This window comes from Poecile atricapillus, chromosome 4 (assembly GCF_030490865.1).
Source record: "Poecile atricapillus isolate bPoeAtr1 chromosome 4, bPoeAtr1.hap1, whole genome shotgun sequence".
Lineage (NCBI taxonomy): Eukaryota > Metazoa > Chordata > Aves > Passeriformes > Paridae > Poecile > Poecile atricapillus.
This window is the reverse complement of record NC_081252.1, coordinates 19,618,862-19,763,040: the sequence shown is the minus strand read 5'-3', so window position 1 is coordinate 19,763,040 and position 144,179 is coordinate 19,618,862. Positions and strand designations below refer to the sequence as shown.

Genomic DNA, 144,179 nt, shown 5'->3' with positions numbered 1-144,179 from the left:
CTATTGAAATGAACCTTCCAAAGCCAATAAGGAGTACTGGGGTCTTCTTTAGCAGGGCATCTCATGTCTTTGAGGCTGCATTGAAGGACCTAAGTTAGGAGAAAAATGGTTAACGTAGGTTTACAGGTGAGCAGTAACATATTTCCCTGAGTTCTGTGGTTTGCTCTAAGACTGCTTGTGGGGGAAGCACATCTTGAATAATGTACACAGGAAGATGAATCAGAAGGAGAAAATTTTTTCCAAATTAAAAAGCAGAGAAGGTATACCTAAAAAAAAATAATCTGTATGCTACGAAAGAAAGTAAAAGTTAGCCTCTTTTCATTTGTACTAAGAGAAATCAAATGCCAAAAGAAACCTAGAAAATAACAGAGCTATAAAACCTAGAATTTACATAGATGCTTTTGAATTTCCTTAAATATAAATTTTCTGACATTGAGACGATTTTTCAGGGACAAAAAAAGGAAATAAATAACTTTACTTAGTAATTGAATGGAAAAATTAGCAGCAAGGCTTTTGACTTAATTTCAGATCTGCCATTATCTGGATTAGCAACCTTTATATGGTTACTTACTTCAGTTTAGTTATTTTTTAAATGAGAATACAAAAGTTAAATTATAAAGGAAATTTTACAGCTTCTCTTTTGTATAATAATTTAAAAATTAAACCCCGTAATTTAAAGGCTATTAATGCAGAAGGTAATTTCTTCTATTGAATAGTTTATAGAGCTATCAAATTGTCCAGGGCCCCCAGTAAAAGTGAGACTGACAAAATGGAGTGAGTCCAGAGGAAGATCACTAAACTCATCTGGATCGCATGACACAAGAGAAGAGGCTGAGAGTTGAATCTCTGATGTGAAGTCTTGGGGTTTCTCTTGTCCAGCTGTTCAGCTATCTAAAAGCCAGTCAGGGTATTTGCAGAAATGTAGAGTTAAAAAAAAAAAAAAAAATCCTAATCACATACAAGTCAAAAAACATTAAAAAGAAGACAACTAAGCAGGGAACAAGTTGCACAACATGGAAGCTGGCCTTGCTTAGAGCAGGGGACTGGACCAGATAACATGCAGACCTAAAGTACAATTCTGTACTTGTACATTGATATTAAATTTTGATGCATATTCCAACAAAATTTTGTTGGCCAAAAGCACCCCTCAAACAGTGAAACAAACCTCATTTTAAGTGATCCAGCATAATATACATCACTGTTATGATCAGTGATGAAACTCTCTCATTGTCATTAACTACCATGAATTATTACCTTGCCCTCTTTCCTAAGTCCTTAAAGCGTCCTATAAGGTATTACAGTTATTACCATATGTGGTTAAATTATAAGCAGACATGGCCTTAAATTAGAACTTCAGATACCCCTCTGAAATTGTGAAAAAGCAGGATCCCAAGTGAAACTTTGAAACCCAAAGCTTTTAAGACTCTGAATTTAGGAGGAGCTTATTCTGTCAATGTCCTATAAGAAATGGTTTGCCCATCCCTCCAGGAAGCACAGGAGAATGAGATCTTGGCTCTGCTAAAATTACGTTAATTTTGTTGCAGTGAAATTACAATTTCCTCGGTTTGTATATTTTATAGTCTCAAAGTTTGTTCACTTCATTCCATCATCTTTTTGATGCAAATAAGAATGGCACACAGAAGTTGAAGCTATCTTTGGAAAGTGTCCCATGGTCTCTTGAAGAACTTTCAAAAAAGATTCTGCCTTAAATCTCTGGGTACATTTATAAAATAGTTTTATAAAAATATGTATGTAATCACAAATTATTTTAGTCTTGACAAGAGTATATGAATTTAAAGAATATGAGTCATAAAGACAAAACTTCAATCAGATAGAAGAATCCAATTTAAGAATCCCATTAGCTTGCATGTGACTGACTTTCTTGAGCAGTACATTCCAAAGTATTTCCTGCAAAAAACAGTAAACATTGATAGAAAAGTGTTCTCTTCTCCATGTTAAAGGAACATAATCTTCAGTGGAATGCTGAAGATTCCTTGCAGTAAAAAGGATTGCATCTCACTGTCCAGCCAAAGTGCAATGCATAGGCATCACTTCTGGAAGGTGTTTATATCAAGTAGACATAGGAGAATAAATACAAAGAAAAAGTTGAGGCATCTGTTGATAAAATTCTATTTCTTCAACAAAAAACTGATGCCAAGCAGGATATTGCATAGAACTATAAATTAAACATCAGATCAATGGTTTATTGTAATGGTTCATTCTCTAAAAGACAAAATAAAGTGAAAGTAAGAGTATCTCTCTCCTGAGCAAATTTGTATTATCTTTGTGCCATTCACACAGCTAGTGAAAAACGTAACTATGCATATGTTTGATGTCACTGTCACCACATACATCTACATCTACAGATTGTTTGGTTCAAATTCAATGTGGAATATTACAATATTCACTATCAGGTTCAGTGTACAAGGCAGTGTTAGGTTTTTATATTTGAAAGAAACCTCTTCACTTTTTAAGACTGATATTAACACTACTTGGGTTTTTTTTTATGGGTAAGATGGCAAGATAGGTGAAACCTAATCTCTTTTAAAACGTAATATAAATATTTTTTATTTATTGCTTTAATACAGCCTACAACCTGATTTCCTTGGTTTCTACATCCTTGATTAGAACATAATTGAAAATGTCTTGAAAGTGGCAGGTTTCTGCACCAGTTCCTAAAATTGGTGTCAATGAGTTCATACTTTTGAATCTGCCAACAACAGACAGGGCTGAAAAAGATCCAACTCTCTGTTCCTAGAAGATGAGACATAAGGAAATAGCCCTAAATTTGTTACTTTATCACTATAAATTACACTCATAATTTATATGGAAAATACTTTCTCTGAAATTAAAGACCAGAAGAATCCCAGAAAAATCGATTAGAAGATCATTAACCCACTATCAAAAAGATGGAATGCATATTGAATGTTTGTGCTGTCTCACTGATTTGAATCAAATAACTACATGCCAGCATTTCCCCTGGTTCCCAGCTGACACACAGAAAACAACCAGTCTCTTGAAGATGGCAGGGCAGACAGGTGGAGATTCAGCCTAGGATGTGACAAACTCCTCTGAATTAGGATCAACAGTCAGCCTTCTAAATGATTGCTGATGACTTTCTCGTATAACATGCTGCCCTTCCCCAGTGGCAGTCAGTGGTTGTATCTTGCTCATATTCCTGAAGCCAGAATTTTACTGCTATATCAGACAGCAAAAAGAGAATGGACCCTGAAGTCTAAAAAGATGCACTCTCTGTGACAGTGGCTTCAGCATTGTTTGAGTTAACCAGGAAAAACAAAACACAGATGTAGAGATAAATGGATGGAGAGATGGAGAGTGATACCTACTGTGATACATGGCATGGCAGTGGTGACTCCTGCTGCTGTGAATCTTGTTTCTTTCCAGTTAAAGATGTTGAATCAATATTAGCTTGTTAGCTAAAAAACATCCACAGATCTGCATTAAGGGAGTGTGTTTGTATTTATTTCTTAACTGTAGCAATTATCAATATATTCCCTTTTAACTGAACAACTCCACACTCACACAGAAACCTGCAATCTGGCATTAGGGAATCTTTTAAAAGCAATGGTAAAAAGAGAAATAGCCTATTTCTTTAAATCTACAGGATCTCATATCTTACCTGCAACTTTCTAGCTATATTCGACATAGTTACCATGGACTGTTCCCTCTGGAAGTGAGAGAAACTAAGGTTCTCACATCAAAAACAATTCAGCACTACTATGGCCTTTCCACAGTATTATACTGCATGGTTTAACAAAAGCTTCAATGTCTTTTACATCTGGTTACTATGCTCTGGTCACAACATAAGAAGATGGACCACACTCCTAAAGGCAAAGTAAAGATATTTATGATGAGATTGATGTAACAGCTATGTGTGGAATGTTTGCTAAGAAAGCACATCACTTTGCTTTCTAATTCTTTGGGCTTTTTTTTTTAAATTTAAGCTATCATTGCTTAAAATTCTGTAATTGGGATATTTTCTTGAGCTCTTTGGTATCTTTTATTGAGACATGGAGAAAAACTAAGCCAACACACTCACTGACAGCAGGAGAAGGTATATAGACCCAAAGCTTATCTCTGTGTTGTACAACCCAAATTATGACCTGGTTTCAACATTTCAAGTTAGCCAAGTTTTCAGCTGCTGGCTCTTTGTGATCTCTGCTGGAATACTGCATGGAAAACACCTACGGCATTTCTAACTTGCCATGGTAACAGCAAATTTCATGGGTTTTAACACTAAAGACTTCAATGGAGACCCTTTTGGTGGCTTTGAACAGTAATAAATTCTGATGAAATATCTCCCACCCCTGCAGACTACCTTAATCTCTTTCAGGCATGTAGTGGATAACCTCCAGGAGGATCAGCACTCTGCTGGGATACTGGGAGAAGGGGAGAAAACTTGTGGAAGACAGTCTAGCTGAGAGATAAAACTCACCAACTTTAATTGAAAATAACACTAATATACAAATCAAATGAAAGTATTTTAAACACTGGTTTATCCTATGCAAAATAAATTTCCACTTTCTTTGCCAAAGAATGTAACAGTTGCAATCAAGAATTACCCTACATTTGAATGGATGCTCCATCAGAAGCAGGAAATCACAATTTCTTATAACTGGGAGGAAAAGGGAAAAAAGTTCCTTTATCAGGAAATAAAAGAATCATACAGCTTTTCATTATTTTAATACCAAGTAAGCACTATTCTTTGAATATTTCAAATTATTTTTTTCCACAAAAGCCTCAACTCTTTTTTAAAATTAGTACATTAACAAAGCTGATTTGTTTCTTGTTGGGAATTACTTCTCTAGAAGAAACCTCAAGCTCAAAGCTTAGATACAGAAAGGCATTAAATTAGAAACTTATTTCTTGTAGATAGTGGAGAGATCCTGTAGTAATTTATAAAATCTGCAGTGTCAGCAACTGGACAGAAATGGCTCTTCACTGCCTACTGTTCATATTGTCCCTTTTGCCTCTCATGAAAAAATACCTCAATAAATTACAAGATATGATGATGAAGCTCAACTTTTTTTAAAAAAAAAGCTTTCTAGCAATGAAGTTGCCAGGAATTTGCACATCATTGTCAGAGAACAGCAGCAGAACTATTAGACAAGCAGTACTGTAAGGAATTGTGCAGGATCACCAATGGCAGTATTCAATTGCATTAATTCCACAGCACATTCTTTTTGAAAAGATACTCACACCACAGTGCATACTTTTTAGAATGAAATTCAGAACATATCAGGCAATAATGACTGAATAATATCTTAATGTCCACGCTCTATCATCCCAAAACTCTCATTGTGATATTTAGTTCATAAGCTCTCTATGGAATGCCTACAGGTAGAGTAACCTGGACTTTATCAATCAAAGATAAAGATTCCATGCTGGCAATTAATGACTGAATTGTAAAAACATCTTTCAAATTGCCCTCTTACAGAAATTCCACGAATCATTTACGAATATAGAAGCCATCATATGTTTTGCTGTTTTTAGTAAAACTAAACAGCTTTGCTGCTGTTTAGTGTATCATGTAAGGTTATTGCAGCTCTGGAGACTAACAAGTTTGGATAAAAGGAAAATACTAAAACCCTAGAATTATCTGGACTGGGACTCCAAAATATGTGTAATACCAATTATTCTTCCACTCCAAAGCTGAGTGAAAACCTGGTTTTGTTTCCAAACTTTCAAAGAGTTTGGTTAGCTGAATCCAAAAAATCACACTTCTCCACACTTTCTGATCTCAGTTGGAAGTGGAAGTATCAAATATCTGCAAAAGAGTCTATCTCAGTGATATTTCTGACATGTCTGAAGGCAGAATACTCATGAAACACTCTGGTGCAAGAATTACAGAGCAAAAGGTTAGGAGTTCAAATGAGCAAACTTTTTTTTCCCTTCCAACTTTGGAATTACTAGAACAGCAAAAACTCAAAAACTTTTCTGTTATTCTGTGAGCATTCTTCTCTGTAGTTAAAAGTAATACAGCGATCAGTAATAAAAACAGGAGTTAAAAGTGGCACATGGATGCAATGGGATGGGAGTGACTTATTGGCTGCTAATCCCTGGTGTTCTATAGCAAATATAAATATAATGTCAATAATTGGCAGCTATTTGATATATAAGGAGCATTCTGGTTAGCAATTTAGCTTCTTCTTTAATCAATTTGGGAAATATGCAATTTAACCACAGTTAATGCCTACAACTTGTAATGCATTGATGCAAGTTTTCCATCTTTGGCTACTACCATTTACATTTAAAGATAAAAGAATGTGGTGAATGTTGTCCTGGGTCAGAGTTATGGTCCATCTTAGTCTGGGATCCTGAAAAACAGCAACAGGAGATGCTGACTGGGGAGAATACACAAGCCTGATCTTTATCCAGAGTCATCCCTGTTCTCCAACAATCAAAATTTCCTGATTAGAGATGTTAAAGAGTACCTCTGTCTATTTTGTTTAATGTGACTGGGTGTTCATGAAATCTTTTAATCCCTTTTGAACAGAGTTATATTGTCTCCACAGTCTTCTGTCAAAGTGCACACAAAAATTAGCTATCTGCCTTGTAGAAAGGAATTATCCATTTTTAATTGATCTCCTGTTAGTGTCAACAACTGCCTTCCAATTGTAGAAGTACCATGTTAGGAACTAATTGCCATTTTGCATTCATTTTACCTACCACTTTCATGTCTTTGCAAAATCTGATCATAATTCTTTCCAGCTATCTCTGTTTCAAATGTAGTGTTTCAGTTGCTCTTCATAAGGCAGATGTTTCATCTTCATTACCTTTTAAGCTGTGCTCCTTTGAACCTTTTTAACCTCCACTATCTCCTCTTGAAACACAGAAGTACACACAGTTCTCAGCACTTGGGCACATCAGGGTTTTTACACAATTAGGCTCTGTCCTGTTCTCAGTACCCTTCCTGATAATGCCAGCAATTTATTGGCTTTTTTTGGCTGCTGCTGCACACTTTGAGGGTGATTTCAGGGAACTCTCAGTTATGACGATGGATTCTCTTCCACTTTAGATGCAACTGCCAGTTCTGATGAAGCTTCATGGAAACATTACTGAATGACCTTTAACTTACCATATTGTATTTTAAATGACACAGTTCATCAGGACTCAGAACTCCGCTCTGACTAGGATCCATGAACACACACTTGTCTAAGGAATCCTATGCCAACCTTCTTTGTGTGTTGCATATTTCAAGAATGATCTCTGTAGAGACTTGCAAAGAACCACACTGCAAGGAAAACATTGTTAGAACAATCCTCAACATCTGGCCCAGGTTTGTACTTCATGCTGCAGCAGATGTGGTCCATTCTGTGCCCCCTTTCCAAGACAGGTAGGCCAGCTGCTTCTGTTTGCTCTCTCTTTTTCACAGGCTACTTTAGACAGAGATAGGAGCAGAGCTCACCACAGAGCATAAATGTTTCGTGCCAAATTGAGTGTTTTGCACCAAAGAGAAATGTGGAATAAGGAGTACAACAAGTCCAAAAGGGTAAGCAAAGAGTTTGTGGCTGAAAAAAGCGTGATGTGTCAGCGAGAGAGAACAGCAGCCTTGCTGGCACTGCTGCTGGCCAGAGCCTTAATCTGTAAATCACTGTGCAGCCAACACATCAAAAAAGTTTGGCCACCCTGGTGTACAGGCATCAGGCAAAAAAACAACCTACTGTGCAAACCTCCAGCAACTACCCAGGCCAGTGTGCAAAACACTGGCAGTCCTAGGAGGAAAAGCAAAATGGCCAAAGTCCAATTGCTTTTAATCAAAAGGCCACAAGTGAAAAGATCCTGTCCTACAATTTTAAAAGAGAAAAAAAGCCTCAAGAATATAGTCTGCAAATTTCCTCATCTCCATTTGGGAAAGCACTCTAGAATTCTTGGCACTAAGATGAGAAGTCAGCAGGAATTTAACTAAAATGTCAAATGTTACTGCCAAGTGTTGGTAGCTATTTCAAGGTATAAATTCAGGTTGCCCTTGAAAGCCTAAACTGCTTTCCTTCTTCCCCACTATCATCACTAGTATTTTATGGGAATCATTTAATCATGCCAGAGAGGCTCAGATTTTTAAACAAAACTAGAGATCTTCAAATTTAAAAGTTCTTTTCTCCACTCCTGTGTGTGTAGTCAGGCCAAGTTATATTCTGTGACTCATCACACCTGGAAGCAGCACACAAGGTGGGGTGTAATCTCCTAAGAGGACTAGTGAGTTGCCATGGGGAACAACTCAGCATGCCTCACTAGGGCAAATGCCCTAAAGAACAACACAGAGAGATAAGCATTGCACAGAATCAGTCAAGATTTCTATTTTCCTCCTCTCCTTTCTCCTCTCCTTACATAAATTTTGGGTTTCTAATTGAGAATGCCGATGCACTCGAACAACAATTTCTCATGGAAACATACTGAGCTTTCACCAGGAAGTTAAATCCAGGCACAATTTTCCAGCCAAAGCTAAGGTCAGAAACCTCAAAGCTGCACTATGGATACGGGACACACAGATTCAAACCGCTGATTTCATTTGAAGTGAGAACATACAACTTCCTTGTGAGGGGAAGTGCAGGGGCAGGCACTGATCTCTTCTCTGTGGTGACCACTGACAAGACCTGAAAGAACGGTCTGGACTTGTGTCAGGGGAGGTTGAGGCTGGACAGTAGAAAAAGGTGGCTGGCACTGGGACAGGGACCCCAGGGAAGTGGTCACAGCACCAGCCTGCCAGAGCCCAAGAAGTATTTGGAAAATGCTCTCAGGCACAGGGTGTGACTCCTGGGCTGTCCTGTGCAGGGCTGGAAGTTGGACTGGATGATTCTTGTGGGTCCCTTCCAACTAGTAACATTCTGTGATTCTTGATAACTTAGACTTCCCAGAAGTACATCCTAACTACTCAGACAACAAATCAGTCCTTCCCAACAAAATTATTATATTTTGGGGGAAAAACTCCAGCTTATTAGGACACAAAAAACTCCCCAGACAAACGATGGTCTAGTAGCATGAGAGCTGTCTTTGGTGGAAAGTACATCAAAGTTATTATTCTCAGGTTTTCATTGAGAAAATGACTCAAGCTTCACTCCAGCAGCCTACTCAAGAACTGCTTTGGTGTGGATCACTCTCCTACTTTCATTTAAAAGCACACCCTGAAAGTTTCTGTTTATATTATTTACTATGAAAAACAGAAATTTTTGAAATTACTAATAACCATGTTTTTTGGATAACTTTAATATTGGGTTGCTGAGTCTATTTACCAGCATTTGTAAATCCTATGTCTACTAAAGAAAACAATATTTACTGCAGGTTCACAACAAAGGAAACAGAAAAAAACCAGTGGGGAAATACTGACATGAAACACCAACCAATTGCCAACTTGTTTCTCATGGGTGATTTTTTTTGGAAACTGAATTTGGCTCCAACAGTCTCTTGTCTCAAATATACTTGCTAATCTTTATAAATGTACTTCCAGTAACCTCAAGAGACAATGACTTTGAGAAAGCTAGAAAGATAGCTTTGTATTACATAATTTGCAAACAAAAAATTTACATCTCCTACTGTGACTTAGGCACAGTTGTATTTTTTGTTGCCAGACATGTATTGGTTTAATTTGTGCCATTTAAAGAAGTCAGTGCAAACCTTCAAGAATCAGGTTAAAAGATGAAACCTTTATTACTGATGTTACAGTAGTGCTGACTTGATTACCCCTCTTAACACTTTTCTGCATATGAAATTATATATAAAAGTATAGCACTTCTTCTTTGAGAGACTGTTTTCTGGATGTTTACAAGTAAATCCCTTAATTGGCTGCTGAAATAAAAAATTCTAGAATTTAACCTTTTAAGAAATGAACTCATCCTATATCTTGAGATTGAATTATAGCAAGAAACCTGCACTAGCTGCTACATTTTACAAAGCTTCAATGTAAATGCAAATGTGTGGTTAAAAGAATTATCTTTCAGCACCACCAGCGTCCAAATCTGTCCTTGTTACAGGTTTTTATGATGTTCCCTCTCATAGGTGAAGTCTGTTTTCTCTTTTAACAAATGACTGCCCGGGGAAATGGCAAGGACAAATCCAGCTCCACTTTTCACAGCAGATAAGGAAAATGCAAACACCATTATACCACCATAATGGGCATCCAGTGCTAATTTGTAAATGAGATGAGAACTGAAGACAAACACTAAAAGCCAGATGGTCAAGTTGCAATATTTTAATAGTCAGATTTCAGGCTTTCTAAAATGTATGTGTCATCAAGGTCAGAGCAAGCACACACATGCCTCACAGTGCCAGTATCCCAATAAATACTTCTGGAACTTGGTCCAAAAAATCCTGAAGAGTACTGTTATTCAAAGCTAGCACACATGAATAATACAGAGTGAATGTACTTCTTAGTACAGAATTTTTTTCCATGCCAGCTGACCCAGATTTATTAAGGTAGGTTCATGCTGGCATAAAAAGTACTCTAAAAGTATCAAACAAATAATATTCTTTGAAAAATTTGTAACACCCCAACATTTTGGATAACATGCAAGTGCACATAAATGAGTCAGACCCTGTTTTCTCCCTTAGGAGCTATTACTTTAACTTAACTGAAAACTGTAGCAGAAATGCCACAATTATATGTTATTTTGCTCAATTTCAATATTAAGAAAGTGATAATTCAAATTAAGGACCCGAGTTTTCAAATAATTTATTATACAGTGTTTTTATAAACATTGAAATTTGAATAAGGTCTTCTCACTGAGAACTTTAATCCATTGTAGTAAAGCACAGAACTGAAAATGTATAACTGGTGCTTCATTATTTCCATCAAATTTGGAAAAAAGCTGTTGAAAAATTCAGATTTCCTCTAGTATAATCTCCTCTTTCTCTGTAACCTCTAAATGAATCTTAAATTAAAACACTACCCTGCAGAAATTACCACAGGCAATTATTTTTCGGGTGATGGTTTGAACCATAAGTTTTAAGCAAGCAGATACCAACATAAGGTACCAATTCCACAAAATTTCTATCTGAATAATATTAAAGAGAACTGTGAATTTAAAAAAATGGGGATTTTTTTGTGCATCCAAAGTCCACATCTGAGTCTAAATGGAGTCATTAACAGATCTTTTTGGCAACAGTTCTATTTCTTTCAGTAGCTGTATCAGAACTTAGCCTCATTTTTACTAGGTTGAACCCAGAGTCTCCATTACCACTAGGCTTTATTTGTCTATACTATCAGTTGCATCCACCTGGAGCAGGGCTCCATTTGGATTTACCACCTGCCTCTAACACCTTTGTGCCTGTATATGTCTACTATTTCCCAAAGGAATTTAATGATCTTAATTATATTGATGAAAGAGACTCCACTCATCATAATAAAGATTCTAGTAGACCACTGGGGCATATAAAAGATTACCTTGTAATGAGAATTTGGGCCTCTTCATCCTTAGCCAGAACGCTACACACAGCAATATTAGTGGGCAGCACCTTGCACATTTGGACCTAATATGCACACCCTCCTTTTGGAAACAACCCTGGCTAAACAACAGGAACTGTCACAGGCTCTTCCTACAAAGTCGTCATACAGCTTTTGGATTGTTACAAGAAAAATGGAAAACAGTTTATGTTTCTCCAAAATGGGTTTTGGAATAAACCTCTGGTATTCTTCCTGCCTGTTTTCAATAATTTCCTTTTCTCTCTCTCTCATTCACCTCACCTTTGACATTCTTTCCTTCTCTTCCAGCTGCCATAAGCAGCGGTCTTTTTACCTCCAGTTTTCCCTGAAAAAGACTCTTGCTTTCACCAAAACTGAAGGATGCAACTGCCCAACCAACCTGTTTCTTCAGAGCTATAAATCTTGTTTAATAAACTTTGGAAAATAAGGCAAGGCAGTGAATGATGAAAATCAGGTGTTGGTTATTTCCATTCTGCTGCTAAGACCAGAGTTTGAGCTAGTACCTCATCAGTTTGTACACTTCTCCCCATTTAAAAGTGAGTCAGAGCATGATCCTGCATGAAATCATTGTGGACGTTTGTAGTTCAGACTAAATGACATTAAAAAATAATTTTTTAATGGTAATCTTCTTTCCTACTTAACACTTCTCTTCCCTCCACAGAGACTACTGCAAAATGAATCATTCAGCCTCCTTATCCACAAACTTAATATTCACATGTAATTTAAACATAACTCCAAATATAGCACCATGGTCAGGTTTGTAAAATGTTCTATTCAGAAGAGTTTATAAAATGTTCTATTTTATAGTGTAAGAAGCCACTCTTAGCACATAATTACTATAGAATACACGATCTTTGAAAATAAAGTTTTGATCAAAATGAATGTCTCACTGGCTCTCAAGCCAGCTAGCTCTCTGAAAAATGGTATATTTGGGGGCTACATTAGTTGTATGGAAGCTTAGCTAAGAGACTGCAACTAATTTCTATCCTGCTTTAAGAAAGGTTTAACAAAAGAAGTGATTAGTTCCCACACTATTTCTACACTGAATATAGTCCAAACATTTCCCTCCCTGGGCCCTGTCTTTTTTAGAAAACACACAGCAGTGGCTACTGTGCATAAATCAAAGTGTAAGCATAAATCCAAGTGTAAGTTCTCTTCTGAGTTTGGCTGCTTAATGTGTTCATTGCTAGACCAGGCACTTTTGTCCTTCCTCCCCTCATTTAGGGTTTCCCCTACCTACCTTGACAAGATATTAACACAGAAGTTCTTTTACCCCCTCTATTAAAGCAGTAGTCCCCATTGGTCTAGTGGAGCTTGCAAAACCACTTCCATCTCTGCGTAGGCTCCTAATAACACTTAGTATTCCTCAAATAATAATCTCTTTGTATTATTAAACCCATTTGATTGATTGCCCAGTGTTGATACTCAGTATTTTATGGTATATTGTGTGGCCTGTCACAAAATCTGTTACTTGTCAACAAGTAGGCCACCAGCAGCAGCATGCCAAATGTTGTGGAATGACAAACATAATTACGCATGGTGTTCTGAAATGCATCTCACAGCTCCAATGTGGAGCGGGATTAGCCGTTTATTCAGTACTCTGAGAAAAGCACAGCGACAGAAGTGCCAGGAAGGAATCTGGGAATATCTTCAACACATAACGTCAAAGGGAAGCCCATTACAGTTTATAATACTTATAATGACACTATGCCATGAACCAGCTGGCACCCATGTGGTAAGGCATTTAATATTAAAGCACTGCACAGCTACCCACTACCACACAAATACGCTGAGATTCTGCAGAGGGAGCAGCAGAGAGCAAGGGGAAAGGAGAAGGGTATATGAACGGTGGATGGAAAGCACATTGCTTTTGGCTAGTAGAAAGATGAAGCACATTAAAGAAACAAATTGTGTGGGCAGACAAAGACATGATGAAGGAGAAGGAACATCAAAAGCGCCAAAGGAGGAGCAATAAGAGGTCATAAAACCAAGTGAGTCAGATGCAGAGGTTCAAGCTATTGGGGAAGCCCAGAGGAGTGACTGGAATGTGCTTAATATATTCCATGTGAATATATGTCTGCCAGCTCCCTTTCACCATCCTCTGTTTCCCACAGCCCACCACACTTCTCCTGTGGAAGAACCTGCTTTGAAAGGCCTCAGATGGAGGACTTCCCACACACCCTGTGTGACTCTTCCAACATACCCTATGCATAACTCACTTCACATATCTTGGGCCTCTTTACAGTATCTGGGATGAAGAAACAAAAATATTAAAAAAGAGAGAAAGTCGAACATATGTTTCAGAGAAGTCTAATAACTCCTGTAAACAAGTACTGTGTGTACTATTTCAAAACTATTGTCCTATCAAAACTCTTAAATTAGAAATATCTGGAACACAACAGTAATGTGATCTGTTCCCTCTGGCCCGTATAATCCTTCCTAGCTTACACCACCCACTCAATTTAACGTTGCTCTGTCATAAAATTGGCAAAAGTATATGCACAGGTCAAGATAATATATTGCTAGAAGATTGTTTGAATCACATTTCTTATTCAAGAGTCTAATTTCCTAATAAATATCCTAGTGATCTGTGGTTTTGACTCTTGCATGTGGCTCTATGAAAGCTAAAAAGAAATTGTCAAGTACACAGTGAAGACTGGGTGGGCAATAATGAGTGATAATAGATCTAATGGCAATTGGGAAGCAGCTGGAACACTCTCTTCATTCCTGGGTTTTCCTCATATTTGAGGTTTTAGAAGTGTAGATATTCTCAGTATGTACATTGCTCTGGGTTGTTGGTAGGGGTCCATTAAAAGGCTTTGGGTTTTTTTTTTTTCTGATGACCACCAACCACTGCTGTTCTCAGTGTTTTGCTAGCTGAGAGGTCTGGTCCCAAAAGGGGAAGAGTACAATGCTCAAATCTAGTACCTGAATTTCAGTCCCTCTAGCTATCTTTAACCTCTCTTTTACTCTCTTTGAGTTGTTTCATTTGATCAAAGTTAGTTTTCACAGCTCCTGTTGTGAATGCTTGGTGGTAGTCAGTACTACATTCGGATAAAAGGAACCTGTTTGGACAATCACAATGCCATCACAATGAAGAAGTATCCTGTCATGATAAAACATGGCTTTTCAATTACATGACCCAGGACAGCACCCAGACAGCACAGAATCAACATTTAATATTGGTATAATTAAAGAGGAAAAGTGAGAGATCACTATAGTGTTGCTAAAAAGCCAAAAAACTCAATCAATCTCTTGATAATGGATAATTTAACCCCTTGAATCCAACTAAATTTATGAGAAATTACTGTGGTCAATCTTATGGGTTTTTTTCCCCCACATAGAAACAGTACAATATACAACACATTATTTCTGGTATACAGTGCCTTACTGATATGTTCTTTCACTTCCATTGCCCTTTCAATCACAGCTAGCATGTCCTTTTTCTTAAATGCTGTTTCTGACCAGATCCCCTTCAAAATTATATGGGGAAAAAAAATCAGAGGTCTTGTCCAAAGCAGTCAGTATTGCAGATTGAGTGCTAAAGATTATATTCAGTGACAGCATGAAATAATTGTTTTAGATTGCTGAGGCATAGATCCATACATCTCCTTTTTTTCCCAATAGTTTGATACAGAGCTGAAGACTGCAAAATACTTTCGTCAAAACTCAATAAACACAGAAATACAAGTAGACTTTAAGTAGAAGATTGGGGGAAATCAACATATTCCTAACAAAAAGCAAGGAAGACTGTACTGTGAATATTTTTCGTGTTATGTCACAGGTCTTGCCTCACAACCTCACTGAAATTAGTTGCAATGAACTGCACAAACACCTAAAGAAAGGCAGGGCCTGGTCTATTTAATCACAGTCCCTTCTGAAAGGTGATGTTGCATAAATGTGACTATAAACTGAAAATAGATTACTGCGTCTGTCGTGCTCCCTGCAATTGCTGCAACCAAGGACAGCAGTCTGCGCAAGGACAGATGCAGTACTTTGAAGAGAGCATTCTGGCAGTCTTCCAGCTACAGCTGCCTTTCCCTCTCTGCTGAAAATCTCGCCACTGCATGGTATCTCTTGGTTTTGTGCTTTTCTGGCAACTTAGACCCGTATATTTGTTGTAAAACTGCTGTCACATTACTGATTTTAAATTGCTGTGTCAGCTCTGGGTTTTTTGCATCACAGCAAATAATCTCACAAAATAAGTACAAGTGAGATGTGAGATACATTGTCCCAGAACTTCAAATATTGTAAGCACATGGCAAATAAAAATAGACTTCCTCATGTCAGTATTTTTCTTTGCAAAATTATTTACATTACACTGTAGTTCTGCAGAGACAACAGTGACAGTGGCTCCATTTCAGTTATCCCTAAAACTGGGATATAAGGGTAAGCCACATGTACAAGCAGTACACTTTAAACAGTTGTATTGAAACAGGCTGTCTCATAGTACAAATACCTCAAAACCAGACTACATCTAAACTGTCCAAATTCCAAATCTAAGTACATCAGCATTGCCTTAGAAGCATGTTCTCTTAAGGAAGCAAACACAGACTTGACTTTAGTGACACCAGCAGAGCTACTCACACCCCTAAGTCGGTGCCTCAATAAATGGCCTTCGCCGGAGCTGAAGAGAGAACCTTGACTATTTCTACAGGAAATATTAAAGCAGTAGTAAGTAGCAGTTTTAATTCTGAACTTTGATCCCTTTGGTTAAAATCCACTGTTGAAATCCATGTAGTCCAATTCCTGATACATGAAATTCTAGAAATAAAAGTATCACGGGATTTGCAAATCATGTGTTTCTTTCCTGTTTCACTCACCAATACATGCATCCCTGTTTTATATTTGATTGGAAATATCTCAGGTAAAGAATATGTCTAGCAGTTTGAAAAAAAAAATAGCATCCTACACATAGAAGCAGAAGCCCATGCTATTATTTTTTAAAATAATATTTTCTGATTTTATTACTTTTCTAAGTGTTCAGTGATATGAAACTCATAGTTCTTAGTGTGAATTTTGCTAAACTCCGGAATTTAAAAAATAAACAAACTGAGAAGTATTTAAAAAATTAGTAAAAAAGAAATCATTATTGATGAAACAATAAAGTCTAAAAACTTAAAAGAATGAAAAACTTCCATTTAATTCAGTAGTGCTGTAAAAGTCAAATGATTGGGCTTTACTTGTACCTTAAAAAAGGTTATTTTAAAGTATATTTTCCTGAGAAATACAATATGGTATGCAGCAATCCAGAAACTTTTTATTTATGAGAGTATTTTTAATTTATCTCTCAATTGCCCTGGATATAGAATTGCATTAACGCTACACTTCTGTTCTATAAATGTTTTAGAGCCTTTTTTTCAAACAATTGTTTTATAGCAACAGAATATTTCCTTAGAGCTGGTAATTAGTAAAGACCATTAGAGTGTCTCACACCATGCCTGTCATATCCTGTCATAATGTCCTTTTTCCCCCAAAACAATTCCTTTTCATATGTTCAATGTATGTTTAAATGGCTTTTCGGAGCATGGCCCAAAAATTAATAAACCTGAACTCCATCTGGGAAACTGTAGAACCCTTCAAGTTGCTACATGTTTCTCCTTCCTGACAGGCTAGGTGCTGCTCTTTTTTCTGCTCAGATTTGTTTCATAAATAAAAATGGGCATTGAAACACTTCTGGCTCACAAGCTCCTGTTATTTGGAGAAAGCCAGCAAAGGGTAAGAGGTGCTGGAACAGCAAATCATGGCCTTTGTAAATTAAGCCCAGTATATTACTTTCTTATTTGAAGCCCAGTAGTGTATTGCTTGCTTTTTTCTTTAATTCAATAGATGTATGGGCATTCATTTGAGTGAAAGTATTCCCCAGTACAACATAATTTGCATAATCTAGAGACTTGACATAATCTACATGATGGCTATAGAATAGAATTCTGTTTTTCTCTTTCATACTTAAACTCAGGGGTAGAACCACAGGCAAAAAAAAAGGCAATCACTGTATTCAGTAGCCATGATTTCAGCAGGACTGTATAATTTTGTTCTGTATCTCTCTTCTGAGAAGTAAAACTGAGAAAGAAACTGAAGACTACTATGATGTCTATGACTTCCTACAGGATGAAAAGACAGTGCAAAGGCTAGGAAAGGTACACATGGGCCACATGGGCAAAGAATGCAGATACAAGAGTATGAAGATGGAAATTTGAAAAAAAAGAGAACACTTATTTTCTTAACAAAATAGAAACAAATATTCTTTGGACAAATATTCATTCATTCTCTAACTAAGTCAGGTGGTGAAAAATTAAATTTTAACCCTGATTCAGCAAAATTGTTAACTTTGAAAGAGTGTACAAATAATTCATCAACATTTACTAAACATGTGAAGATCTGAATATATGGCTAGAATTAAACCTCATGTTAAGCATGTTAGTGGGGGACACTACAAATATCGGTGAAAAATAAGTGATTAAATTGGCAACATACCAATATGCAGAAATAAAAACAAAAATCCCACTACTGATTATGTCACAGATGGAAAATTTTGCCCAGCAATGACACCTTAATTAGTACCACTGTCAGCTGCAAAAGGTCATCTATTTTCAACTGCAATAGCAGTATTGTACAAATTATGGTTGGCAGACTGGTATCTCCTTAATCAAAATAAAACATAAAGTGATCCTTAGTGGACCAACTGCAGCTGTCCAATCATAATAAACAAAATTCCTTAGCTGATTTATTTTTCTCGATCTATGTTTTCTTCACCTTTTCAAGAAATTAAATGGATATAACAGAGATGAAGGAAAAGACATTTTAGGCTGATTTGTGTATGTGTTGGATTATCTCAGATACACAGCTAAATCTGGGTGTTAGCCTGAAAACTGTGCAGTGTCAATTTCAAAATAAATAATAGTAATGGTATTTTCAAGATCAGCTATTTTTTTTTTCTTTCATGTTCATTGCAAAAGCATTTACAGGACCCTGTTGTACTTGTAAGGTGGTGAAAAGATTTACCTCTACACATCTGTTTTTTCTGGAGAACCTATTGCATGTTGCTTGAGAGCACTGAAAAAAATTACCATAATTAACCTTGATGCTGCTAGGATGTGAAAAACCACACTAAGCAAGGCTCTTAAAATAATGGCATTATTAATTAAATACTGAATTTGATATGTTTACAGTACTTTGCCCAAGGAAAGGCTTTAGAAAGAGCAAATAAAGCACATGTTTTTTTCCAATCTGAATTTACTTGCACTTAAACCTGAAGGCCTTAGTAACGCAGTAGCAGTTTACTGAGATATCAAACTCAGAAAGTATTTACTAAATACCACATATATACACATTCAGTACCAAGCATACCATGAAACACAAAAAATCCTGCTTCTAAGGCGTCAGATCTGGTCTACTGTAGTCCAATAAGTGATAACAAAAGCCTTTGATAGCCTTTACAAACATGTTACTGCATTATGAACGGCATTCAGCTCACCTAACTCTAATAACTGCATCTGGTCTAAATGTAGAAGCAAAGCTTCATTTCTAGTAGATTCAGATAGACAGGCACTTAGACACTATGATTTATCTTACCCAGTCTGAGATCCTAGATAAGCCTATAATTCAACTTAAAACACAGGCAAAATTTTGATTCAACCTGACCCCAACTTAAGCAGAATTAAATCAGTGTAATTGAGAATAGAAAGAATGCCTATGGAATATTTGCTGGGTTTAAGAGCTTTGAGGTTATTCTGTACCTTCTTTCAAGACATAGTCTCCAGCCACAGTTTGTCACTTTAGAGTTATTTCATAAATTTTTGATTGTTATTCACATCTAAGAAGTAACAACTAAATTAATGTCACTGCAGATCTCCTTTTAAAACTCTCAGGCAGCGAAAAGGTTTATTGCAAGTCTCAGTTTAATCCTTCTCAGAAGCCGCTGGGTTTTAAGCACTTTAATCTTTTCCTCAGCATCACCTTCCCAGTAGTCCTGTGTCTAGCATCCTTAATGGGCGAGTCTCAAATGTTTTTAAAGTTCTTTCCTGCAGCCTCCAATGCACACCAATAAAATGTCCCCATGAGTAGAAACTCTGCACAGACATTCCTCAACCAAATACTCAGTCAGAAAAAAACTCATTCCACAGTGATTCCTAGCAACCAGCAGGGCCTTTATGGAATTTTTTGAAGATAAATACCAACAAGCTTCATTTTCCACAATCCTATATAAAAAATATGACTAAGTCACCACTTTACCTAAGTCTTCTCACCTTGCTTTCTAATGTACTTTGGTTTAATTCCAGATACTCTGCAATGTATTGGTCCAGGAGCTGCATGTCAGTAACATGGTTTGATAAAGATTAGCCAGAACTCTGAAAAAAAGGATTATACAGTAAAAAGAACCTAAAATCATGATGTAGCAGACTTAAATTCCTATCCTAGCTTTATACTTGATTTGCTTGATGGTCCTTGTTTCTTGGCTCCCTCTTTCGTAACTTGTTTAGAGTTCTGTACCATGCCTTAAACAAAGAACATCAGATTAAGCAGCTTTGCAGCTTTTCTACTGTGCCCAAGACTTCTTCCCAAGTCACATAGTGTAAACAGGCCACAAAAATGAGTGGCACAAGCTACAAAGTGAGGCAGCAGTCACTGGAAGAGGTTGGTATAATTGACCTACTGCCTGAAGGCAAGGAAATTTCTCAAAGGGAAGCTGCTAGAGGAAGAACCTCACCATCCGGGTGAGGTAATTCCATAGGACTGATTTAGCCAGTGGAAAGAGTGCTGCACTCAATGTATTTCTCCATATATTCATCAAATTCCACAAACACAGGCTTTGCAGGGTTAGGTAATGTCTGTTCAAGCCAATGATTCTCAGTCATTTCAGATGTGCAACATACTTCAAATAAGCTTAAAATGCTAAGGTATCGTTATGCTAATTTAATAGTCTTCTATCAGAATCTTATGTAAAAGCAAATTAGTCTTCTCTAGTTTTCATCAAGGCTGTAGAAAAAGCTAAAAACCACACATGAAGTTAATGGCTTTATGTCTGATGATCTTCTCCATCTAAAAGACTCGTTTCATCGTAGTAATTCAAAGTGTACCTAAAAAATCTGCAGTTTCTTCTGCATGAAGACCTCCCAGAAGCTTCTGCTATTTGTTTTGCAGCATTTTAGTAACTTGTTTTATTGATTATTTTTTCCAATTAAAATCTGTGTTGACATTAGAAGCGTGAAGATTAACATTTTAACCTGTTTTCATAGAAAAAAATCTTCATTATTATTGAATTTTTCTCTTAAAGACACTCCTAAAAAAGATTCAATTAAACAAAGTTTGAAGATAGATAATGAAGAATATATGAAGTATATGAAGAAAGACAAAAAATTTTGTATTTCAGTTGCTGTTGTCCTCATGAAGGAGAAAATATTAATGATACAACCCCTGAGGTGGTTTCAGAAAGGCTGAATCTTAGGAGGCCTTTTACAGTATTGTTTAATTCCACAGTGATAAAATAAGTGGTTTTTAAAATATGAGAGAAGTTTTAGGGAAAAAAAGATAAATTTGACAATTACTTCTACATCCTGCTCCTGCAAATGTTTATAGTTTTAATATATTTTGATCTACAAACATTTTTTTTATACCAAGCACACTAAGAGTATTTGTGAAAGGACTTCATTGGCCTCACAGAAGCTGAAGTCAGGGTGGAGGTGATGCTAGATGTTTGGGAGGGAAAAACAAGATTCCATTGCACTTGAGCATGACCTAGTGGCTGGTTCATTGAGTGGCATTTATGGTAGAAACAGAAAAGATTTCTTGTCTCCTCAGGGTAATTAAGGTGTGTTCAGCAGGTCATTGAGGATTGGATAAAGGCAAAAAAAGAGTGGCCAGAAATGAGGGATGTAGATGAAAGACCCACACTCCCACACAAATTGTCCAGTTGGGACTCATGTGCCTGGTACTTGGACCAACCAAATGCACTCTATGTTGTGACTAAACAAAATGCTCAAGCAGATTTGCAGAGGATCAAAATCTGTAAACTTTCTCATTATTTCCAAAGTATTTAGTATAAAGCTTGTTCAAAGTGTATAAAGGCTTAATGGGCTAAAAAAGTAGTCCAGAGTAGCTAGACTATCACCATCAAACCAGAGGCTGATATTTTTATTATTCTGTATTTAAATTGGGATTCTAGTTAGACAGTAAGTAAAAATTCTGCTAGTAAAATAAATGGCAGAAGGGTATTTAATCTATATTGTTTACATGTTCAAATCATATCTATAGTTTGTCCAGGAAGACTGTACACTTGTTCTTTAGAACTATTATGAAATAGTTTCCTCAAAGTCAGCCAAATTGTTATTTAACTTGAGTATCCTGGGCTAAACTGTCTGGTAAATGAAGCAACTGACATCTGTGCCTATTCAAGAGTTATTGGTGCTACGTACTTTATAAAAATTTATTGTGATTGCCTTAAATTTGAAAAACATTAGTTTGTTTTAACCATGAAATATCCTACTGTAATATACTCTGCATTTTCAAGGCAATAAAATACAAAGCTGTTTGACCTTTACTAGTCAAACTAAAATGGTAAATGGAAATATGTATTATGTTTTCATTACCAATTTTTAGCTAAATCCCTTGAAATTTAAAAACAAACTCATGTTACTGAAGCTGGAACAACTTTAATACTGCTGTGTCAACAGAATGTGAATGCTTGTTGATGATGACTGACAGATAAAGATAAATATATATAAAATGTTGTAACCCCTCATCCTCTTTATCCACATCCTGTATCATCAAACAGGCTTTTGCACCTCTCCCTGTTAGTGGTCAAAACACTTAAAGCTTCCAATCATTAAAAAAATTGCTTACATCTGCATTACATTGAACTACTTAATCGCTCTTGCTACTCCCTGACAGTCATTCAACCACAAAACATTCACCTTGCTATCCAGATCTGATACACATTAAAGATGAAAGTCTTTGGCTCTAATCTACACTTTCATTCATTCTGCTGTCTTCTCCCTTAATAAATCAAGAGGATTAAAAAAAAAAAGTATAAATTTAACAGTTCAGTCACACTTGTCTATGTTTCTGCAAGATACAGCTCGACCTCATGATGACCCTTAGTTTGAAAACTCAGAAGCAAAGGGAGTAGGTATGTAATTCTGTTTGTAAATCATTAAAGCCAGGACCTATTACTTAGACTGTGAGATCAGATTTTAGTCTCCAAATTTTCCTTCAGGCTGCCAAAAAACACTTCACATAAAAGCAGAAAATATACTATTTTAGTGATTGGTATATTCCTTTCTGAGTAAACATGTGTCACTTTAAGAAGAACAGAATACATTGAGAGTGAGTAAATATATTCCAAAAAGAACTAAAATAACATTGTCATTGGTCCTGATTCCTGAATGGGACATACTAAAAAGTCCAGGGGAGAAAAGTCAGTGACTATGTCATCTCCTGTTTAACTAATGAAAAATTATTCCTAGTTGAGATAATTCTTCAAAACGCCACCCTACAGAGTTCATAAGTCAAATTTATATGCAGCTTTTTTGGATGAGCAAACTGCACAAGGCTACTTACTGTACACAGGCTGCAAATAACATCAACCAAGGGAAAGGCAAGCCTACTGCACAAAGCCACATAGGAAAGAGGAGAAACCTTCACAACAGGAAGTTGTGAAGCTGCCTGTGGGGTGGAAAGCACATGGAACTAAGCTCCCTGCCACCCACACACTCAAATTTTACTGGAACCAGGTACAGTATCTTGTATGATTTCCTTCTGTTTCAGTGCTTCAGTAACTTTCCTGCACAGGTCTGCATGCATAAAGAGCCTACTCTGTTAATTTGCTTAGGGGAGGAAGAGAAAGAGAGGAACATTTTGTGGTAAGAAATAATGCCTTCCTTTCCCCTACCTCCCTCCCTCCTTCCCCAGCTATCATTTTGTTTTAGTTGGATTTGTTATAATGAAATGGCCAATATTCTCCTGCACAGAACATCCACAGCTATGTAATTGTTGGGAGTCTTCATGTTTCATATGAACAGAATTAGGTAGAACCAGTAAATCCATCTCAAAAAAGTAACCCCTGGGTAGCTGTAATGACAGACCAGTATTTTCATAATCCAAATGATATCTAGTCATTACATAACAGTTTCTAAGAGGGAGACACCTACTGTCTTACCTTTTTTTACCTGTGTTACCTCCATATTTTTTCCCTGCACCTCCATATTTTAAAGCACACATTCACTTGGTCTTTGATCCCACACGTAATTTGCAGTTGGTGGCAGGAATTAAAGCCCACACTGTGCTTTTGCTTTTGCTGGACCGCCCACATCTGCAGCAAGGCCCAGCCTTTCAACACCTTTTCCACACTTTTTACCAGAAGACAGACAAGTTCTTCTACAGTAGAACTAAATAACTCCAAAAGAACCCCAGCGTGTCCACACAAAATAAGAGTTGTGTGGACTACACAAATAAAAAGAGCACATCAGACCTAACTGACTTGTTCTGTAGAACCCTCACCACCGACACTTGAGCAAGTGCTTATCTAGGCAACTGTGGATGGCTTTTTGCTGTAAAAGGACAGTAGGCAAAGAAAGAGGATGAGAAGAAAGCAACCACAAATGAGCAAAGAACTCTGATTCATGAATGAGAAAACACTGATCTTGGCAGCATTACAAAAGTAATATTTTCACTAGAATGAACTGTTCTCAAACAATTTCTCCAATATGTTAGATGCAAACAAGTTCTACTTCAGTATTAGGCACGCATGTCTTCTCTTTACTTTTTTTTTAGTTCCAACCCCAAATTTATTGTGGCCAAAAGTTCTAAAAAAAACAAAACCAAACAACCAAAAAACCACAAAAACAAACAACCAACCAAACAAAAAACCCATCTGTCTCTGTTTGCATTTTAGCTGTTTCTCTCTCATGGTATACCACAGCAGTGATGCAGTATGACATCTCACTCCAGAACAGTATTTCCCTTCCTCAATCCTCCTCTTTCAATAGTCCCCTGCCATAGAGAAACTACTAACATTTAGGCAATTTCTATGGCAGTAGCACTAGGTTTTGGAAATGAATGAGAATTCCTTTGTCTCTCAATGATATTAGTAAGTCAAATACTAATGCTTTGACAAACTCATAGTAACCAATAACATGTTATGGATTAGTTAAACCACAAGTGAAACATAACTGCCTGTGGGAGGAAATGTGGCAATTGTTAAACAGTGGCTAGCTTCAAAAACACTTAAAAATGCAGACAAGCAGCAAAGTAAAGAACCAAACTTGAGAGAAACTTGAAAGGAGATGCAGACAGGCAAATCAAACCTGGAGCTTGGTCACTATTAACATGTGCTTTTGTAGGTACAAGTTAGTAACTGCATATGAACTATGCATAGAACTGGTGATGTTCTATGCATATGCATATGCATATGCATAGAACATCACCAGTTTGCAGGTCTGGTGAAATCCAAATCAGTGGTTTTCTAAAGGGATGCACACGTTTTAATTTGAAAACTGAACATGGCCTTCTAAGTCCAAAAGCACGGCATTAGGGGACTTACTTTGGTATTGATTCAGCTAAGACATCAGAAATTAAAACTTTTATGTGAGGGCAGCCTGGAGAGACAGATTTTGTGTTTGAAAATTATGTACTATTTCTTTATTGCCTTGGGAAGACAGTGGCATTAGCAGCAAAGAGCTTCTTGTTGGATATCATGAGTGTGGATTCTCATTAGTCTTGGGGTGGGGGCAGAACTTCCCCATCTGTTTTGGCTACATCTAGAAGCTGAACTGGAGTTCACTGAGTCTGGAGCTGTAAACAGGGTTCACATACTTCCTATGGGAAAACTTTCTACAATGTTTAAAAAACGGTTTAAATCCTGTTTCTGCAAAGATTCTAAATGTCACCATTATGACATTGAAAACTTGTACTCTTCTGAGATCACATAGAATCATCTGAATTAGCTTCCTGATTTAGAGATTTCTGAGCTTCTTAGACATTCCATAAATAATTTTTTTCAGAAAATGAATTTGATAATGTCCTAAAAAGATTGACAATAAATTGACTATCCCCTGTTATATTAAACTGAATGCCAGAAGCCTCTTTTTAGTGGATGTAATTCCTACTTATTACTTGAAAAAGGTAGAATCTAGAAAAAAGTCTTAAAACGTCCTTTGAAAGAAGGCAATATTTCTAGAAATATTTTAGCATGGTGTTGTGAACTCTTAGTTTTCATTATAACTTCAGTTCAGCTCTCTCCCTACCTTTCTCTATATTGATTTTAAATTTAATATGACAAAAAAACTTGGTGTGTGATGTTTCTGCAAGAAAAAGACATGTTTCAGATGTGGAAAGTTGTAAACTCCAATCAGGTAAATTATTTGGAGCAAGAAAATTTACTTCAAAATACTCTGTGAACTCTCAGTGAGACTTTAAACAATAGCCTGTCACATCATCGGTGTAAAGTAAATTTTTGATGTTTTAAGAGATTTGAAGAAAAAAAACATTTGGAAACAAATGGCTATTAGAAAATCAGATTAAAATGGGACTAATGAGGCTACCACAAATATAGAATCTGAGTGGGTTTGTTTGGTTTTTTACAGGTGTAAGTCTTTTAAATGTATTTATCTGAATACTGTCAGGAAGTAAAACCTGACAGAGGGAAATTTTTGTGGCAGGGACTTCAGCACTGTGAGATTAACTGCAAGCATTAAAATGTGAGAGAAAGAAAGGAATACATACCATGAAAACAGGATTTTAGACAGAGATACCTGCTTGTCCATCAGAGAATTTCCATTGTCCCTATCACCACATGATTCCCAGTCGTGGAAATCTCAGAAGAAAAATCTGGCAAAGTAAATCTTGTCCCTGAGACAGCGCTACACCCCCCATGGAACTAAGTACCAGTTGAGATGATGAGCTCTTTACATGGACTAATGACTGAATGTCCTAAGGAAAATCACTATTGTCAGATCCACAAAGTATGGGTTATGAGAATTTTGGCTGGAGTCTCCCAATGTTGTACAACAGCAACCTACCACATAGTTTCCTGGCTAGGTAATAGCAAAACAAGTGGTAATAGTTCACATGGCAGCAATGTAACATTTTGCATTACTGCACAATAAACATGGGATGGAAAGTATGTCCTAAGTTCAAAAAGGAGCTTTGTTGTCCAGCTTCCATAGTAGGTTCAAAACAGCAAACGCACTGGAAATTTCTGAGGAGTTATAGAGTCAGCATCACTATGTACAAGAAGAGCATGTGAAGAGTGTAAATTTAATTAAGTGGAAAAATTCACACAAAAAGCTGCAGATTCAGGAAGATACCTCATTTGTCATGAGAAGCTAATTAATCACTTTCTGACATTTCATTTGCAAATTCTCTGATGTTGCAAGTCCGCTCAAGCAGAATCTCAAATTACAATTGTATTTGTCTATGTATGAAGTAAAATACACTGCACGGTGTATTTGTTGCAATAAAAGTGAGCAGATAACACCGTAAGACCGCAAGGAAATAAATGCCTCACTGGGTGAGGGAAAGGTCCATCCAGGCCACTGTTCTGTTTTCAACAGTAACAAAAACTGATGGGATTTGGGGAGAGTAGTCAAGTCTGGCCCTTGTCTACAGGTACCTATTTTTAAGGCCTTGTTTTAATGACGCTGCCAATATTGCCTGTTGTTGCTACCCATGCTAATTTATTAGCTATGACGAGGTTTGTAAGAAACCATACACCATTATAAAAAATAGACTCTCTTGCAATACGAAGCAATAGGAATTCTTTAGGTATTTCCACTGAAAATTAATGTGGGCAAAAATTAGCCTTATAAAAATTACTCCCAAAATTGATCTGATAACACATATTTGAAAAGTCCATGTGCTAAAATGCCACAAATAGTTTGATAAATTCTGAGTCACACAGATATATTTAATTTTTGAATGAATAAATGAAAATATAGATTTAGATTAGCATTTGAACACTGCTCATCAGCATTTCAGAAATTGCTTCCATTTACAAGTGTTGTTAAATACAATGCAATTGCAGATCCTCTCCACACTGACTTAACTAATCTGTTACGGAAATCAATTGGGATTTCTTCTGAATGTCCTATTTATGAGAAAACAATTTCACCAGCCCATCACTGTGTCCAAAAGCCAGAGTTCCAGTGCAATAGCTTGCTGTTATGATTTAAATATTTCCATAAAACCAAATGTCATATTTTTCTGACAGTAGAATATGTAGTGAAAACTTGAGAACATGTTATAAAGAGACTGAATTACTGTATAATTAGGATTTCCAAGAAGGCAGACTGCAGGCTAGTCAGCATTTTAAAGATACAGAAATAATAAATAATGGGATTGTTCATGTAATCACTTCCCAATAAATACAAGTCCACTACCTGACATGGATCCAATGGTTAATGACTTTTCTAAATCAATATTTCTTAGTCTGTGATTTCATTCACTTCACCAAAAAATAGTGGAATATGAAAATAGTCTATCCAGGTGAAGTTTTAAAATAGAATGAAATAAACAGAAGCTGTGAAGCCTCCAGTGCTCAGAGTCACAAGTGCAGGTGCAGGTGGCTAAGCATGGAAGTATATACATATTTTGGTGGGGTTTTTTATTTATTTTTTTCATCTAATTCTCTTTACATATTAGAATAAATTCTCTGCTTTTATGTTCTACCTCAGTGAAATACCGTTGCATTCTTCTTGGTCTGATCATGCAATTCCAAACTCAGGGAGCCTAGCTGAATTAGAAGCCTGGAGCTGAAGCAGACTATATGCTACATGGTGCAATGCACAGAAATGCTTCAGGCTTCCTCACACTGCTTCTTGAGTTGCACTCTTCGTCTGAGAATCTTTGTCTACCTCAATGGCAGTTTTTACTCATCTGAATTGTAGGAAGATGATATTTTAGTGTTTGCTTGACCCGACTAATCTCAGTGCCTAGTTTTTGGCAATGAAATACAATCATGCTAGGAAGCCGGTAACAAAAGGATTCATAGAATCACAGAATAATTTAAGCTGGAAAAATTCTCTGAAATCCTTGAGAACAAATGGTAAATCCATTGAATTATGTTTTATTTCCAAGTCTACATTTTAATATATTAAAGTTCTAGTGGAGCTGTAGGAATGGCAAGTAAACTGACTTCCAGTTTTAAGCTGGCTAAGGAGCAGAGCTCATCCTCATACCTTTGCTGGGTTTATTTGGACAACAGCTCCCAGTCAGTGCAGTGCAAATAGACAGGAACTTAACTTATTGCTGTCATAATCTACCAAATAATGTCTTGTTACAGAATAAAAAGAGACATATGCAGGGTACTCCAGGGATGAACTGACTGCAAATTCTAAAAATGAATGACTTCCCTGAAAATGCTCCTCTAATTTCAGTGAACATAAACATTGTAACAATTTTTAAATCAGTCCACTATAATTATAACTCCTTTTTCCCCAAACATAAATTTATACAAAAGAATAAATAATTACCAGTTCTCATGCTCTTACACATTGAAAGTAGACAGAAGTTATGGTTGTTATTTCATTTTAACTTAATGGGGGTAATGTTGTTCTTATAAGTAATTTGAACATCTCTGTGAATTCGAACATATCACTGTGTGTCTGTGTGTATCACTTTGTTTTTAAAGCACAGAAATAGATCAAAACCTGTTTAAGAGCTTAATCCTGACATTTTATTAACGGCATGAAATATCACAAAAGTTATGACTGCAAGCTGTTGCAACAGTAGGTTGTAAAATGCCTGTTATTTCAGCATATGCTTTACCACACATCTCAGGAGATGCATTTATTGTCACAATCGCCTCTCCCTACCAGTACAACATCCTTACATTACACCTTCCTCCAGAGCAATATCTGATTGACTGCAGTTGTGATTTCTTTCTGTGAGGTGATTTGGAATTAGATAGTCCTATGCTTGAATGGGAAGCCACTAAACAGGAGGGTTTGCTTCAAAAGGTTCCTGTACTGAAAGTACTAATCAGAGAATTCAAGAGGGTTTTATAATCCAGACTCCTAAACTGGGCCATGTCCGTCTCTTAGGGACATTGTAAAGCTGGCCACCACTGTCTATATGTCTCTGACAATTAGGCAGCAACTTGTGACTTTGTGGGCCTAGAACCTAAACAGTTATCACTTTTCACACCCAGGACCATTACCACACTAACCAGGACTGTATCTGTTCCAGCAGCCTTTTCCTAGGCCCATTCTTACCGTGTCTGGCACTTCAAGAGGTATTTAATCAAAAAAATATTTATAATGCAGTTATTTCAGATATGTACGTGACAACCCGTAAATACAATTGTCTTTGTTTCTTCCAACTTCTTGAACTTCTTGTATTTCTTCTTACTTCTTGAACTACTAAATCCTTTTAATAGTTAATAGGAGTAATCAAGTACTCAGGAGTAATGAAGAGAATCTGTTTTTACCTTGGTGACCATGTGGGAGACAGATCGAAAATGTAAACAAAACTTGCACTTGCAAGCAAGCAAATGTGCAGGCCAAATTTGGCCAGAGCCAAAAAACACTGAAAGTATTCTGAAATATCTACCTTAAGTACTTCTACATGGAACATCCATTTAAATATTTCACACAGGTTCTTGGAAAGGGGTTGGTGGACAATCAAAGGAAAATTATTCTAACTCTGAACTGCCAAATAACAGGTAAGAATGCTGCCATGAACCGTGATACACTTTTGAAAGATGAGCAAGGGAAGGAAGAAGACTAAGTCCACACTGCAAACTGAAAGCAGCCTGGATGCAGTATGCTCTCTTGCTACTGAGCAACAAAGAACAAGAATTTCTGCATCTTCTGGACATTTCTGAGGATCAAAACAAGAGTCAGTCACCTAAACTGAGTGTTTTTCTTCATTTTCATGCATTCTTTCAAGTTTCCTGCTATATAACTGCTTTGTGAGCAGTAAAAATGAGGGAAAACCTTGTTTCATCTCCTTGGCATGACAAAAAACTAAATGCATATATGATCAGTAAAAGATATTTAGATCTACCAAATTGTGCTGGAAAGTAAACAAATGTAAAGTTTCATTTAAAAAATACTTTACTGTTAACATTTAATGCTTTCACAATTTGCTTCTTTTTTATGGAACAACAGTATGTAGCAGCAACCAAAGAACCCTTTTTTCAGTGATAAACTGATACAAAAGTGGAACAACTTATTACCAACATCTCCACGATGTTTAGTCAGAGTGATGTCATACTTTTAATAATATTTTTCCAAACTCCAATTATTGGTTATAAAGCCATACAACAGAAATTAACACCACATTCTCTATCAAGTGATAATCTAAAGACTGCCCGACAATGATTGGCTCAGATTTCAAAGCTCTGCTGAATAGAGGACAGTAAACATCCTGAGATAATTTTTTCCCTACATAATTATTCATAGAGGCTCTCCTTTATCAACACATATTAACAGGTTTAAGTTACTAACAGTATTTGTCTCTCCAGAAGTGTTTTGTTATGAAAAAACTACTAAACCACTTGGTGTGGAGAAACCCTGCACCTTCTATTACCATGTTCCCTGAGAGTTTTTCAGAACTATTTTAAAGTAATTTTCTGTCTCCTCAAAGAATCAGTTGTCAATGATGAATTAATTCAATATTCCAAATTAAATGTTTGTTTAATGTAAAATTTATTTTATCTCTAATTTGCATATTTTGTTATGTCTTTTTAGCTGCCAAATTTACAACAAAGTGATAAATAGAGCCTCCTAAGGTATTTATTTCAATTAAGCTTGGCTTCTGGGTGGTCCTTATTTCAGTCAAAAGTAGAAAATTGATGCATGATTTCCAAAGCAAAAGCCACACCAAGTTGCAAAAAAATAATTCATTCTAACATTCTACAGAGTTTCACTGATGTGTGTTCATGGTATGTTCCATATTTTATTAATGGTTTATGTAGTTTAGTTCTGTGTTTCCAACAGCCTATAAAAAAAACTTTAAATATGGCTGTAAGAAATGGTACAACTGACATATCCTTTAATTTTTTTTCCAAAATAGATTCTTTCACTGATACCTCTTATAAGCAAATACTATGTTTTTTGACCAATTCTTACAGAAGACTATAAAACATTGAAACCATTAATGCATTAAATACAATGATAATAAACCACCAACACCTTTTCCAGTTAAGTATCACCAGACAAAAAATAAGGAATCAAACTAGAAAATTAAAGAATACAGAAAATATGGTTTAGTATTTAAATGCAAATGAAAATCTCAAGACTTTTCCTGCTTGTCTTACAATGAAGTATTACATTTCATTAAAATGGTTTTGAGCAAACATGATGGATTTCACATGAGTTGTCATGTTTCTAAACACCTTATTTACTTCATATTTGTCACAGAGGAAAATAGCAAAGGTTACCCTCTCCCCATTTTCTTCCATTACAATATTTACACATTTCTTGAATGTTTTCCTCTCACCAGAAACCATCAATATAATAAAAATTACATTTGATTGGCCTCTCCTTTCACAACCGCATTACAAATATATTGGTAACAGTCAAGACATACTAATACTTCTCTGAAAATACTAGGTGCAGTAAATCCATCTTAAATATAAATTTGCCCTCTCTTAGGGACTAGTCAAGTAATTTTCCAAAATGAATAACCGTAACTGGCCACTGGATTTCTTCCATGTTTTGGTACATATAGTATGTGTTGCTGAAGTCTATCCTTCATCTACTCGGGTAGGTCTCCATACATATTTTATTTCAATATTTGAAGTGCATAAACTTCTATTTGGGCTCAGAGGTTGTCAGGCCCAGAAGTTGCTTTTGGACTTACTTGTCTAATGTAAATTAAAATTGTTGAGCACCTTCAGAAGACCATTTCTACCTCCCTCACAGACAGTAATACCAATAGTTATGAAGAGGATGAGACAATGCCATACAAAGTTATAATTCATACAAAGAGCCATTCCTGTGGCTGGCTCCACATTGGTTAATAGAATATCATAGAAAAGACTCAACAGAGTTGCAAAATTATGTTTAAAGACATACACAGGCATATATTGTGTATGTACATACTTATTTTGGACATAAATTATATTTACTTTTTGGCAGTAGTGTCTTTGGCTATTAATTTATATTGAAATCTTTGTCTTTAATATTCTGCTTTGTTTAGACAATTGTAATGTATTGGACAACTTCACTGTAGAAGGCTTGACAACATAATCAAAGTTAAGGTGATTAAAATATTGTTTCTATTCTTATTTTTTTTCCTTTTCTCAGTGCTTTTAGATTAAACCTGTTGAAGTTAGTACCATGTTGCACACTGAAAACACCTGTATACAAATGCTTCTATTTGGACTAAACACTAAAACTGTATGGTTACAGTTGGATGATTACAGTGCTGAATGTTCTCATTCACAGAAACAACAGATTTTAATTCCAACCTGTCATCCACAAAAGTATATGCTGTATTTCAAAGAAATTATTTGCTTTGTATTTAAATGCCAGTGTTTCAGAAACCCAAGATTTTAGGTACTTGACTACAACACAATTACAGCATTTACTGATGTCAAAAACACGATACTGTCAGTTTATGTCTCACCACAGTTTCTACAGCAATAAGCTCATTTGTTTATAATGGAGCCAAATAAACGTTTATCTTAATTTTTGTCCATAGAAATAGTGTCTCAAACTATATTAAATAGTTTGGTTTGTCACATAATACTTTTTCTGAAAACAAGTATTAAAACTTTTAACATTCACACTAAAACAGCATTCCTAGTTATATGAAGAAAACAGGAATTTTAAGGCACTTTCTCTAACTGCAATTTACTTAAAAAAATAACATGAAGATTTAGAGTACTTTATCAAAAAATCCTGGATGTTGCAGTGCTATTGCCTTAGCAAGTGTCTTACCAAAAATGATCAAGCCTTGTCATGAACAGAGAAACAGGCTTCAAGATGTATTACTTACTTCAGCTGTATATTATTACTGTTTGACATGACTATACCCAAAGCTTCTGAAAATTGGAGACACACTGTCCCATTATCTATACCAGTAATTAGCAATTGCATGACTTTATAAGCCATAATTTCCATCAGTTCAATTTCAGTTAAAAGAGACAAGAATTACTTTTCCTGACAAAAATTAAAACAGTACCAGTGTATTCTATGATATTAACAGAGGAGATCCAGGACAATGCCAAAGAATGGAAGATATTAAATTCATGTCTCAAAATTAATTCTGTAAAAAGTAAGCCCTTTACAGTTCTACCTCCCATCCTGGAGCATAGCTTAAAGGGACTGAAATCAATTTACCTAGTCAAACTGGGAGAACCATCATGCCTAAAATATAACTTAAAAATATTTTTTCACACCTTACATCCAAATAAATCAAATGGGAAGTTCAATACATCAGGCAGTAAAAAACTCAAATGTACTACAAGTAGCTGCAATGGAGGAGAGCAATATTTTTTTGGTACTTTCAGTGAGCATGGCACAAACACTGGTCAAGTGAGCTACCTTCACTCTGCAAGTGATTCTATTCTAATTTTAGCAGGGATGAGCCAGCCATGAATAGTTGTAGTGAGCTTTCCTCCTACTTCAATTCCTACCAGTAATAGTAGCGCACTGTGTGCGCTATTACAGATGGCAGAATTATAAGGTCACCTCATCCAGCCCTTGTCCATTCAGAAGTGCTTTGTGCCTTTCACTTATCCTCTATCATGAGTAGATTGAAGAAATAGGATTTCTCCTAATTAGTAAGGAAATTTATTTCCTTGATAAAATAAATGATTAAATAATTGATAAATAAAATGGTCCTTGAAACATTTTATTTTTCCTTTGATATGTTCATCTTTCATGTACTCTACTTGTGAGCAGAGCTTGAACACTCTCTCTTCTCCCTAGCCTTTCTTTATATCTGTGCAATGTACAGTTCCTGTGTACACCCCTGTCATCCTCTGGTTCCTGCTGATCATTCCCTGTAGTAAATTTGTATCAACTCTGTGGATTAGATAGCGAGCTCTGAGAGGAAAAAACATCTCTGGTGTACATGGAGTCATTTTCCTAAGACATTTCTTGAAATAGACCTCTAATAAACTCCTAAGAACATCCTCCACACAAAGCACAGATAAGATGATCAAAATTAAAGTCTATAAAGGGGTCTGTTGAATAACAATGGAAGCAAATTTAGGTTAGTCACTTCATAGTCAAATAAGCCACTTTTCTGATTATTCCAGGTCACAAATATCATGTAGGAGAGCCAAATATTTATGGCCAGTTGGTCCAGTTAATTCTACACTTCATGGCAATCATTAGAAAGACTAAGGACTTCAAAGGGTGTCACAGGAACTTACACTACTTGGCTAGACACCACAGGACACAATACTCTGGAAAGGAATAAACAGCAGAGCCTGATTGGAATGAGATAACTGCTTTTGAACTAGCTCTATGTAAAGCCCACCATGATGACCAGACTTCAGAAATGAGACTTCTCATCCCACAGAAATGAAGCCCACCCAAGAAAACAATTGAGGACACAGATCTGAGTGTTTCCCATGCTTTATATGCCTTCTCTCAGGCAAAAAAAGAAATATCTGTAAAACAACATACATGTAGGTAACCACAAAGTTAATCCAAAGACATGTAAATTAACAAATCATGACAGCTTCCTCAGCATGACCATTGCCTCTCCTATTCTTCTCCAGAAAACAGGTGTTTAGCAGCTTACCGTATGACATAGGATAACAGAATGGTTTGGGTTGGGAGGGACATAATCACAGAACCAATCAGGCTGGAAAAGATCTCTGAGAACATCAGGTCCATCAAGTTCTGTGAACAATAGTACTTGGAGGATGGCATTTTCAGGCTCTAATGAAGATAAGCTACAGAAGTTATTGTCTAGTAAAACATGCCTAAGAAATAATCCTGCTATGAACAACACATTTTTGCTACCTGAGAGCAGATAAATGGAGTAGCAGAATATTCAGAAATGGCTGCTGCTGCCTGGAGAGCACTAAAAAAGATGTCAGCTATTAGAGAAATGTGCTTGTCTCAAGCATATATCAAGGCTGGGCTGAAAGAGATTCTACACAGATCCCAGAAACTTGACCCAGGTATGCAAAATAGAGGTTGATATGACAGATGGTAACTATATTCATACCCTATGTCCACTGTCATCTGGTGATGGCACAGCTGGGATTAATGGAGTTTTCTAATATTTATTCAAGTCCTGCTGCTTGTCAATACCATGCTCAAAACATTGTCTTTTCTCAAAATTCTTGTGTGGTCAGTTTTCAGTTTTTCAAATCCCCAAGGCACTTGATTTGTTCCTCTTATTATTTGCTAGCCTTTTAAATTCTCCAAGTATCCTACAGGCCATGGATTGGTCAATGGACTATTAGGCTGTGCAGTTAAAGAATCCAGTGGACCAAGGGCAACACTCATCAAAGACTTGGATGGAGGTGGCCAAAGGCATCACAGAACTGAGGGTGGGCCTGTTCCACAACTAAGCCCTGCATAGCCTCAGTCTGCCCAGTAATTCTTTTTAATTCATGCCTCCCCTATGGGGTAAGAAAGCTGGAGTAGGTGGCCTGCTGGTCCTCTGCCAAACTTGTTTCCCCAGCTCCTACAAATGCCCAGACTTAACTAAAGGAAAACATACTGGCCAACTTACCAAGACCTCTTTCTTCTGCGTGGTTCAACCACTGACCCTTCCTGTCCCATTCCTCTAACATCAGTTTATGGTGCTTGTGTACAGTCTCACGGTCAGTCTCAATACCCCACTAGCCCCTTGCATCATCCCCTGCGTATCCCTGATAAATCTGTTGCTGTTTCCCAGTGTATCCCATCTCTCCTAACACATGCCTTCTGTGCCTCTGCTCCAAATGTCTGCTAACCCAAAGGCCTGGATGAGCATGAGGGAATAATGGCTTTTATATTATAAAGTGGGCAAGCCTTGTTCCCAGTTTCAGAGCCATGGTTCTGATCTTCCTGGGTGGGCTAGTCATGACCCTGTCTTGACAAGAATTAAGGACTTTCCACATGGGTTGGGCAATATTTAGGCACACGGCATGAGGGAAATGAATCAAAACAGGGATGGGTGGAGGACAGAAGGCTAAGTTGGCAGGGGAGAGTCAAATGAATGTGAGAAAAGCAACTTAGAAGGCCAAAGGACTTTGTAAATCTAATTCTAGAGTGCTATCTGAATTAGATGAATACTGTGTCCTTGGGAAGTGGGATTAAGGTCAAGAGAAGGAAAAAAGCAAGACTTTACTAACCTTCACCTAACCACCTAAAGAGAGAATCCTAATATTAATTTCAAGAATCTTTTCCAGGAAAACAAATTACTCACCCAGCTATACTGAATAAACACTGAAAGCTATGCTGAAAATACAATATTGAAAAAAATATATACCTTATCTTTTAAAACATTGAGGTAACCGCATCTCTTTACTGCCCTCTCCAAGGTTCCTGGAAATTCGATGGCTAGAAGCAGGCTGCAATTTTCTGGGATAAATAAATACTATAATCTCTTTACACCCATGAAACTATATTCAATGTAGAATTTAACTACCTGTGATACCATTTATATTCATCTCAACAAGTACTTCTATTATGACTAAGGAACTAATTTTAAAGCAAGTATCAATGAAAAACAAAATCAAGCATTTGCATCAGAAATTGGAATTTAAGAGAATTCAGCATGTATTTGACCAGGACCCAGTAGTAATACTTTATAACTTTTGTGATCATTAGTAACCAAATAAAATAAACTTTTAAATATTTTTTTTTCAAACAGCAAGCCATACTACCTTCCAAATGAATTAAATGTTTTGCTAATACACTAAGTTTCAAATAACTATATTTAATCATTTCCCTGTTTTACGAATATTCAGTGAAGGTCTTTTTTCTTTAAAAAAAACTTGTCACTTCTATTTTTCTTTCAGCCATTCAATTTGACTCATGTTTAGACATAAAATTGACCCATCTTATATTAAAAACGTGATAGTTCTTCTAGGGACTCATAAGAGAACTGGAGTAGGCCCACAGATAAGAAATAGTCCCTCCTCACTCCATGATACAGTGCATGAAGTTCAAAACAGAGTCTTCCTACAACACTTCCACTGATTATGATGTACCCATTTAAAACTTGTTAGTTCATTTTTTATTTCTCCATCCTCTGCAGACTATGTTGTTGATCACAATTCAGGCAGTTTCAGAGCTAGTTTCTTTCACAATTCATGGCCATGTCGCCACCAAAAGGGAAAGTTCTCCCTATTTCATTAAGCCCTTGGCCCCTCTTTTGTGCCAGCACTGGATCAGATGGATTGACTCTATTCAGCTGAAAACTATAAAAATTAATTAATTAGTTTTCAGGCAGATCAGCTTTTTGATCTAACTAATTACACAGCCGCCTGAATGTTGGTGCCAGCAGAAGAAAGGCATTATAACCCATTGCCTGGAGTGGAAAAGGGGTAGGACAGTAGCAGAATAGACTTAAACTGGTTTACACCAACTGTGAAACTGCAGCCCTAAAATCACATGGAACTCTGCTGAACATACAGATCACCATATTCAACAGCACAGCACTTTGAATACTAAATAGTCAAGTAAATAGTTGTTGATGTGGCATGGTTAATATGTACAAACAAGGAATTAATGTATCACATTATCAAGCACTGAATCAGCTGTTTATTAAGATGCATACTATTCTATATTGATCTTTACCTTTGGATCTTACTGAAAAAGGGACCTTTTAGATAAATTTTTGTGCCTCATCTAATTTTATCTGTTTCATAAACATAAACATTTATAACTTGTTATTAAACCTTACCTAACAAAAAATGCCTGTATTGCCATTTCATCAAGCTGCGAAAATGTTAAATTAATTTTATCCTCATTTTATATCAAGTCCTTTAAAAATAATTGCTCCTTTTACTATACATATACCAATTTTTGAAAAAATTTTAGATACAGTATTTTGATCAGTACAGCAATAATTAGTACATTCATGTACAAGTTTCATCTATTCCTCACTGCCTGTATGCCTTGTTTTATTTGTTACTGTAATTTCTAGCCCCATTGAAAGTCCCAACAGGTAAACCTAAATGGGTGTCGCATATGTGAAAAAATAAAGACATATCAAGTAATGCAACTGCCTAGGACACATAGCAGTATTTTTCTAGAAATGTACTATTAATATCTGTTGAAATGATTTTGTTTCTAACAGAAAAAAAGTAGGTACAAACGCTCTTCTTTATCCCTTTCTTCTTAACTATATGACGCTCAACATGGATTTCACCAATTTGAGCCAGTCAATCATTTTAAGTCAGCCTTGCAAAACGCAGCTCTGTTGCACAGCTCTGCTGAAAAATCAGTGTAAGTTTTCTCAAGGAGTTGTAAAGACTATTGTCAGATATTATATACTTCTAAGGGGAAGTCTGTCCCCATATACCGATGAGATTTAGAAATAACCCTCTTTCTTCCCTCAAATATCACATTCCTAGGCATTCCAGCATGAACTTCATCTTGCTTATTTCTCCCATGGACTCTCTAGACTACACTACCTAAAAATAATTAAACACAGAACTACTTTACTATAACTGATATCCTTCTACTCTACCTAATTTCTGATCAGACCCCTAGAACCTGCAATGTTATCATCATATTGCAATCAAGAATTGAAAAAAAAAAAAAAAGCCAAGCAAAAAAACCCCCAAAAACCAAAAAACCAAACAAAAACCAGAAAAGAGTCAGAAATGTCAGATTTTCTGGCTGTAGTTTTTCCATTTCACCTTTAAATGCCAGAAGTCATTTGTCACTTCTACTGGATTACCTCATAGATGTTCAAAGTCCGCCAAGTGCTTTTCACTATTATTTCCATCAACCTTTCAGTGTGATGACTAATCTGCTGCAGAACTACATGATGTAACACAATGGTTAAAAATAGTAAGGAATAGCTTTGCTTTCTTTTATTGCCAGTCATTTCCGGAGTTCTTCGTGCCCTCATGTAACTTTCTGTCCTTATAAAACGAAAATTAAAGCAGCATTTTGTCCTTCAGAAACACTTACACATCAGTCTGTTTGTTCACACTATATCATATATATATATAAATGCATATGTATAATTATACACAAGAAAAATTTATATCTTGAGACTATGACTTGAAGCACTGAAAATTTAGAAAACACTGGAATTAGTGTTGTTGGTACAACCCCACTTTAAAAGCTAAGAGTGACAGGGGCCTCGCAAAAATCTCAGAAAAAAATGAGATTCTACCTCTGAACAAGTATTTGAAATGTCTGTAACAAGTAGGGCTTTGAGCCATGCATGATAAGGGCAAAGCAATGTATTTAATAGCTGCTTATTAAGTGCATCCTGCATGAGGTAGGATGTGGAAAAATAGTGTAATCTCATAATTAAATGTGAAGACATGAGGGACCAAGTTTACTCCATCAAAACCTTCCAGGCTTTTTCTCATTCCTTATCCCTTATTGAAGCTCTGTTATGCCCACTGTCCATTCCTTTCTTGTTCTTGTCCCAGTCCCTTACATTTATTTATATATGTTTGTCTTTTCTCGGCTTGCATTCCACCAAGGCAACTTCTCCTGTGTTTCCATTGGGGTCCAAACAGCAAAAAGAAAAAAGAGCCTCGCTTATTTGTTCCAGTGACTGGACCTAGATCCAATCCAGTTTCAAACAGTGCAGGAATACATGTGTACAAAGCAGGAGTTCAGTTCAAGGTTATTGTATCTAAAGAAGAACGCAGCTGAAAACGTGATTTTGTCACAGGTGGAACTCCTGTAACATGCAATCCTGTGAGCCTGCCTACAGCAGCAAGGTCATACCTTAGGATGTGTTTGTCTCCTTCAGGCACAGTTGAACAAAAAGCTGGAGGTCATGTAATTAAACATGGTGCATACACAGAAGCTCAAACCAAGCTGCACAGGTCATGCTAATACTTTAAATCCTATGATTTGGCTTCTGGATCTGAGAACTCTAACACTGTTCTTTTAATACAGGCTGTGTGGGTATGTGCCTGTGTTTGTACACAATGCATTTCACAGTAAAACCAAATTTTATCAATGTTCTTGACCTAGAAGAGGTGTGATTCACTTCTCACACTGCTTTACACTACTTTGATTTCAGTGTAGTTATTTCTGCTGCATATTAATCCACCAGTGAATTATTGGTACGTGAGTACCCCTACACATAAATCAGGTTTTATACATGCAGCTATACAGGTAATGGTACCTGCACACTCAAATATTAAAACAAAGAGAGTGTACAAAGCATTTTATGTCCATTACATTTTGTGTATGGCCATATCTGACTGCATTTGTTCTACTGTGTTTTCAGGAAGATTGTCTTACTAAGATCCTATTCAACCTTGCTTCCAGAAAAATTTAGCTTAGCACTAAACTGAAAGCTAAACTAAGGCAATAAACCAAACTTACCCCTTACCCCAGGAGGGGGTCCAACAGAAAAAGAACATAAAAGCTGCTTGTTCAGCTGTGGCACTCCTCTTTTAAAGCTATTGTATGACTGCCTCTATTTCAAATGACACATGCTGCCTGTCAGAAGGTGATAGTCTCTGTCGTATTTATTAAGAGGCATTTTGGAACTAATAAGTCTTAAGTAACTAACTAAAGATTGTGACATAAATCATGTATGGCACTATAAGACACAAAAAAGTGGTTCTTAAGAGTATTTAGCAATGAGTGACCCCACTATGAAATATTTTTAGCAAACAAAATTATCAGAAAAATATTGTCTTACAGGGCAGAAGCTTCAAAACTTTTGAATGTCAAAACCCATCAATCTCAGCAGTTAAATTTGATTTTGCCTCTCTGGTAACTGAAAAGGTACAGACCTCTGAAAGCTAGAAGCTTTCTGATAGCTATGCCTTTTCAGGGGCTCATGAGAATAGTTTCATCCAACAGTCTCTGCACCTCATTAACTCTGTTTTTTAAAGTGTTCCCAACTGCTGACCAAAATGCACAATAAATTATACTTTGTTTTAGCAGTACTTATTTACTAAACCTTTTCTGAACGTAACCTTCTCGTGCATTATTCTTGCACAGCAATAGCGTAACATTTAAGGATAGTATGCCACTGCTAATTTACATTACAGAAAGGACTGTACAAAAGACTGAAGTGCAGAGATGCCCAAGCTCACTTTAAGCCACCTACAAGAAGACATCCTGCTGCACAGCCATAGCCAAACATATCAGCTTATTTAGTCTGGAAAACATGCATGTTTCCCCAGCAAGATTTCTGCCAGTGGTTAAACTTGCTTATTTATACAGGTATTTGGGTACTTTTACATTGTGCTAGATGTGCAGGTTTCATTTACACATCTCTGGTCCTGTCTGAATTTAACAAGACTTCTTGACTTGGCAGCATTTGCCCTATTGCTGCTACTATAAACTTGAAAAGTGTATTTATTTTTCCCTTGGAGACAGCTAGTATGAAATCTTGATATCACCCTAGCACATAATCCTGATCACATACACAATTAAGGTTTATAAACACACTAAGCATTACTTTTCCCTTACTATACCTAACACCAGTTCATTGTTGGGTTATTTCATTAAAATTGGAGCAGGTATCACAATACTTTTCCTTTGGACAGTATAGTACAAGGAAATACAAAATTTCAAAATACAATTCAAATGTTTCATGACACTAAATATTAAATGTGATTGTGTCTGTAAGAAAGGTGAACAATTACTTTGCAAAAAAAGGAGAAGTTGCATTTGGCTGTGTAAGAAAATGGCAGGAGAATAAGAGACTCTTGTAGGCCTTGACATTAATATAAACCACCAGAATCAAATGGCTGACAGAGCAGTGCTGCTTATTTCTCTCTGCAAAGAGATAGACAGACATGTTCAACACATAGGTACAGAGATATCAGGTCTTCAAATTACACAGAAAGAAAATAGATGGTTCTTAGGAAAAAATAAGGAGATGAAAGCCTAATCTACTGGCTGCACTACCTAACAGTTTTCATGTTAAATTCAATTTCTTTTTCCTAAAGACTCCATTGCCATTAAATCAAATAGCTCAATTTCTTTAAAGGAATGAGAAGGACCATCCTATCAATAATCTATTTTGTGGGTAAAAACTTGAAGTTTTTACTGAAAAAAAACCTGAAAAAGAAATTACTTTGAATGGTTGATGCTGACAATTATTTTGCTTCATGCTACTTCTTGACATTGTATCTGGGTGGTAAATAGTTCTCTTCCTCTGAAATTTTGAAATCTCAAAAATATTTCTTCCCCACATTAGAGTTAACCCCAGAAGTTTCAAAGTTTCCCCACATAAAAGCAGGGAAGACAGAGTCCAGAACAGCCAAAAGGCATCAGTTGTCAGTGTCCTTATTTTAATGTCAGAGCGGGAACTTGAAACTCAGCTTTCTGCAACCCAATCCCAGCACTCCTTTTATTTTTCATATTTTTCATTAATTTTTTTCTTTCTTCTTCATTCCTATTAAAAGTGATCATGAAGTAGCATTTTCAGGGAAAACAAATATTATCCTTCCTTAACAGCTTTTATAGAAACAGAGAAGAAAAATAGTTTTTGCTAGTTTTTGGCTAGTTTAGTGCAACAAGCAAAACCAGGTAGGTGAAGGAACATAACAATTTGTTTGATGAAAATATATTTTTTTACATCAGGATGAGAATACTAATCTAGTCAGTTCTAATGTGTAAGGATTCAAATCATTCTGTTGAATAAATATTAAAATTAATCAACATACTATTAACAACTATTCCAAATATTCCACATTAAATTGGAAGTGAAGAGATAAGGCTAACATTATTAGCCAAAGAATTTTCACCACTCATATGAATTTAAATTATTTAAGCCAGTTTCAACATTTGAAGAACTTTCCTACTCTCAAAGGAGATATTAAACATATACGTCAGTAATTCACAGATTGCTGCTGCTAGCCACCAGAATCTGGCTTTAATTCCACAGTTTAAATCTCTTTTCATATTAAGAGTGTTTAATTCACTAAAAACATATCTAAATCAAACAGAAAGTAAGTAAACTTACTAATGACAGACAATTTAAAATGGTACCTTTCCTTTAGGACCTGAGAAAGGGAGGTGTCTGATTATATGAATTATCTGGAGAGTGAGCTGTGATCTAATTTACATGGTAGTAATGAGCACATAGCTTTCTAATTACTTCCTGAAACATTTGCACACTGAGCTGACGGAACCTGGAGAGCAAAGAATAAGACACTATAGGGAAAAGGAACAGTCTGAGCCAAAGGGAATTACAATAAACACTTGGATGCAATTTGCATGGGTGTGAGGAAAAAAACTGGGTCATGATGTAGCGAAGAGTTCAATAATTTCCGCTTCCCACCCTTCAAACATTTTAGGACTACTGTAGTGCAGCACTGTTCCCAGAAGAAACAGAGGATGAGGTAGTGGTCTTGACAATTCAGCCTGCCTTAGGCAGGGCTCTTGTTTGTTGTCTCTTCTTGAATGACAGTGTGGTTTCAGAATGGCCAGCAGAAGATGTTAGGTTGTTAATTTGTCCTTTCATTCTTCCCAGCCATTAATCAGATAGGCAGGGCCTTGCTCTTCTGTTCCCTCTGAAATTCTCCTGTACCATTCCTCAATAAACTTGGCTATCAAAGGTAGCTTTCAGAGTAGTCGCCAGCCATGGAAGGGATTAACAAATCATTTAAGTGCTACCTGATTACTTGAGGAAAGAGGGGCTTTATACTCAAGATCTAACACATTCTCTGCAGATACTGAAGCTGACCACACTATGCATTGCCAACGAGGTTTTAAGGAATGCAAAGTGATTCCATTGCTACGCAAGCATTCATTTACAGTTGTATTTAATGAACAGCAGGGTTATACATTCCTTTTTGATTTCTTTCCTAAAATGAGACCAAGTGTCAGCTAGGCTTTAGCCTGTCTTCCAATCTTTATTTCGTGCAGACTGTCAGATACATGTGTTAAAAACTCCCAGTGACAACTCTGGCTCCTCCAAAAAGGTTGGGTTTTTTCCTAGTAAGTCCTGTTCTGTTCTGCAGGTGAATCTGGAACTTTCTGTGATGTTAGGCAAATAATGCTGCCTCTAGGAGTCTTCTAAATCTGTGTGTGGTTGCACACTTCAACTTAATGGATTTAACCCTATTTCTTTAAAAGAACCAATAAAGTAGCTTCATTATACACTTCTGCCTGTGTTAAAAAATTCTTACAGCTGTGTCACTGAGAGGGTTTCCAATCTTCCTTCTTTGAACACAGTACTTGAAATTTGGCAGGATCCTTTTCACTGTCACTATGCAGTCTCACCCTGTGCAGACATGCTCTAAACTACTGAGAAAAATCAGGAGTTTGCACGTGCTCGATGAAAGCTTGCTAGAGGGTATCAAGCAACATTCTTTACAGAGCCTGTTTTCACATTTTGTCTTCCAGACTGAACAGAGCTTTTCCCTTGCAACAGCTCTTCATGGCTGCCAGAAACAATTATGGCACTGGGCACTGGAACAGAAAAGAGGCAAACAGTCTTCCTGTGTTCTCAATGTTCGTCTTGTTATACACACAGCTCAGAAAAAGAATCACTTGGTTTGGAAGACACAGTGCTCATAAAAAAAGTGAGTGAAAAGTGCATGGGGAGACTTGACAGGAGAAAAGCAGAAGGGGCAAACTACTGGGAAAAGTGTGAAAAAATATTAATTAGTACTACTAATTCCAACTTAGTACGACTAATTCCAACTTAGTACGACTAAGTACAACTACTTCCCACAAGAACCTGGAACAGAACACACAGTTCTCAATTTTTAAGATTCCTCTGCTGTAGGTATCCTGTTGGGAAAGTCACTGCTGAACTGCATGAGTCTTCTCCACACTGTGGTCAACCCACAAAGGAGATGACAGCTTACAGCTGTTGCCAAATACTTCATTTGAAGACATGCAAAAACCTCTGCCACAGGTCAGTAAAATCTCTGTTTAATACCAAGATAGCAGCCTGTGCACCTCCACCTAAGAGCAATTCTGTTTTTTAGGAAGGTCTTATTTCCTTTACTACATTCTACCTTGTCAGATAGGATGATACATTAAAATCTAGATAAAATGTGACCCATGCTGCAAGTCCTACCCAATGTTTAAAACAGATCAACATTAACTACAACTGTACAATTTTTAATTGCTTCCTGTGTGCATAAAGAGTCTACTTTTTTATATATATATATATATTAATATATTTGGGATCCCTGCTTCATTCGATAGTCAGGAAGTATAGTGTATAGGGAACAACTAAGGCCTAGGCTTTGAATAAGGACATTGTCATTAGACTTCTGCCTCATTTCCTCCAAAAGGCAGACGGTATCCTGAAATGAAGCTAAATCAAATATTGGTCTTCTCTTCTGAATGTGAATTTAAAAGTTCCTGTTGAGTTGAGTAAGAAGAGATCCTGAGGGAAGGAACAGCACTCTAGCCCTTGAGGGAGCAGCCTATGTCAGGAGAAAGGTGAGGGAAGAGAAAGCAGGGTCTCACTCATGCAATGGAAGACTGCTCTGTTGGAACTGTTCTGCTTCTGAAGTCTGCCAGAAGACCTGAATTCTCTCAACAGTGACATAAGTCAAGAAGGTCTCTGCTTTTCACACTTCAAGCTCTATAAGCACCTCGAAACCATATGAGCAATCAGGCCTAAAGTCTCCTGCATTCTGAGGAATAGACATTCATAACAAAATAGGATTTGCTCTCAGTCTTTCAAGTACACAGCTATTTCTGTGGGGGCATAGAAAGGAGCTCATTTCACAAAATAAATTATTTATTACTTGCAGGAAACTCATTTAATATAGCAGCAATTGCACAGAAAATCCCACATAGAAATTAGTTACTCAAAGCAGGGTTTGGCTAGAGGTCACCAACAAAGCAAAAGGGGAAAACATTGATTATGCAACCACAAAGCTATGCTGTGTTGTCAGTTCAACTGAGGTATATTTAACTGGAGCCACACAGCTCCATATACGGATAGACAGGCTTGCCTGAACAACAGACACCGTGCCCTCTGGGACAAAACACCCTACTGCCCAACAGGGCTAGTAAGATAAAGGATTCCTGAATTAATTAAAATTAAGTTATTGCCCAGAATTTGCTGATATTCCTGTAAACAACAGGTGTATGCTAGGAACTAGGATGTAGGGCTACAGGAACCCAAAAGGACTGATATACCCCCAGTTTTCATGTCAGTTCAGAAGCAGCCAGGAGAAGAGGGTCTGCTTTTCTGCATGTTTAGTTGGGAAGCAGATGAATCCTTAAGTCTTTACCCTCCATCTGCTGCACCAGAACATAAAACTAAACATGTTTTGCTTTCACCTTGAATAATTTTGGAGATACAGGATAGATTTCAACCCTACATCTTTTGGACAGCTGCAATTACATGTTATTTCCTCACAGAACTTAACCTGAAAAGCACAAACAGTAACTGATTTAGTAACTTACATGACTCAGACAGAAGAAAATATTGCAGAGTCCTGAATTCCCAGAATATTAAACTCATGAAAGATCATCTTCATGTCTGAGGATCAGATACTTAAGGTCCAGTCTGCGTAAATGTTGCTTACATGGCTCTTGCCTCAACAGAGGGACTACAAACATTGTATACTATGGAGCCACTCAACATAATCTGAAGAGAACATTTCCTTCAGTGTAGCTGCAAAATACCATAAATAGGCATTCCCTCTGCTTCCTTACAAAGAACAAAATCTCAGATGGAACTTTAAACAAAAAGGACAAGTCCACATTGTGCTCATTTTCTCTGACTTCATTATTTGCAAAAAAGATTACAACACTATGATAGAGTGAATTTCACTCTCTATATGCTCTCAAGGAAAAGTTAATTCACGGCAAGTTAGGGGACAGAATAACATGGAAATCAAAGGGCTGTTATAACCACTCGCATTCCGACTTGCCCCAAACACTTCATGGCTTAGAAGCCAAGGAATGCTTTTTCTTTTCTATTAAGTGGCTATTGACTTGAACAGATTAAACTGTCATGCAAATTGTCTAGGTACATGCATTATATTAATAAGGGATATACATACATGGTTCACTCTGATACTAAGACAACTGATGCCTACTGCAATTGGTAAGATGGGAGATTGAGTGCCCAGAGCTATTCGAAGTACAGTGTTGTCTGCTCTTTCTCCCTTATTGTCTCTACATTGCTATAAAAATTAATAATTCACATGTCAAAATAACACTCCTGTAATGAACCTGTAACATACAATCTAGTCCCACATAAAATGTTCCTTTGGTTTTGAAACAGGAAAATATTTTCATCTCTTTTATTTTTTGTTTTGTTCAGACAACAGTTGAGAACAGTTACCAGACACAACATTTCTTGCTCTTTGTTCCTTATATGCAAACACCACGGACACAGTGAACATATTAAACACTACTGGTGCCAGTAGAGACCAATATACCACTCATTGCTGGTTTCCATTTGGACACTGAGCCATTGACTGACTCTTATCTGCCTAATAGTCCTTCCACAAAATTAATGTCTTTCACAACTTAGAGGCAAGAATGTTGCAGAAGTCCAGAGAGATGACATCAATAGTTCTTCCCTTGCTCACTGAAGCAGTTAATCCACCCTTGAAGGCTGCAGGATCAGTCGTGCACAATTGGCCCTTGGTGAAGCCATGCTGGCCACCCCTAATGTAACTCCTGTTAAATGTTGCAGAATGTGGTTTAACTACACACACCTTGTTGGTGTTTTAGTTAAGGATGTGCCTCTGACATTTTAACTTAACAAAACTCATGGTACTCAGATGTGTGATACCATTTTTTAACATAAGACTTCCAGGCAATGTGGCTTTCAAGCAGAAAAATATTCCAGCAACAAAAGTTATGCTATCTGATTGTTCACTGCAAATAATGTGAGATATGAAAGAGGATTCATTGGTTTGCAGCAAGCAGCAGACTGTTATAATACCACCCAGTCACAATCTTTGGGAGCCAATGAGGGGTGACCAGAATTTTGAAATTGCTGACAAAACTACAAAAATGATCTTTTATTTTGGAAATTGTGTCCTTGCACATATTGCAATTGAAAATCTTGTGATTCTTTTATTGGACAGTTACTACAGCAATGCCAGTGACTGACTATATGCTGCCTGTGGTCGTGATTTCATTAAATCAGGGTAACAACTCTGAGAATAAATTTCTGTTAGAAAACATGAATACAAATAGAAAACTCTAGACCCAACCTTTGTATCACAGTAAGATGCAAAAATTTTGACAAACCACTGTTCAATGGGTAACTATGACCTAAATTCCTCTAGTTGAATACTTTCTGCAAGCAAAACAAGGAAGAATTTACCAGTATGAAATATACCCCTTTTCAAACCCATTGGCTTCCTAGGACTTCATTGTTTTATCCATAAAGCTTTGCACCCTCTTGAAATTGCTTTAATTAACAGTGTGTGTCTGGTACCCAGTAAACTGGTTCTGCTGCCATTTCCACTGCTCCTGTTTTTTCCATCATGTGTAACAGAATTATCACCGCTTGTTCTCAGTTCTGTGCTATTTTTTCTGGTTTTCAACCAGCTCCAAAGACTTGTTGCAAGTCTTTATTGCCTCTGATTCACCATCTTTTCATACATAATTTGTAGTTTCCTCATCGAATTTATGTATCTATTTCTTGAGCCAGCCTCTTTTATCCTCCAGTGCCCTATCCTCCATTTTTCTCACCATGAAACTTCTAGAGACATGAACCCTGCAACTATTCACTAAATGTATTTAATAACTCTATGTTTGGCCTCACTTAAACTTATCTCTTTTTAAGTATGCCATCGTGTAGTCCTTCTATGATATTGCAAACTGTAATCATCAAGTAAAATTCAGTTTCAGTAATGAATAATTACCCATAAGAAATCAGGGAGTTTGTTGCTGTTCCTGTTAGATGCTTCAATTCAGATATTTATTCCTGAATAAAACTTTTCTCTGAAAGTTGGCATATGTCTAAATTACTTCAGCTCTTGTTTTCCCTTCCACTTTTCTGTCATCATCAGTCATCTCACAAATACAAGACAACATTAGGGAAGGCAAAGGAAAACCAAGAAGGCTGTAGGACAGTGCAGTAAAGTGAACAGAGCAGAAACAGAATGGAACCATCAGACTGAAGACATGAGAAGAAAACAGAGGGGGTGAACACCAAAGGAAGACAGGTGAATCAGTGTGAAAAAGAGAGCTGAGCATGAAAGGAAAAAAGAAGACAAAGGAAAGAAAGACTTGGGGAAAACACTATAGCCATAGATAGCATAAAGATTAGACAATAAGAAAGAACATGCAAAGAGGAGACAGAAAACAAAGGAGATTAATCAAGACCAGAAAAAAACAATGCCCTGGGGAGATGATCTGTATCAGAAATAAGGGGTGTTTTTAACCAAAATTGGAGATGCCTGGTATAATGGGGAACACTACAGACCAGAGCAGGACAATAAACAGAATAAATATTTTAAAATAAATGAGCACAGAGTGACTAGAGCAGTTGTGCTGCTGTACACTCTAAACTGGGAAGCGGTAAGTTATGAGCATTAATCTGGTGTTTCTCTACAACTGAGAAGGAAAGCAGGATGCTAAAAGGAATAGGTATAAAATTAAGATTGAATGTTATGAAGGGTTTTTTTGCTATATCTTCTTGATACCTTTATGTACTTCAGAATATTGAATAAGGATAATAAAATGACAGAACTCTGCTGTCATCACACAGTGATACATGGTAACAGTAAATGTACATTTTACATTGGGGTATATTGCTCCTGATTGCTTATTTCAGCTTTTTTGCCAAGCTGTAGTCTGCCCCATTCTTTCTCGACATTATAAATATTTTTAATGGAAATGGAACACACATCAAAAGATGAGATATAATTGTTTTATGAGGCATTGGTTAAACCTCAGGCTTAGTTAGGCTTAGTTTTGCTGCAAAAAGGCAATTATTGTACAACATAATGGAGTACCTGGGATCAGTTCAGCTTTTGAGATAATTTTTTAGGAGAGATTGCATGTTGGCAGATGCACTGATTTCAACTGAGGCACCCATCTGCATCTGAAGGCACAGGATTGTCCAACAAAAAAACCTGCAAAGTAACCAAATTAAACACCTTGAAATGATATTGTCAGTTTGACAAAATATACTTGGTTCTTAAGGTGCTTTCAATGCACAGTGCTTGGTTATTACAATCAGCTCATCTTGCCTAAGGAAAAAAGAGTGACTTAACAGAGAGCACTTGACAGATGCAAAGCCTGAAATAATCCCATGAATTGGTAAAATCAGTTCTGTTGAAGTTGATATTAAAATTCTAACTAGCTCCTACTGTCCCAGGGCTTAAGCACAGTTTTCCTGTCAGTTTGTCTATTAATTTATCAATCTAACCAGGAAAAATGACAGTGGCCTAGTTCTTCTACAACAGGTGGTAACTCCCACTTGTAGCATCTTCTTTGAAGATTGTTGAAAGGACAACTAGCCTCCTAGACAAGTAGCTATGCCGGGAAATCTCAATTTCCCATCTCCTTTTCCAGGTGGACATGGCACAACAGTTGGGCTTCAAGCATGGTTATGTATCTGAGTAATAGGTAACATGTGCTTGTGAGGGCAGTGCATGCTCTTACAGGCATTTCCTAGCTCCTCCTTGGCAAATGCAGCAGGCCAGATGGAACTATTCCTTGGACTGCCAGTTGGACCACCCTGGTTTGTACCAAACAGGATTTTAAAAAACCCAAGGGGATGGAAAAAGTCTGAAAATTAGCAACTAAAAATAAACAGGAAATGAAGGCAGAACTGTTTCACATGAAGTGCCATAAGTAAATGAAACAGAATTGTCCAGTTAGAATTATCAAAATTATTGATTTAAGCAAAAACACTGTGAAAATAATGCCAGGGCAGAAGGGAAAGGAAGACTATATTTAAACAAAAAAGCTCAACAAACACAGCTACAACAATGCCATCACTAGAACCTGGACACCTTCAATGAGATGTAAAGTAATGTGTGCAGAAGTATGGCATTTTGAAGGTCTGAAGCATGTTAACTTCAGCAAGTCTCCTGTAACCTCCTTTGGAATTCCTTATTTGTCACAGACTATGTTCTGTTGCTTGAATTTATTTTTTTTTTCTTTAAGTAATAGCTCTGAAAAATTAAAGCTCAGGCCAAGTATATAATGGAAGCTTGTATTATACACAATTTGTAAGGATGAGCAATTATAACAACAAGAATACTTCACTACTTACCCAGGATCAGTTAAAATTTATTGCAGATTTTTTTCCACGTGAATGTTAAGACACTGTCGGTCCGTGAGGACACCATTTTCAAAAGATATTATTTAATGGAAATACAATGCCAAAGAGAAACAGCACCACCTACAATTTGATAATATTGTTTAAAGCTCAACAAATCAGAAGAATCTCTCAAAAATACAAGGTACAATCCTTTGTTGCTGAGATAAAAACTAGATGATATACACATGACCTTTTCCTTCTTTAGATTCTGGTACTGCAAGGAGCTGTGAAATTGCTTTCTGACTATTCTATTTAACAGACACACCAACAAAAAGTAACACAGAAAGCAAAGCATAAACAGATATCATTTACACAACATATTGTCTATGCCAATATTGAGATACTGAGCAAAATACTTCAATATGCAAATCCTTTTGGTATTTCAGTCATCTGAGACCTTGAGACACTAAAGGCTGTGTTTTATAATTTTGGAGTTTTACACAAATGCAGGCACTGGAGCACTTTCATCATCTAAACAGTTCCCTAAGAAATTTAAACACTGTGAAGCACAACCAAGCCTTATCAGATAGCTTATTAAGTAGGACTTGCTGGGATACTTGAACTGTTAGCCAAAACAGCACAAGAAGCCTGTTTGTGCAGCAGGCCAGGAGCCTTGAAAAGTCTTGCTCTTCAGCAAGGTGAATTCCACTGAGTAACACTTGGTTCTCTGGGGTAGGTGGGGAGCTGGGGAAGGAAACAACAACAACAGAACAACAAAAAAGAGACACTCCTTTCCTGCAGGACATAGGGAATGACAAGCATCCAGGACAGCAAACTGAAGAATCACTTCAGAGTTCTTTGGTTTTGGTACACCCTCCCTACAGTTAAGGTCAGCAACAGAGTCAGAATCTCAGGTGTTTCCATACCATCTTTGTCACCACTCTTCAAGGCGGCTGTCTCTGAAGTGTCACAAAAGGAAGGACCTCTCAGTGGTCATGCTTGTCTTCCAAATGTCTTAAGTTAACAGGTGAAACAGCGCAAGGTTTCTTTCTTATTATTATTAAGTCCCATGGCTATAGGTGTAATCTTTTTCTGGTTCACCCTGCCTTATGAGAACCAACAGTATTTCTATTTTTGGAATTTAATGTGTTGAAGACAAATTCAATACAACAGAGGCTAGCTAACAAAGATGACATCAAAAGATCATTTAAGAGGGTGAAAGGAAATTGCATCCTGCTTTAGTTGGCAGGCCATCTTCCTTTCTTTTGCTTCCAAAGTGCCACTACACTTTAATATCCTAAAATGATAAGGCACAAGATGGAGCACAAAGCATTTTGTTGCAGTTTTCTGGGTATTTTTTGTCTCTCAAAGAAAATAGCACAAAAGGGTCTGTACAGAAAGACCCTGCGGCAAATTTGTAGTTAGAAATTATTCAAACTGAAATCAACAGAGATGTGACAGTTTCAAACAGCCGATGGGCCTCCTCTTCTCTTTTACAACTGGGACTTGAATGTGGCCATAAAAGGATCATAAGAAGTCCCAGCACAGAATTTCATGCCTCAGACTTCAAGGAAAAAAGTTTGACTCTGCTGCAGGTTTTAATGAAGATTTTTTTGTTTTTAACTCTTAGAGCACAGACACTTTAAAAGCTAAGAATTTTGAAAATTTTCACTAATTTAGGAATTTTCGATCTCATAGAGACTAATGGCTTATGTTTTTCCTTCATAAAGTTAAAATTTACATTAAGACACAAACAACTAATAAGTAAATGAATCAACCTATCAATTAAACATTTTCTTTTTGAAAAAAATAAGACTAAATCTTTACTAATTTACTTAGAACTATTCATAACACAAAAGCAGGAAATCACCATTTAGAATATTAACTATAACACAGAGCTCACACCAGAGTTCAATAACTCTCCATTACTGCCCAGAGATGTTTAATTCAATAATAGAAGGAAGCACGCATTTTCTCCATATACAACAGTACCCTAATAAATGTTCCTTCTACAATCTCCATATTTCCTTAGTTTACTTAAAATTTACTCTAATGTTACTCTATAGACTACTGTAATATGAATTAAATGACAAAATCAAATTCAGATTGTCACTGTGCAGGGCAACATACAAATATATTTAAAATACTAACGGAAAACTAATTTCCAACAGGCTTAAAACAAAAGACTAGAGTTATATTGAACTAACTTACATAATGAAGATTTTTTAAAATAATTGCTTTCAGCTTTCTCTTTCATTGTGTCTTCTTCCAGTACCGTGACTGTAATAAGTAAAGTTCCAAAAGCAGGTGATTCAGACGCTGTTTTACCCATGACACCAAGTGAAAACAAAGTTAATTTTGATGCACATTGTATGAAAATGTCAATATAGGTCCTGCAAACAGTGTTCAGTAGCAATACTAATATTTTTTAGTGTCAGCTAAAGTGTTTAATGAAAACTAATTACCCATTCTCAGTATGAAGCATCGATGGAGTTGGCGGTGGAATCACACTTGGGTTGCAGCATTCCTCACCATCTCAGCCAAAATACACACAGCCAAGGGTGTTGGCTACCTGTAAAGCAGTGATTTCATCATTTCCAATTGTCTCCTTTCTACAGATATGTAAACAAATCAGAGCATCGACCAATACGGCTCTTTGGAAAGCTGCATTTCCATAAACAAAGCAAATTCAAGAAATTGCATCTCTACAGTATTTTAATTTGAAAATGTAAAACTGTAACTGTGAAAAAAAAAAGGAATCTTTATTATTCATTTGAACAGGAATATTTGAGTATTCATGTGCTTCTGACATATATTATTACAACAGATCCTCAGTTCTTTTCTAATAGGACAGTAATAAATATTCCACAATGTTTATAAATTGTGACTCACAAAGCATCAAACCTGTATGACAAAGCACAAAATCTCTCAATTTTTGTTGCTTTATGTCAAAACAGCTTCTCAGAGTCCTTGATACCAATTAAAAAATAGATGTTTATTACATGTTGTAATTTAATAACACAAACTGCAGTGTTCCTTTCTATTTTGTGGGTTGCCATACACAAAGACTGTATCTTACATGCCAAATGAAGCAATGAAACATTATTCTCATTAAACACTACAGAAAGTTACAGCACAGCCTGGCTAAATAATTTTCTGGGAAGAGCTTAGGTTTGGGAGTGGAAGAAAAATTTCCTATTATAAACAGTACTTAGCACTTAAGAAGTGCCTTGCGTTTCCACAAGGCTCCTCAAACAAGTAAGTAAGGACTGTGAGCACTGTACAAGTAAGGTCACTGGAATGGGCATCTTTCTCTGAGAAAGATTTTAAAAGAACTGTTTTCTCAAGTAAGAATCAGCATACACTGCAATGGTTTCTGTTTCAGAGCTAACCAAAATCCATGGCTCAAAAGTTAAGTGGTGCATGAAACAATTTTATTGTCCTATCAATGCATGACTGAAAATATTCCATATTAATGTAACATTAATGAGTATAAAAATATACGTAAGTATGTAAGTAAACAAATACTGTACAGATAGCTAGCCAACATCTTTGCATTCACAAGACATAAAGGATCAGCTGAAGTTCAGGTCCAGAAGAGAAGGATCTCCACAGTGAGGGGTGGATCAAGAGAGAACAAGGGGTAATGACTTTAAACAGACTGAGGACAGGTTTAGGTTGGATTAGGAAGAAATTCCTTACTGTGATGGTGGTGAGGCACTGGCACAGGTTGCCCAGAGAAGCTGTGGCTGCCCCATCCCTGGAAGTGTTCAAAGCCAGGCTGGACGGGGCTCTGAGCAATCTGTCTGGTGAAAGGTATCCCTGCCCATGGCAGGAGATTAGAACTGGATGACCTTCAAGGACCCTCCCAACCCAAACCATTCCATGATTATACATATGAAATTAAGGGGAACCTGCTGAATGGGCTCTGGATTGAGCCAGAATGGAGAGGATAATGCTATGTAAAGGAACGTTAATTTCATTACTCACTTTTTCTTCTCTATTTTATCACTAATTGTTGTTCTTTTCCTTTTTGCTTCAGTGTTTTTTCAGTTATAGTCTCATTTTATTATTATTCATAAATATAAACATTCTTCAAAGAAAAGATATATTTACCTAGTTCTACCCATCAGTGAGTGAACTGATGCCTGCATTGAGAAAGGATGTAAAAAAAAAATAAAATCATAATTAACCCATTTAAATGTTACACCTTTTCAGAATTCTCTCATGCTACTGGGTGGATCTCAAGATAAAGTGTGGAATCCTGTTTCAGAAATCTCTAAATTAAGGATTGGTAAGAAGGAAGCACAGGACTGCATCCCCATTAAGTTATTTTTCTAGAGGTGTCTTATTTATGTCCTACATGACTCCCTCCCTGTAGGAAAGCAGAAAGACAATTATTATGTTATCTGCTTGAAATTACATTTTTAGCATCGTGTTCAAATCAGTACTGAAACTCTAAAACTCTGTCTTGTATCCAAAAATACTGGAAAATTTAGAATTATTACCTGCCCACTCAGCTCTGTCAAAACAATTTGATTGTGTAGACTTCCAGACTAGTTCACTGATTTCTTGATACAACAGCACTCTCAGGGAACATGCAGCTGTCACTTAGAAGTGTTTCCCAAAGTTTTGTCTATACAGATTACCTCCTCCTGAGACATGCAAGTGCCCCTGGTGTTAAAGTTCAAACCCTTAGGAAAGCCACGCTTGGTGGAGCGATACACAAGCCTCCCAAAAGAACTGAATGTTTGGTGTGAGGTTCTACTATAAAAACCACAGGTCCAGAGAGAACAACCCACATAGTCCCTCTACTCCTTCAAGCTGCCAGAGGCACAGGATTCAAATGTCCTCAGAGCCTTCCTTCCTTACATATATTTAGATAAGTTTATCAGAAACTGTTCCACAGGAGTGCATCTCAGACTCTACATTAGAAAAAAAAATGACTGCTGGAACAAAGAATTCCCTCGTGAACATCCAGCTGACCCCTGAGTTTCCAAAAAATGTTGAGTGGCAATAGGAACTCATCTGACTCCCACTGATACTTGACTGATTTGCTAGCAAGATTCAACAACTCATCCATGTCATAGACATTGTCCTGCAAACAATGTATTTCCATATTAAAAATCACTAAATATCATTATTCCACTGGATGGATCTCAAAAAACTGATCCTTCGTGAAAGTCTGAATGGTGACCTATACCTACTAATCTTGTTCCAAGCACAGAAAGTAGTCTGTAACTTTGTATAGTCCCTGGAATGCTATGATTCTGTTCTAAATTTTTTTATTCTAAAAAATTGTATGGAGAGCAGAAAAAGTTAAAAAGCTGGAAAAATTATGACTTTAAATCATGTTTTTGCCCAAATTAAAACCAAATCTCTGCTGTAAGGGTTAAGTGCAGTCTGTTTACCTCATTCAGACAACATCTAGTCTGCAGTGACCATTCCTTGGGAAATTAGGGATTCCCTCACATCTGTAACAAATTACATGGAGCAGTACAGCTCATCCTTAAAGTTCATTTGATAGTGATTGTAATACATGCCTTAAGGTTAGGATGAAGTGCTTAACTCAACCACTAGATTATATGAAGATTTCAAATGCTGCAGAAACAAGGCTGCATATGGAAGTTCTGTGATTGAGGACAACTCACCTGGAAATCAAGGCTATCATTGTTCATATCCTACCACAGGCAGACCACATTCATAGGGAGAACACTACTATCCAATGGAGAAAGAAACATGCAATAGACTAGAAGGAGTTTTCTATTCGAGCTGTCCAGGAACAGATGGTTCCAGCATCTGCTATTGTCTCTCCTTATCCTGGGTAATTTATTTATTTTTTAAAATGTGGTTCGGCCTTAAGTTCAGTCAAAGTTCATCTGGCATCCACATCAGTTTACATCTTTATCCAAAGATCTTCTTTGTTCATGCATCTTACAGTCAAATGAAATAAATTACTCACACATTGCCACCTGTGTGTGAACCCACCACCTACTTAGATTTATTTCTCACCAAAGTTAATGGACTCTTTACCTCAAGGTCTGAAGAATTTAGATAGTCCAATCTGTCTTTGAAGACCACATTCCTGGCAGAATAGTATCAGGCTGCAGAACCAGGGAGTCCTAAAACCTGATGGTTTGACAGTACTCTGTGTGGCTGAAGCAGCTTTATGGCCACATCCTAAGCTACTGGCCAAACAAGTGCTGGCATTCCCTTTTAATTACTGTGAACCTGAGCATGGCTTTTGGTTAAAGGTTCACTATTGTACATAGTCTAAGATCCATATGCTTGAAATTTGCCGTGCATCACAGGAGTTTGGGGGCAGGGGGGCAAGCAGGCCAAACTGTGTGACTTCAGTGATGGATTCCCAAAGAACACCCTCTGTAAAAATTAGCTTTTTACAAAATCTCCTTCTTCCACCAGCTTTTTCTTTACACAACTGGGACTCAGGCTACAGCTTTAATCCTCTCCAGACTGATCTCATCTGGTCAGTATTCAGGCTGGTAACACAATGTTCCCAATGCCCCTTCAGGGAAACAAGATGGAAAAAGTAAAGGAAAGAAAGGTTAAAATTTGCAACCATAGGTCAGTGATGACAAGTTTCCAAGACAGGCACTTGGAAACGATTGCCTGCTGTATGTATGACACTGCACAGAAGTGCACACTAGCCTGCAGAGCTCACGTGTGATGCCAGAAACATGAGGCAGTGTTCGGCACCGCTCAGAATCGCTTAACATGGCAGAATGACTGATTTGGGCCAGGCTCCTAGCACGGGGCTGAGGATGTGTGTCAGGTTCAGTGTTTCCCCCATGTGCCAGGGCCCTGGGTAGCAGTGTGAACAATGCACCGAAGAGCAATTTTAATAGAGCTGAACTCCTCACTTTCCAAGAGATAAATTATGGTACTGAACTCGAGACATCTTTCTGAAAGCTGGATCACACATATGAATTGGACACATGCAGTTCCACAAAAATATGTGGCAATGTTTGCTGACTCCACTGTTATTTTCCATTTGTGTGAGAAAAGTTTTTTATTGTTTGTAAAGCGGCCTCAAGTTAACGTAGCATATATGCTCGGTATGCAGCAATGCTGTACACGGTGCCTTAGCATGTATTATAAAAAAGCTAGTACCAAGAACTTCCCCAAGCTTCCATACCAAATAGGAATTGACTCACACTGATCTATGGAACAAAGGGAAATGCACATGCACCATATCAACAAAGGGAAAACCTGTGGGATCCTGTCTGACATCCCAGTCATTGGACAGCTCACAGCAGAGCCTCGTAACCATTTACTTTTAACATTGCCAGGAAAAAAATTTCTGTCCCCATGCTTAGCAGGCCACAAAGAATACTAGGCACAAATATTTAAATCCATTATTTATTTCTGGCATGCACAATATCACTTATTCAGAAAGACCTTTGGTAGGTATTAGAAGCATTTCAGAGTTCCCTGTTGACATCTTATGCAAATCATTCCTACAGCAAGTTATGGATACTTCAAACACTGGAGCAAGGCACAGCAAACACGTGGCTTGTAAACTGCAGTATGGAGTGGGATTACCACAGTCCCTGCCAGGAAAGAAAGATTTTTCCCACAGCAGCTTCCTTTGTCTCTTTGTAGCACACATAAATAGAGACCCGCTGTTGAGGTGAATTACAGCAGGTAGTGAAAGTATGCAGGCTATAGGCAAGAGGGCCTCTTGAGTCTTCATTCCCCCACAAAATGCCTTGCTTTATCTGCCTCCTAGTTAGACCAGCCCTCATTGCAAAACTGAACACATGTAATTGAAGGTTTGTGTTAGCAGCTGATGTGATGTGCTAAAACAATCTGCAGGTCTTAATCCCCAATGAGCCAATCAAGTGGAGTTAACGTCAGTCCAATACTGCTTTTGTACACAGACAGGAATCAGGGTTTTTTGAAGTCTTGTGTAGAGAGGAGACGCATTAGTTTACACACTCAAATGGTCCAGGTGGTTTCAGCTGGGTTAGAAGATTTCTAAGAGCCATGGGGAAATCCGTGGTAAAGGCATACCATAAAAACCTTTCTGTGACTGTCTGAGCACCTATTTTCCCATAAAAAATATCCTAACAAGTCCTGTTCATTCATGCTACACCAGCTTTCACACCTTGTATTTGTGGTATGCAAAGACAAGCAACATGTTATTCTCAACCCCATGAAATTATGTGGGCTATAGTATAGGGTGGGGAAAACCAACCAGAAATGTTTTGACGAACTGAAAAAATTCTGTTACATCACAAACAGAAATATAAGCAAAAATATAATGGTTTTATAACCTTCTGACTAACCACAAGACACTTTAATGAAACCATTCCAGCAGTTTTCCTTCTTCATTACCAGAGGAGTGCTACAGGGAGTGGACTTGTGGAGTTCACAGCTGTGGGGAACTCCTGCCATTAAGACTGTCCCAGAGTCAGAGTTTCCTGGTATTTCAGCTCTCTGCCCTGAAGCCACAGGAACCCCAGCCCCAGTGATGCAGCCCAGAGTCAGAAAAAACTCTCTACTTCTAATGGGACTCTCAGGACAGTTAGGCTTTCACCCAAAAAAAGCCAGAAGCACAGGAGCCCAGACTGCCAAACCTTGAAACTCCTGCCCATGTCCTCATTCCAAATTTCCAGATTCCTGTGTCTCTGTCCATCTAGCTGACAGAAAACAGGGAGATGGGAACTTGAAGTCTACTGCAGCTAAGGCAGAAGCCTCAGAACTTGGGCTCTCAAGCTTGGTGTTGTTTCAAAGTAATTTAAACAAACTATGTGACCTTTTTAAAGATTTTTCTGCTTTCCCCTCTAAATGAAACAGACAAAATTTCAAATTAAAGGCTTTTTTTAAAAAGATTTTAATCTGGAAACGGAACTCTAGTTTTGAGCATCTACAGCACAGAATCCATGACTGAGTGTTTCCTACTGGTCTATGACACAGAGTAATCCCAATAAGACCACAGACATTTAGAATATTTTAAGTCGGAAGGGACCCATAGGGATCATCAAGCCCTACTCCCTGCTCTTCAAAGACCTACCTAGACTGAAAAGGAATCATTGGCTTCACAAGACATCCTACAGTTTATACAAGGACTCAATGAAAAGTGTAATGGTAATGAGATATGGAGAGATTTCACCCTCAAGTAAGTGGTTCTGAAAAAAAAAGAAAAAAGCTTTTTTGTCTTTACAAAATAAATGTGTTTCAGGAGTTCAACTCAAATTCCAGCTAAAACAAGAGCAGAGTCACTCTCCCAAGGACTGAAGTACACCTGCTTTATCTAGTTGTGTTCTTGATATACAGGCATGACGCTCCCCTACTAGTATCTGAAATTCCATAATTTCTCAGAATATTGTAATTTCATAACATTGTCCTTTCCAAGCCTGCTCCAACACTGCAATATTCATTTTCAATATATGCTATGTATTTGCCACCAGTGTGGAAGGCTGGAATTTAGCCATGCTGAAGACAATTCACACTACATGGGCTTAGCTTTTCACAAGTGAGGTTACCACATGGAAAGTTTCCCTGTGAATCACAAGAATATGTAAATCTGTGTCATCAAACAGCATCTGTTGGTAGTTTAGGGATGATTTGATGCTACTGTTTGCTTCTATCAAACCTGGTGCCATGAAATCACTTTGCCCAGCTTCTGCTCCTATCTGCAAACTCCTGGGATAGCTGTATTTCCCAAAATTGACTCTAGTTGCTACACGTAATTACACATTTCCTCTTTTGTTCAAACTGCTGGGGAGTTCATGGACCTAGAATCATCAAGGTTGGAAAAGGCCTCCAAGATCACCAAGTCCAACCTTTGACTGAGTACCACAACACCAACTAAACCACAGTACCAAATGCCATGTCCAGTTGTTTTTTGAACACTCCATAGACAGTGATTTCACCCCTCCCTGGACAGTCTGTTCTAATGCTTAAACCATCCTTTCACTGAAAAAATTCTTCCTGATGTCCAACAGGTCTTCAAACCTGAAAGCTGAATTCCCTTGCCAAATATGTATAACATAAAATAATTTGAGAAACAGTAAGTTCAAGTGCATGCCACCATCAGCCTTACACTGACACATTCAATCCACAGATACTGGTACCCAAGGATATACCATTAGATCCATAATAATACCCATTAATTAAAGTAATGGTGTAACTAAGCACAGTCCATCTCCCAGGCAAAACCAGCAGAAAATCTAGCTACTTTGAAACAGTGTGGCAGACACATATTCCCTTTTTAAAACTTTCTAACCCTTTCACTTTTGTAACCCAAAGATTCTTACTCATAACCTACAAAAATTCTCATCTACATCTGAAGAAATAACAGAATTTATTCAACTCACATATGGCATCACCATGTTTAATTATTTCTAGTAATGAACTTCATGTGACAGATCCAGGTCACCTTAAAAACCAGACATGTTTATTATCCATATTTCTTATGTGTAAGTTTTTACTTTGTAAGTATTCCCTTATCTCTGTTTATCAGAGACTGGAAGTCACCTGAAGTTAACACTCTCAACTGGCATATATTAACATTGATCTTAACTTTGCATTATTAAAATTAAAATTAAATTCTGTACCAACCAAGAAAAATGCTTCATTAGAAAAGAAGCTAACTTGTACTTTTAAAGAGTGGAAAGGAACATTAGATTAAGTCTGGTCTTCTTGCACAAAATCCCGAGAATCAGCAATTTCTATTTAGAGGTTTTAAAGAACCTTCAACCTTCTTCAAGTTTTGCTTACACATCTTTACATTGCTGATGATACATATATGATCACCCCACCACTGTAGAGCTTGAAGTTTTGAGCACTTTATATTATACGAGTTCAACAGCACATTCCACAGAATCTCTGGGAAATGTCTATGTCATGTATGAATGTAAAATTTCTGTGTAGAAACAGCTCTACACAAACTAAGAAAACTAAGTTCTTCAGCTTGGTCTAAAGCCCATTTTGGGAAATCTTTATTTAATTAATACACCTCAAACTCACCTCCTCTGAGAACTGGTATGGATATTTATACCTATACAGGGAAGGAGACACACAGACCTCCTGCTCTATCCTTAGGCCACTGCAGTTCTGCCACAGTTCACAGTGTAACCCGCTGTGAGGGATTTGCTTGGGAATAAGAGTGACATTATTACGATATGTTATTGTGCTGTATACCAGAATCACTTTCATTTCAGAATAATCTACGCAGTACCCCAGAGTAATGGAAAGCGCACAGCTGCTGTTGTAGAACTGCACTGCTACAGCTCTGCCATGTCAGGTTGCTCATGGAACAAGTCTGTGTGTTGCAAAGCAGAAGTCTTTTCTAAAACTACAAAGCAAGGATACTGTTTCTCAGGAACACACTCTCATTTCACTCATGAAATAACACAAGCGATGAAGCCCAAGCTGCACCACAGGCTTCCCTACTCATGGGGATATGGCTCAAGCCTTGGTTAGGAAAACCTTCAGTCAAATGAGAGTCAGTGGCAAGACAAGAGGTAGTCGTGAGTTGCCTTCAAAATGTACTTGAAGGGAAAGAGTCCTTGTGTTTACTCAGTAATTTATCTGATGTGCTATTTATCCATGCCAAACTCCTATTTAGCTCAGTGTGGCTGTTTAAGAGCTCAAGTGTAAATATGAAGAGACTCACTTTGATGAAAAATAGGAACAGGGCCTGGTTGGTTTAAAGATACCTGTGCAGGTGAGGAACTTGATGCAATATTTGTTTCCCTTTCTCCCTCCTAAGGGGGATCTTTGGGTACACCCCAATTTTTCCTCAGTTTCTGGGATGAGTTGCCAGTCCCTGGTAAACACACCTCTGACTCTGGTCTGCCCTTTGCCTCCAAGTCAGCAGCTGTAGCTGCACCTGCACCACAGCCACCTCTGAGGGCTTACCCTAGGCTGGAGTTCTCTGGGCTTCTATCTTTTTCCTCCATTTCACCTCTGTTGGCCTTCCCTTTCTGGATGGCTTCTGGCCTCACAGGTGCTTTCTTGCCACCATGAGCCAGTACTTGGATCTTCCTGCTCTTGCCACTCTCAGGTCTCCCGTTCTCGGCCCACCGGGAGGACGCTCACCCCCCACATGCCACTCCCTCACACCTTTGGAGATGGCCGCCGTGCCGGCCCCGCCAGCAGGTTGTACTTGGTTCACCGCACCCGCACACACCAAGGGTCGGCCAGCACGCGGCACCTTCGGGGCAGCCACGGTGCCGAAGCCCCGCTGGAAAAAGCCACCGGGAGCTGAGGGCAGCGCTCGCCTTCGACGCCCGCCCCGCGCTTGGCCGCACGCCTCTGGAACCTTCCGTGGCGTTGGGGATGAGCTGTGGGGCCAATGGGCGGTCGCGGCCGAGCCGAAAGCCGAGGGAGCCCTGCCTCGGGCGCCTCGGCCGTCGGGGGCGCAGGACCCACCTACGGCACTCGCCTTCCGCCGGGCACCGCCGCGATCCCATCGCTTCCCGCCGACACAGGGCAGCGGGAATCCACCCGCCCCCTCCCTCCCTCTCTCCGCCGGCCCTCCAGGAGGCCCGGCTCCCGCTCCCCCGCGGGGAAAGGGGCAGCCGGATGCCCTGGCGGGGGAATCTCCTCGGGGCGGGGCCGGCCGCCGCTCCCTCCCGCCGGGCGCGGCCCCCGCGCCGCTCCCGCTTCCCGGCGGGCCCCCACGGGCGGCACGCGCGGCCGGTGGATGCCGCCGGGTGACGTGCAGGGCGCGCGGTGGCAGCACCTCCCCGCGCGCCGCTTAAAAAGAAGAAGAAAAGAGGGAGCGAAACATGAGAGCCCGGACGAGCCGCAGCCGCCGCCGCCGCCGGCAGCAGCAGCAGCAGCAGCGGAGGGGGCATCGCCCGGCCCGGCCGCCGCCGCAGTCCCGCCGCGGGGACACCCTTCCTATGGGACGACAAGTGAAGGGCTGCTGCCGCCGCCCGCTGCCCGGCCCCCCCCGAGCCTCGGCGCTTCGGCGCGGCAGCGGCAGCTGCTAAAACCTGTGCCGCTCGCACAACTTCGCCGGCTTCGAGCATCCTCCCGCCGGGGCTCGGGGGCTCGGTTCCCCCCCGTTGCTGCCTCTTGGCGTCCGCCTGTTTGGAAGAAGCGGGGGTGGCCGAGGTGCTATTCCTCCGTCGGCGTTTTAACCGCCTCCAGACTTATTCTCCTCCAGACTTTCCCCTTCTGGGGGAGGGAGGTGGTTTCCTGATCTGAAGTGCAAAGAAAAGTCAGTGGGATTCCCCTCCTTCCTTCTCCCCCCACCCACCCCCCCCACCCCCGGTTTGGGTGCATTCACACGCTCCCTCAGGCATGATGCTCAAGATGCTGCCGTTTAAGCTGCTGCTGGTGGCCGTGGTTCTGTGCTTCTTCGAGGGGGATGCCAAGTTTGGGGAGAGCGGCGCCCGGAGGAGAAGGTGCCTCAACGGGACCCCGCCGCGGCGGCTGAAGAAGCGGGACCGGCGGGTGCTGTCCCCGGAGGCCCCGGGCGGCGGGGAGGCGATGTGCCGCGGCCTCTACCCCCGCCTGTCCTGCTGCTCCCGCTCCGAGGCGCAGGGACTGCCGCACGGCGAGGCCAAGGTAGGCACTACCTGGGGCTGCGCCGGACTTTGGGGGAGGTTTTTGGTGTTGTGGGGTTTTTTTATTATCTTTGCGCCGAGCCACGCACCGGCCGCGAACCTGCCGCGTTCCCACGCGGGTGGGGGCGATGTCGCGGCGGGGCGCGGCCGCTCCCGCCCGGGGGGCGAGGGCGCGGCGGGAGCGGGATCCGGGTTCGGGTCTGGCGCTGCCTCGGGAGGCGCGGGGAGGCGGCGCAGGTCCGCGCCCGGAGGGGACACGGGAGCCCCGCGGGGGGAGCGCCGTGCCGGCTCTACCGCCGGCTCTGCCTCCGAGCTACTTTTAGTCCGCAGCGCCCGAGTTTCTGGCGGCGGCCCCGGCGCCGGTCCCGTCCCCGTGCAGCGGGGCCGGGCCGCCCGCAGGTACCGCCGCTGCCCAGGCGCGGCTGCGGGGAAGGGCGGAGGAGCCGGGCGGGCTCCCGGCAGCGGCAGCGAAGGGGATGTGCCCTCGCCCGGCGGTGCCATCCGGGTTGGGTTTTTCCTGGGGTGAAAAATCGTGTCCGGTTTCCTCCACACGCTTACTTCGGGAGGGGGTCTGGATAGTGGCTTGATGCCGGTGTACCAACATTCCGTGATGCTACTCACGGTTCCGTGTATCAGCGCCGAAACCCCCCCCCCCGCAGTGTCCGCTGTGGAACCCCGGTCTCCCGGCTCTTGGCCAGGGCCGGTGTCTCACCAGGTGCCGTGGGATACTCTGCTGAATGCTTTTCCACATTACCTGGCAGCCTCTCTGCCCAATTTCAAGCTGCGGTCATGTGAAGGGAAGCACCTTCTCTGCTCACCGATTTCTTAAAATTGTCAAGTTCTCTGCATCCTTTAGCAAGTTAAATTCTGCTTATCAGCCTGTTGCTTACATTTTCAAGCGCGTGGGTACCTAACCAGGCAGGACCGTGTTTGATAAGCTATGTGCTGTGCTGGCCAGTGCTGCATCCGGGGGTACGCACAGGGAAGTTGCTGAATAATGTCATTAAGAATCACTGTGCATGAAATAAACAATTAGGTGTCTTTTTTTGTCTTTTTTAAAAATTATTATTACTTTTTCTTTTCTTTTTTTTTTAACATTTCATCCTACTTTAGGTTTAATTAAGAATTCCTCAGTTACAACTCTCTAGTTGTCAAGGTCTGAGAGACTTGGAAAACTTGTGTTTCAGTCTTGCTGGCCCAAGCATAATAAAAAAAAATACCCAGCCTGAATCGAATTTTTATGCTCAGTTCACGGTAGATTTCACTCCATTCTCATGTAAACAGCTTCTACGAATCAACATATGTGTCTGGGTGGTATCTCTCACTTTGTTTTGTAACAAAAAGCCATATTGCATCATTTAATTTGCTCAAGTCATGCAAATAGGAAAAAATCAATAGGACAAAAAGGGGTCGACTTATCCTCCTCCCCACTAAACTGCTGCCCACACACAGAGTCCTGTTGCTTATGGCAAAAGAATAACAACAACACCATTGTGTTTGTTAGTTGGTTCACTAATGGGTGAAACTGGAGAACATCATTCTCCTTCAGTCCCCAGCTCTGTCCAAATGTTCATGCCTTTTGAGGGAGCATTTGTCCTACCCCCTCTATTCCCAGATGATTGAGAACTGTCTTACTGCAGGTTTTCAGCTGCAGATCTCTCTTTATTCATACCATATGCAGCAGCAGTTTGAGATTCAAGGCAGATATATTTCTTCATGTTGTCTAGAGACAGTGTCATTAGGCTCCTGTGTGATGATTGAATTAAACTATAACCACACACAGATAACCTGAAAGATCTAGCTGGAAAAAAAAAAAAAAAAGGAGGGGGGGAAGGAAAAAAATAAAAGGACTGGAAAATATGTCCTTAATTCACCCTGTTTGCAGTGTCTCGGTGGCATATATGCTACTGAGAATACTCAGTGCTTGGAGACCCTTGTGGTAATTGGTTGAAGGCAGTAAACTGGAAGTTCAATTTTGGTTAGTTTTCCATCCCCAGGCAGTTGAAGTGTTTATTCTCTTCTTACTATTACTTTAAAAGATCTTTTAGTTCCTTTTCAGTGTGGTTTTTTTTTTTTTTCTTACTGAGGGTACTAAAACCTGATGTAAATGTGAGGAGGTGACCATATATGCCACAGTACCTATTTCTGAGCTGGTGAACCCATTTTGTATTTTCTTTAAAACATAAATTACATTTTTTAAGGAATGTTATTTTACAGGGTTGTAAAATCAGACTTTTTTCACTGAAGATTGTTTTTTATGAAACTCACTAATCTGCTTTACCATTATCTGACAAACATACATGTTTAAAAAAAAAATTCAAAATATGTGTCATTTATACTTGACAGAATGGGGTGATCATTCCGTAAAAGACATGGCAAAGTATTATGGTATACCTTTGAATGTAACTTTTCTAAAAGCTCATTTTTTTTTAAACTGTGTTCTACTACAGTTCCGAAAACAGCTTTTTTAAACTCCATCATCTACTTGCATGATGGAGTGGCCATGCCACTAACAGAAATCTGAGCACTGCCATCTTTAAAAAAAAATTTAAAATTAATTGACCATGCTCAGTATACATTTTAATAACAGCTTCTTGGTTAAGGTTCTGGGTCTGTGAGAATTTTTGACCAAATTATTTATCTGTGCTTATAAATTCAAACACCACCTGCAGTTTTGGGAACAATAATGGAGCTACTGTAAAGAGCAGATACAACATTGCACTGGCTCAAGTGAAATATTTGTGTCCTGTTGTTGACATTTTACTCTTTTATTTTTCTGGCAATAAACCCTTTATGAAGGGCTACTGCATCCCAGCCAAATATTGTAATATCAGTTTTTCTAAAAGTTTGCATACAGCCTGACAGGCAAAGAAGTCCTCTCTACCTTGGATGGTTTCACAGCCAAGGCTGTCAAGGAATGGGTGAAAAGTAATTGTTTTCAAGTGTGCCCTTTTACAATCATTTGTTTGCTCTGGCTCTTTCATGAACAAAGGCTATTGTTGAACACATCCAACTAAACAAATAACTCATCTTGGGGTCCCTTTAACAGCTGCCTTAGTACAATGATCTATTTAAATATTACCCTAAAATTGAAACTGAACTCTTTAATGACATAATCCAGCACTATAATACAGAAGAGGCATATGTTCAACTCAACAGCTGAACAATCTCGTCAGCACATGATTTTTAGACATAAATGCTTGTATATCAAATATGGCTTAATGTAATGACTTATTTCACTGTTTTTTTCCTTCTGTTAGCATCAAAATCCTACTGCCTTTCTCTAAGTAGATATGATAGAGTACACAAGATAGATGACAATATTAGTCATAAAGAATTTCTGTCTATTGTGTCATCTTCTGTTTCTTCTTTGCATTCTTCCTTCTGTTGATAAACCAATTTAGTATGCTGTGCTTTCCTGTGCATTCCAGGATTTATCTTACCTTTAGTCTACCCGTTTTACTTTCATGTGGCTAGAGATTAAAGGATGATCTTACAGATGTTGTAAATTAGTCAGCAGTAGGCATAATCATTATTAGGCATGTTGCAATAAATGTTTGGAAGTTTTACATATTTTCCGGAGCACAGTTAGTTTAAACCACTGCAGTTTGATGGTTTTACATATGACTTTAAAAATTGAAGCAGGAAATTAGTTTACATTTCTTCAAAAGACCAAAGCCATTGTCAGCTTTAATGTCATTTTCAAAGTAGACATCCAACAGAAAAATCTTCATTTAAATAAGTATTTCAGAATCTGCTTAGAACTGGTTTAGTATACTCCAGGATAAATACATTATCGATTTACTGAAATTCAGAATAGAGACTTGTCCTATCTCCAAGCCAGTACAGAGTTACACATCAGACCTCACACAGAGCAAATGTTACCACCCGATTTTACTTGAGCATTCTAAAAGTTAAGTAACATTGTACTTGATTTTCAGATAATTGATTGACTCTCATTCCTTAATCTTCCGATTAGCTATTATATGACCAAGATTCATTCCAGAAATGACATGAGGGGGTGAATTCCTGTGGTTAATTCCTGGATAGCAGCTGCTCAGGGGGATTAGGATCCTTTTGTCTTAACTTTGAGGACTGAAATGTTGGCAAGCCTGTATCACCAGGCAACGTCAATTACGTTTTCCACAAGAAACAGTAAATTAGCTTTGCCATCCTGTAATTTATTTTTCCCGCCCATGTTCACAATGTGCTCTGGAGTCTTCCAGTAGAAGTACAGTTTTATATCTGCATCTTTGTGGAGTTAATTCAATAAACACACTGAATATTTACCTAGTAATACCTTGTGTTTACTTGCATTTCTAAACACACCATCACACTGTAACCACAAGAAAGCCTGAGATGAACTCCCTGATGAAAACTTCTGAGACTTCTGCAAGCCAGGTGGTACTACTGCATGTAGGCGAGTACTTTGCAGGGTCTGTACTCACATTCCTTTAATGGAAGCACCAAAATGGGTCATTTCATCCTTACTTGAAGAGACAAGTGGCATGATGTTCTTAAAAAGTAGCATTTAGTGGTTTTGCTCATCCCCTGTTGGCTTCAGACTCTGTCCTGTTTGGCAGCCAATGACCTGATGGAATTATATAGGCCCCTTCCCTGTATCAGAATCACAGCATCCCTTAGGAAAGTCCAGCCTAGTGCAGAATATTGTCTCAACAGCATAGGTTGCTGCAAGCATGCCCAGTTTCTACTACCTGGACTGCAATCCTAGGCAGTATTCAAATTCAAAGTTTTAGTTCTTATGTATTTTGTTAGTTTATGGTAGTTATCATTATATTTTTAGTTCTTGTCTTCAAGATTTACCGTATTAGAACAACATCTGGAACTTAAGAAAGAAGACTAAGGTTAAGAATTCTGCTGCTATGGCCCAAATGGGCAATCTAGCAAAAGGAATCTAAACTTTTTTCAGAAAAGAAGAGCCTGCAGCCATGGAAAAAATTCCAAAAAGAATTCAGGACTAATGCAAACCTTTTGCCATAATTGCAACCTGCAATTAATTGGTTACTGTCTTAAAGCTTAAAAAAAAAAAAAAAAAAGAAAAAAAAAAGACAAACACTTTACAAAATATGTGAGACAGTTGTATTCTCAAGAAAGGTTTGAAGAGAGATAGTATACTATATGTGGCAGATGTTAATTGCCTGCAAGTGCTGTGAAGCTGAGGATAGTTTGACAGAAGACAGTCTGAAGAATAGAATATTTAATGCATTTAGTGATCCTGGCAAACCTGGAGGACCTCTTTTTGAAGCCAATGGCAGCATATCCAGAATAAGAGTAGAAGTCAAATGGTGTTCTTCTATTCAGTGGTCCAATTTTCAACACTAAACTTCAGTGCGCATTTCAGATGGTCTTTTGACAATTTATGTATGGTAAGACTAAATTTTCCTGGATAAAGTTTGCCTTCAAAATTAAGGTTATTTTAAATAGGATGTTGTTTAAATGTATGGGCCATATATTGTGAAAAAGTTTGCATACATATCTGTTTTAAACAATTGAAAGTGCATTTCTCTCAAGCACTTGAGGTCTATGAAATTATGCCCCATAAATAAAAAGTCGAGTTCAGACCTCTGTTATCAAAGTACAGCATCCTAGAAGAGAGCTGATCTATGAGACAGCGGACTCAAGCATATCCAGAATGTTCCTGCACTAAATAACTTATTTATCCAAAGTAATTTAGATAATTCTCTTTAATGTTACATGGCAAGGGAATGACATTGGAAAGTCCTGCAAAGCAGCTCAGAGATACGAACTATAGAAAAATTAGCAATCTATTCAAATGTGTGATTTGCAAATACTTACAAATTTCATACAATACATGTAGTTACTACATTGGTATTTCTTAATAGAATTTTCTTACAGTCTCTGTTTATAACTGTTTTATGTAAATAGCAGAAAGAACCTGAGCTTTGTTTTTACACTGGATCAGATTCAGACCCTCTCAATGGAGAGAACACATTTCTCACTGCCCACCATTGGGATGAATGATCAAAAAACAATCTGTGTGGTTAACAATAGATTAACAAAGTGCACTGCATTCAAAAGCTAATAAAGACAACTAAGCTGTTTTCCATTATTTTTCACAATTTGATGACATTGCACTCCTTAGGCTCCTGTGTTTACTTAAACACATCATCAGTTGTGGTTTCATGCCTCTTTATGCACTCTGCATACATAATGCATGCTTTTTTTCAGTTTCCATATTGACACAAACAAGACATTACAAATTCTGCTTTTTCACTTGTAGTAGAAAAATATGTCTGTAAACATGCATGGTTTCCCACTTCCAAGCAGTGTGCATTAGAGAGAGCAAAAAGCAGAGCAGCATTTAAGGCATGAAAAATCCCTGGCACCTGCTGAGGTCCACAGCAATCATTTCAGCAGCCATCCTGTGCTGTTGTTCAAGATCCACCTATTTTACAAATACCTAGACATGGTTTTACTGATGTGTTCTGATGGGAGAATTTTAAATTTTAGTCACTAAACACTTGAGTAGGCCACCTTACAAGTTAGGATTTTAGGTATTTCTTGTAAGAGAAGTGAGTAGGCTGCTGCTATAACTCCCTCTTATATAAATGATTCCTCTAGTTCATAGATTGCCTATGTGATGCCAGGCACAGGTCCTTAAAATAACTTTAGTACTGTTAGTCTTATCTGAGAAGCAAGCTGAGACAGGAAATCTTATTGAAGCTTCTCTAAGAATCCTCTATAAGAAATAAGAGAAATTAAAACCTCACTGTACCAACGGCATATTGCACATTTCATAGCAACAACTTTTGCATCTGCAGAATGGTGACATGAAACTCGATGCATTGATAGTAACTGTATTGGTTCCACTAGCATTATCTATGGCATTAGGCCATGCAATCTTTCTTTCTGTAAGATGGGGACACAGGTCACAGGTTTACTTGTCTCTGGTTTGTGGCTTGCAGGTCCTTTCTGTTACCAACAACACAGAATGTGGAAAGCTACTGGAGGAAATCAAGTGTGCACACTGCTCACCTCACGCTCAGAACCTATTCCACTCACCTGAGAAAGGGGAAACTCCTGAAAAAGAACTAATGCTTCCCTACCTGTGCAAAGACTATTGTAAAGAATTCTATTACACCTGCAGAGGTCATATACCAGGTAAAACACTTAACAAAATATGGGGCTAAAGGATGTCCTGATATGTTGATATTGCCTGAGCAGTTACAGATCCAGCTTGTAACCAAGAAAAGTCCCCACTGATATCCCACAGGGGAATTTACCCAAGCAGGGACAGAATGTCTTCAGATCTTGTGTGGGGAGGTATATACTTTGAGGGCTTTCTTGCCACCCTCCTGTATAACTCGCCATGAAACACACATGGTTTGATTTTTGTCAAAGGCACCTGAAACTATTACCTTTGCTGAAATATTAGTGTGTTCATTCTAATCATGCAAACAAGCAGCTAGCCATCCAGAAGGCTCTTCGAAATGATAGATTGCTTTAAAATGCAAGAAATAAAAGGTCTTGGCTGTTTGCTGTAGCCTCTAAAAGCTGATGAGTAAAATGTTTCTTCTGGTGTTGTTACCCTAGAAACTGATGTTTTTTCCACAGGGTTTAAAGCCCATTGGAATCAAAGGGCCCTATTTGATAGACTTCTGTGATCTTTGAATCACTTCCAGCCTGCTGTTAACAACCAAATTCTTAACTTACCTAACACTTCCTCACTGTAGTCAGTGGAGTTAGCTGGACATAACCAAAAGCAGAGTTTGACCTGTGTTGTCTGAGGCAGTCACCAAATGTGTCCTATCACTTGTAACTGTATCAACAAAATAACCGCAGAAGATGGCTCTTACAGAAACACTGTCTTAAGACACTATTATGTTAAATAACATCTTTGGTATTCCCAATAGTAAATTATTTATATGTTTAAGACTGTCATTTTTAAACTATGCTTTTTTCCCTGTCCAAACACTACTTATAAACAATGCCACACAGGAGAAAATAATTAAATTGGTTAAGAATCTTTTTTTTTTCCTTTAAACTAGCAACAGACTGGAAAAAAGGACTTGATAATGAGATGAAAAATGAATTTGTGAATAGTCACTTTTAACATATGAACACAGCTTTGTAATATAATATAAACATATTTGAGTAAAGGGGATAGTTTAAGTGGATGGGATTTGAAGGACAGTTTTTTAATTGCATGTGTACAGTGTGTACTTGTTTTCTCTGAAACCCCAAGAGTGAAGGGATTTTTTTGCAGTGTTCTTTTATTGACTTGGGAAAACATTTTGAATTTACTTACTTTTTCCCTTTACTGTGGTTTAACATGTATCTCAACCCATTCAAATATGAAAATATTATTATTGTCTTTATAAACTAAGAGATGTTTCTAAGGCTTTCTTAAACCAGCTGTTTCTTGCTCTTTATCACATTCCCCAAAGCAAAGCAGAATAGATCATAGTTGCCAAGACTGCCTGCTGAAGAGCGATAACAGATTAGATATTCTAAATGTTTGGCCCATATAAGAAGTCAGCACAAAGACATTTTTGACATGAGTTTGTAGCTAGCAAAAATGATTTTCATATTCTGCAGAGCAAGGCCTTCAGAGTTTTTTTGTGAAAATCTGTGTTTATGAGGAAACAGTTTAATTGAAAAAAGTGAAAGAGGGAAAAGGGGGAAAGAAGGAGGAGGTGGAGAGAGGGAGGGAGTATGAGAAAGGGCTGAGCAGCACAGGAGCTACAGCCACAGGAACCTCGCTCCTCAGATCAACATATGTGGTGACGAATGACAAATTTATTTTTCTACAAAGTTTGTGTATATGTAAAACTGCTGAAGTGCATCAAGATGTCAAGTGCTTTTTGTGACCACCCAGGTTGCCTTGAAAGATAACCAGATGAAAGCATAACTTTAGCACTGGGCAGATCACTGTGCTTTGCAGGAAAAGCGCTTACATACTTCAGCATCAGTTAAAATAGGATTTTTCCTACATTAATCAGATGCTAATAATCGTTCTAAATACTTGTCCTGAACATAGCTTGTACTAACAAAAACTTGTTGCATGCTTACATCCACCAACAGGATTAATCTGGTGAGTTGGCTAGTACTCACGGTCATTGATACCTATTCTAGGATTGCCCAAAGGTATTCATTAAGATTCATCTTGCCTCTTTCTGAGAAGATGGCCTATAGGATTTGAATATAGTTTCATAGTCATGTTCATTCTGAAATATAAGTAATTAAAATAACTTATTTGGGGGTTCTGTTTTCCTTGTGACACTTGTATATCCATAATAATATTTATTGCAAAAGAAAGAAGAAAAAATAGAAAATGTGTAAGCTATATTTTTAGCTTAGCCTGCAGGATTTTACAAAGAGTTGAAAATTAACAGTCCCCCAAACCCAAGGTCTCTGGCAATGATTCACTGTGCATTTGTTAATATGTCAAATAATTACTCTTCCTCCATTAGGGAGTGCTAATTGTTTCTGAACACCAGTACAACGGAGTTTAAGGAAATCGCTGACTACAAAAATAATTTTATCCCTTAAATCCTGTGCAAATGAGAAATATTATTAACATTTTAAGACAGCAAGCACCTTTTCTAGGATTGAAATGTTCACAGTACATTTTAAGCAAGAAGGCTGAGCAATTATGTATCAGGTTTTGTCATGAATTAGCTTCAAAAATTCATTTATTGTTCTGTGTGCTGCAAATATGAAAATCCTAGCAGATCCTTGGTTAACTCTTTTGAAGACAGCAGTTTGCCCACCAGTTATGACTATATCAGAACTTCCACTGACTTCTTTCGGAATAGTGAGAGAAAAATTGGACCCTATTCTTTATTCAAGCAGAATAATATCAGAAGCTGTTAGGATTGTATGGATGAGCAGGAAGGTGTAATGTTTCCCAAAGAGTTTGAGATTAGAGCTGCTCTGCTTCATTCCAGATAACTGTTCTGATTATTTCACATCTAATCTTTACTGCAAGCCTCAGTTTAAGAGATTATTGATGGAGACACTGGAGTTAAATGATTTAATGAAGTGTCTTCAGTCAATATGAATTTTAAGTTTTCCCTTTCCATAAGGGAAGACTGTCTAGTATTTATTACTAGTATAGCTAGTAAGGAGGGGCACAGCTGATTCTGCCTTTAGACATAAGCAGAAACTTGATCCATGCCATTTGAAGTGACATATTCTAAGGAACAAACCTGTGCCACAGCCATGGTGACATCCAAGGATGTGGGGAGATTTTGAGCTATCTGGCCTCCATTATTTTCACTTGAAGAAATGGCTTCCAGATGATTGTGGGTGAATTCAGATCCAGGCCCAGATCTGAATCCAGACATTACCAGAACAGACATCTGATAGGATTTTTCAAGCGCCAAACATAGTGTTCCAAAATGTTGGAATTTTAGCCCAAAACATTGGAATTCTAAGAGATTTTCCAGCTCACAGAGCACTTCCAGAAGTTCTAACATGGCTGATTATTAGTCACAGTCAACATAGTCAAACTCCAGAAAAATAGTAGTGGCTGGTAAATTTGCTACTGGCAATAAGAGCATGAAGGGGATCAACTCGGTCCCTGCCTGTGTGCAGGAACCTGCAGTGTCTGAGCAGGAGAAGCAGGTCACCAGTCACTTGAAAACCAGTTGGAAATGATGAGAGCTACCAGTGGACTTTATACATTTTGAAACAATCTGTCTGAAATCACATCTTTGGTTTGGTTTTCGCTGGCAGATGAGAAGAGAGGAGAATGTGGGGGTTTTGTGCATAAATTCATATCTAGCTGTCAAAGGTGGAAATCAGAAAAAAAACCCAAAAGGTAAAGGCTGCTTTGACACAATGTTGAACTGTATGCTCAAGGTCACAGAGAAATAAAGCAGGTGAGCCTGACTTCCAGATGCCCTCAAAGGCAGTGCAGGTTTATTCAGAAGAGTGGATCATACTCAAACCTGTGTGCAATGCAAGCAGGAGAGAGTGAATAGAAACTTGACTTGCTGCAAAGACTGAGACATGTGCTACCATGACACTGGAGTTGTGTGTCAAAGAGAAGAGGCAAAGGGAATGGATAATCAGGGAATCCAGCAAAGTGGAATTTGGTGAAGGTAGGATAGGAAGGGAGATACAGTGTGAGGAACAACTGGCTGCAAATACAAGTGGAGAGAGGAGGTGGGAATCAGCTGGGAGCAGTTTTCCTTTGAAAAGGCTTTTAATCTTGCAATTTATTCCCACAGTGTTTTATAAAGGCGAACACAGAAAGCCTTCACTGTAGCTGCCTTAACTGAAAAGCCTGTCGTTGGATTCTTGTTTGCAAGACAGAAAGTTTAGCATAGAAATGCAAGCCTGTGCAAAATCTGACACTTAAACATGATGTTTAATCATCCTTTGTGATTTCAATTTTCTTTGTTAACACAGGCACTGCTCTGTCAACATGTACACAGCTGGTAGGAAATTTGTAATAATATGTATGAGTCTTTTAAAATAAATTAGTAAGTACAGAAATTCACACAGGACCAAGGGTTGCAGTCCCTATTACTTTTTTTTCTTTTTTTTTTCTTTTCTCCAAACAATTCTAGTGCTTAGGGGCACTTGTCAGGGACCATTCTTCTGGACACTGTACAAACTCTGAACAAAATGGAAAACTGTACACTAAAGACCTTACAATCTAAGCATGAGAAAGAAGATAATAAATGGCTACAAGCAGATAGGAGAGTAGAAGCAAATGTTTCTCTAAATGTCCTCATTGAAGCTGTTAGTATGTTAAATGGAGCATATATAACACATGGAGATTTTTTTTTTTCTAAATTACTATGGTTTTTATAGAACAAAATAGCAAATTCCACCCTTAATGCACAGGTGAAACTGTATTTACAGAGGTTGCATTCCTTCCAGTAATGCAACATTTTTCATAGTTTAATTCTAACTCCACTTTTTTACAAGCATTTCTAATGAAAACGGTCCATAACGTGGATAGGTTTATTATAGGTGTTTTAGGACCAGGATAATGATCCTTATGCTTTCTTAGAATCTGCTGATGGGTTTGCTAAACAGCAAAAGGCAACTGCAGTGCACTCTGCACTTTAGTGCATGATAAAATATTTCATGAGGCAAAGGGAATAGTCCTACATATAAGAAAAGGCATTGCACTGGTAAAATGAGTTTGCATCTGATTGTTATTTGAAATGGAAGTGTACCAAGTGAACCACATGATCACAACCTGCTCTGGGTTTCTCTGACTAAAGATAACACTCAAGCCAAGAGAAGTTTGTCTTTAGCAAATAGTAAATGGTATACTTGGAAAATTCTATAAATTCTTAGTAATTGTACACCTCCAATTTGCTATTGCATTTTTCGAATGACCCACTGTGCCTAGAGAAATAAATTATTAAAGACAAACCCCTGTATTCTTAAGTTAAATAATTCAACAGCAAGAATTTAGATTACCTTTGATTTTGGCATTATATTTACAAGCCTTGGAATACTACTCTATGATTATATCAGAGTTTCTCTTCAGTTGTTCCACTTGAAATTACATCTCCCATTTTCTCAAAATAACTACTATAAATTAAATGCAGCTCCTCAGAGATGAAATTTACTGAAGCTTCAAATCACAGTAATTAAACATTTACACCACAACACACTATCCTGTGTTTCCAGATATTATTTTATAGAAATCAAAATGTGCTTTGTCGTGTCATTTTCCCAATATTTTTAAGGAAGATGTATATGAAAAGAAGTATAGTTGGGTGGGAAAGGCTTTTCACTCCACAAGAATTCTGGGATCCAAAAAATTTTCCTATTCCACATAAGGAAGAAATTGAACTCTTTCGAAATTTTCCATGGAGAAAGCCACAGAGAGACCACCCCAGGATGGCTAATAAAGTCGTTGTTAGGACATTTACTTGGGAAATGGGAGACTTAGGGTCAAACTCTTGCCTGACAGATGAGGGGCATTGACCTGAATATTCCTCTTCCTAATGAAACACCCTAATTACAAGACATTGGAGTATAGTGATACAAGGTTTGCTGTCTGGTTCTGTCTTTTTCATTTAGACCAGAAGTTTGAGCTTGGACCAGAAACATCATGTTAAGTAAAATTTTGTCAAAACTGATAATGTTTCTGAAAAAACTCTGCTTGTAAGAAATTGGCATTTTCCAACGAAACACAGCTGTCCCTGATCAGTTCTTACTGTACATTGTAAGCCAGAGGTTTTATGGCCAAGATCTGTGGATTACTGCATTATTCACAAGTGGTAGAGCCATGCATAAATTAGGCCTCTAATTCCAATTAAGTGCTAATTCTGTGTATCCTATGAGTTATGTCCTGGACTATAGTACATCCTAGGACAGTTGCCAGTAATGCAAACAGGAACTAAGGTAACTTAAGACATATTATCTTAACAATGTTCTGGTAAAAGACTATGTGTATAACCAGCCAGACTCTGTCTTCTTAGATTTAATACTCCTGATTAAAACCTGGATGGAAATGACTAGAAATAGGTTTGTGAACAGAAATACATATTCTTTTAATGTCCTTAAACATAATGCAAGAAAGTAATAGCAATAGTGGCAGGGTTTTTCTTTAAAGGCTCTCCTTTTATCAACTTTGTTTTCCTCTGGGTCTTTGAAGTCCTTCCCATTTTAACCTAAAACCTAAGGACCACCTTTCACCCAATGCTGCGTGAGACATATCCCCCCTTTCAGGGGATGGGGTTGAGGAAGTAGACTCCAGCATGGGACACTGCACTTTAATGCCAGGAGTCAACCAGAGGCCAGCTGGGTGTCAACACGGTGGAGTTTTCAGCACTACTTCCCACTTCTCACCTCTCCAGCCAATGTCCCTTGCTGGCAGCATTCCACAAAATCTTCACTGCATGGCTTTTACCAGAGTCTTCACTGAGATTTTGACTAGAACTAATCACTTATTTTAAAAAAGTTAAACAGAAGCTGCTCAAGCTATTTTACAGCAGATACTGCACTTGATTGATAGGGTTAAAATTAGGGAGAAGTGTGTCACAGCCTCAACTCTGAGCTATGTCTCTTAATATTTTAGTGAGAGAACTGTTGTGTCACTTTGAATGAAGCTTAAGCACACTGAAAATGAGGTTTAATACAAATACAGATGAATAAACTGGAAAAGGCAATGCTCAGTTTGTGTTTATACATTTGTGTTTACTCAGGGCAAACTCTTTTTTTGCAGATAGCCCTTTGTTTAAAATTACCTCTTTTTCCACTGTAATCTGAGTTTGATGACACAAAACTACAGACATGACAACACACTAAATATTTGTATGCTCTTTTGCATTTTTAAGGTTTACTCCAAACTACAGCTGATGAGTTTTGCTATTACTATGCAAGAAAAGATGGTGGTGTGTGCTTTCCAGATTTTCCAAGAAAACAAGTGCGAGGGCCGGCTTCTAACTCTCTGGACCACATGGAAGAATATGACAAAGAGGAAGAGATCAGCAGGTTCATAAAGATAAATGCTGTTTAATTTAAAAAAAAAAAAAGCCCTAGAAAAGCCTGTGGTTTTCCCAGTGAAACAGCTCAGTGTGTGCTTATGCTGAGCAGCTGTGTTTTCCAGATGTGACTTTCTTTTGCTGCTGCTAGTGTATGTCAAAAGAGAAAGTTACACAAGCTTCAGCACTTCAGTACCATTTCATATTTGCCTGGCTGAAAAGGTGTTAGAATCCTGCTCTGATCCACCCTGTGGATCTTGGTTATCATCCAGCCCATGGATCATTCGTAGTTCTGTACCTAAATTTAATATTACTAAAAAACTACGATAAGTTTATTAGTAAAATATTTATGCCATGATCTTCAATTTATTTCATTTGTGGGTTTTTTTTTTTGTGAAACTAATTGGATTATTCCATAAGTAATTATTTTAAAGTGGATTTTAGAAGCCAAATTTTATCCAAGTGATGAAATTTACTGTGTTTATTTTATAGTAGAAATTCTGTATTTCTAAATTACTCTCTTTTTTGCAAAAATTTTTCCCTCCCATTGCTCTACATTTTGGATCTAAGTTTATTTAATGTTCTGGTTTTTGTATGCAGACCAAATTTTCCTCAAGTTCAAGGTGATTTTCTGTATTATATGCTTGCATACATTCAAGGGAATAATTTATACACAGTAATATATTAAAAATATATTATAAACCTGTTTTTAATATCATTACAGAGCAATAATTTCATCTTTTAGGGGCATTTTTGTGTCATGGTTACGAGAAAGAAGAAATGTCTCACTATTTCTTTAAATTTCTTTAGAAAACACAAGCACAACTGCTTCTGTATTCAGGAGGTTGTGAGTGGACTAAGGCAACCTGTTGGAGCAGTACATTGTGGGGATGGATCCCATCGCCTCTTTATTCTTGAGAAAGAAGGATATGTGAAGATTTTTACTCCCGAAGGAGACATACTCAAGGAGCCTTTTTTGGATATACACAAGCTTGTTCAAAGTGGAATAAAGGTTGGATTTTATACTTACCTCTACCTTTTTATATTTTAGCATGTATATGGGAGAAATGGGAAAAATATTTTTAGATATTAATTAAATTTAAATAACAAAAAGGAGTAATGACAAGAGACACCTCAGTTCTTCCTGGCAAAGAAGTGAAAACTCATAAAGGGAAGGGAAAATAGCATCTTGTAGCTCTTATCAAACTTTTTTCTTTCCCTTCATTTTTTTCCTCACTTTAAGTTCAAATGAAACTATTTGGCACCAGCATTCCACAGAAATATCTTTGTATTTTCATCCATTGGGCTCATTTCCATCCCATTGAATTCATGAGTTTTGCTGTGGTGCCAGTGGGAGCAAGTTTGGCTTAGGGCCTCCCCTGCCCTCTGGGTACTCGGTGATGCCCAGGGAGCTGGATGCAGGAGGGGGCCTGGGAATGCTCAGGGATGCCCTGGAGAGGAACAGGGGTGCTCATTCCCTCTTGGCTCGACCCCAAATGTAGCACAAGCTGCCCTGGGTGGGAGCCTGCTTTGAAACTGGTGTATTGGAGGGGCACGTAAAAGTGACTGACCCTCTAAATTCAGACATGAGGGTTGCTGGGACAAGCAGCTTCCATCCTGTTCACTGGGAACACTTTCATGGTCAGGTCAGTGAGTGGGGAATGGGCACTGATGGGAATATGTTGGAAGGTGGAGGTGAGAAATTACATCTGGTTATGGGGTAAGTACCAATGGAAAACTCGTAAGTCTATTGAAAGACATTTTACTTCTGGTATGCTGTCAAGTGTTGTTCCATGTTGATTTCTTGTCACAATTCAGAGTGGTAATGCAAGTAGAATTCAGATATATAAAGAAGTTTTAAGCTGTAATCAGGTTATGCCTAGAGCAGTGAGGACCATTGTATCAAAAAGTCTTCATGGATGAAAGTTATATTGACGTACGCTTGACAGAGGGATCTTAAATAATAACTGTGACAAAATAGATCAGTTTGAAATGCATAGCACATGGTAATGATAATTTTGTTTCAGCTAGAAGAGCAAGAGGCCAGTTAGACTTTTCTGAGAGAAAATCTCAGAGGTTTTTAGTGTGTGTTGAAAAAGAGAGCAGTGAAACATATTGCACCTTTTTCAGGAAAAAAAACATTTTATGTATTTTGCTGAATGCTTTCCTTTCTGCCCCTGCAGATAACCATTATATTCAAGGTATCCAAACAGAAGGGACTTGTCAGGGGTATTTTTGAACAATCATCTAAGGCTGTTTCGTATTTCTTAAACAAAAGTTCTGATCACTTGTACTTGTGGAAAACTGACAGTGAGATTTCCACAGAACTGTTATTGGTCCCAAAGAATCCTTTCTCAAGGAAACTTTTACACCTTCAACTTAGAGGCATGGCTAAATGGAAAATTGATTTTCCATGCTTCTGAACAGGCACTAACCTGCTTGATATGACTCTCAACAGGTACCCTCAGGATCAGATTCAACTTTTAGTTCTGTTTTAAATCCGTGACATGATCTTTTTAATCTATACTGTTCTAACCATTATGTAATGCTCTACACTGGATCTGTTTCAACTATAACATTTTGTGTAAATAATTTGATGTGTCAAAGCTAGAAAGTCTAATTCAATTCCCTGAGATAACAGTCCAGTGACTGAGGATAATTGTATTGCAGTGTTTAATGCAGGCTGGCAAGAACGGAGGCTTTATGTACTTTGCAGGTAAGGAAAAAGGAAATGTGCCTAGGAGGAAGACTCCAGCTCTTAAACAGAAAGAGTAAAGAATTTGTGGAATGAGTACACTACAGAACATAATAAATAAATCAAAAACCCCAAAACCCATATAAGCAAAATGGTAGTTTTAAAACAAGGGTTCTTAAACATTTTTACGTTTATCCTCTGCAGTCTGATTCCTTGTTCACTGTTCATGGTCTCTTACCCACAAGGATGGGAGATCACTGTGGCAATGGCAGAATTGTCACTACTTGATGGATTATTTGATCTTACTTACCTGTTACACACTTCAGTACTAGCAATCAGTAATGGAGAATACTCTGTGGATAGATGATTTTCCAGCAGGCAGTGCAGAACAGTCAACAGTTAAAAAAAACCTCAACAAACCACTATGTAAAACACTGCATCCACTTGCACAGTGCAAACATCATGGAATGTGTCCTCTGTGCTCACTCAGGAAACATGTATAGTGTCAGAATTTGGATGTACACACTTTGAAGAAAACAAAAACCACTCTCCTGTTTTCCAGCCTTGGAGCAATAATAGAAAGAAAAGGGAAACAATTTTTTTTCCCTAAAAAGAAGTGTAAAAGTTTTCTCTTTTATACTCGTGTCTGAAAACAGCAGCTTCTGCTATTTTCTCTCTGTACTGAAATAGAAACAAATGCTTAAGTCCAACAACAGTTGAAACATCAAAAATACTTTTTCAGACTTTTAGACACATATGTTGTACGCAGTAAATAATTAGAATAATGATAATGACAATGCTAATGCTAATAATGCAGCTGTGGTTGAATCAAAGGTAATATAAATTGCAGCCTCTGAGAAGAATTTTAGACAGCTATCCCTATAACGTATTTTTAATGCCAATAGATGGAATAATAGAGTGGTGGTTGATTTTGTCTTCCTTTTTTAATGTCAAGAGGAAATTTAGCAGTGATAAAATCATTATATTGTCAAAAGTAGCAAATCTGTTCCAAAGAATCAACTTTCAACTGTCTTGAGGCTGATATAACCAAGAAACTGAAGTGATTTATTTCCTTCATAAAAATAATCCTGGAGGTTAGTTCTGATCTCACATCTTTCACTCATTACAGCACTGGCAGTCAGATAAGGAGGAAAACAATATACAAAAACAGAGGAAGAGAGGTGATTCCATTGTATAACAATAAGTCATGTTTCCCTTCTAAAAAGATGCCTTTTTGTTTCTCTAACGGATCTACTGGTCCCTGTATTGATGAAATTCATTGCTGTGAGCAAGTCTGTCGGGTTTCTTCATGGGCCCTGCTGCCCAAAGCACATCAATAGGTTTGGACTTGCTTCTTGTCCATCACTCCTGGGAAGGTCTGTGGATATAAATAGAAAGTAAGAAGTGGTACAATTCTTTGCCTAAGTTTTATTGGTCCATTGGCTTTTAATGTTCATTGAAGTCACTCAGGTTCTCTGCTTGGAAATTGTTGCTGCAACACAATTACTGACAGTTACATTATTTAATTTTAAGGAGTTCAAATTAAAAAGGAGCAGCGATAATTTTATCCACTGCTAGTATCTCAGAAGGAATTAGCACAAGTGTGGAGAAGTATTTCATAACAGAGATATATTCCATGAATGGATGATGGTGACTTGTGCTTCTTGGTGGCCCTACTCAAGAGAACATTAGATGCAGGATTCCTGAAGGTTTGAAAAAAAAAAAAACAAAAAAAAGCTTAAGAACCAATTTTTCTTTGCATGTCTTCTAATTCCTAAAATTCTTTGACAGCACAGTTAGCAGGAATGCTTTTTTGATCTTGTATTTTTTGACTTAGTTGTTGGAAGCCATGAATGGATAAATCAATAATTTGCTAGTTCAACATCTGTGGCCTTCTTCAATGTATTTTATGTCACCCTGGCTACATAAGCATTGTAGTGTGTGTGCACGGATCAAGCACTTGGCCAACCCCCTCCTGTCACCTCCTCCCCTATGTCAGGAATGTGGTGACAAGAAAAAGCTGCATACCTTGGTCTTGCCTCAAAGCTGAGCAAGGACATGAGTGAGACATGGATGTCTAACTCAAATCTAGGCCATGCACCTGGCTCAACTGTTTAGGAATATCTAGCCCACTGTAATGGAGAAAATACTGATTCCATCTCTTAATACATTAAAGTACCCATTAATATTGTGAACTCTCCTGAGCAGTTCAGGAAGAAGAAAAGAATGAACCTTTTGCCAGAAAAAAAAACAAAAAACCAAAAAAACCCCATAAAATACCCAAACTAAAAGTCTGCTTCCCTGTTTTGGTTATTTACTGCTCCATTATGTTGTGGTGAAGAGAGTTGTTAGTTGCAGAGCAACATTTTACCGTTCTTCCTTCAAAGTTATGTTGCATAGACAAACTTTTAATGAAAATATTAGAACCCATTTTTTCTTTCAGTCTGATTTTCACTACTGTTATTTTCTTTCTGTTTTAAACTATTGCCAAGTAGAAAAGAGGTAGAAAGTTGAAATGAGAAGCTATTGAAATAATAATGGTAACACTTTAAGTGGCATTTAAGGGGACCTTAATTATTTAGAAAATTTAGACCTAATGTATCTGAATCTACTGTCAAAATTTAGTCAATATAATTAAAGGCTCCAATAGTATCATGCAAATCTGATTTCATCCCATAATGCACTCAGCAGAGGGAAAAAAAAAAGTGTCAAAACATTCCAAGCACGTGGATTTAATGACTTCTTGAGGTGCAGCAATGCTGAATATGCTGTTATTACAAGATCAGTCCAGTCATCTTGCACTCATGATTGTATCTAACTTACAGAAAATTGGTCAATATTGTAGCAGTTCTCCAACTTTTCATACTCCTGTGACTGTATTTTATCTTATTAACTGTATTATTTCCTAAGATTTGGAAACTTTTAGGTTAGCAGCAGTCACCATAAATGTAGCACAACCTATTACATCAATTTTCACTTACTTGCTTCTCTCCTGAGCCCAGAAACCTGTATTGGTCTAAAATATATTGGTCTAAAATATATTGTTCAGAAGGGAAGGCATCAAGGTATGGTTTGGCAACAACAAAAAAATTAGGAGCTTACCACTTCTCTTGGGAATTAAATGCTATAATCACCTTTCATGATACTTTCTGAAAAGCTAAGTAGCTCTAGGGCTGCAAATGTTAGTCCTTAAATAATTTTTGTGGTCCTTCCCTATAATCATTCAACTTCCCCAAATCCTTTTAAAACGAAGGACCTCAGAACTGTACAAAGTAGCCAAGTTTACATCTTACTGCTGCCAGTGGTAAAATCAAGTCCCTGTAGTTAGAAGGTCGTTTTGTACTTATAAATCCACTGACTGAACGAGCTCTTTAGGTAGGAATTGCAGCAGGGCTTCATGTTCAGTTGCTTGTCATCTCTGATCCTTAGGCTATTTTCACTTTATTGCTTCCTTTTTTTTTTCTGTTTTCTTTTTCATTGTGTCTAAGCTCTGGTGCAGCTCTGGTGTGTATCTGCTGGCTACAGGGTCATAAATTGTGCAGCCAGCAAGAATGGCTGCACTCTGCTGCACTTTGCCTCACACAGTGCTGAGAGAAGAAACCCTTGCAAAATGGGTGTCCTTAAATTTGCCATTATGCAATTACAACTTGCACTTGTGTAGAGACTCAGTTATTTATATATATTTTTTAGCTAGTAATAAGATAGTTCTCGTGCATCTCATGGGGATGCCATGATAGAGGACAAAGTCTCTGAGGAAGGAAAGGGCGGGACAGGGGAGTGAAGGGAAAAGGGACAGAAAATCTTAGTTAAATGGTATCAGAGATCACTGTTGAAAACATATGAGTTAAACTCAACCTCTGTCACCTTCTCTGATCTAAGATTGGTTTTCCTTGTCAGAAACACTTAAACAGAAACTCCCCTAAATATTAAGCCATAGTCACCTTCTTAGTTCATCTTGCTTTCAAATGAACATCAGTAAGACTACTTTATGTGTGTTTTTTAATTCCCAAAGTTTTTTAAATGCTGTATTCTTATTTAATTATTTACAAATATTTTAGCAGTCAATTATCTTTGCAGAGGGAAAAAAAACTCCACAGAAATATCTGACAATTATTTTAAATGTATGCTCAGCTTTTAGATGAGTTAAAAGTTAGATATATCTCTTACTGTGTTTTGGTAGTTTTTATATCAGAGCACAAGTGCTTTCAGCCCTGCAGAATCTTAATTAATGAGTGATCCAGTGATTCAGGTAGGCATTTTCTGTGATGCCATGAAGACTGCTGTGGAACACAGCAATTCATATGTTTAGTATAAGAGTATGGCAGTAGACTGTCAGGTGTTAAATATGTTAACTGTGCTGCTCTAAGCCAATTATTCCAGAGTTTCTCAGGGTCAAATGAGCCTCTGGTTGCCACAGGCATCCTTTTGATGGAATGCATGATTACTGGTGAAACATCTATGTGCTTTCATGTTTGTGTCAAGATACTGGAACAGACTGCCCAGGGAAGTGGTGGAATCACCACCCCCGAAATGTTCAAAAGGCAGGTATATGTGGCACTTGGGGATGTGGTTTAGTGGTAAAAAATGGTGGTGCTGGTTAATGGTTGCATTTAATGAACATAAAGGTCTTGGCCAAAGTTAATGATTCCATGACTCTGTAACATTTAATCACATGAATATGTATTACTCAGGTCATTCAACATATAATCAAATATTTTTTGTTTTTTTAAATTTCCACTACCTCCAGCACTGCAAATTCCTGCTCCAAGAAGCTTGTAAGAGGTTGTGCTGTCTTTGCAATGAGGAGTGGCTACAGAAAACTACAGTAAGCCAGGGATAAAATCTATTTAAAACTTAGGGTGGGAATCAGATTGTGTTATTTGCTGAATTGCTCAGTTCTGTCACCAATACAACTTCTCACATATTCCTCTTGACTGGATGTGTACATTTGTTCTTGCATCTTGTTGATACACAGAGCAGATCTGTGTTAACATATACACTGTCCACTGATACCTACAGGATTTATGTTACTAACAGAATACCCACCATTCACATAATTCATGCTAATCCTTCCATACAAGTCCAGCAATTTTAATTTATTTTCCTCTGATGAGGCTGAAATCAATGAATCTTTCTTGAACATTTTGCCCTGACATCACAACAAGCTGTGCTCTCCTCCACTAAGCACTAGCTTGTATCCTTCACAAAGGTTATTTGCTCTCTGCTCCCTTGAAAGCTGAATTTACAGTGGCTACTAAGTTCATGACCAATTAGTCCCAAAAGGGATTATTTTGATGTGTGGAGAGAAAGGGAAGCAGGGGAAAGTTGTATTTCTCTCTGGGCTGCACTGAAAGGATAATTAAGAGATCCTATCTGAAGTTCTTCATTCTTCAACCCAATGGGCCTGCAATTCTTCAGTTATTCAGAAACAAACTATGAAAACTCTGGAAAGTATATCCTCATTGTTCTACCAGACCAAGTTCTCATCTCTATATGAAGAATAGGAATAGTCCCCTCGAATAACAATGTTGGGGCACAGAACATAATTATGATATATATTCTATGATGAATAAACCAAAATTTCATTTTAATTCCATTCTACAATTAATTGCACTAGTGCTGAGTGCAAACTCCATTTGCTGTCCTGCTCCTGTACTTCTATGAGTAATGAAGTGGTACATCCATGTAAAATATGTGCATAGGCCCAGGCAGGGGGGAAAAGTGAATAAAATCACTGATATATAACAGTAATACATTTTGGGGTGTTCTTGGGTGTCCTGAACTCCTCTTTCAGTGTATGAAAAGGGGGACTCTAGCATGTGAGAAACTGAAACACTACATTGCCTGTGTTGCAAAAATGACAGACCTCGGGTTTCTCCTGGAGACTGCAGAGGGAAGTGATGAAGACTATTTTCAGCACAGGACTTGCAGGTGAAGTCATGTCAGGTCACAGGACATGGGGGTTTCTCACTCATCCGAGAGGTCAGAAGACCAGCAGTCAGACCTGTGGCACAACAGACATAATTTTTGAGGCCACACCTCAGCTGTGACCTGCCCACTAGGCACCACAATTAATTGCTTTGAAATGTCTTGACATAATTGGAGAAGAAAACTCAGAAAGAGATAATGGTTAAGGTATGCAAATGGCCAAATGTGAAAAAATCAGGACATTTTAAAGATAAACCATGTAGACTGTCATTGGTGGCCTTTAACAGTATCAAAACAGACACAATGCACATAGTACAACAGTCTGCATGAGAATTCAGCCCTCTTCATGAAGACTTTTTTTCTTAATCAGTGGTAAGTTCTTTGTAGCTTTCGAGAGGGTGATATTACTGTTGTGAGGACTTAATGTACTTTAACTGTGTTCAGAAGCTGTAAAATACTGCGTTTTAACCAAAGATTGTATAATGACAGTGAAATGTGCCTGGATTTCTCATTAACCATTTGCAGATTTTGGTTCTAATCCTAATAGGGACACAACAGGCCTTTGAAAGAGGTTGTATCTTAGCGCCATATAGCTTTGTTGAAAATAAAGTTTCTTACTATCTAAAAAGCATGTGCCAAAAGCTCTAGAGACCTCTATTTCTGTGTGAGAGACTGCACTAGATAGCCATAGTCAAGCTAGCAATTGCGGAGCAGTGCAGTGCCTCTCAGGTTGTAAACTGACCAGATGAAGAATTGCCAGTTTATTCTGAGGAAATTTGAATCAACAAAACATAATCGTTTCTGTTGATTTTGGGTAGCGTGTCTCAGATTTGAAGAGCTGAGAGGGGAAAGAAGATAATACTTTATCATTTTACATGCACATGTGTAGATTTTAATGTTCTGTGTTTCCTTGAGAGGAATCCCATGGTGCCAATTAACCTAACTTATTCCAAAACAATTCTCTGTTTGGAAAGAATAATTTTCATTGTGGGTGTTCCATGAAATTGTATGCCTCATACCCTGTTATTACTGAGATGTGTGCAGTGCAATTGAGAATGCCAGTTTCTTTTCCATGCTCTGTATAGATTATAGCTGTATCCCACACACAGTGCTAGATAATCCCTACTTTAATTTTGTTATGTGTACAAATCCTTTTTGAACATTTAGCGGTTTAAAAAATGTAAAAATCCATCATCTTCTGAAACTACATTTGTTAAAACCAAAAGCTGAATTTAGAAGTGATCAAAACCAATGAATAACATGGCAATTATCTAATTAAAAGGAAATTATTGCGTTTGCTGAAATATAACAGGCAGATCATGATAGCCAACACAAAATGGCAAAGAAGGAATAAAGTTACGCAGAAAATTCCATGGTTTTTAGCCAACATAGTTTCAACCACATGTTTTTCTTAAATGGGAGGAGGTTTAACAGTCCACTTAGGCTCCAGGATTCATCATCCCTTTAAGCTTTTGGACACCCCAAAAACTGTAATGAGGTCCTAAGACTCTTTTGGGGAATCCATGATGTACTGGAGCTCTCAAAACCAGTCCTGTGTCCTTGGGACTTCTTCTCTGTGCTTTCCTGTCCATCAGAGCTATGATTTCCTTTTGTTACATCCCTTGTACTGTGCCACACAGAAAAAGGGTCCTGTGTTTGTCTTGAAAGAGGTGAAAAATTGAGTAACACATTTACTTTCATAGTTAATACAGCCTAACTGCTATTTATATATATATTTCCCCCAGATGCCACAGAACAATTTTCCTTTATATCCTCTTACACACACTTTCTCACAAGCTCTTAAGTCTTATTCCTTAGACAGGATCAGCGAGTTGGGTTGAGGGAGGAACACTTCCTCCAAGGAGCACTGGTATATTATCATGTTTTCCACCCATTTTATCCCTTTTGCAGTAAAAGTTGGACAGATCTGCCCCTAATTAATGGTTTATATATAATTTTAGCTTTAAAAAGCAGTCAGAACTAATTTTTCCCATTACCAAAAACATAAAAAGCTCCAAAAGATGAAACCACTTAGTAGCTGACACTTATTTTTCTTATTGTCAGTGTCTGCCTACATTCTCATATTGCTGGAATTTTTAAAGAAATTATTCCATAAATCTCAATAAAGTAATATTCTCTCTTAGATTTAATTTGGAAAATGGAATATACAATCTGTGGGAGAGAAGTTTGAAAAATACTTTCAACCATTTGTTTTCAATTTACAGCAGATACTTTTTAAAACCTTGAGCTATCTTCACTGGCTTTGGACTGCAATCCCTACAGCTGAATTGCACCAACTTTAATTTATGTAATAATCATTATTTTTATGCTAACTGAATGCCTTCAAAAGAAATAAAAGAGGGAGTAAATCACCCAAAAAAACTTTTATGTTTTTGGCATTCTTAAAAATTTGGTGAATCTCCATCAGCTGGATTCTCAATCACTATAGCAGCCCAGTGACAGCACACAAGTGGTAGTAGATGCATGGGTCTGAGTGATGCTGTAGTGTAAATAAGAAGAGGTTTTTTTTAATATCAAACCATATAAGAAAAGTGCTTACTTGAGCTCTTCCTTAAAGAAAATAGATACCTCTCCATAGCAAACTGGATGCTTAATTCTTAGTAATGAATGTAAACTGATATTGTACACCTCATAGAGGCCTAGTTGAAGACGTGACCAAGCACTATTGACTCTCTTTATCAAGTAGCAGACCATGTTTAGGGCTGTTAAAACCTTGAGCACTTTAAAGATCTCATCAAATCAATAGAATCTCAGATCAGAAGAGAGGTGATGTGAAATGGTGACAGCTTCCATTGCTGCTCTTCTCCATCCCCGTAATGGCCTTACAAGATATGACAGGACAATGTTATCAGGACAGGATTGCTCCAGTGACTTTTTGAGGGAAAGAGCAAGAAGTCAGTGCTCTCGTGTAACAAGCAGGTGTGTGCCTGTGCAAATAAGCCAGAAGATCAAATAAACCTTAACAAGCCATCTACAAGATTACTCCGGTTTGCCCCTACAGTGACTTACAGATCACAGCCCTGCCAAACCCAGGGTAGTTCCAAACATCATGTCCACAGTCTGAAGCGGCAGACAAACCCAAAAGTGGGGAATATTAGGGAAGTGCCTCACAGAAACCAGCCCCTGTGGGGTTCTACCCCTCCACTAGTTCTCCCTCACCAGGGAGAATCAAAACTCTTTCACAGACAGGATCCATGTTTCTCCAAAGGCCTGTGGGGCTGGGAAAGCTGCAGGTAAAATTGGATCAAATCCTTGATTTACAAATGTTTGGTAAAGAAATGTGTAATATATTACTTAATTTAAAAGTAATGTCATCCTTGAAGCAGAAGCATTGAGAACTGTGGTTTTTCTGTAGTTTAGTGAGTCAGCATTTTGTAACTTGCAACATTTTACACTTCTTGTAGAGATTCATTCTCCTTGCAAATTATATGGTCCGTTAATTTTTTTTTTTCTTTTAAAATAGTTTATTAAACTTATATGGTACAAATTAAAAACCGAAAGGAATATAGTTCTATACAATCCACATAATTGCCTATTTTGTATAAAATGCATATACATCTCGTCAATGTATATAAATTTTATTTTATTTTTCCATCTGCATAAATATTTAAATTTCCAGGACTAAGTGTTCTTTCTGCAGAAAAAAAGGTAGCAGTTGACTAAGTGAAGTGAACTTAATTTGCTCCTTACTAACCTAGTAACTTCTGAAATTGCTTTATATGAATGGTCAAAAAAAAACAAAAAAAAACAAAAAAAATGCATGAAAGAAAACTACTCTCAATCTGAGCAGAACTAAAGTTACTTTTAATAAAGCCTGGAATTCCTTTATTCAATAAAACAAAAATGAACCTTCAACAGCCCATGAATAGTTTAGGTGAATTGAAACATAATGAACTATAATCCTTGTTAATGAATTTTATTTATTTGATTTCCTTAAGAGTTGTAGTTCATCAAAGTAGAAATTACAGATGATTTCTTGAAAGTGAAGGGAATGTCTTATGCATGTGTTAGAAGTTCTAAATATGCAGCAAAGGGGAGGTTTTGGGGAAAAAACCAAAACCAGCTTCAAAACTGAAGCACTAGGTTTTAAGACAGAATCTTCAATGTGCTGATTTTATCAGCAAATGTGTATGGCCACTGAGCAGTAAGCAGTGATAAAGCAGAAAGTGTAAAGGGGATTGCTGTGTTAAGTATCACTCTGTCTGCAGTATTCAGAGAAGCTCCCAAGGCTGGACTGCACAAAACTTGCACTTCTTCCATTATGTTTCAGTGTTTTCTGTGTGAATTCTGCCCATTTACAAAAAGGTAGAATAGTGTTTTCTTAATGCTGTCCTCAAGCACACAATTCTTCATTTGATCAAAAACTAGTGGAATTACAATTTGTGTTCAACTGATTAAAGGTCTGGGTCCATGATACTTTGTTTCAGTTCTAGCTGTTTGAAACTTTATCGTCTTAATTTTGAGACTGAACATACACTGTGTTGTTCTAATTGCACTGGCTTTTTTGCAAAGAACTTTGTACTGTATTCAGCCAAGTTACAGGGTTTCCAAGATCATGGTCTTGGCTCAGGATAAATGGAGCCAATGAGCTAAACAAATTCCTGCTTTCTTGGTTCTTATAGTACGAGAAAAATGGAAAGAGCAGGATACTTTTACTGCTTTGTACAAGTGAAACAATCCTGGAAACTGCAAAAAATGTAAGTTAGCTGTGTTTATGTCAGAAAGACACACTATTTCAGACATTTTTAGCTTTCTTTCGAATTGTGAACCACAAATTATAACATTAATGAAGCAAATATTTCTTTCTTGGAAAATTTAAGAAAAGCTAGATTTAAGATAATCAGTTTGGGATTTAAAATAATAAAGAAATTGAGTCTAGTACAGACCAAATATTGTGTTCTCATAACATGTAATAGTAACAGCTCTGTGTTCAACAAGGATACACGTGTCTATATTTGTTTCAACTTCTGTTATTGAGAATGCTTTTCTAATGAGATAGATTTTAAAACTAGGGCTGAAATAAATGAGTAATGGAAAGAAAAAAGAGAAGGGACTTCTAATCAGGAAAACAGTGTACATTCTTTCAAAGACATGTTTATAAGTTCAGAGAAGCAGTGGATCGAGTTCAAAGACAAGCCATATTTCAATCTGCTTTTCAGAACTACCATATAGTTCACTACTAAAGTTTGTTTTCAGCTGAATCTTAGCCCAACAACAACTGATTACTTGAGATACATTACAGGGCATCATCATGGGCTTTCAATTGTAATGTATCACAATTTCTGTGGAATTCTGAAAGGGCAAATCTAGTCTTGATGCAGATCTTGAGCAAAATATATGAGTTGATTCAGGAAGTTAATGTGGTCGAGCCACTAAATAAAAGCGACTATAATATAATTAAGCTCAACATCCTCCCGTGGGAACCTACCATAAGGTAATAATATCACAGCACTTTTCAAAAAAGGAAGATTTTTATATTGAGGAAGTTAGAAATAGCCTGAAGGAGAAAGTTAGGAAATTAAAATCCATAGAAGCAACATGGCAGTTCTTTAAAAGTACCTTATTAGACTTGGCAAAAATATGTATATACTGGAACAATCAGGAATCAAGAAGGTGAGAAATATTACAAGGTACAAGGGAATGTTCGGGCCCCCAAAAAATAATAATGCCATAATAAAATGGAAATCAAACTCAAGTGGCACTAATAGAGCAGAGTATAAATTCAGAACACCAGAGTAAGGGTTATATCCTGCCATTGTTTCACTGACAGAGTAAGTAGGAGTTTCCCATAAATATTCATGGTAGAACAACATTCTGAGGTTTGAGAGGAAATTTAAAGGATAAATAAGGGAAAATACACAGAATTTTTAAAGGCTTCATGATAGAGGAACTTCCTCAAGCTAGGTGATGATCTTTGGCAGAGGCTGGTTAGGTGGACCAATGGAGTCTAAAAGCAAAAGATACAACTTGATTTCTTTCCAAAAGAGAAACTGAGAAAAGCAAATCTTATAGTTGGTGTTTAACATCTGCTGCTTCTCCACCTGTAGGATGAGAAGGGGGAAGATAAAAAGAGGGAGAAGAGAAATCATGGAATGCACCAACATAAATTACCCTGAAAATAAGTGCTCTAAAGCAAGTGAAATTTTGAGTAGTTAAGGTAATGAAGCTGTGTTATTTCTTTATACAAAATTTTATCTTTTGAGTCTGGCTTTAAAAGGGCTCTGAAGGTCATCCTGTAAATAACAGAAAAGGGAGAACAAAAAATCCTAGATGAAAAATTAGGACAATTGTGAAATTAGGGCAAAAAAAGCATGTTGTTTATATATTAATTTCTTGCCACAAACAGAATGCTGTCAAAGAATCTGTAAGATAATGAAGAAAAAGTAGTCTATTTTTCTAGAAGTTTTTATTTGGTGTTTCTGAAGAAAGTGGTATGAGAAATTGCTGCTCATGCAATAAAAACACCCTGTTGTGGTTCTGACTGCACTCAGGCAAGAACTGCACTATACCAATGCCTCTGGACATCTCTAGTACACTTCTAAATTAGGAGTGAAAAACAAAGAGAAGAAATAAATAATCCATATCTTTAAAATAATTTTAAAATGTGTAATCTTGTATTGCTTCCAGAAAATCAGCTGTTACTTTGAAAAGTTCATAACTAAGTGTCAGAATGTGCTGGTGATAGAAGATTGTGTTGGAAGGAAGTCTAAAGAATTTTTTTTAAATATAAGTAATGAAATGCCACAGTAATTCAATATAACAAAGAATCTTTCAACACACTAAGAGCTCTCTCACCTTATTCTGTTCTATCCTGGAAAAAACATAAGAAGTGTCAGTGACCAAAATCTATCCAACTATAAAAAGCAAGTATTGAGCAGTCTCTAAAAGAGATATTTGTGTAATGAACACTCTCCGTATTTAACTCAGCAGCATCCTCAGCAGTACAGCAAGACACAATTGAATGAAATAGTATTGAAAAGGGGTTTTGTTTGACAGCATCTAAAAATATATTTAATTTGAAAAAAACAAGATCTAGAAGAAATAGGTGAAGTAATACATTTCAGAAAAGGCAATATTGCCTCTTCATTCTCTTTCTTCTTAAACTAAAAAGTTTAACAAATTGAATTGTCACACTTGAAAGGAATGACATTTGAGCAACATAATCACTTGTCTGTTACATGCTGCTGCTTTGATAGTTTTGATTCAGCACCAATTAATGAAGTATTCGCCTGTAGCTTTTCTGCTACTGTAATTTATCATCCAATTGTTTACAAAAAATACAGCAGACATGTAGCTTTCCTGATAAGGAATTGGGCCATCTGTCAATAAAACTGGGTGCAGGTAGCTCCTATGTCTGCTGGTGTGGTAGCCTATAGAAAAATCACCTTTAATCTTTGCTTCAGATTCCTTGTCCAGAAATAACGTAGTGTTAGTGTTTGTTTTCTGTGTGGGACAGAGCCAAGCATCTCAAAATTAGCTTTTATGTGAAACTTGAGGTATGCTGCAAAGCTTGGTGACTTAATAACTAATTTGGCTACCAGACTCACATGTACAGGCTGGTTTGTATCAGGGCTGGATGCAATAGAAAGCATTTCCAACAGTAACTAGGAATTGTCAAGATATGCTTCTGGGGAAGCTTATAAAATTACAAAATATTAGTCACAATATACAATAATACAATCAATTCAGAGAGGCAGCTTCAAAGGCACATATAAAGTCAATGGTCCTTGCTCACAGAGACCTGCTATGCTACTGCATGAAATTAAATATTGTTTGGTAAAAGGGACTCCTTGCTCTATATAGATCAAGGACATTATCCAGGATATGCAAATTACAGATGGTAGTCCCTCTCATTAATCAAGTGCAGAATTCCTTTCCTGATTCTTAGGAAGGCTGTTTAGAAACATTATCAGGTCAAGACTAGAAATTCTGGTAAAAACAGAAAAAGAAAAGGAGGAAAAGTCCATAACAACTTAACAAGTAGCTTGATAGGTTAAATCTTTAGATTAGATGCCTGAACTGGGTGTTTATTCACCAATTAGGGTTTTCTAGCAATATCTGCCACAAAAATGTTTTGCCAAAACCCCTAAGAGCGTAAGAGTCACAGACTCTCACAGAGAACAATTACACTGGGGATGTCCTTCTCTAATTTCATTGCCACACTTAACTACCTCACTTGCAGAACAGCATCCCAAAGCCTTCTATTCCCTGGGCTGAACAAGCCCCATTCTGGCAGCCTCTCCAGAGAGGAGAGCAAATGTTCCAATCTCCAGCCCCCCTTCACTGGACTCACTGTGGTGTAGTGACACCAATCTGGTGCTGAGGGGCTGTAGAACTCAGAACTACAGGTGCAGTGTTCTCTCTGCAGCCTCCTGAGTGCACAGAGAAGGGAGGATGATGGGTTTCTCTGCTGCCTGTGCTCTTGTTAAACAGCCCAGCCTGTGGCTGGTTTTCTCCACTGCCAGGGCACTCTGCTGGCTCATGTTCAGTTTGCTGTCTGCCGAGACCCCACACTCCCTTTCAGCAGAGCTGTCCCCAGCCAGTCAGTTCCCTGCCTGCATTGTTGCAAATGTAATGGGATTTGGGAAAGAAGAAGTCTGCAGGAATCTCTATCTGAAGTTCTGAGTCATTCCTTCTGGCTGGGCTATCCAGTCAGAGGTTGTTCTTCCCCAGCACAATGAAGGTCAAGGTCTCTGTTTAAAAACTAGAATCTAGAGATAGCCCCCCTGAGATATATCTTTCTTATCCTCCAGTCCCTCTTCCCACCATAAAACCTATCAAGCTGCTTTTAACACTGTATGGTTTAGAACTTCATATCAGGCTGGCTCCTCTCTGTCTTAAGAATTGCTCAAATTCCTCAAACAGCAGTATTCAAATGAAATTTATCAAGAGTATGGATGTGCATCAGAATTCAGAAATAATAGATGCTGTGATGCTGTTGACTTAATGGCTGTGGACTGCAGATGTGCATTGAAGGGTATGAAAGAAGCATCACCACTCACCCTATTTCCACTGAAGACTATCCTTTAAGGGGTTGATTTTCAGAATTCTTAATCACTGGTGTAACCAGATACTTAGACTTGAATATTTATTATATACGTAAGGCATTAAATACTTATTGTGATTTATAGCTTGGGTTAGGATGTTATTTTTAAATAAGCCATGTAAAGTACCTTCAATCCTGTCCATTCACACACACATGAGGCAGACTCCAAAATCATGAGATTGGCTTAGAAGCCACATGCTTACAAAGCCCATTTGAATACAGGGAGAGTGGAAATTCACTGCTTCCTTACTTTTTAGTTTGATTTGTGTTCTCAGACTTCTTCCTGCAATCAAAAAGTCTGACAGTTTCAAATTAAAAAGCTGAAAACCTATTTGCAGTGCTTTATTCTACTAATTTCAGCTTTCAATACACCTCTTGTACTTCACAAGACTTGTAATTTAATTGCAAGCATTGGCTACACAACATACTAAGATGTGTGCACATAGCTGTGTAGCTGAAAATTCCACAACATAATGAAATATTAGTCGTAATTAACAAGAGACTGGATTGCTGAGGTTCTGTGGCATGCCTGCAAATGTTTGAGCCCACATTCCTTCCATACAGTCAGCTCTGACGAGGCTCATAAGTCCCTCATGCAGTGAGACTGTGGGAAGAGCCCATATGGGCAGAGAGCAGGGGAACCTGCTGGTGTTCTGGAGAATGTCTGCTTTGTTTCAATCTTCAGAGCAGAAAGGGCAATTTTCATATTACACTTATTACATTTTGTGTGTCCCTGGGAGATTTTCCTCTATCAGTTCCAAGAACAATTGCAAAGGAAATATTTCTGAGTTTATGAATTTGTAGAGGAAGTGAATTTAGCACTTTTAAATATGTTTAAGCAGTTACATTTTTATTCCTCAGATATAGCAAACTGTGATTTTTTCAGAAGTTACTGTTCTTTTTCTCCTAAGGGAATATGGTTTCTGTAGCTTTAGTGAGGCTCTACTAATTTTTACATACCTCATATTTCTAAAGAAGAGATTATGTTTATGTTAGCTATTTTTCTTTCAGGAATTTTTCCATTCAGTGCTTAAGTATAGATTGCAAATGTGTGAATTTCCTATTCCTTTTTGGTGGGGAGGGAGGGTAATAGAAAATGTTGGCATTTATCAAGGAATAATATATCAGTGTATTACAATATTCTGACAACACTAGTAATTTTTTCTACTTTGAATTTGAATAACTGTCACATTTAGCTAATGACCATTCAAATGCAAAAGTGTAAATAATGACATCATTTAAAACAGATGCCCAAGTCTTCCAACAACAACAACAAAATCAGGAATAATGAATAATATTTACTTAAATTTCAAGTTTATATTAAGTAATGCAACAGACTATTTGAAAAAGCTGTCACGGGTCTTTGGATTAAATTGGTCGATATCATTTGTGTACTGCATACCTTTAAAAGATGACTTGAAAGATATAATCCCAGTCAATAATTCCATTGCAAATTAACTCAACTGGTAGATATTTATCTAAAGATAAGGCTTACAGGATAAGCCAGTCATGCTGAAGCAACAAAAAATGAGTCCATGACTCCTCTAAAACATTTTTTAAGTTTGATTCCAAGAAGTCTTTGCAGACCAACTGTGATAAATATGCATTTGTCGCATGGAAGGGAAAATTGTTTTCTACATAAAACAATTATGATGATGATGCTTATTTCTTTTAGAAGAGAGCAACAAGAAAGAACATGGTTCCTTTCTTCATTTGAGCTCTGAGACTCTGGGACTGAAACTTCGGTTCTTACAGACAATCACATTTTTGACAAATTGCTACTGCTGTACTCCTATCATTCCTGGACTGTTTGGGGTTTGGTTTTGTTGTTTCAAACAAGTTACAAGGATGGCTTAACTTCAGAGAAATTTTCTTAATGAAATCCATTCCACCCAGAAGGTGTTCTCTCTAACAAATGGGAAACATCACTAAATTTAACCCAAAGTCTGAGCATATGGAAAGCTACATAGATGATGTCAGACATTACAAATATTATTTGTACTTGCTAGTTTACTTCAAGGGAAATTATGAGAATGACATCATAATGATGACTGACTAATTTTTATTAGTGTTTTCTCTCTGAAACTCTAGACTTAGAGTTATAAAGAAAAACATCTTTTAAAATCTGTTATTCTTTTCTAACACTTTGTGATTTTCTTATTTATAAAAGATAGTAATATTTTAAAATACCATAGATACTATCAGCTCTTATTCTACTCCTTTGACAGGTCAAATATTTTTTGTCAAAAAGAAAAAATATATTTAATGCTCATAAAAGATAGGAAATGATCACATCTTCTTTTAAATTAATTGCTTATTGGGTTGGCCTAAAAACCTATAAACTCTGCTGGAAGAGTTGTAGCTAATTTCTTTATAACAATTTCTTACTCTGGGAGTGAATTACGCTGATGAAGGGGTGATGACCAGCTTAGGAATAGCGATATGTTCCTGCAGTCAGCAAAGACAAATCACAGGGTGCCACAACCGTGGCAATATCCAAAATCCACAGATCCCGCAGAGCTGTATTTTACAGGAAGAAACCCAGTAATGCAGGGTTGCATAAGTACTTTTTGCAAAGGTCTGTTGGGTAATTTTACTGAGGACCTCTTATAGGATCAGCTCCAGCTCTGCAGGGCTGCTCAGCCGCTCTGTTATCTTCAGATCCTGAGACAGCAGCAGCCAAGGACACCAATAAAACAGTGTCTCACAAGGCAAGGCAAGAAACATTCTTCAAGCCCAGATAAAGGGCACCCCTATAGGAATACTGTGAGAGTCATCAAGGGATGAGATATGATGATTCAAGTCAGTAGGGACTCTACAACTGAAACCTGGTGGGTGGCACAGCAAGCCAGAGAATTGTGGAGAATTCCCCTCCCTTTTTTCAGGAGGTCAGTACCACCAGACTGCATTCCTGGGCTCTTTACTGAGGATAAGATTGGACCACAGCACCACAAATCTCCATGACTATTAGTATCTTTCTCCAAATGTTCTTGCCCCATTCAGCACCATGTTTTTGGTTGACCTCAAATGCAGTCATCTTATCAATGTGTTTATGGTTGAGTATGTTCATAGATGTTGTATATATTAGGACCTTTCTTTATCTGTTGTTTTCATGAGAAATTAATATTTATGGTGCCACAGTGCTTACACACTTAAGGGTACTTTAAATGCTGTGCCCCAGTGGAGCCATCATATTCATGAATTAAGTTAATATGCAAAATTCAAGGATGAATTTGTCATCAATACTCTCTGCCAGATCTGCATATTTGGCTCTGACTTCTGGCATAAAGTGATGTATTGTCAGTCCCAACTCCCACATAGATATACTTACATTAGGTGAGCAAAGGGAAGGCTCACAATGTGAATCCCATGTCTGAGTCAAAGTAAAGCTTTTGAGGAATTTCCCCCTCTCAGTCTTTGTCACCCTCTTGCCTTAGCAATGCTGAGTGTGTGTCTTAACTGCTCTTATTTCATTACAGTGCCAAGAAAATAAAGTTCAGCAAATAACTAAGGTTTGGTACCATCATAGAGCATTACAAAATTTTACTTCCAGAAAATCCAGCAACATCTTCCATAAATGATGTGTATATGAGGTCAGAGATATCCCAAAACAAGAGGTCTAGGTTGTATCAATGGCATCATTCAGCTTAGCACAAAAGGAAAGTTAGTTCTGAGACTGATTTGCAGAGCAATTCTGAAGAGAGCTACACCACCATGTAATGGGCCTATGCTCCAAGGAATGCTTCCCTAACCAGCCCCATTTGCAAATGATTTTCAGGATAAAAATGAGCAAATGATCTGTAATAGATAATAAACAGCTAATCATTACCTCACACATACCACATCAGTTAATATAGATACATTTATTAAACCTCTTTTATATATGACTTACGTTAAAGCATTCTGTTTTATCAAGGATTCAAAGTGATTAGAGTTTAATTTGTTATTTTAGTATGCTATACCTTTAAATTGTTGACATATAAGTTGTATAAATAGAAACACCATAAATCTCTTAAAAAATGTACCATAAATTTTTTATGTATGACCTTTAAGTAACAGCAGTCTGTTGCATAACTCTGCAGGGGAAGTCACATGGTGGAAACCTCATATTTCCTTAAATTTATGGTTGTTTCTTGGTGGTCTAAAAGACTTCTTTCTTTTTTTTTTTTTTTTTTTTTCCTAAAGTTTTAATCTTAGTAAATTGTTTAATGTTTGGTCTAATGCAGGTCAATGTAAGTTCTTATTTAGATTTATAATAGGAAATATATAATGTCAGATACCAATGAAGCCTGGCCAATAAAGTCAAGGATACCAGTGTTATGTTTCATTATAATGATATGAAGATAATGCCTTTAGCTGCATAACCACCACATTAGTTACAGACCACAAAATAATCTTTATGAAATCTCAGGGTAAGATTAATTAAGAGAAAATTCTCCATTTTTTCCAGTAACTTTCTTTCTCCTCAGTCAGAAGCATTATTGATTGATAAATCCTCTCATCAACGTTGTATCAGATCTCATTTACTGACACCAAAAATCAAGTAAACACTGAAGTGGAGAGAATTGGCTGCCTCATGTTATCCTGTTTTGCACTAGAAAAAAAGTCAGTGGAGTTTGGGCATATGCCTAAGTACTTGCTGTATTAGGGTCTTATGAAACAAAATTTTATATTAAGGTAATGATCATTGCCATTACTTAGAGGAAATTCTAGTCTTTCCAACTCCAAAAGAGTTTGGTTTACACCCAGAGCAGTGTTATCAGCATCAATAGAAAAGGTCTGCCTCAAGTTAAAACATGCAAGTGAATATAAGTTGCGTGAACAAGAAGAAATTATTAGTGGTTTTCCACCTCCACTGAAATCCTCAGAATCCAAAACAGGAATTTACAACACTTGGCAGAATAAAAATTAAACCCCACTCAGAAATGTCAATATTTAAAATACATAGTACAACCATAATTTAATGAGTTCTTTAAAAATATACAGGGCACGTACATGAAATGCAGTTTTCAAAACCCTTTTTCCCCAACAGTGGAATTGAATTTTGCAGGCATAACAACATTAGTTTACTATAAAATAAATCCTTCTAGATAGTTCAAAGACCATTTATTTAAGCCTTAAGATATGCAAATCAAACATGTGTGCACTGTTTATATCCACTCATGTTCCACTTTTGAGGCTACAAAAACAATTTCATTTGATGAGAATTTAACCTATGAGGCCAAGGAAAACCGTGTTCACCTAAATGCTGGATGCAAGTGTATGTAGTGAAAATGTGCATAACACATAAGCATAAACAGCTTGGAAAATCCAAGCCCTGCACAGTCATAAATCCTCCCCTGAGAGGCAGATGTGCAAGGCAGATGTGCACGTTCCACAGGAGATGCAAGTGAAAGCAGTGCTTTGTGTGTCCAGCCTAGCAAAGGATGAGGGCAGGTTTAGATTGGATATGAGGAAGAAATTCTTAACTGTGAGGGTGAGGAAACACAGGTTGTCTGTGAGGGTGATGGGCACAGGTTGCCCATCAAAGACACCCAAAGGTGTGCCTTCAGTGTCTCAATAACGTTTGGTTCAACAGACTTTGGTAATCCTGTCTGAAGGTCTCAGGTGCTGTGCAAGTTCAATGACTACTAAAAAAGAATGGAAAATAAAAGAATGAAAATTCTTTTTTCACTTTTTTGCATTCAGTCTTCTGGATAAGCACTAAAACAATTAATACATGTTAAATAAATATCTCCAGGAGTGTTTAACAGTGAGAAATTGGATATGTCAAAAATCTGCTGAAAACCAAATTAGACCAAGATACAATAACAGCCATTTTACTGTTGTCAGATGAACATTGCTCAGCTAAGGAACAGGTAATTTGTAAAATCAGTGTCTTTAAGCCTGGAAGAGGGTTAATCTAGAATTATGTATTTTTTTTTCTCTTTTATTTTCTCAATAATTTTCTTCAAAATGAGTATTTAGAGCCTGAACTTAGAGGAAGGGTGATAGTACTCAAGGCTAGTCTGGAGCAGAAGGCAAATGTGCACCCAGAAGAGAGTCTGGAACTTTTTCCTATCCATGCAAGGCATTCATTATCCTCACAAATAACAGAAAAATCAGCACTGCTGGGGCTTTCACAAGTAGATGAGGGTGTCAAGGGAGAGGCAAAAATCCATCCCGCAGGCAGCGAGTCTTAGGAACCTCAGAATGCTGGCAATGGCTTCGTTAGAAACCAGAGAGCCTTCCTATGCCAAGAACAGACACTAAAATCTCAGACAGTTAATGCAAGAACAGGATAGAGAGGAGTGAGAATATTCTGAGATTTTGAAAACATACTCTCACCAAGTGTGGACTGAAAGGTTCTCAGAAAGGGCCAAATGAAATATTTCATTTCACTGTTGACATTCTTTTAACTAAAACTAATTTCTAAACTGAAAACAACTCACTTAAATAATCAAAATTCCCACTTTTACACGTATTAACATAGTATGTTTCAAGAATTTCAGTATTATTTCACTTTTTGCCCCCCAAATAGAACATGTGTGACAAGCAAACCTCCCTTTCCATCAGGGAAAGCAGGGACTTGGACAAATCAACATTTTCCAACGCTGTCTTTATTCAGAGAGCTTCCAGCCATTTGCACCGAAGACATTTTTCATAGTAATTAATGGTTGTCTTAGGACAAATGAGTTCTGAAGTTCTATGTCTGCATCAGCTATTGACGCACACAAACATATTCCTCCAATTATTCCATATGCATGCAGTGCCTCACCCTATTTCATTTTTATAACTGTGCATGCTTAACACATTCCTTCTTTGCAATGTCCAAAACTATCTTTGCATTCTCAACAAGAAACATATTTCTCATTCACACATCTTGGGCCAAACCCAGATGGTATTAGTTTCCTACAAGGGTATTTCCTGTATGTCTGAATTGTCAACACGGCTGTGGATTGCCATCATTCTCCTCTTATATACAGATTCTAGTCATGGAGAGCAAACCGTATATCCTCCACCACCCTGGTTTTTCCACTTGGCACATTTCATAAAAATATTCACATCTCTCTTCAAAATATTAATATTTTTCTCACTGTTTTAGTTGAGAGGTAAAGACAAGACCTATATGAGGGATCCACAAAAAATGCTTGATTATTTTAGCTTCCTCTGGTGTTCGCAAAATGTCTGTGGAAAAAATCTGGACATCTCTGGATTTATTTACTCATTTTCAGGTATTTGGCAAAATATATATATTTTTTAAGACTTACTGAAAGAACTAAAATAATTTGGTTGCTTAAGGCAGTATTTAAAGCCAAGCTTAACTGCAGCAGTGTAAGTGAGTCGCTCACTGGCCTTTCTGCCCTTGGGCTGCTCATCTCCTGGGGCACTGGGAAGTTGATGGGATTAGCAAAGAACCAGGGAGAAAAGTTCTTGGGCAGTATCAGAGAATTCAAATGCATTTTTCTTCCCAGCTCCCATTCAGTACCTTTTCAGAAAAGTGAGGGTTCATTGCTTAAAATGTGCTTCTGACCCAGGTACACACATGATGCACATGCATGCTTTTTGTTGAAAAAATGCAATCATAGCCTTTTTTGGATTATTTCTGGCTGCCTTTGTACCAGGACTCCAAAATATGCAGTCATTATATTTCAAGGAGTTTCATTTTAGATAACAAATACAGTTCCAATGCTCACACTTATATGTGGAAGCTTAAAGCTCAATAGCAGATGCTGGACATCTAAGTGTTCGCATTTGTGCCATTTTAAAAAAAAAAGTACCGTTTACTTTCTGGAACAGCCAAATGGCCAAAGAACATAGGTGTAAACAATCTCAATCCCGAAGTAAGAAGACATAGCAGAGTGGTCTAGCCTTCATCCAGTAGTGCTGTTGTATCTCTACAGAGCTTCTAAGTACAAAGTCTGACTTTGCCTATTATGTTTTGCTTAATAATTACTGAGAAAACCAGTAGCACGTGCAACCAGCATTGCTTTGAAGATATGACATGTTATTATCAAAACTATGCTGAATGCTGGTGCTAAATATAGGCTGAAATATGCCTCTCCATGCATCCATATTTCGGAGTCCAAAAGTTCTTTGGATATTAGAGAGCAGAATAGCATTTGTTTTATCACTAGGATTTGCACACACATTTTTTGGTGGCTGAAAAATAGTGATATGTTCTCATCTTTTGGGGCCTGCAGGCAAAGCCTCACATTCTATATGGGGTCTCTGCCCTCAGGAGAGAACCTCAGACAAGATCATAGGTGGAATACAAGCATCAATTGCAATAAACCTTTTTTTATCCTTCCCGTCTCCTGTGTTTTTATGCTACTTTAACTTCTATCCTTCAAATTGTCTCTCAATCCCCTACTAAAAACCATTCAGATAATGCAATTTTCCAGTTTCTTACAATAAGAAGGAGATTTGAAATACCTTGCAGAAATCACTTTAAAGCCTTTCCTAAATACCTTCAGAGCCTTATGACTAAAGCCAGAAATTTGCTTAAGAAATAACCTTCAATGAAGAAGATTACCTTTTTATTTACAGCGAAGATGAGCATCAATTTGATAAGCCATGGGACTCACTCTTCTCTCAAAACAGTGACAGAGCTCATAAAGGCCACAGTTTAATCCAGGCTGTGTTGCAAATATGAATGATTATCATGGTAATACTTGGCAAAGAAATACAAATGGTGTGGACTGAATGAAGTGCTTCTAGCCCTTTATTAATCTCTGACAAAAGGTAACCTGTTGAAGGGGTGTTTTTCAAAGTTCTTTTAATCATTTCTTTTGCAAGATGCAGACTGCCAGCAACTTCTGGCACTTGCTGACCAAGTTTTAATATCCATTAGCATGCAGACAACAGTAAGGACATGGAGACCAATCTAAGCAGAAATCTAAAGCTTTTTTCCTTCAAGCTGGCTGTGGTTTTCTGTGTTCTCCCCCAGCCCCACAGTATTGAACTACATAGCTCATGTGAATGTACCATTCCTTTTGCAAGCAGAAAAAGCAAATATCTGCTCTAATAGGTGACAGTTCAGCACTGAGAGCCAAAGGAGAAAGGCAGAATTGTTTGTAAGAATAATGTCATCATGGCATATTCCCATTTGCATCCCTCTTTTTTGAAACTAGTTATTTTTAATGCCTACAATTAGACAGATCAACATTTCTGGTTTTAATTTAATGCAGAGAGTATGATAATTACTGTTATTCTGTTCTGAATTATATCCCTAAATTTCCATATAAAGTGGTCACGGTAAAACAGCATGAATTTGTTTTCGATTATCAGAGTATAGAATTTGTTGTAGGTTCATTCATTTTACATAAGCACTGTCAAATTTGCTCTGTGTCACCATACATCCTTTTTTTTCCCTCTCTCAGCAGAAAAGAAAATAAGTCTTATAGCTCATTTAAAGTGCTGTAGACTTTTTCGTGGACATTTATTAAAATTAGCATCTCAAGAAGACCTTTGCATGGTAGCAGGGTTTTTATTTTTCCATAGCATATTTTTATCCATAGGAAGGACAAAAGGGACAGCAGTGATTGGCTGAAATACCATGCCACAAAAAAAGCAACTTATGTATTGAATTGTAATTCTTAGAGTCTTTTGACACTCTCTGCCATTAATAATCTGTATTTTAAACAAAATGAAAAATTGTATTGAACGTGCTACTGAAAAATAAAGATAAGTTTTATATACATAGTTAGGGAAGGAGAGCAGGAGAAAATCAGAACAGATGGCTGAAAGGACCATAGTCAAATTAGAGCATTGGTAGAACAGCAAGTCACTAATAAGATTAATTTGTATTGTTTGTGTGTTTACAGAAAAATAAAGTCAGATAGCATCAAAATAGGGTGCAAGTTTTAAACAGTCATTCTTGATTGGAAGAGATAAAGCCACAGTTTTGTTGACTGGGAGAAAGGTTTATTAGTGTCTTGTCATCATGTCATGTATTTGTGAATGCTAATGGAACATAGTCTGTTCTCTGTGGGGCATCATCTGAGCCAATTTTATTGGACTGCCCATTGAAAGAGAGTTGTAAAATTTGCCTTTATCATAGAAGTGGCATGGAAAGGTGGGTAAAGCTTCAGAGCAGCAGAAAGGAGGAGGAAAAAATACAAAGGTCATCAAGTCTATTCCCCCCTATTTATGATGGATTTTCTTGGTCAGTAAATTTCTGAACACTTACTGTGTTCTCCTTCACTGGAAGGATGCTTTCTCGCTTTCCTGGAAGGCTAATTCTGCAGCACAATGGACCTCAAACCAATGCAGCAGAAAACCTGCCAGGGAAAGACAGTCTGTAGTGGAAGAATGCTGAAGAGGAAAAGTGTAGGAGAGCAGATACGCCAAATAAATAAATAAAAGACCAGAAAGTGGAGGCATGCCAGGGAACTGAGAAGGAGCATGCTTATTTTTTACCTTCCCATAGTGGCCTCCGCTGGTGAACCACTCACTGAGTTGCTGGTGGAATGTAAAGCTTCCTTGAAAATAAATCCAGCTGGGGACAGAGGTGGAATCACCACCTGTGTTCCCAGAGGATAAATGCTGCTTACAGCTCAAGAGGCCTCTGTGGTGCAGGAAAGTGTGTAATTCACACCTTCCTGAGCCAGCTTTACTGAATGCAATAATCATCTGGTCTTTATTTGAATCTCCCTCTTCCGGGACTGATTTCCACTGTCTTCTGTTATTCCAATTCTCCTAAAGCAGTGCAGTACATAAAGTTTCTGAGTCCAGATGCAGACCTCACATGGGCTCATGGCCACCTCCTTGTAAGCACACTCGCAGCCGTATGTCACTCTGCCCAAAACCTCTCAATTATTGGCTGGCTCTGGGCAGTCTCAAAGCTTTCAGCTGCTCCCAACCAATAACTAGGAGAGCTGTGAAAGCAGGATTCCTGTTGTACCAGAAAAGTGTGAAGGAGGAAAGCTGTGGGTTTGTGTTGGGTTGGCATCTGCATTTATAAGTTTCATGTACTTTCTTTAGGAGGACGGGAAGAAATAATTGTATTATCAGGGGATGAGGATTGTCATTTGGAGTAAGCTAAAGACTTGCCCAGCAGAACAGCAAAATGTGGAGTTGAGGAATTAAAAAAATAAGTACAGAGGACTAGGACTAGAAGTGAAAGGTCCTGCATTTAGTGACTGGTATCTTCAAAGGACTGTGAAGGTAAGGAAAAGAAAAAAAAATATCCCCCTGTGTCAAAATTTTGTCTTTGCTGCAACAGAAGTAAGACGAAAAAAATAATTAGGCTTTATGTTTTAGTCCTGTCAAACATCAGAACAGAAAACTTGGATGCACTTTGGCCATTTTCAGCTAAATCCTGCTCTGCACCTAACTGAATAGAAAGCATCTATAACTTCAGTAGGTTTTGTGCTTAAATTCCAAGTCAGAGTACAGCCCTTTAAGTATTTCTCATGTATAAATTTAATTGTAAAGCGTTCCTGTATCTAAAGTTATTTTCAAGTCAAGTATTAAAATAATGTATTTGTTGAAATCAGTAAAAAAAATTCAAATGTTTTTTTAAAAAATCTTTAGATAACTGCAAAACCCTTTATAAACAAGGAAAAAAGTGAAGCTCTGCAAGACAAGAGGAAAAAGGAAATGCTTTGGAGATAGGGTCTAGTATGTAGGCCATACTGAGCCATGACATCACTGTAATTATTTTCCCCTAAGGTAAATGTCTTATGTTACAAATCCTTCCCTTGCCAGAGGCCTCAGGCCCCACAGATAGCAAAGCACTGGAGTCCTCAACACCCAAGAGGTCTCCTAGGAGCTCCACTCCTGCAGCCTGCCTGCAGCCCAGACAGCTTCTGCTCCTTTGATTCTGTCTTTGCTCTATTTCCACCAGTCTGGGGCAATTCCCTCTTGGGGAGCTCAGAATTGGTGGTGCAGTTTGAAGGGCAGGGTGTACCCCTGCAGCAGACCTTGGCAGGCTTCTGCTTCTGCTGGAGTCACGTTTCTGTCCTGTGCTGGGGCCAAATTTCCAAAACATGGCAATTAAGCAAACACTTCCCACTGGGAAGAATACCTGACACTGATTTTCAGCCCTCCTGAATCTTGTTCTGAAGAGTTCAGATGGTTCTGCCTGATAAGAGACTTTACCCTTCACCCATGTTTTTTACAAATAATACTCCATAAGATTAGTTGGTAAGGCATATTGGTTATGCTATTTATTAAGCAGGAAATAAACTAAATTAAAGATGATTATATTACTTCAACAACTTACCCAGCATTTGCACTATAAAAATAGACGAAAAAAAGATACAAATATATTACAGTTAAAATCTTAAGTCGGTGTTGAATTTGCATATTTTAAGCACAACCCCTTTTAAAAAAGGTTGTTACTCCATTCTAACATGAGAGTGAGTTTGACCAGATAAAAACGTCAAGTATAAATATCATTACATACCATATATAAAATATATATATACTGTGAAGTATAAATACCGTTGTTTTATAAGTATTGAATAAAGAGTGCATTTCAAAATCAATTTTAAAGGAAAACTTGGCATATGCTACCTACATTATTTACCATTAAGCCACACAGAGTAATGGAAATAAATGGTCATGTCTGGTTTTCTTACTAGCATTAATTACTACTAAGGATATGTAATTAAGGGTCATACTTACAATATGATCAATTTAAAATTAAATTATTTTAAATACCAGTTAAAGCATTCCTGTGTATTTCTCTGTATTTACTATATGTAATAACAAATATATTGACATAATTAAATGGCAGCATGTCTTAAAAATAAGTGCAGCATATGTTTCTGTATTACAGAAGAAGTATAATATCTTAATAATATAATAAAACTTCTGTCTATAATATCAGAGGTATACCAGAGTACACAAATGTGAAAGCACACAAATTGGAAGCAGAGCCCACTTCTAAGTAGTGGTTACATGAAAATAGCACCATTCTATAAAATTCCAGTATTCACATGCCTCACATCCAGTATTCACATGCAAGTTACTTCTCTTAGTGTTAGGTCAAAATACAAAGTGGATAATTTTGTTCACTTGTTTAACATTTTTACAAGTGTAAATAATATTATCAGAAAAATTACAATACAAAAAGTATCAAAAATATCCTTCAGTTGAGAACACATACTGCTGCAATATACCTTCAGAACTGACATAATATAGCTAAACAGCTCTTTAAAAATTAAAAACATAGAAACACTTTGTTTTAATGTTTACTTGGCTTTGTACTGACTTTGAGGAATTCTGATTAAATTGTTTTTGTGGCTGTGGTCTTACACTAAACCCAACTGGGGTTTAAAGGTCCAGGGCTCCTGGCCCAAAGGAAATCAGTTTTGAAAAAAGTGTAGTATTGGTGCAGAAGGTGTCACAGCCATGAACAGGAGAGGGGAGTGTTCAAGCTACAGAGCAGCACAGGCAGACATCGAAAGTGGGAGCTGCCAGATTTACTTACGACACAAATTCCACATTGGCCCCAGTCCACAGTATGTTTAAGTAATTAATACTCATTTCAGCCAACCATCATTCTTTGTCTTCAACAGACATCCCAATGGAATACAAAGATTTGTCTCATTCTTGCCCTTCCTTATACAACTGACAAACATTAATGGCTATTCCATCAAATAGCGCAGTGCAGAATCTCATACAAGCTGCTTTGTCATCTACAGTTTGTTGGTGCTGCTTTGATCTAAAGGAAAACTTTCAAAGAGAGGGATGTCTATAACCTTTTAAGTTGCCAAGAAGATACAGATATTTGACACATGGTATCCACAAGACAGACTGTAAAGCCTGGGAAGCTGGTTTCACATCAAAAGTCCATTGATAAAAAAATAACAGTGAGGAATATTCCATAGAGAAAATCTGAGATTTTGTACATAATTGCTTGGTCTGATAGTACTAAAATTACTACTCCTAAGGGTTTTTTCTGGATATCTCTCCATCTACCACACAGCATATGAGACAGCACTACAGAAAACTATATACTTTATGGCACATAAAGGGCATTTCAAAAGCTATAGAAGTTGTGGCAGTGATTTCGTTGGGAAGAACAGGTTCGCCAGTTAGTGATAAAGTTGAAAATACACATGAAGAAGCAGTTTCCAGAACCAGGAAAACTAAATATGGAAAAACTCATCTGGATTTCTAGTTGAACATGAGCCAGCTAATGGCTTGATGCTGCACTGATTTCAGTCTCTTGGAGGGCTATTCACAAAGCTTTCATTAACTGCAGAATAGACTTTTTAGGACAAAATGTGTCTCTCTGACTTTGAAAAACAGCAGTGTGGCTTTTCAAGAAGCAACAGAAATAATCTACAAGTGGTACACTGTTCTCTAACAATCATGCAAGACAGCAATGAGTAAAAGTCATGGCCTGATCCTACAAATGCAACTTACCATAGTTACTACCTTGCAGGTCCCATGTTTCGTTCATTTTTCAAATTCTTGCTCCATGTGTACTTCATTAAAAGCTCTTAATTTAATTTTCACCTGTTTACGCTTTCAACAACTTCGCTTTCACACTGAGACAGCTGCCATGGCATCGAGCACTAAATAAAATCTTCAGCTCAGTAACAAAATGATCTTTTCTTACTAATACTTTCAATAACTCACCTTGCATGGCAGACCTAGTATGACTCACTGGCATTCCTGGGCTCTTAAATGAGTTGAACTCATCTCTCAGGAGAAGAAATAGGACTGTCTTTGTCTGGGCACAACAGATAGAATCATTCATCAGGAATCTTTGAAATATGCCTTCTTGTTCCCAAAGCAACTGATTTGCCTCCCTTTGCTTCAGACTTTATCAGAGCAACTTGGTCAAAACTCTTAGAAACTCAAACAATAATATCTACAATCAGTTCAGACTCAGCTGCAGAATTATTTTTGGCTCATAAGGGAGAAAGAGCTGGATTGGCAGTCCCTTCATCCATGATGACTGCAACTGATTTGGCAGCTCTAACTAGACTTTCAAAACTAACCTCTCTGATAACCCCCAGAAACTAAATTTTTCTAACAAACAAACTAGCAAATTTTGTCTGCCTCTAAATTAGCAGGATCCAGATTTCATTGTACAAATCTGTTTGTATGGAAATCTCTTGACCTATTTACATCTCTGACTCAGGTTTCTCTTTGGTGGTTGTGATTAAAAAGGAAGTACAGCAATCATGTTGAATTAAAATAAATTAAAGCTGTGCTCTTTCCCAATTAGGCCCTTTGTGGGATGACTTTCAACAGGAAGACAGGCCCATCCATCACTCTGAAGTGCAAATACATTTTAAGAGCTTCATTCTCTCTTATAATTTCAAATTTCTTAATTAGTTGTCTTGGGTGTGGTTAGAGTTGAAAAACGGCTCCTTATGGGTGCTATCAAGAGCTGGAGCACTTGAATCTACAAGAGAGTCACTGGTTCCAGTTTTGAAGGGCTGGCAAGTCCTGAGACAAACCCCAAAATATCTATCACCTTGTGAATAATCACATATATTAATTGAATTTGAATTGTTAACTATGTGCTGTGTTTATTTCCGTGCCTCAGCTTCACTCCCTGTATTGCCTCAAGAGCAACAAATGAATCTAAGTTTTATTCTTCATTTATACAAATACAGTTTTAGGCATAATAATAGTACATACATTTTTAGAAGCTTTTTAGTAGCCAAAAAAGAAAATAGCCTTCTATTTAAGTTCACTGGGTATTTGCATTGTCACAGTACATTAAATGGATTGGATGCTTAACATATAACTGTACTAATCTTCATGGCAAGCATAATAACAAAAGAAAGTTGTTCTGAGATTTTTCTATTTTTATTTTTTAAAAAAATAACAAAAAAACTTTCCAGTGAGGGACCACATGTAAAACTATGGTTTCTCTGCACACAGACCAAGGCTGCTTATTACCTACAGTACACCAGCTATGATGAACAGACCACCATAGTTGTGACAACTGATGTTGCTGCCTCCAGGGTAAAACAAAGGTTTACATATTACACAAGCAATTTAACTGTTTTCTAAACATATTGCCAAGACAGTGGGAGTTGGCAGCCAGCACTATGTTTTAGGTTTTGGATACTTGGATTACAAGTGACTGCTGATTATAGACCTTTTTATTCGTCTTCTACGAATTACAAGCAACCTAGTAACCCAGCAAAGAATCCTTCCCAGCACTTAAACTTGTCTTCATGGCTTCCCAAAGATTACATACACAAATCACTCCACAAAAGTGGCGTAACAGACTTGTGCATAGATAACTACAGAAGGCAATTGTCTTGTTCTAACTCTTAAAGACTTCCCCAAAGTGAAATGTTTTATAATCCTTTTTGTGCAGTAGTCAGGAAAGAAATAAAAGAGTTTGGGCAAAGATTATCCACAAGAAAGAAACTTCTTTTTTTTTTTTTGGTTCCAGCAGAAACACAATAAAGAACATAATTAACTTCACAATTCTTTGTGTTTTTCATTTGACTGCAGGGAGGAGATGAAAGAGGACTGTTAAGCCTTGCATTCCACCCCAATTACAAGAAAAATGGAAAGCTGTACGTGTCTTATACCACCAACCAAGAACGGTGGGCTATTGGACCTCATGACCACATCCTTAGGGTCGTGGAGTACACAGTATCCAGGTATCAGTAGAAATCTAAAATTAACAAACTCTCTATTTCTCAGCAACCTCTGCACTTTAGTATTTCTGATTTCTAAAATGAATATGAGATTTACAATGTATAAACTTGGGCACCTGCAGAAAAACGATTGTGGATTTTATTTCAAATAGTAGTTTTGGAATTAAAGTAAGTACACTGTTTTTTTCTTATTAAGGTTTCTTTCCAGCTATTCTGTCATTTTTTTAATTATAATTACTTCTTACTTATTGTGTATAGGCAGCAAATTGTTTGTGAATGCTAGAAAATTGAAATTTCTCAGAAATAACTGTTAGGCATTTTTCCACCAAGTTACAACATCCACATCTCAAAGTATAATTTGAATGAGTCAACTGTATTTTCAAAAAGAAGAATGGTAGTGAACTGGGAAAACTGTGTTCATATCTTCAACTTGCAGGAAAAATCCACACCAAGTTGACATGAGGACAGCAAGAGTATTTTTAGAAGTAGCAGAACTACATCGAAAACATCTAGGAGGACAGCTGCTGTTTGGCCCAGATGGTTTCCTGTACATTTTTCTTGGAGATGGCATGATCACTCTAGATGACATGGAGGAGATGGATGGTTTAAGGTACAAAAACTACCAGTGGAGAGACTTCTATTACTGTGCTCAAAGGCATCTTTGACTCAGCAGAAATGCAGGTGCTCCTGTGGTTTTTAATTGCTTTAAGTATAAGGATATTCTCAAAACCCAGACCAGAGGGCATCTGTAGTACTTGGTTTTAAATTAATGGAATGGAATTAATTTAAATATCACATTTTTTCATGTTTATGAAAAGAGTTTTGGTGCTCTTCTTCTCCTTTCCTCCATCATAATCACAAATGTAAGTTAAAATGTTTTAGTTTCTCCTGTTTCATATAACGAGAAAGTTCTGAATCCTTACAAAAAGGTATCAACATCTCCATTCAAACAATGGAATTTTTTTCTCACTTGCTTTCTATATAATTAGTCTTTGCATTGTATTGTCACTAGAAAACACTGAATTCAAGAGTAGGATCAAAAAAATGAGCAAAAAGCACTTCGTAATTACAAAATAATTATATCCATAGTTACTCTAGATGACACAGTATAAAAGAGTTAGTGCCTTATACTTGAGGCACTAAACAATTTTGATGTTTGGAAAGTTGTTCTTCTGATCAAGTTGCTTCCCAACAACATGGTCAGAGGCATTTTAGTTGGCAAGATATTCACCAAACTGAATCTTTGAAAGGCTCTGCTGCTCTTCTTTGGACTTGCATCCACCATGAAATCAATCTCTACATGTTTAATCAGTAAAGTGGGTCATTTGTTTTGCTGGTTCACTCTGCTATTATATGGATTAAATCTACCAGTAAAATTCATTTAAAAACCCAACTGTTTTACCCTCCAACTCTCTCAGTGATTTTACAGGTTCTGTATTGCGCCTCGATGTCAATACTGACCTGTGCAATGTGCCTTATTCCATCCCACGGAGCAACCCACACTTCAATAGCACAAACCAACCTCCTGAGATTTTTGCACATGGACTCCACAATCCAGGCCGGTAAGTTTCAGTCAAACTGAAATTACACTGGAGCAGACACTGTTTTCAACCAGGGTTTTTTTTTATACAGTCAGGCAGCAATATTTCAATAATAAAAGCACTCGTGAACTTTATGAATCTTCCACTCCTCCACTTCCACACATATATCACAGTTAGAAACAAATGTACATTGGCAAAGGGGAAGGAGAAGAGCATGCACAGCTACTACAAGTCAAGCCCAAAATGACAGAAATTAAGTACAGGATTTTTAGTTTTAATTAGTAATAAATTACTACCTTTGTGAAAGAAAAAAGCTTAAAGCAGAGAGTTGGTAAAGTGCAGCTGAGATGGGAATCTTGACTCGGAAAAAAAGGCACGTGGAAAACAAATGAGAACATCTGGTGATATCTAAACAATAGCAAGGAGGAGAAAAATGCTTTAACTAAACAACACATAATTCAGCAAATTAGGTGGCTGTAGTACTGAAGTGACATTTAAAGTCATGGTTTGAAAAAAATTAGAAAGTCAAGTTGTTCAGATAAGGACTTGATTCTTGGACTTTTTAACAGTCCAAAATTCCTACACCATATAAGTTCATTTAGCTTAAGGCACTATTCTTTTCAGGCACTATAGTACAGACTACAATCTACTACTAGGGGAAAACAGTTTGATTTTACGTTACATAGAAATGGTGTAGGAGTGGGAAAGTTGTACTGTCTCCTGTACATAAATCTAACACATTTCTCAGGTATTTTGGCTCAGCATGAAGTTGGTCCATCAGATGAGTAGGCACCACAAAGAAACAATGGCACTTTAAAATGTAATGCTTCATATTAATAATTATAAGTTACGAACTCAACTTCCTCATGGATTTTCTCTTTTTTTCTCTTGTTTTAAAGGTGTGCTGTGGACCGGCACCCAACAGATGTAAACATCAATTTAACTATACTTTGTTCAGATTCAAATGGAAAGAACAGATCTTCAGCAAGGATCTTACAAATAATAAAGGGCAAAGACTATGGTAAGTTCTATCCAGTGTAAAGCTGCTGGCAACAGTCAGGTTCTGTGTCCATGGAATAATAAACAGAAAGCAGAGGAGAATAAGTAAATACCTGTATAGCCATGATAGGAAACTTACTGCATAGATAGGATAGATAACTTATCTGAGATAGAAGTGAAAAGTTCTATCTTTTCAAGAGAAAACTTCGATGTAGAAGTGGATAAAAGATGCAGGGCAAAACCAAATTGAAATTACTCAACTTTGTTCTTGTTGGTGTAGAATATCATGTAAATAAGATTTAACAAATTTGACAGTTGCTAGTCTGTCAAAGATCTCACTGTTGCTGCATATTTTGGCTCATAAAGAGAATATTTTGGAATATCAGGAAATGATGAAAATGTATTCTTCGTCTTTCACAAATAACCTTTTAAGACAGAGAACGGAAACCTCATGTAATGTGCCTCTTATAATGGAAAAAGTGAGATAGACAACAACAGACCACAGCCAAACAGGGAAATGACTGAGCTCTGTTTAAATGTTACTAAAAATAAAAATCTTAGAAAAAGGCACTATGCTACTACTTCATAATAAATGACTAGTTTAGATTAGATTACAAAAAGATAAATACCCTCAATTAGGGACTTAAAAATATTAACATGCTTCATGCTCTCTCTGAATTGGTGCAATTGCTAGTCACAATTTTAGTTTGATGTTTAACTGATGCTCACCGAGATCCCTTGCTAGTTCAGGCAAGCCAGGTGACACTTCCTCTGAGCTATCACCTGCCTTGACTGCCCATTTAGCAGCTTGTAAATTCCTGATGGTAACATGTGATAAATGCCAACGGTGTATAAAGGCATTGAGAACTGGCCTGTTACCTGGAATGTAGCATTTCCCTTTCTAATTCACATCCCTAGGTTCCCCCACCTGTACTTCCCTTAAAAGCAAAGCAGCTGTGCTGGCTGGCACAACAGTACAAAACAGCATAATGCAATTGTACTACTTCAGTTATTGCATGGATTTTCTGTGTCCCTTTTATAAAAGCCAAACCAAAGAATAATATTTGGTTAACCACTGCTCCAATGGAATTTTGACTGCATCCTTATTGCAGAGTAAACTAAGCAATATTGTGTCTATCCAGAGCAGCTTGCCAATATTAATACTAGGCTGTGGGTCAATGGCTTCAATAAAAAGAGTTCACCATCCTTTTCTCCCCCATTAAATTTCAGCTCTAACTCATGTAAAACAGTTTGGGAAATGCATTTATCAAAGACTTGGAGATATCCCTCTGACTGAAAAAAAATCCTATTAAAAATAGTCTCCTAGCCTTGGCTTTTTTTAGAATTCTGCAGCTAGCATGTCAAATATAGCCAACTTGTACCCTAAGCAGTATTTGATTGCATGAATAGGAACATGTAAACTGAAACTTCCTTGAAGAATTGTTTGATAGGACTAAACTCTGTGGTTTTGTGAAATAAAAAAGGGAAAAAACATGTAGTAGTTGCAACTACTACAACAGCATAACATAAATTACCATGAGAAGATACAGCCAGTAATAGTAGTGCTTTGTGGGATATAACACACATACCATGTTTAAAGCTGTGATTAGGAAAGTTTCTCAAACTACTGAAAGGATCTGAAAACTAATTCTACTGAAAATCACTGGAATTTCTGCATTGGACTCTACAGTGAATGGGGGTTATTTTGTTCCTGAAGTTTAGGAGATCCAGTCTGCAGACTGGATTGACATGTAGAAATTAATAGCAATAATCTCATGGATTTCAATGGAAATAATAAGCATAATCTTTATGTAGTTTTATTCTCCCAGCTTGTGCACATGGAAGAAAGCAATAATAGCCTCTCTTTTTGAAATCTCTAATGGATTGTTTCACAAACACACTTTGTTGTAATTTTCTGATTTTCTTTTTAACGTCTTATTTTGGCAACACATCTTGAATTCTGAGGAGTATCTAAATGGAATTAATCTCTTTTCTTGAAGCAGTAACATTTTCCTAAATGTTCATCGATGTGAAAATGCATATGATCTAATGCTATGGTAGTTCCTTTTCAGAGAGTGAGCCCTCACTTCTAGAATTCAAACCATTTAGCAGTGGGTCCCTGGTTGGTGGATTTGTGTATCGGGGCTGCCAGTCGGAGAGGCTCTATGGAAGTTATGTGTTTGGAGACCGCAATGGGTAGGTTTTGTACAAACTCACTCTTAAAACTGCATGTGAAGTGTATTTAGTCACCCAGCTGCCTGTATAAAGCCACACCAACAGTCTTGTGTATTGTGTCACTTTGCCAGTTCAGCAGTGTGGTAATGCAGATTAGATTCTAGATCTGGGAATAAAATAGCACAGCATTCTAATGAATGGTGACATACAGACAAACCTAATCCTTGGAAAAAAAGTCTTAAGACAAGCAGCTGCACAGATGTATCCATGAAGCTACTTGCAGCAAGTGTTTACTTATTTATCTGGACAATGAAAACTCTCTGCTCAAAATGTAATATAACTTTTTTTTTTATGTGTTTTTGAATGTAGAAATTTTTTAACACTGCAACAGAGTCCTGCAACCAAACAGTGGCAAGAGAAACCCCTCTGTCTTGGCAACACTGGCTCATGTAGAGGCTTCTTTTCAGGCCCTGTCTTCGGATTTGGAGAAGATGAATTAGGTAAATACTAAAAGAATTGTTCTTAAATTAAAGAGGCTTCTCAGTAATTCCTGCTGAACTGTTCATAATTATAGTATATGTTTAAAAAGAAGGCTATCTTTGACAAAGCTGTCTACACTGCTCTCAGCTACACCTCAGCAGCCATGTAGGAAGAACTGAGAAGAGAATGTGCTGCTGGAAGGGGCAAAAGTCCTTAGTGTGTCTCACATGCTGTGAACTGTACCACTCACTATGACACAATGTCTAAAATACTTGCTTTATTTCCAACATTACAGAATTTAGGGGCAAAGATATTGCTTGAGCAGACGGACCCCTCTTCTCATTTCCACACCAATTTAATTTTGTTAAACAATTCTATACTACATGGAAAAAAAGCCTCTTATGATAGAATATTTTTCATATTTTAGCATCAATTTGGGGAAAGTACTTATATAAATTTTCAATTAGCAAATGATTCTGTTGTATATTTCAGTGTTTCTTCTGAACTTTTTTTAATCTCATTTTGCAAATACAATCAGATCACGAAAGTCTTGTCTTTAACATCTTAGGAAAGGAGAAGTAATTTTTGGCACCATTTTCCCTAACAGGTGAGATTTACATATTATCAAGCAGTAAAAGTATGACACAGCCTCACAGTGGAAAACTCTACAAGATCGTTGACCCAAAAAGGTGAGTGCTGCACTTCTCTTTGGGATCAGCCTTTCCTTCAATAGGTTAAAAACCAGAAGGTAACTGCAGTTCTCTTCATGTGGCTGAATTATGCAATACTGACATTCAATAAAAAGGAAAATTCTCTATGCAGGGGGCTCCCTAAAAGTAAATATTCCAGCAGCAGCAAGCAGAATAGATTCACTGTCTCATAGGAAGTGAATGTCATAACAACCAGGGGGTAACCAGCACTAACTTCTGGGAATTTTTACCGTTTGACATTGTGCTGAAAGCTGCCCACTTTCCCACCTAGATGTATATTTTTAGCATGTTTTCATAGAGAAGTAGACTTACTTAATGTGGGACCATATGGACTGGTAAAAGATGCTTCTGGTAGTTCTGAAGCCAAAGGATTTGTAAGTACAACAAAAAGTTTTGCAGCATCAGTGGAAGGCAGATGCTGGAATTGTCCTCAGTGCTGCTGCTTCCTCACCTGCTGCTGTGGTGGGACAGTGCACAACAGCATCTGGCTCCAAAGATCAGCACTGTGTGACAGTACCTGCTCTGTGTACTAAAAAGCAGGTACAGAAAACAACTTGGCAGTCCTAGCCAGTGTCAGTTTGGCCATAAGTAAGCTCTAAGGTACTCTAAGGTTCAGCCTTTCCCAAACATTTCTTCTGTTGTACAGGAGATACCACCAATGGACAATAATAGAGAGGACTCAGTTCTCTGTGGGTGTGAGTTGTCACTGCTTACTAGTATTCAACATCCTTCCATACCCCTTCCATTACCTGTCTCTCCCTTGGCAGGCTTGGAGTACCAAGGAGGAAAATCCTCTGTCCTTGGACTCTGTGCCAGAAATACAGGAAATTCTTTAACAGCTCTTAAAGAACTGCTTCCAAAACTTAGAAGTCCCACTCAAGTGATTTGTAAGACATGGAATTGATAGGACTGTTCTAATAAATAAGACTAATTTACCATTTGTAAAATGAGGACAAATGAAAATTATCAAACCAAAGTTCCTCAAGGCATGATCCATGCAGAGCAGCTGGAGGTATGAAAATATTAAGGAATCTGGAAGGACTGCAAAGAACCAGTTTCCAGTATGACTCAGGGGCCCCAGCAGCAAAACGAGCTGATGACTAGCAGATAGATACTCACTTTAGCTGGGGGAATACCGTGTTCTTCATGATGGATCTTGCTGCTCTATCAGACCGAGTTGTGACATGTAAAAGTAGCACATCCATCCTGCAAAAGTATCAGAAGTCAACACAAAATGAGACAGCCAACAGAAATTAAGTTTGTTGTATAATTACTTTGACCCCATCATACCCTACAAAAGGAGCTGCCTATTTGTTCAGCATCTACTTCAGCATGTTCCTCCATGAGTATCAGATACAGTCAGACTTCTATTTTTGGCTTTGCTGTTAAGGGAGGAATTTATGTTCTTGTCAAACAAAAATTCTAAACATTGTTAGTGGGATAACAAGGGAATACAACAAGAAAATCATTACATTGGATGCACACTGTACTATAAGTTACAGTAGAATTTCAGTGGTAGCGGAGTTTTAGTGTTTAATAATTGTACTATCCCAAAACTACAGCAAATAGCTCATAAGCAGATGTTACTGCAGGTTGGAGCAGTCTGTCAGTCAAGGATATTATGTATGTTTTATTTATGCTTTCTGGTATTGAAAACATTTTTTTAGAACAAAACTTGCCATTCTTCCTGGGATTGTTTAGTCTGTTGGTGTATGGTTTTAAGTGAATTTTACACCCTAAATCCACTATTAGTATCTAATTACATGGGGCTGCCTTGTTTGACCTCAGCTTTTTGTTCTTGTTACCTCTTCCAGTAGGGTGGTCTTCAGCTGACATACCTGAAAGGCCAGACCTCCCATTGCTGCCTCACGGTTGGCTGTTCTCATGCATGGAAAAGGGTCAAGACTCTGTTTGGTTACTGGTGAAAGTAACCAGAAAACTATAAAATACTTTTGTAAATTGGCACACTGTTGAAATTAAACAGACTGTGGCAAAGGGATATAGTTTTTGGTAACACTTCTCAGAAACATGGGATAATTTTCATACAGGCAAAGTTTTGAGTTTTCTTGTTTTTCAGTCTCACACCATTGCAGCTTTTAAGGGAAGGATAATGAGTGACTTCCACAATAGCACATTGCAGATGTGTTTACCCTTCCATGTTAAGTTCATAGCACCCATGTAAACAACTTAAAAATTCCATGGCTTTGGCAAATGCTTATGTAAAGTTTTAGTAACAAAATATTGTTATTTACAAGATAATATTCTTTTCCATGTAAGTATTTTGTTCCTTTTCCTTGTGGTGTGCACCATACCAATACAATGAATATTCACAAAAACCCTGCCACACGAAGCTTTGTAGAACACAAAGAAAAGATGCTACAGGTGGACTATGAGTAGCAGGTAAAAATAAAATCATGAAACTATTAATTTGTCATATCTTAGAAATTCATTAAAAAACCCCTGTGAGAGGTGGCCCCTGGAGGACCTGTTAAGGTCTAAAGAGGTCTAAGGTCTCTAAAGAGAATCTTCCATGCCTGAGGCACCGTAGAAAAAACAAAATTATCATACCTTGCAGTAGCCCCTTGCTGGAAATTAACAATTCCATGCAAACCCATCCTTCTTCTGCTAGTGGTCATTTGTAAGCTGCTGCAAGCTTACAAAATTATTCTTTTATTTTAAAAAATAGGCACTATATGAAGGTGAAGGATTTTATGTCTTTTGATCTTTTCAGAATCATAGAAACATTAAGGTTGGAAAAGACCTCCAAGATCAGCAAGTCCAACCTTTGACAGATCACTACCTTGTCAACTAAACCAGAGCACTGAGTGCCATGTCCAGGTGTTTCTTGAGCACCTCCAGGGATGGTGATTCCACCACTTCCCTGGGAAGTCCATTCAAATGCTTAAAAACCCTTTCAGTGAAAAAATACTTCCTGATGTCCAACCTGCTGAACTTCCCCTGGCTCAGCCTGAGGCCACGTCCTTTTGTCTTGTAGGAAAGCACTGCATAATCAAACATAACCATGACTCCTATTTTTCTTGTCTCAAATATGGCTTAAGACAGAAATCTATTACTTGGATATAGAAAAAAATCAACTTAAGTGGGCAGGTTAAAACATTAGGTGATCAGAAGATGAGGGCAATCCAGAGAACTCTTTGGGTTGGTCTTCAATACTCCGCAATGGGAAAGTCCCATCCTAAAACAATCCTTCAAGTGTAACAGAAATGAGGTGTTAAACTGTAGTGATACATGACAAATTGATGAACATGATCAACACAGAAGTTCTGAATCCCACAATTATTAAAGCAGTTTGAAATACAGAATTCCAGGGACCACAGCAAAACTTTCGTTCAGTTCTTCCAAATACTTTCTATCAATAACTAAATAGACTCCCACTGAAAGCATGGAGTGAAATAATCCTTCTCTTTGTAAAAAGGTTGTTATAATGATACATTAGTGCCTGAGAGCTCACAGACAGTGACGTGACTAGAAAAAAGCCCTAAGTATGTGAAGTGCTGCAAAATATAAGTATTCTACATATTACCAAAAATCCCATAGAGAAATGAGTATAGCCAATGGCATCTTTAGCTTTGAGGATGGAGGACATGTGAGAAACATTAAAAATTACAAGCACATAAACCTAACACTGAGCACATTAGTTAAACTGGCAGTTAAGAAGTTCTTAAGTTAAAACTGTCTCTGAAAAACATATCCATTGTTTGATGATTATTAAAAAACCCGTTACCACTACTTTCCAGGGATTGGAACTAGTGAGAAAATAAAGGGAGAAATACTTCTGTTCTTCACAGCTAAAACGTAGGGCTAGTCAGACATCCTGAAGGTCAATGCAAATACTAAGATTTTATAAATTGTATTTGTGGCCAAAAACCAAAACATTTTTATTTTTTTGTTTTCTACTTTCTGTTTCATAACTTTTCTGTCATGTTTTCTGTTTCTAAAAATACACAATAATATCAATCACAAAAGTAATGATGAATTGAAAAGAAAAAACAACCAAGTAAGCAGTGCTGTAGAAAATGTATGGAAGTCAAAAGATTCCAGTTAGTTGATAACAGAGAAAATAGGAGAAAAACCCATTAGAAAAGGAAAAGTAATCATTTTTCTAGCATGATGAGAGGAGAAAACCAGGTGTGAAAATGAATCTTTAAATAAGTAAGATCTGTTGATAGGTCCACGCAGTCTGTAATTTAAACATTATAACTAGGCCAAAAAGTAAGAAAATAAACTTTGGGTGGTGGAAAAACAGCCATAAAGAGGCTTTGTAAGTCTTCTTTTAGAGTGCTTATAATATGATCACTTTAATTTCTAAGGAAATTACAGATAAAAGGAAATATATCCAGAGAAGAGTCTGGAAATGACAGACAATGCGAAAGTTTTCCTTTTAAAAGATGTGCTGTGAAGTTTCAAGCGTGAATCTTTAAGAGTTTGCCACCATCCATACAGTGATTCCAAAGGGCATGAGTAATTGTTCTGAGCAGGATGGCTCACTGAAGCCAGCAGGTGATTTTTATGGAAGAGGGCAGAGCCTGAGGAAGTGTTCCGGCACACAGAAGAAGATTTCCTCTTCCTCTCCTTGCAACACCTTATAGATCTGGATTTCAATGTGTTTCATATCAACAGCCGGAATAGCTGCTTCCCCTTGGATTGAAACTTGAACTTGATTCAAACCATCTCACTCCTCTTTCCTGCCCCTCCAGAGTATATAATTCCACTTATCATCCTTTCCATCATCACCTTCCGGGATTTCCGCTGTCGGAGAGCATTTCCAAACAGACTGATTTCAGACACGAAGGGACAGTATCTAGGTCATACCTCATTTTGACGCTGTTCAGGCTCTTTAGAAAACCATTAGTGATTTGATTTTTTTAATATGAGTCAGGAGTGTTTGGTGGTATGACAGAAGAAAAGTATTTATGAAAGTGAAGCTCTGTTTGAGACTTTAATTCCTGTGGAAATGAAAACACACAGTTTTAAAGTAATCTGCATCAATATACTCAGTTCTGATGGGTTGTAGATAAACTCCAAAGCTCCTACTGGAAACTCTGTAGAAGGAGCCAATTTTGTTGGTGAATGCCCTCACCAACCCAGGTGGGCTGTATGATTTCTTTCTGTTCAGAAAGTTACTATCCCTTAGTCATTTGAGGGAATGGAAAGCCAGAATTAATGTCTAAATTTGTTTAGTTTAGCCGGAGCATGCAAAATTCTTATCTCATTTACCTACCCACATGTAGTTACTATTCCCACGAGAGACACTAAAGAGAAATTAGTGCTTTTTGCGAATACCAGTCTAGAGAGTTTCACTTTACAGAAGCACTTCACAAAAACTCCTTTGTAACCATGATGGAAAAACCTAAGGATTTTTTTCAATCACATCACAGCTCACTGACTGTAAAAGTTTTTGTTTTGGTTTCATATTTTTTTCTCCCTTTTCTTAAAGTCTTTCTAGCATTGGCTATTAAGGAGTTCTCACTTTTTATCACTTTATAAGGAAAAAAACAGCTCAGTTTATCTTTTGCTTATTTTCTGGAGCCTGCAGGAAGCCTCTGCCATCCTTAAGAAAGTCACACATAATAGAGCAGCTTTAGCCCAGTAAGCCAGTCGTTCCCAATTCATCAGTCAAAGTGTTATGCAAGTGGCCCCCTAAATTGATAAATTCCCACAGTGCCTGTTGACCCAGCTGCCAAGTGCTCATGCAGCAGGTGTTGTTTTCATGACCACCCTGACAGTAATACAAACTGTTTAGCAGTTGCATTGACCTCTTAGCTATTAACATTGATACAGGCTTCACTAGGGACTAGTTTTCAAACATGACAGAATTTCTTAAGACTAGAGGTCATGAACAAGTATACCATATAAGAATAAATTTGATATGCTGCTGAGTTTAAATCTTAAAAGCCGTGAGTTTTTTCCACATTATTCCCATGTAGTAAATCTGGAGACAAGTAACGAGGTTTTGGCATCCCTCCCAGGACTAAAGGTATACTTTTTTAATTTTAGAAGCTGTACCTGAAGAGATGCTATATTTATTCTATGACAAGTAGTAAATTTAGGTTATGACAAGGAGTGAAACAAAATTATTTTTTCTTGACATGTTCCCTTATAAAGGAAAAAACCTCAACAACTAATGCACAAACGTTAGTGACATACTTAAGTATATCTTTTATATATATTTATATAGATACAAATATAGTATATGTACATATATACATATATGCATATATATAAACAAATATATATATATATATATATAGAATATATATTTCTAATACCTAAATATTATGTGCAGGAAGCTGAAGCATAATATTCCATTTATTTTGTGTCGGGATTTCTACAGCAACATCACTTGTTTGAATCTGAACATCCAGATTTTGTCTGCCTTTTTTTTTCCCCTCACTTTAGTAGGGAAGTAGAAATTTTTGATATTGTGTCAAACGCCTGGTTGAGGAATTGTTTTCTCTTCAGTACCATTATTTTACTGCTGAGTTTGGCCCTCCATTTGTGTTGATTTATGCACATCTGAGTGACAGATAGCACATACAGCAACTAAATCTCTCTATGTGTTTAATGGAGCTGCAAAGAGATGCAATAAAGAAAGTGTGAAGTCCTGAGCTATGCCAGGATGAGTTTTAATCTATTAAAGCATGTTGGACTTTTATATGCCTCTAAACAGTAGAGGCTGCTTTCTTCTACTAGCTATGGTAAGGCAGCAAAAATTATTTTACACATTGCACAGTCAAGAATTCCCAGCTCACTGCACACGTCAGCAAAGGGATCCAGCGAGGCCCCAGCCCCCAGTACAACTTTTCCTCCATGTTCCATACATTTAAAGTTGTTATACAGTTTCATGAAAGCCTGTTTTAACAAGCAAGATATACTGTACTGTACTGTATATATGAACAGCTCTTTAAGATAACTAGAATTGTACGGACCATATAAATAGTCATTATCAGCTACATTTTTGGCTGACTTTCTGCGAACCAAATAGTGCTTACTGTAAGAGCAATCAAGCTGTACTCTTTAGAGTTTTATAGATTGAGGGATACAAGGAAAAAAATTCCCTCCAGCCCAGAGTGTGGCTCCATCTATTCCCCTCCATTTTCCATGTCAGGAGACATAGCGAAGCACTGGTTATATAAACAAAGTCATGGTCCTGTCTAAGTGCGGGAGAGATCAACTCCCAACAGTCAGTTTCAGGTTATCTTTGTGAGATTCACTTCAGCTTGTGCTGAGCCTGAAGATTTCCACTCCTTCCAAGCCCTAAGAATGCAAAGTGTGAGCACTGTGGGGCAGAGGCTTTCTCTCAGTACGTGTTGGTCCCAGAGCAGCGCTCGAATCCTGAGAAAGAAGTGTGGCTTTTCCCAGAGCACAGCTAAGGAAAACCGGCGATTCTCACACGCGAGGATTCCGCTGCAGCTGCATTTGTATTCCTCTTCTCCTAAGGAACTCTGCCAACCAAAATTTTTTCCATCTTTGTTGCTACTCCACCCCACCATTAATAAATATTATCCAAGGCTGATGAGTGCAAGTTCTTGATTGATGGTAGAATAAAAGGCAAGGTTATATTCACAAGTACTGAGAGTGGCAGAAAACTTTAAATCATAAAAGTGACCAGCCATACTCAGCTGGATACAAAGAAGTGTGACTTCTGCCTTCCTAATTGCATACAAAGAGATATATTATAGCACTATCATAGACAAATACTTCACATCTATGAATAAAATAAATCATTGTCTTCCCAAATAAAATACCTTTGTGACTTACGAGGTCATTCTTTGCTGAAGATATGGCACTGGAGCTCTTTTCCAAGAGATTCTCCAGGAGCCTGAGGTTATGCTTCCTGCTAAACACTGTACTGTACTTGTGTTTGAGCAAGAGAAAGACAAGTCTCCCATTTAAAGTAACTTGAAATTAATTAGCTTTAAATAATGAGATAGATGGATAGATGGATAGATGGATGGATGGATAGATAGCTAGATAGATAGCTAGATAGATAGCTAGATAGATGATAGATAGATACATAGATAGATAGATAGATAGATAGATAGATAGATAGATAGATAGATAGATAGATATAGATAGAAAATGTTGCATCCTATGCAGTTGGCTATACAGAAATAATTTCAAATGTATATATATTTTTTTTTTCCAGATGTAGGACTTAGAAGACAGATCTTTTTACTTTACATCTGAACAAGTCTCCACTGAAAATCATATTATTTTCTAGAACCATTTCCAAAACAGCATTGCATGTGAATATTGCTTATGATTTTTTAAGTGTAGGAACTTTCTTAACCAGATCATATGTAATACACTCCTTGCTCATTACAGAACTGGAATTCCTTTTACAGGTGAAAAAAATAATGTGTTCTACTTAAAAGACAGCTGTGGAAATATGTAAACAGTAAAACTGAAAGGGTTTCAAATATGCTGCACCAAAGGTGTCAGAACATGTTTCAAAACCCTTAAATAATACAGGACCTTCAGTCTGATTCTCAGAAATGCTTTGGAAATCAGGACTTGATGCTATGCTAAAGAAGCATCTACACATTCCTTCTGTCCTTAACATCTTTGGGGAGCCAGTTCTTGTGTGTGGATGTTTAAATAATCATGGTAATAATTAAGACTGGGCAGAGAAAGTTCTATGCTGAAACAAACCTCTGGGCCTGTACTGTATCATTCAGTGTCAAGGAAAATGAAAGAAACCCTGTAGCGGACCATTAACAAGATGCATGCCAAAGTGGGAGGGGGAAATGTAAGCCCAGTCAGCTAATGAGGAACTAAGGTATGAATGCTTATCTTTTAAAAAAAAAAAATTTACCCTATCTAATATTACTTTGAATAGCCTCATTCTGCACAAAAACTTAAAATCCTAGTAGAACATGGGCTTCAGTTATCTTTTGATATCTCAGTAGCCATGAGTTCAGCTAGTAAATTGTATTTTCTTTAGCTTATTTTTTTTTCCCTTGATGTTTCTTCTGATGTTGAAATGGGAGATAAACAAGAATGCCAAATTTTTCTCCTCTTTTTCATCTGTCACCATTTTCCAAAACTCCATCATACCCATTCTTTCTCAGACCCCAAAAACTATCCTTTCCTCTTGCACAGGAGTGTCAGTCTGGGAATTTAATATGTGACAGAGTAATCCATGCACAAGCTGCTACTCCAGATGTTTGCATATATTTGGGGTGGAAATACTGATGTCAGTATAATGAACAATGTTCTATTCTATTCTATTCTATTCTATTCATTTCATTTCATTTCATTTCATTTCATTTCATTTCATTTCATAGAATTTTGTTTTGGTTTGTTTGGATTCTAGCTGGACACTTAGACAAGGTTTCTCTAAGCTCTCCACTAAACTGTTAGAATTTTTTCCCTGCTCATTTCAAGCTTAGTATGTATGGTAGTAGTTAAGACAATTTTCTTGGGAATGAGTAATTTTGTATTTGCCACTAATTAACTTAATTTTCCATGATGCTCCTATTCAATTACTTGATTAGATCACTTGGGAGATCATAACATTCTTTTCCAAACTTGTACCTGTGCAAGCAACCTACAGCAGAGATAAAACATGGTACCTCTACTGGGAACCTGTAGCTTTCGGATGATTCTATCATCCTAACTAAAACATCCAGCGTCAGAAATTTTTTAAGTCATCTGAACTAGAATTTCCTTCATGCATACATTCCACAAAATCACCTGATGAGTTTAGAAGGCACCTCTGGAGGGCACCTGGTCCAACCCCCCTGCTCAAACAGGGACTCCCACAGCCAGTTTCCCAGGACCATGTCCAGACAACTTCTGGGTACCTCCAGTGATGGAGACTCCACAACTCTCTGAGCAACCTGTGCTAGTGCTTGGTCATTCTCAGAGCAAAAAAGTCTTTTCTGATGCTCAGGTGCTTAAAAAAACATCCAAAATGCACAATCCAAGTATCATTCCATGGATATGATGGAATATCATCATATTAATAAATAAAAATTTAAAAAAAAATAGAATAAATAAAAAGCTGGCAGTTTAAAACTGAATTTGTAGACAGAGGAAACACTTCTGCAAAATTATTACAAGTCATAATGTGTGACATAAAACTTGTTCAGGTTACTCTTTCCCCTTTCTTAGAGGAAATCTAGACCAGCTAGAAATGCAAACAAAAAACACCATCAGATGCTGCCTGCGATAAGCTGGCAGCTTTATGAAGATAAACCTTCAGCAAGCTGGTTTTGGCAGGTTCATGCTTCAAGAATTCTCAAGGACTATTGCTTAATATTGTGGAAGATCTCTGAAGGAAGTTACATGAAATAATAGCAAATTGCACTGTATTTTTCTGCACTGTAACATATCATCTCTGGGCTTACTGCTTTTTCTGAGGAAAAAGAAATCTTATGATTTCTCCCACTGATAATACTACAGCAAAGAATCAGGCCTTTAATAAAAAATCAGAATTTTTCTTCTTGATCCCAACTTTTAACTCTTTGCTTGGTTTGTATGGTTTAATTCAGGCCCTTAGTCCCTGAAGAATGCAAAAGAACAGCTCAGCCTGCACAGATACTGACATCTGAATGCTCAAGGCATTGTCGGAACGGGCACTGCACTCCCACAGGAAAATGCTGCTGTAATCAAGGCTGGGAAGGAGAGTTCTGCAGAACTGGTTTGTATACAGATTCATAGCAACAAGGGAAAAAAGCAGTGACATGTCATAATTGGCTTTTAATTATTTGCTCAGAGAAATTTTCGGTATATATTGACCAACATATTGGCCTTCAGTTCTAAGACATTAGAAAATACTGATTTCATGAGCTGCAGGAGAACAATAAGTCTTTAGATGAATTCGACTGCTAAAACATCTAATGCATTGTGAGCCAGTGCAGAATGCAATTGACAGCATAAACATGACAACAGTGTTCTTTTTTTTCCACCAACATTTTCAAATGAAAGGAGATGCAGTCAATACATGTCCTTCCACTTGCAGTATTATCACTGTCAGTGTCAAAGAGAGGTGACTTGTCAGGAAAGATGCTAAATCAGAACTGCAGGTCCCCATTGCATCTTTTGCACTTCACTAATTTAATGCAGATTTTATAGTTTTGGTACATTCTTGCTTTTGATCCTACCAAATGAAATGGCTCCAGTTTGTTAAAGAAAATTCTATGTACAACACATCACAAAACAGCTAATAATCAACAATAATATTGTGATCCATTATTACAGTGATTTCATCAAGTCCTATCTTGTTGCTTTAGCTTTTAAAAGTGACTGTGATCAAACTAAGATGATGGGTGTGCCAGCCACGGGATGAGGTGAACGAGCCTGGAGTGCCACAGCTGTGCCATGACTGTCTCAGAAGCTGTGGCTCTGTCTGAGCTGCGTCATTTTGGCCAGGGCAGATGTTCCAGAGCCAGCCTGGGAAGCAGGAAATGTTATGACAAAGATTTTGTTCCTCAGCATCAGCAGAGTCCTCTGACTGAGTGTATTTGGTCAGTAAGTTTGACCAGATGCCCACACAAAGAGATGTTTAATATTGTGGCAGTAGAACTCAAAGAAATAGCAAAGACTAAGGGCAAACAAGGATCTCATGGTGGATCACGGATAATTCAGGTTGGAAGGGTACTTAGAAGGACCCTGGTGAAGCAGGGTCAGTTATGAAGTCCTTCTAGGCTGGAGTGTAAATTTCAGCAACCTCCAGGTTTTTAGTGATGAGCAAGAGTGACTTTGGAATGAAATGAAATGAATTAATCACTAATAAAGTATCTTGCTGGCAAAGATTCATGAGCTGACCATCTACAACCCAGCAAAGAAGGCAGGTTAGAGGAATGGGTGAGGTAATGTGGCCAAATATCCCAACTGTCCTCACTTGTCAGAGCCTTCCTGCACTTAAAGAATGAGGCCCATTCTACAACCTTTGTCCAAAGGGAACTTAAAAATAAAAAATGCCTCCAACATGAACATAAATGGGTCTTGAATAACCTGTTTTGTTTCAAAAATCACAGCTTTATGATAGATGAATTGATGGACACAATGAACAAGAAAGCCACAGAAAATATGTAGACTAAGGAACTTCCATCCCTGTATCCCACACAACAATTAATAGGGATGTTCCAAGTTGAACCTCAGGCTACTATTATAGTTTAAATAAGGAAATTTACCTTATGAGGTATGAGTTTCCTTTTCATGTAGCTAAGAAATTCTTAGATAAAATCAAGAAAACCTGTGTTTCTATAGTGTATTATAAATATCCATAAATCCATATTAAAGTTCATTGCAATAGATAACATTAAGTAGCATAACACCTGCAGAAAGATATATTATATACATTTTATATATATATATATCACAGTTCTGTGACTACCCCAGAAGAAAATACTTCCACAGCTAAAGTTATTTATTATTTTGCTGACACTAGCTACAATTTAAAACAGGAGCTATATTTGAAAAACTGAAGCAAGCTGATTAATCTAGAACTCTACAGATAAATCATCTGCTAAAGAGAGAAGAAAACTTTGAAACTTACATAACTGATAAAAAAGGTTGAAAAAATACACTGGCTCTTTTTTCTCCAACAGGAATTCAATTTTGGTCCCAGCACTAAGTGATTCAAGAGCCAAAGGAGTGCATTTGATGCACTGCTCAGGTGCAGTCTGCTTTGCTAAGGCTCATGTGTAGTGCAGAACTTTGAGTATACAAAGGAGTTTGCCTGAGAGTCCTAAATGAAACCTGAATATGGAAATTGAGCATTTCAAAAAAATCTGTTATTTGATTTTATCAGTCTTTCCTGTCTGTCATTCTCAGATAAACGAAATTACTTCTTCCCCCTAATATTCTAAAATTTAAAAAAATATGCTTTCAACACTCGTAATATTTCACCTTTTCTACATTGTTTTTAATTTATATGCTTTATCATGATAAGGTTAAAAAAGCTCTAAATGAATGTGTGCTATATCTTTTTTTTTGTTTGTTTGTGATGGCCTAAACAAATTAGAAAATCATTGTTTTTTTCACCCACAGCAAAATGTGACCCAGCCTGTCGACATGGAGGTGTCTGTGTAAGGCCCAATAAATGCTTATGTAAAAAAGGCTATCTCGGCCCCCAGTGTGAACAAGTGGATAGAAACATCCGAAGAGTGACAAGGGCAGGTATTCTTGATCAGATCCTAGACATGACATCTTATTTGCTGGATCTAACCAGCTACATTGTATAGTTTCTGGGACTATTTGGAAACTCCACTTTCAACGGGCATTTGTTTTGAATCCTGTCATTTTTGAAAGACTGTTATCCTGCAACAAACACCGGTGATTTGATTTACTTTATTAATTTAAGTGTAATACCCACCACTGTGCAGAAAAACCCCTTGTATGTGTGTAAATATTCCTGCACGTCTCCACAGACGTCCCGATATCCAACATGTGCACACATACACACGCAGCCGCTATCACAAATACGGTTTTGCAGAGAGTGGAATCTTTTTTTAATATTTATTTCTTCATGAGAAATAGTTTACAAAGCAATTCCACTGTAAAACACATTTTTGTCAAAGGACTATTCCTGATGTCTTAATGGATTCTTTGACATCCCAGAAATCTCGTTCCCGTACCTATCTGATTATAGCAGCGAGAAAGCAGTTTCCAAACATCGCTGTATAAACTGCTGGACTTAATAAAATCCAGTTGTAACAGTTTCTAAGGTAAACTGAACTCCATCCATCATGAGACAATATTTCAGAACTGCTTAATGCATTCCTATCTAGGCAATTCATTGTAAGACTGTAACCTTCACTTTCATCAATGTAACTCTATTACAGAATGTTATTTCTTTATCTAGCATAGATGCAAAAATCTGGTTATCGCAGCTTAATATCAAGACTGTTTCAAGTGTTTAATAATTAAATTATATTCGCATATTTCAAAACCAGTCATCCTAGAAGGTCTGCTTTTTATCATATTTTTTATTTAACGATGGGCACTGGGTTCATGTTACATATTTATATTATTTTATTTTATTTTTATAATATAGAAATCACCTAGATGAGACAGCTTTACCATGTCCTGTAAAATACTAAAGTTACATTTTTCACCAACTTAATTGGAAAGACTGGGAAAGAGAGAGCAAACACACACACGCTTCAACGTGTTGTGGATCTAATCTAGAAATGTACCTTTGTGTCAACTTGTGTTCATTTACACAGGATGAGAAAAAAAGCAGACGCCCAGCAACCATAATAAAATTACAGCATGTGTTAAAAGTGTCCATAAAGTGATTTCCACTGTAGCAGGACAGTGTAGGAGGTGATACACGGGCAGACTCTGCCGATGCCACACGGAACGGAGCGTCCCGGAGCGAGAGCTCCCACAAACGCGTGCTGCCTGTGCACGGTGTCGCTTGTACAAAACCTACAGCAGTTCCTGCCAAACACAGTTCTAAATGTTCCTTGGAGAGCCAACAGTAAACCCAGTCTTTGTAAATATGTCAGTAAACGTGGTGTACATGCTGTAGTCAGGTTTTCTAAGGTAATAATTAATTACGTGTATCTGCAGAACTGGTGCCCTCATCTCCAGCTCTAATTGCAGTTTCTTCGTTCACTACTTGCCAGCTATCAGGTTTCCTTTGCACTACCTGAAAACTACCTACTGCAGCTTTTACAAAATCTTGCCGAAGAAAAGAAAGCAGAGCAGCCCCAGTGTGCACATCCTGTGGTCCTTAGAAGTAGCTGCTCATGCATCAAAGATTGACAACACTTTAGCCAAACATATCTGAAAGACTTTAACCATGTCAATCTCCAGTAGTAAAATCATCTCTCCAGGCCAGAAACATGCAGCAAATTTTCCCTTATAGAAATTTATCAGTGTTCATTTAGTGAGTATTAAATCTGAAATTACAGCATATCAGATACTTGCATTTCTGTGTCTCACACATTCCAGCTCCGAGGAACAATTACATTCGCCTTCCATATATGTTTGCCTGGGTTTTGAGTGACCTCATGCCAAATGGAAATTGGTTGAGAAATCTTGGTTAAGTGCTCAGAGAACAATGGTCTGCATTAAAAAGTGCATGCATAATTTTGCACAATGTAGATTCAACTGACAGTCCATTGAAAGACATCTTGGGATTAAATGAGCATGAAGACCAAATTGCCCTCTCACCCCAGAAAAGGGTGGTCCCTTATAGTCACACGAACACTTCATTGGCTAAGCAGTGTGACCAATCTTAAAATGAACCCTGTGGTAGCATCTGTAGGTTAATAGCAGCTCTTTGTCTCCTCTGCTTTCTGCCTTTAGTCTTCCCCCTGAATTCCATCACAAAAAGTTTTACAATTAAAAAATGTCCTGACAACCATTTTTGTAAATTGACCTTAGCATCTAATCTTTCCTTATTCAACGTGGGTGACAAAAATGTGAACTTCTCATGAATGAGCCAGCTGTCTAAATCTGTCACACAGCACGGTTTTATTACACTCTTCATAATCAGCAAGGCAAGAAAGCCGCTGAAGTATTTTACTTTCAGTTTAAATATCTGACAGAGATAACATCTTTAACACTTTCTTCAATGAAATATATTTAAAAATAAACCCAACTTTTACTCCACTGTGACATGTTATTTTCAACAACCAGCTGGGAAGTTGTGATAGTTCTTTTTCTCACTGTTTAATGCCTTAAAAAATACCACAGATGGCACCTAAATTGAAGATTCACAATACTATATATATGCCACAGTCATGCAGAGAACAGAAAACAATGATCTTGGAGTTTTGATCTTAATAATAAATACAATTTAGTTTACTAGGGAAATCCAAAAATAAAAGAACTAAATCCAGGCCTCATTCAAATTAATGATAAAAACTCACATTGACTGTGCTGCATCCAGAAAATCACTTTCAAAATTAAACAAAATTTAAGCAAAATTCTTCAGTTTGTTTTATTTAAAAAAAGAAAAATCTGCTCTGAGTCATTCCATAAAAACTTCAAAACTAAGATATAATCTAAGTGAAGGTTAGGGGGAGAGGGGAGATAGTTTTTGAAACTGTTTTGGTTCATTTTTAAATCATCTTTTATATTGTGTGAAAGCAGGCATCCTTCTTCATAGGAATTCCCAGTGGAAAAGAAGTATTCTCATAAAAAAAAACGAAACCAAAAAAGACACAAAAAATCCTAGTTGCTTATTTATCAAAAGAAATTCATACTATTAAAAAGAGTGAGCAAACCCCAGGCCTAGCCACCCAAGATGCTGATATAAAAAGGGCAACTGCAGTAATTGCCCTGAGAATTGGCATACAAAAAAAAAAAAAAAAAAGGGTCTGTAGAAAGCCTGTTGCCAGTTAGGTCATTCTGCAGCCATTCTCACACAACCTCCGAGAGTGCCCCAGAATAAAACTGAGCTTATAAATGAAACTAGATAAATGAGGCAATTAGATAAGGGCCTCCAGAAGGGATTTTATGTATGTGTTCGAGTTGTCTCTGTCTCTGTGTCTCTCTCTCCTAATCTTTTATTCCATTCATTTCTTCCTTTATTCGGAGATACTGCCTCTCTGTTCCCAACACATTGTACATTTCAAGCATTCTTTCAGCCTTTCTGCTGCTAAAGGAGAACAAACGTACCTGTTGCAAGAAACATGACTCTCCCTGATGCCTGCTAGTGTTAAACCCCTGCTTTATTATTTTGGGACAGAAAACTCATCTTTCTCTTTTTAAATGCTGCTGATCAGAAAGAAGGCATATTATTGGAATATAAGGAGAATCATCTTTATTCCATAGATAAAAAGATGTTATGCAAAATCAGCTCCAAATCGTTTCACTCCATTTCAGAAAAACAGTAAACTCATTTTTCTACTATGCCCAATAAGAAATACTAACTCAAAGCCTCCCCCTCCGGGAATAAATTTCTTCTGTTAACAGACAGGGACACAGATCCAAACCCTTTTTACCTTTAAGTCCTCGCACTTTATTCTATTTCACTGCAAACGAAGTGTAAGTCAGGTATAAATAAGAATATAAATTCTGTATCACTGGCATGACACCTCTGTGTATCTATCTCCCTCTTTCACTCACTTGTCCATATTTGGTTTTGCAGCTCCTTCCTTTCTAGACCCACAGCAAACATCAGAAATCCCTGGTTGCTGCAGGGGCTTATTATTTCTGAAAGTGCCTGACAAATGTGTGCATCAAAATCTTCCAAGCAGGCTGAGGCTTTTATCTTTTGGTCATTCCACAGAATTTTGTTACTTTATAGTAACTTCAAGTACTGTGTCTTAGCTGGGCATTTACAGTTCAGGTGTACCAGCCTCACACAGCTCAGACACAGACAGACTGAAGCTGGAGGAAGGCAGAGATCACTTCAGTCACTGTGCTTGTCACAAAGTTACCCATTGCAGTGACCAGTGATCAGATGGCTTAACTGAAAACCAGAATGATGTCCCTGGCATGATGAAATGTAGCTTTTCAGTACACATTTTCTCTAATTTGGGTTGAGAAACAAGGACCTTTTCCTGTAAAATTATGCAAAATGGAGACACTAAAAATACGAACAAGCAATTCCACAGGTGTAAACTTGCACTATGGTGAAAGTGAGTATTCATACATGTAACTCTAATTGCATCCATGAAATAGGCATTTATAAGATTAGTTCTACATGGAAAAAACAATTCCAAGGATAGCCTGTTCTGCTAATTTCTCCGTAATCATGTGAATTCTTAAAAGATATTAATGCATTTTAATTTACTATCCTTGAGATTATCTATGTATCAGTTCATTTAGGAATTATACCATTTTGATCTTCTGTCCAACTTAAAAGTTGTCCTTTGTCTTGAAAAAAACAGGAGGAAGCCAAGTGGTAAATAAAAACTAATTCTATTAGTTTTGCAATATTAAAAAAATAAAAAGTAACATTCTCATAAAAAATGCAGCCAACCCTTTAAATTTATTTCAATTCAAATTTGCAGAAAATTTGTACCAAATAATTTGGGTTCTGGCTACAAAAACCTGATAAATAAATATTTCCCTAAGTAGTTTTGGGACAAAATGTTTCAGAAACATTGAAAAAAATTTAAGACTGTTTTGCTGAAAAATTTGTTCTTTTCAACAGCAGAATAATTCAGTGAAATAAGGCACGTACTTTTTGGGATATAGGTGTGAAACAGCAGAAGCCACCTGAAAGCTTAGTACAGGATTACTTTAATCTTTCAGAGCCTGACTCCAAGCCCATTGATGTCAACTGATAATCTCCTATTGACTTCATTAGTTATAGGATTAAGTCCTTAAAAGATATCCACTTAGCTGGCAGAAGATCTTAACTTCAGACATCAGTGCACACATGACCTCTCTGCGTCTGCATCTGCAGCATTAGACCGATGTTTTGTGGAATAAGAGTGCAGACCCAGCCCTGCAGAAAGCCCAGCAGAGCTTTCCAATCCTCCTGGGTTTCCTTATAGGTATTGCCAGCATTTACACAAAATCTACCTGACTTTTTGATACTTTTTAAATGTCCAGCAATCAGCTGATGTGAAAGCTCACAGTGACTCACCTGCTCCCCTGAGCTCTCAGTCATGAAAAAGTAATGAAAAAGATTATTCTATGTTACAGACATTCACAAACATTTAATATTCTGGCTTATATACAAATAATGTGTGTCTTTACCTATTCTCTACTGCACACAGACAGGCTTTCATAAACAAAATTGTCAGACATTCTTGCACAGACAGCAGGCTGCATTGCCAGAGCAGAGTTTTATTTCTACTGATAAAAAACAACTTTCCCTCATTTCCATCAACACATTATCAAGAGAGTCCAGTGTATCATATAGTAAAGGTCCTTCTGTGGTCTATGAGATTTTCCTATTTATTTTCATTTTGCGATGAAGTAAAAAAATATTTTAAGTGAAAAACTGCTTAAATTCCCAGGAAGTTTCAGAAAGGCAGCATCAGCTAAAGCATGTGAATATACACAATGGCTGTGCTCACAGTATTCTTGGAAAAAAGGCAGAGAGAGTTGGCTGGTTTGGAGACAGGGGTTTTTTTTTTATGTAGGATACATTTTACAGTAGGACAAAAGGGTGTTTTGCATCACAAGGCAGTAACAAACAACCCCATTTTCTTAGTGTTCCTAGGAGGAGCTGCTAAAAAGAAAATGCTCTAGGCAGTCAAAACTGGTGTGCAGAATGAACTTAATTCATATCAAGACATAGTGAGACCAGAAACCACCTGGTATTAAGTCACCAGCTGTAGCTTGTAGTGCTCTCCATTAGTACCAGAAGCAGTAACCCTACCCTGTGAATTATCCAGAAATGCTATTAGCTGCCCCCCACAAAATATACTGCAGAATTAAACTTCAATTCCCCTTTGAGAACAATTAGGTTGTAATGGGAGCCAAGCAGAAAAGGAAGTAACAAACTTCTGTCACTTGAGAACATTACTGTAGTGGCATTCCCCTGTTCAACTAGTTTTATTTCATAGTAGCTGTCAGGTACTGTATGTACATGTAAGATGTGGGAAAATAGCTTAGAAAATATCACTCAACTGGGTTTAAGCATCTTCTGTAAGCTGAATTATACTACTAAGCATACACAGGCACCGATCTAGCTGGGAGCACAGGAGTAATTTTAAGCATATGATCCTCACTGAAATCATGTGCTTAACATTATTAATATAATTAAATGCTTTCTTGGTCTGAGACTTTGCAAGTCTACCTACACAGACTCCATATGCTATATGTGCATTTCTTTTTGGGGAGACAGCAGGACTGAAGTTCCCAACAAGAGAATTCAGTTGCTGTCTGTCACAAATTCTATATAATCTGAAATAATTGCATCTTTGTGCCTCCACTTCCCATCCAAAAATTATTGAAATCAATCCTTGTAAAGCACTTTGAGCTCTTCAAATGAAAAGTGCTATAAAAAACTACAAATTATTATTATATTATTGAACACCATGTATGTATACACACTATTATGTAATATATAATATATGTATAATGCATATAAATTCTAACAAATGTATTTGTGTAATATCTGAGAAATGGAACAGTTGTATCTGGAAGTGATAAATACATAGAGTTGGATTTATTGTTAATCTGTGGATTTAATGATTTTTTTTTAGACAAAAGGATGTTTAAGTGTATAATTTCTTTTCTTAATTTAATATATTTATGTAAATGCATGCCTGAAGTTCTGATTAGATAGTTATTCTGTGTCCCTTAAGCTAATAAAATATATTAAACTTTATCTTACTATATAAGGTACACCTGCTGCTTTAATTTTTTTTGTTTTAATATTTTTTATGACTAAATGCATAATTTAATGTTCATGAAATTTTAATTTTAATCGGCTCTTTGATCTTTGCAGTAAAAGCAAAACGCCAGCATTTTATATATTCTTTGAAATGTACTCTAGTTTTATTTATATAAATTCTAAGATGCTTTCATAAAATGTGAGTGAACACTGCTATTATTTTTGGAATGGGAAGTTTGGAATGGCGTTTCCTGGACAGAAAATTAAGACATCCATATTGAAAAGATACCTGTTGCATGGCAAGCAGTATGTGGGCAGACATGCAGCTGGAACAAGGAGATTTCATGCACAGGCTTTGGAAGTACAGATGTCTTGGAGAATTAGTTCAGCAACAGTGGGAGAAGCATTGGAGTCATTTATTTGTTGTTTATTTTGTATCTTCAGAGAAGCACATCATCAAATCAATGTATGTTAAATCCAGAGGCACCATTTCCAGTGGTTTAAATGAGGGCCATAAAACATGGATGCAGTGTGGAATTCTGTGCTTTTCTCCCCATCCCAAGGAACAGGTTCTGTTCCATTGAGCTCAACACCTGAGCGTGCACATGGGAGCAGGGCCAGCTCCACACATCTAACCCCCTGTGTTTTATCACACAAGAGAACAATTAATCATCACAACATTAAATGCAAACTACACTTGCATCTGGGACAGCAAAAACCAGTTGGGATAGGGAGCACTAAAGAGCCAAGGGCTTCTTCACACACCAAGTTTACTTTGGTGGTGTGAAATGCTGTTGAATTAGTCTTACACATTTAACTTACCTAAAGCCTTTAGGCTGTCCTGTGTTTATTTCTTAAACTAGAGAATGAAGCATTACCAACTCAACAATATTGATGCTATCTCTGTGTTTCAGATTGAAGCCAAAATAATCTTGAAATTTTCATGAAATTGTTTTTCCATTTTTTAGCTAGCTATAGCATTAGCGATATGGGCTGGTGGCCAGCCAGAGAACTAGGATCCAAGGAAAATTTGAACTTCACCCAAATTTGAGGATATTTGGAAACTATATTTTACTTCAGCTTTTCAATGAATAAATACAGCAGTTGCAGAAATGTTCTTTTAAACATACTTTCTTGAAAATTTTCTTCATTTGAAGAAGTGCTCAAAACAAGAAAACAGCTGAAAGATGGCAAATAAATAATGAAGAAATCCATGAGGATTGTTCTGATTTTCAGTGGGACCTATATATTAACGTAGAGAGTAAAAAGAATTCTGTGAGTTTTGTACATAATTACAATAAATACAGTGCAGCATGTAGTCCTGGTGACATCATGAGTCACTGAGTTTGTTCTTGTAATTTATTAAGACATTATGAAAACCCACTGACATATTTACAAGCCTTGGAATTAACAGCTACCTTTCATTCCTTTTACAACACATAAGACATGAATTTAACTTAGAGAATTATATACACTCAGCTGTGTACAGCAGGACTGTAATTCTACCTAGAGCTTCTGATGGTATCCTAAACCTGAAGGGCCAAATTCTGAATTTGCTTTTGGATTTACCAAAGGCGGTATCCTTGGCCTCTTGAACAAGGCTTGTGTGGTTTGCCAAAAGCCATCAGAACTTTCAAAAGGAATCCAAAGCCTGAATGCACAATTCAGGAACATTTCATGTTAAAAATACAGTTACTACACATATATTGATTAAGTACTTAATAACTATTCCCAAAATATATACTTTGAACAATCTTCTGTCTTTTTATTGCCTTCTTTTTATTTCCCCATACAGCTCTGTTCCTTAAGTCCTTGGTTCTTTATTTTTCTTACGGTGTGCTGCTTCTCCCTTCTGCTGCACTATTTACAAGTGTTTCATGAGACTGATTATAGCACAAGTGCTTTTTTTTCTGTTTTACTTTAATGAAAACACTAAGTAATGGATCAGCCCCTGGTTTAACTGTGAATTAAAAATGCACCACAAGTAAGTAGGGTAGAATCTCTAGGATGCCAAGGAATCATTTCGGTCTATGTGGTTGGATTTATTTACTTTGGGGGAAGGGTTGGTTTGAGTCATATTTGATGACATGTCTACAGATGACATACATCTCTGGCAGAACTGGGCAAAGTGGGACATAGCTTTGGTTTGGAAAACCTCTCTCAACAGTGGCTTCCTTGTTTGCTTGTTTTGGGGTGGTTTCTGAGGGCTTTTTAAGTTCTTTTTTTTGTTTATTTTTTTGTCTTTCAGAGCTAGGACTACTCCTGGATTTTGCATGAATTTCAGAATTTTGGGCTAAAACAGTTGAATGAATGGCTCTTACACTGATTCAACATTCAATAGTCAAAATTTCAGATATTGTCAGTGTTTCAGTCATCTTCAACTGTTGCTTATCTTCCATTAGCACAAATTCACTGATATCAGCATTGTCAGGAGGTGAATCAGGCTAAGCAGTGGCTTTTCCTTTTCACTCATTTTACATCACTTTAAATGCATTTCACTCAGAAGTGTCAGTCACATTTCCCACAGTGAAACTGGTGTCCTTAACCTAGCACAGTTTGCTCCAGTTGTACACACTGGAGCAGCTTCTACACATTTTCTCTTTCACCATGCACATCTGATTACTCAGAGATAGACCGAGGGAGGGAATGTAGGAGTTGCATGCCTGTCCTTCATTAGAGCAAGAGGTGTGTTCTCCTTTCAGTGTTAGAAGATTGGGATTCTGTGATATATATGCAAGCTATTTCCACTTCAGGGAAAGGGAGCATACACACGAATCAAATGGCTGCCTTTGGTTCAGGAGATTTATAAAGAAGAGATCCAAACTGCACAAACTCTCCTGCAGTGGAATTCGTGCTTTCCTGGTCGGATGAATAGAACAGGTGCAGACACAGCTTTCAGGCCTTTAAACTACACCAGCCCAAATAAATTACAGCTACAGAGCATGTTCAGCAATTTCAAGCAAACATTAGAAATGCAATGCCCATGGTGCAGATAAAGTGCTTATGAAAAAGGTGGACGTAACATCTGTACTGGCAAAGAACGCCTGTTCTAAAGTAATAGCTGCAAAATGCCTCCTATAAAGCATAAGACTGTTAGTACAGCTGCAGCTTTTAATAGCTATTGAATTTCTTGATCAGGGAGGCAGGTCCAGAGCAAGGGAAATGGACAAGTGAAACTATAAACTGCTATTTTACACCTATGAATGTAATATCAAATAAATGTGGCCAAACCCACTTTTATTTTTTTAAGAAATTCATCCCCAGAGAGCCTCATGCTAGATCTTAGTTAGCAAGCCATCAGAAGGCACTTATGTCAGCCTAACCCTGAGGTTTCCAAGATGCATAGCTGTACAGCCTACACATAAATATATATATATATATACACATATATATATATATATAATTCTATCTGCGTATATATATGTATATCTTGCTTATTAAATCTGTAACACGAACCTGCAGCCACACACACATGCTAAAACCTCATGCATCATTTCTGCACTTACTCAGAGCTATTTGGTTCTAGATCAATGCAAACAAGCAGTGAAAAGATAAAACAATAGGCAGTTTTTAAGATGGTTTTGCAAGAAAAAAATTATACCAAAGTGACTGAGTTGCACAGACTTCAGTATGGGCAATAGGATGGAACCAGTAAACTCATTACCGTGTTAACTTATTAAAATTATTCCAAAAAATACAGCTGTCTGGCATTCTCTCAGGTTTCTTATTTAAATACCTTAGTAGTAAGATGAATTCATGTCTAGGAGGCCCCTGTAAATTACTAGAATAATTTTTACTTTGCATTTATAATTACAGCTTTTTGTTACTGATGGAACTTCTATGGAATTACCAGATTTTCAGTATGCAGATAAACTGCATTTTAATATTTTTAAGCTTATTGTCTTGCAAATTCTTCACATCTCCTATTAGCCTGGAAATGAATTCTCTCACTTAATACTCAGGCAGCAGTGGTTGCTGAAACTGCAGATTCACCCAAAAATACCTCAGATGGAGCACTGGATAGTCACAGAATATTGCAAATTGGACCCACAAGGATCACTGAATCCAGCTCTCCAGGAAAAGGCCCACACAGGGATTGAGCCCACAGCCTTGGTGTTGATTTGTCTCAAA

The 144,179-nt window shown here is 37.6% G+C and overlaps 2 protein-coding genes across 2 annotated transcripts; both read left to right on the top strand.

Moving 5' to 3' along the window:
* Positions 1-63,986: 63,986 nt before the first annotated feature.
* LOC131579198 (basic proline-rich protein-like) lies at positions 63,987-64,841 on the top strand. The gene has a single exon (XM_058838832.1). It carries the CDS (start codon positions 63,987-63,989, stop codon positions 64,839-64,841), a length of 855 nt encoding a protein of 284 aa, XP_058694815.1.
* A 101-nt stretch (positions 64,842-64,942) lies between these two features.
* Positions 64,943-134,726, top strand: HHIP (hedgehog interacting protein). The gene is made up of 13 exons (XM_058837976.1): positions 64,943-65,209; positions 72,156-72,351; positions 79,506-79,662; positions 80,463-80,664; positions 113,765-113,916; positions 114,350-114,523; positions 115,332-115,475; positions 116,354-116,475; positions 118,526-118,649; positions 118,998-119,128; positions 119,716-119,797; positions 130,339-130,487; positions 132,842-134,726. The coding sequence occupies exons 1-13, from the start codon at positions 64,943-64,945 to the stop codon at positions 133,033-133,035; spliced, it is 2,094 nt and encodes a 697-aa protein (XP_058693959.1). The 3' UTR covers positions 133,036-134,726.
* Positions 134,727-144,179: the final 9,453 nt, after the last annotated feature.

Bases quoted from the DNA above. Each gene is read 5' to 3' on its own strand.
- HHIP (XM_058837976.1), top strand. From the start codon at position 64,943: ATGATGCTCAAGATGCTGCCGTTTAAGCTGCTGCTGGTGGCCGTGGTT. The intron at 72,352-79,505 runs GTAAAACACTTA...TGCATTTTTAAG, and splicing joins CTGCAGAGGTCATATACCAG to GTTTACTCCAAACTACAGCT. The intron at 130,488-132,841 runs GTTTGTATACAG...TTTCACCCACAG, and splicing joins AGGAGAGTTCTGCAGAACTG to CAAAATGTGACCCAGCCTGT.
- LOC131579198 (XM_058838832.1), top strand. From the start codon at position 63,987: ATGGGCGGTCGCGGCCGAGCCGAAAGCCGAGGGAGCCCTGCCTCGGGC.